Source organism: Scyliorhinus torazame, chromosome 21 (genome assembly GCF_047496885.1).
Source record: "Scyliorhinus torazame isolate Kashiwa2021f chromosome 21, sScyTor2.1, whole genome shotgun sequence".
Classification (NCBI taxonomy): domain Eukaryota; kingdom Metazoa; phylum Chordata; class Chondrichthyes; order Carcharhiniformes; family Scyliorhinidae; genus Scyliorhinus; species Scyliorhinus torazame.
The window spans coordinates 10,470,999-10,615,177 of NC_092727.1; the positions used below are offsets into that span (position 1 = coordinate 10,470,999).

Below are 144,179 nucleotides of genomic sequence, written 5' to 3' on the forward strand. Positions count from 1 at the left end.
ACTGTGAAAAGCCCCTAGTCGCCACATTCCGGCACCTGTTCGGGGAGGCTGGTACGGGAATTGAACCGTGCTGCTGGCCTGCCTTGGTCTGCTTTCAAAGTCAGCTATTGAACCTCAAATCTAATTTCTTACGCTACCTGGACTAACACGTTTGGGGTGACTACAATGCTTAGGGATGCTGCCCGAAAGGCAGCGTGTTAAGCTGAAGCCCGGTTGTCTGTTTGAGTGGCTCTTTCTGATGCTGAAACATGAACTGTTAAGATAAAGGGCTTTATCTTGTGTCCATGGGGCTGGTTTAGCACACTGGGCTAAATAGCTGACTTTTAAAGCAGACCAAGGCAGGCCAGCAGAACGGTTCAATTCCATGCCTCTGCCTCTGTAGCAGGGTCCTCCCCACCCTCAGCACCTTCCCCGCCCATACAAAGTCCGAAATTATTGTGTCTAATTTCCAAAAAAAGGCCTTTAGTATAAAGATCGGGAGAGCTTGAAAAATAAACAAGAACCTCGCCAGAATATTCATTTTCACCATATGGACCCTTCCCGCCAGCGTTAGGTGCAGGTATATCCCACTTCTTAAGATCCTCCCTGGCTTCCTCCATCAGCTTCGTTAAGTTCTACTTATGGAGCAACGTCCATTCCCTCGCTACCGGAATCCCTAAATACCTAAACCTATCCCTCGCTACCATAAATGCCCCCCCCCCCACTAAATTATCCTGCTCCCCCAGCTCATTCACCGGGAAAACCTTGCTTTTCCCTACATTCAGTTTGTACCCTGAGAACCCTCCAAATCTCCCAATAGGCCCATAATCCTTCCCATACTCTCCAGCGGATCCGAAACATACAGCACGAGGTCATCGGCATAGAGCGACACCTGATGCTCCCTCTGTCCCCTCATTAACCCCTGCCACTCCGACGACCCCCTAATAGCCATTGCCAATGGCTCTATGGCCAGTGCAAACAGCACTGATGACAGCGGTCACCCCTGCCTCGTGCCCCTGCGTAAGTCAAAGCTTCACAAACTCACATCATTCGTCCTCACCCTCGCCCTTGGTGCCACATACAACAACTGTACCCATGCCACAAATCTCGGCCCAAACCCAAACCTTCCCAAAACCTCAAACAAGTACCTCCACTCCATCCAATCAAATGCCTTCTCCGTGTCCATGGACACCACCACCTCTGGTACCAGAGCCCCCGACGGATTCATCGCTACATTCAACAGCCATTTTATATTACACGCGAGCTGCCTGCCCTTCATGAAGCCTGTTTGATTGCAGTGTTAATGTAACCCTGCTTGTGACAATAAAATTATTATTATTATTATTTGGGGCACACACATTTACCAACAGCATCGGCTCACCTTCCAATATCCCACTCACAATCACATATCTCCCATCCGGATCCCTCACCTCCTTCCCACTCACAAATCCTACTTTTTTGCTCATTAAAATTGCCACTCACCTCGATTTTGACTCAAAACCCCAGTGGAAAACCTGCCTGACCCACCCCTTAACCTAACCTGGTCCTTCACAAGGAGGTGCTTCTCCTGCAGAACGACCACCTCCGCTTTCCAGCTCCTTAGCTGCGCGAACACCCGCAATCTTTTAACCGGCCCATTCAGTCCCCGGACGTTCCACGTTACCAGCCTTACGCCTCCAATCCCCTCTATCGTCCGTCATCCTCCCCACTTAATTCCCGCCCCCTTAATTCCACCCTGTACCTCGCTCATCCCAGATGGCTCCCTTCTCCGCCCCTGACCATGTCATCTCTCACCCCCTGCCACATCGCAACAACCTCTGCACTCACTCATTCACAGTGTTCTTGGAGTAATCACACCTCACATCTTATCATGTAAGGTAATCTTGTATTTCTGCTCCAACTAATGTTTGTAGGATATTGTCACTGAACACGCGTGTCAGGCCTGTGGTTTGGATGCAGGCCTCGCAAGTTCACTATGTTCGGGCAGCACGGTAGCACAAGTGATTAGCACTGTGGCTTCACAGCGCCAGGGTCCCAGGTTCGATTCCCCGCTGGGTCACTGTCTGTGCGGAGTTGGCACGTTCTCCCCGTGTCCGCGTGGGTTTCCTCCGGGTGCTCCGGTTTCCTCCCACAGTCCAAAGACGTGCAGGTTAGGTGGATTGGCCATGCTAAATTACCCGTAGTGTCCATAAGGGTTGGGAGGGGTTATTGGGTGGAAGTGAGGGATTAATGTGGGTCGGTGCAGACTCGATGGGCCGAATGGCCTCCTTCTGCACTGTATGTTCTATGTAATCTATGTTCAGCACTGATGACAGATAAAGGCTGATTACAACATAGTTATAATAATTCCCACAACCTGTATAAAAGTGATGTAATCCTGACCTTGCACAATTTAATTCTTCAACACAGCAATTGTATCACAAGCAGGCGACAGTGCCACAGATTTTATAAGACAGATGACTCAAATCTTATATCATTCTTTGCTAGTTTCATGTCTTGCTTTGATGTGAGGCTGCAACTCAGTTCTCCTGGTTTTGGGACAGAAGGCTGCAGGTTTAAGCCTTACTCCAGAGCTTTGATCATCCAGTAAGAACATAAGAAATAGGAGCAGAAGGAGGCCACTCAGCCCATCGAGCCCACTCTGCCGTTCAATGAGAATATGACTGATCTTCTACTTCCACGCTGTCATGATATGCAGACATGCAGATGATGATGTACAAACAGGCACAGGCAGGCAGCTAATGAACACAGAGTACAGGACATGACCAATGAGCAGGCAGGACACTCAGGGGTGGTATCTCACTATAAAAGGCATGAGGCACTCACACTCCGCCTCTTTCCACTGACAGACATCTAGAGAGTACATCAGGGTTGATCAGAAGCATCACACCCAGCACGTGGTTTAGAGCAGACTGGTTTAGTTAGACTGAGTTACTACAGTTAGATTAGCAGGAGAGTCGAACTCATTTAAGAACTGTGTTAATAGTTCAATAAACATATTGAACTCGTTACAAAGTCTGGGCCTTCCTTTGTCAAAGCATACATCAAGGAAGCAGTTATGCTACACGAAGAAGCAGAACACAACACACACCATTTCCCTGCACCATCCCTGTTTCCTTTGATGTTTTAAATATCTGGAATTACATCGATCCCAGACCAGAACACACTCAATGATTGAGACTCCACAGCTTTCTGGGGCATCTAGACTGGCACTCCCAGTGCAGTATGAGGGAGGGCTGCACTGTCAGAGTTGTCACCTTTCAGAGGTATGGTTGCTAGCTGTGATTGAATATATTCCAGGAGGTTTCATCACATGACTTGACCCCACACCTCAGCCATTAGTCAGCCTACACATCCATCCTTGTGACACATAGATACATAGATACAAAGAAGATCGGAGCAGGAGGAGGCCTTTTGGCCCTTTGAGCCTGCCCCGCCATTCATCACCATCATGGCTGATCATCCAACTCAATAGCCTAACCCTGCTTTCTCCCCATAGCCTTTGATCCCATTCTCCCCAAGTGCTATATCCAGCCGCCTCTTGAATATATTCAATGATTCAGCATCAACTACTTCCTGTGGTAATGAATTCCACAGGCTCACCACACTTTGGGTGAAGAAATGTCTCTTCATCGCTGTCCGAAATGATTCACCTGAGGAAGGAGCAGTGCTCCGAAAGCTAGTGATTCAATATAAACCTGTTGGACTTTAACCTGGTGTAAGATTTCTTCCTGTGCTCACCCCAGTCCAACACCGGCATCTCCACATCGTGGTTGTCCGAAATGGTTTACCCTGAATCCTCAGACTGTGACTCCTGGTTCTGGACACACCCATCATTGGTAACATCTTCCCTGCATCTACCCAGTCTAGTCCTGTTAGAATTTTATAAGTCTCTATGAGATCCCCCCTCATTCTTCTGCCACACGGCCTTCCTACTTGCAATTCGAAAGCAAAACAAAGACTCTTTATCTAATCGATGCGACACTGTTGAACAGCCTCCCCCCCCCGCCCCATTTTCAATATTGTTTTTAATTATAGAATCGCTACAATGCACAAGGAGGCCATTTAGCCCCTCAGGGTCTGCACCGACCCTCTGAAAGAGCCCCCTACCTAGGCTCACTCCCCTGCCCTATCCCCACTGAACCTACACATCTTTGTTCACTGAGGGGCAATTTAGCATGGCCAATCCACCGAAACTACACATCATTGGACAGTGGGGGGAAACCGGAGATCCCAGAGGAAGCCCAGGCAGACATAGGGGAGAACGTGCTGACTCCACACAGACAGTGACCCAAGGCCTGAATTGAAGCCGGGTCGCTGGTGCTGTCAGGCAACCACTGCGCCAGCGTGCTGCCCGATCTTGTAACTGTCCAAAGAAAATGTTAAAGAGCAATCTTTTTAATATCCCAGTGATTTTTCCTCCAGGGTTTCTTTGTGGGATATGGGTGTCGCTCTCTGGGCCAGCATTTATTGCTCTTGAACTGAGTGGCTTGCATTTCAAGGGCAGTTAAGATTCAAGCACATTGCTGTGGGTCTCTGGAGTTCCACATAGACCAGACCAAGTAAAGATGGCGGATTTCATAGATTATCATAGAATTTACAGTGCAGAAGGAGGCCATTCGGCCCATCGAGTCTGCACTGGTTCTTGGAAAGAGCATCCTACCCAGGGTCAACACCTCCACCCTATCCCCATAACCCAGTAACCCCACCCAACACTAAGGGCAATTTTGGACACTAAGGGCAATTTACCACGGCCAATCCACCTAACCTGCACATCTTTGGACTGTGGGAGGAAACCGGAGCACCCGGAGGAAACCCACGCACACACTGGGAGAACGTACAGACTCCGCACAGACTGTGACCCAAGCTGGAATCGAACCTGGGACCCTGGAGCTGTGAAGCAATTGTGCTATCCACAATGCTACCGTGCTGCCCTAAGGGTGGCACGTGGCGCAGTGGTTAGCACTGCAGCTTATGGCGCTGAGGACCCAGGTTCGAATCCCGGGCCACTGGACGTGTGGAGTTTGCACATTCTCCCCGTGTCTGCGTGGGTTTCGGCCCCACAGCCCAATGATGTGCAGGTCAGGTGGATTGGCCACGCTAAATTGCCCCTTAATTGGAAAAAAAATAATCAGGTACTCTAAATTTATAAGGAAAATAAAAGATGACGGATTTCCTTCCCTAAAGGGATATTAGTGAACCAGGGGAGGGATTCTCTGTCCTGCCAGATTTCTGGTTCACCATGCAGGCGGCATTCTCTGTTTCGCCAGCAAAACGGAGAATTCAACCCCAGATGTTGGATTGGATTGGATTGGATTTGTTTATTGTCACATGTACCGAGGTACAGTGAAAAGTATTTTTCTGCGAGCAGCTCAACAGATCATTAACTACATGAAAAGAAAAGGGAATAAAAGAAAATACATAATAGGGCAACACAACATATACAATGTAACTACAAAAGCACCGGCATCGGATGAAGCATACAGGGTGTAGTGTTAATGAAATCAGTCCATAAGAGGGTCATTTAGGAGCCTGGTGACAGCGGGGAAGAAGCTGTTTTTGAGTCTGTTCGTGCGTGTTCTCAAACTTCTGTATCTCCTGCCCGCTGGAAGAAGTTGGAAGAGTGAGTAAGCCGGGTCGGAGGGATCTTTGATTATACTGCCCGCTTTCCCCAGGCAGCGGGAGGTGTAAATGGAGTCAATGGATGGGAGGCAGGTTCGTGTGATGGACTGGGCTGTGTTCACAACTCTCTGAGGTTTCTTGCGGTCCTGGGCCGAGCAGTTGCCATACCAGGCTGTGATGCAGCCCGATTGGATGCTTTCTATGGTGCATCTGTAAAAGTTGGTAAGGGTTAATGTGGATGTTTTTGTATGACAATTGTTTCATGGTCATCATTAGACTTTTAATTCCATATTTTTATTAAATTGAAATTTCACCATGGTGGGATTCGAACCTATGACCCCAGAAGAAGGACACCTGGATTACTAGTCCAGTGATACCACTACGTCACCATCTCCCTCATTTGCACCCCAGCAGTGTGCTGAAGATTGACAATTGACCTTCAATTCCTACAGAATGAGTGCCCTTTCTCAGGTGCATGCCCTGGGCACTCTTTGCTGAAGGGTGGAGATGTCCTTCTCAATGCCCTGACTAATGCGCATCGCTGAGTATTGAAATAGGGAGAAACTGTCACCGCTCGTAAAAGGATCAAGAACGAGAGGGCACCGACTTAAAGTGGTCGGCAAAAGAAGCAAATGTGATGTGAGAAGAAACTTGTTCACACAGCGAGTGGTTGGGGTCTGGAATGCACGGCCTGGATGTGTGGTGGAAGCAAGTTTAACGGAGCATTCAAGAGGCTATCAGATGATTATTTAGATGGAAACAGTGTGCAGGGACATGGGGAAAAGGCAGGAGCATGGCACTAAATCATAGAAATGTAGAAAATAGGGACAGGAGTCGGCCTTTCAAGCCTGCTCCGCCATTCAGTTTGATGATGGGTGATCCTCTACCTCAATGCTATACTCCTGTGCTTTTCCCATAACTGTTGACACCTTTATGTCTAGAAATCAATCTATTTCCTAGTAAAATATATTCAGTGACTTGGCCTCCACAGCCTTCTCTGGTAGAGAATTCCAAAGGTTCACCACCCTCTGAGTGAAGAAGTGACTCCTCATCTCAGTCCTAAATGACCTACCCCAGATCCTGAGACTGTGACCCCCTTGTTCCAGATGCCCCCAGCTAGAGGGTAACAAAAGCCCTGCATCTAATCAGTCCAGCCCTACCAGGATGTTATACATTGCAATGCAATCCCCTCTCATTCTTCTAAACTCTAGTGAGTACAGGTCTAGTCGACCCAATCTCTCTTCATACGACAAACCTGCCATCCCAGCAATCAGTCTGTTGAACCTTCGGTGCACTCCAGCTCTGGCAAGTATATCCTTTCTTAGATTAGGAGACCAAAACGGCACACAATACTCCAGGTGTGGTCTCACCAAGGCTCCGCACAGCTGCAGTAAGACATCCTTGCTCCTGTACTCAAGTCCTCTTGTAGTGAAGACCAACGTACCATTTGCCTTCCTTACTGCTGGCTTTCAGTGAGGGTGTACCTCACTCAGGTACGACTTTGTGCCCCCAAGTATCCAGAAAGCCTTCCTCTGACCCTCGGGTGGCGTACTTAATCTTCTCCAGGTGGAGAAATTCCGAGAGGTCAGCGAGCCAGTCTGCAGCGGTGGGTGGTGCTGCCGATCGCCAGCCGAGCAGGATTCTCCGGCGTGCGATTAGGGAAGCGAAAGCAAGGGCGTCGGCCCCCTTCCCCATGTGAAACTCTGGCTGCTCCGATACCCCGAAGATTGCCACTATTGGGCATGGCTTCACCCTCACCCCCGCAACCTCGGACATTGCCTTGGAGAAGGCTGTCCAGAACCCAGCAAGCTTGGGGCAAGCTCAAAACATGTGGGTATGGTTGGCCGGGCCCCTCTGGCACCGCTCACATTTCTCCTCCACCTCCAGGAAGAACCTGCTCATTCGGGTTCTGGTCAGGTGAGCTCTGTGCACCACTTTGAGCTGCATTAGGAGGTGGAGTTCACCCTGCTCAGTGCTTCGCTCCAGAGTCCCCATCCTGCCTCTGTCCCCAGTTCATCCTCCCATTTATGTCTGGTCCCGTCCAGTGGAGTCCGGGCTCTGTCCAGTATCTGTCCGTATATTTTCCCATATAGCCCCCCCTTCTCGATGCTTGTGCTTATCAGGTCCTCTGGCAGTGTGCTTTCTGGGGCCCCGGGGTACCCCACTGTCTCTTTGCGGAGGAAGTGTTTTATTTGGAGGTGTCTCATTTCCTGTCCTTTTGCTCGCTCCACTTCCTCATCAGTTCATCCAGTGTCTCCAGTCTGTGCCCTACGTAGAAGTCCCCGACCGTCAGTGTGCCCCCGTCCCGCCACCATCTTTTGAAGGTGGTACCTAGCATGACTGGGGGGAATCTGTGATTGCCGCAGATGGGGGCCATGGGGGGCATTTTAGTTATCCCGAAGTGTTGTCTGAGCTCGGTCCATGTTCTCAGCGTGGCCGCTAGCACTGGGCTCGTTGTGTACCGTGTTGAGGAGGACGGGAGTGCTGCTGTAGTCAGGGTCCAGAGGGTTGTTCCTTTACAGGATGCCTCCTCCATTTGTACCCAATCTGTGTCGGGTTCTTGTACCCATCCCCTCACTCTTTCTGCCGTTGCTGCCCAGTGGTAGTATTGTAGGTTTGATAAGGCCAAGCCCCCTTTGATTTTCCTTCTTTGCAGTGTCTGTTTGGGAATTCTCGGGTTCTTACCCCACCCCACACAAACACCATAATTAGACTGTCTACGTTTTGGACAAAGGCCTTGGGGATGAAGATCGGAATGGATCTAAACAGGAAGAGGAACCTTGGCAGTACGTTCATCTTGATCGTCTGCACTCTCCCCGCCAGGGAGAGTGGGAGTGAGCCCCACCTATGAAGGTCTCTTCTTACTTCCTCCACCAGGCTGGTCAGGTTCCACTTGTGGATCTGTGTCCAGTCTCTGGCTATCTGGATCCCCAGGTAACGGAATCTGTTCTGGGCTGTTTTGAATGGGAGGCCCTCCAGCTCTCTCCCTCCCCCGTTTGGGTTCACTGGGAATGCCTCGCTTTTGCCCAGGTTAAGTTAGTAGCCCGAGAAGGTTCCAAACTCTTTCAGCATTTGCAGTATTGCCGTCAGTCCATCCTGTGGCTTCGAGACATAGAGGAGCAGGTCATCTGCATAGAGTGAGACTCTGTGCTCTCTGTCTCCTCTCCGGATTCCCTTCCAGCTTTTCACGCCCCGCAGGTCTATTGCCAGGGGTTCAGTGGCTAGCGTGAACAAGAGTGGGGACAGGGGGCAGCCCTGTCTTGTTCCTCTCTGCAGCTGGAAGTATTTAGAGCTGCTGGTGTTAGTTCGGACGTTCGCTTTGGGAGTGTTGTACAGGAGCCTCACCCAGGCGGTGAACCCCGCTTCTAGCCCAAACCGTTCCAGTACCTCGAGGAAGTATTTCCATTCGACTCTGTCGAAGGCCTTTGCGTCCAGGGAGACGATCACCTCTGGTGTTCTCTCCCCAGAGGGGGTCATTATTACGTTCAGCAGCCGCCTGATGTTCGCTGTGAGCTGCCTACCCTTGACAAAGCCGGTTTGGTCCTCTGCGACCACCTCTGGTACACAGCCCTCCAGCCTTTTGGCCAGGACCTTTGCGAGTATTTACGCATCCATGTTCAGCACTGAAATGGGTCTGTATGATCCGCATTCAGTCAGGTCTTTATCTTTTTGGGGGATCAGTGAAATTGTGGCCTGCGCTAGCGTGGGGGGAGGGTGCCCCTTGCCAGTGAGTCCACGAACATGTCCCTCAGGTGTGGGGCCAGGACATAAGAACATAAGAACTAGGAACAGGAGTAGGCCATCTGGCCCCTCGAGCCTGCTCCGCCATTTAATGAGATCATGGCTGATCTTTGTGGACTCAGCTCCACTCTTCGGCCCGTACACCATATCCCCGAATCCCTTTATTCTTTAGAAATGTATCTATCTTTTTCTTAAAAATGTTTAAAGAAGGAGCCTCAACTGCTTCACTGGGCAAGGAATTCCAGAGATTCACAACCCTTTGGGTGAAGAAGTTCCTCCTACACTCCGTCCTAAATCTACTTCCCCTTATTTTGAGGCTATGCCCCCTAGTTCTGCTTTCCCCGACCAGTGGAAACAACCTGCCCGCATCTATCCTATCTATTCCCTTCATAATTTTATACGTTTCTATAAGGTCCCCCCCGCATCCTTCTAAATTCCAATGAGTACAGTCCCAGTCTACTCAAGCTCTCGTCATAATCTAATCCCCTCAACTCTGGGATCAACCTAGTGAATCTCCTCTGCACTCCCTCCAGTGCCAACACGTCCTTTCTCAGGTAAGGAGACCAAAACTGAACACAATACTCCAGATGCGGCCTCACCAACACCCTATACAATTGCAGCATAACCTCCCTAGTCTTGAACTCCATCCCTCTAGCAATGAAAGACAAAACTCGATTAGCCTTCTTAATCATCTGTTGCACCTGCACACCAACTTTTTGCGACTCGTGCACCAGCACACCCAGGTCCCTCTGCACAGCAGCATGTTTTAACATCTTACCGTTTAAATAATATTCCATTCTGCTGTTATTCCTCCCAAAATGGATAGGTGCAAATGTTTTGCGGAAGTCCGCCGGGAACCCATCGGGTCCCGGTGCCTTCCCCGCCTGCATGGAGCTGATGCTCTCCATGATTTCTCCCAGGTCTGTCGGTGCTTCCAGCTCCGCCCGTCTGTCTTCTCCCACAACTGGTAGTTCCAGTAAGAGCAGCATAAATCAGTTGGGCCGAATGGCTTGTTGCCGTGCTATAGACTCAGTGTAACGACTGTCCGTGAGTCATGTGGTCCAGACTGAGTCAGTGAGGGTAAAATTGGTCTTCAGCTGTCACACATCACAGGGAAAAGCAGATGTGCAGCGGGTTTTACAGTCTGCACAAAGTCAATGGAAAAGACAATGAGGCAGAGTCTAAAGTGGGCGGCAGATTCATGAACACCCACTTGAGCCCATTCCCAGTCCAATCTAGACAAAAGCAGGGGAAGAGAACAAGCTCATTTAAAATCAGAGTATTAAACGACTGTATTTGAAGACTGCCAACATGGTGAACACGCAGTTGTACGGTTTTGCTGCATGATGTCACGGCGAGCGATGGAACTCAAAATTAAAACCAAAAAGAAGTTAAGCCAACTTTCCAAAGAAAAATGCGTGTAGTTTAACAGAAATAAGTTTCCAAAACATAAACTTGAGCAGGAAGTTAAACATGAGCCAGAATCTAGGCGTGTTTAATACTTTCCCCTCGGTCGTCAAGTCAGTTCAGTGCATTAGGCTTGTCACAGCCCAAGTCATTCAGGGAATTTATCTTTTTTTAAAAAATATTTTTTATTCTCCTCATTTTTCACATTTTCTCCCAAATTTACACCCACCAAAAATAAACAATAATCAGTAACAAATATGTCAATCGCCATATCAATAACAACGATCCCATCATCCCACCAAACCCCAAACATTAGCCCGCATGTTCATACAAACAAATGACAAAAAGGAATTAGGGATCACCCATAGTCACCATTAACACACACCGCACCCCCCCTCCCCTCAACCCTCCCACCCGCCCACCCCCAACTAATGTTCGATATATCCAGTTCTTGAAAGTGCATAATGAATAATGCCCATGAATTGTAGAACCCCTCCATCCTTCCTCTCAATTCAAACTTAACCTTCTCAAGAGTCAAGAATTCCAACAGATCTCCCCGCCACGCCAGGGCACAGGGTGGAGAGGCTGCTCTCCAACCTATCAGGATCCGCCTTTGAGCGATCAACGAGGCGAAGGCTACAACATCTGCTTCTGTACCCGTTTCCAACCCTTGCTGGTCCGCCACCCCGAAATGGCCACCCGGGTCCAGTTTCATGTGCACCACTTGAGAAATTACCCTAAAAACCTCCTTCCAGTAATCGTCTACCTTTGGATTGGACCAAAGCATATGAACGTGATTAGCGGGGCCCCCCCCCGCAACATTCACACACATCTTCTACTCCTTAAAAGAATCGGCTCATCCTCGCCCTCGTGAGGGGTGCTCTGTATACCACCTTCAGCTGTATCAGCCCCAACCTCGCGCACGAGGTGGAGGCATTCACTCTCTGGAGCACCTCACACCAGAACCCCTCCTCCATATCCTCTCCCAACTCTTCCTCCCACTTTGCTTTGATCCCTTCTAGTGGTGCGCTCTCCTCTTCCAAAATAGCTCCATAAACCGCCGACACTACCCCCTTCTCCTGTCCCTCTGTCGTCAGCACCTCCTCCAGCAATGTGGAGGCCGGCTCCACCGGGAAGCTCTATATCTACTTTCTGGCAAAATCTCGAACCTGCATGTACCTAAACCTACTCCAGCCCATACTTCGCTTCCAGCTCCTTCAATCCTGCAAACCGACCCCTGAGAAACAAATCTTTTAGTGTCTTAATCCCCCTCTCCTCCAATTTCCGAAAATTTCCATCTCACCTCCCTGGCTCAAATCTGTGATACCCCCGAATCGACATTTCCCTTGACCCTGCCCCCAACCCGAAGTGTTGGCGAAACTGCCTCCAAATTCTCAATGAAGCTATTATTATCGGACTCCCTGAGTATTTCCCTGGGGCTATCGGGAGCGGCGCTGTTGCTAGTGCTTTCAATCCCGACCCCCGGCTCAAACTCTCCTCCATTCGGACCCACTGGGAATCAACCCCTCTGACCCAGCTCCGCACCGTCTCCACATTCGCCGCCCAATAGTAAATCATCAGGGCCGGGATTCTCCCCGACCCGGCGGAGCGGGGGGTTCCGGCGTAATGGAATGGCGGGAACCACTCTGGCGTCGGGCCGCCCCAAAGGTGCGGAAGCCCTCACCTTGAGGGGCTAGGCCCGCGCCGGAGCAGTTTCCGCTTCACCGGCTGGCGGGAAAGGCCTTTGGCGCCTCGCCAGCCGGGGTCGAAAGGTCTTCGCCGGGCGACGCGGGTCCGCGCATGCGCGGGAGCGTCAGCGGCTGCTGACATCATCCCGGCACATGCGCAGGGAGGGGGTCTCTTCCGCGTCCGCCATAGTGAAGACCATGGCGAAGGCAGAAGGAAAAGAGTGCCCCTACGGTGCAGGCCCGCCCGTGGAACGGTGGGCCCCGATCGCGGGCCAGGCCACCGTGGGGGCATCCCCCGGGGCCAGATCGCCCCGCGCCCCCCCCAGGACCCCGGAGCCTGCCCGCGCCGCCTTGTTCCGCCGTTCAAAAGGTGGTTTAATCCACGCTGGCGGGACAGGCATTCCAGCAGCAGGACTTCGGCCCATCGCGGCCTAGAGAATCGGAGGGGGTGGGCTTGCCGACCGGCGCGGTGTGATTCGCACCCCCACCGAATCTCTGGTGGCAGAGACTTCGGGACACGACGGGGGCAGGATTCACGGCAGCCCCTGGCGATTCTCCGACCCGGCAGGGGGTCGGAGAATACCGTCCCTGGTTTGGAAGACCCAAACCCCGTGCCTGCCTTTCCCCTTAGAAAGAGCACCTTTCTAACTCTGGCCACCTTCCCTCCCCATATGAGCAAAGTAATCCTTCCCTCAATCTCTCTGAAAAAAGCCTTTGGCAGGAAAATCGGCAGACATTGAAAAATAAACAGATATCGCAGCAACACATTCATTTTAACCGCCTGTACCTGACCCGCCAGTGGCAGAGGGAGACTGTCCCACCTTGCCAGATCAGCTTTCACTCTCCCCACCAAACTAGAAATGTTGTACCTGCGGAGGCCCCCCCCCACTCCCGCGCAACCTGCACCTCCAGGTACCGAAAGTGAGCCCCTGCCCTATGGAATGGCAGCCCCCCCTCCATAAAATACTCTTGTCTAGATTTAGTTTGTACCCCGAGAAAGACCCAAACACTCAAAGCAGCTCCAATATTCCCCCTATCGACACACTCGGTTCCGACACGTAACAGCAAATCATCGGCATATAAGGACACCCTCTGCTCTATCCCCTCCTGCATTATTCCTTTCCATATCCCCAAACTTCTCAATGCAATGGCCAACGGCTCAATCGCGAGTGCAAACAGCAGGGGGGACATAGGACATCCCTTTCTCGTCCCACGGTGGAGAGAAAAGTATCTCGAGCTGATATTATTTGTGCGGACACTCGCCTTCGGTTCCTTATATAATAGCTTTACCCAGTTCACAAATCTTGGTCCAATCCCAAACCGCTCCAGAACTGCCATCAAGTACCCCCATTCTATCCGGTCAAACGCCTTCTCAGCGTCCAATGCCACAACCACCTCTGTTTCCTTCCCCTCTGCCGTTGCCATAACGACGTTCAAAACCCTCCTAATGTTCGAAAAAAGCTGCCTCCCTCTCACGAACCCCGTCTGATCCTCACCTATCACCTTCGGAAGGCACTCCTCCAGCCTACCCGCCGGTACCTTCGCCAATACTTTTGCGTCCACAATCAAAAGTGATATGGGCCTATACTACCCACACTCCGTCGGATCCTTATCTTTTTTTAGGGAACTCGATGCCTGTCCCAAAGTTTGTGGCAACACCCCTTCCCTATCGCCTCTTCAAATATCCCCACCATCAGGGGTGCCAGCTTATCCTTGAATTTTTTATAATATTCCACCGGAAACCCATCCGGCCCTGCCACCTTCCCCGACTGCATCCTCCCAATCGCATCCTTTATCTCCTGCTCCACTATCGCTCCTTCTAATGGAGCCCTGTCCCCCTCCCCTAACCTCGGGTACTCCAACCCATCTAGAAATTCCTGCAACGAAAGAGAAAATGCTGGAAAATCTCAACAAAGAGTCATCGGACTGGAAACATTAGCTCTTTTCTCTCCCTACAGATGCTGCCAGACCTGCTGAGATTTTCCAGCATTTTCTCTTTCGTTTCAGATTCCAGCATCCGCAGTAATTTGCTTTTATTTAGAAATTCCTGCATCTCCCGGTCTCCCCCAGGTGGCTCTGACCTGCACAACCTCTCATAAAATTCCTCAAAGACCTTGTTAATCAGATCCGGAGCCACCGCCAACTTCCCTGCCCTATCCCTCACCTGAACAATTTCCCTTACCGCTGCCTCCCTCCAGAGCTGACCTGCTAACATATCTCCATGTTCGTAAACTGCAGCCCCTGCTCGCCTCAGTTGGCGCTACGCCTTCCTGGTAGATAGTCGGTCAAAGTTCGCCTGTAGTTCCTTCCTCTTTTCCAACTTCGCTGGGTCCCCATCTTCTGCATAACTCCTATCTACCTCCAACATCTGATCTATTACCCTCTGCCACTCCAACCTCGCCTCTTTGTCCACCCTGGCCTTAAACAAAATCACCTCACCCCTCACCACCGCCTTTAAAGCCTCCCAGACAACTGCCTCGACACGTCACCCGTACAATTGAAACCTACATATTCCTCAATTACCTTTTCAATTTTGTCACAGAACCCTTGGTCTCCCAAAAGGCCCACATCCAGTTTCCACCCCGGTCTCTGCGCTGCCCCCTTCTCCAGCACCATATCCACCCAATGTGGAGCGTGATCTGACACTGCAATTGCCGAGTATTCCGACCCCTTAATCCCAGCCAGCAAAGCCTTCCCCGCCCCAAAAAGGTTGATCCGCGAGTATGCCTTATGGACCGCTTAGAAAAACGAGTACTCCCGTTCCCTCGGGTGCAGAAACCTCCAAGGGTCCACCCCTCCCATTTCCACCATTAGCCCAGTCAATGCCTTTGCCCCCCGTGATGAGACTAGCGAGCACGGCCGTGACCTGTCCAACAGTTGGCTCCTGCACCAAGTTCCAGTCCCCCACCACTATCAGTTCATGTGTGTCCAAGTCGAGGATGGCCCCAAACACCTTCTTTGCGAATCCCAAAATCGTCCCAATTGGGACCGTATACACTTAACAGCGCCACTAACCTCCCTCCAGCCCTCCTGTCACAATCACATATCTACCCCCCTGATCTGCCACCACCTTCTCCATCTGGAAGCGTGCTCTTTTGCTGACCATTACCGCTACCCCTCGAGCCCTTCCGTCAAATCCAGAGTGAAATACCTAACTAACGCAGCCCTTTTTAAGTCTCACCTGGTCCTTCACCCTCAAGTGAGTCTCCTGCAGCATTGCTGCATCGGCTTTCAAACTTTTAAGATGCGCAAACACCCTTGACCTCTTGACCGGACCTCCTAGCCCTCTCACGTTCCACGTGACTATCCTAACTTGGGGTCTCTCACCACCCCCCCCATCCTTCTTATCCACCATCACCATACCACCGGGCCCTGCCCATGAGCCTGACCCGCCCCTATCCATTATTAACATCAAACCCCTTCCCCCCCTCCAAAACCCCCCCTACATTTCCTCTCGAAAAAACATCTCCCAGCATCAATCCCTTCCCCCCGTCGCTCGCCTCGTAGGCCCATCGAAACCTGCTAACCAGGCTCCGATGTCCGCAGCCCTCCTCTCACCTCACCTCCATTCACTAGCCAACTTTAATTAGCTAGCGGGGGTGGCTCCCCCCGCCAAGGTATACAGTCCCCTCCCACCCAGTCCCAGAGAAAGAAAAAACACAAACAACAATCCAACCCATACCATTCACTAAAATAAGATATAACCGTCGCAACACAGAATGCCAAGCAACCCAACCAATAACTTGAACTCTGTAACAATGTGAAGTGAAGTAAATTACAATACACGTCAGTAAAAAGTTATAGCATTTATACATTTTCCAGCTCCCCAATCCCAGTCCACAGTCTCTCTTCCAGCTCCGATCCTCACGTCTGTCCCAAGCCTTCTGCCCTCACGAACGCCTCAGCTGCCTCCGCTGTATCGAAATAAAAGTCTTTGGCATCATAGGTCACCCTCCGCTTCGCCGGGTATACCATACCAAATCGCACCCCCTTTTTGTACAGTGCCGCCTTCACTCGCCCGAACTCCGCTCGTCTTTTTGCCAACTCCACCGTCAAGTCCTGGTAGATCCGAACTCCAGCACCATCCCACTGCACCTCGCGTTTCTGCTTCGCCCAGCTTAACACCTTCTCCTTCACGCAGTACTTATGGAAGCAGATAATTACCGCTCTTGGCGGCCCATTCACTTTGGGCTTCGGCCTTAATGACCGATGAGCTCGGTCCAGCTCGTACGGGGAGGGGTTCTCACCCTCCCCCATCAACTCCGCCAACTTCTTAGCGTAGTACTCTGTTGGCCTTAGGCCCTCTGTCTCTTCGGGCAAGCCCACAATTCTCAGATTGTGCCGTCTCGAGCGGTTCTCCAAATCCTCAAGCTTTGCTTGGAGTCCTCTGTTGACCTCCTCTGTTGACCTCCACCACCCTCCGCAGCTCGTCCCCCATCGAGGTGAGCTGGTCGCTGTGCTGCGACACGGCCTCCTCCACTTCCTCCATCTTCTCGCCCTGCTCTCTCACCTCGGCGATCTCTTTGCCACAGCTACCCTCACCGGGGCAATTGCCTCCTCCACAAATGACTTCAATGCGACCGCCATCTCCTTCCTCAAAGCCTCCATGTGCCTCGCAAACTGCTTTTCCAGCTCCACCGCCATCACCTCGGTCATCTTCTCCACCATAAGTAGTGGGGCCCCACCATGCGGTCCGGCCTCCGGCATCTTGTCAGCGCTTTTGCTGGTCCTCTCATTCAATGGCGAGCCCGCGTTTCCTCCCTTCTTCGACGTTCCTTTTCGCATCCTTTAACGACTTATTATTTTTCCTTTTTTCTCCCCCACCCTTCTTTCCTTCTTCAATCTATTTTTTTACAGAAAAACAAAAAATTCTTCCTTCAAAGAAAGAAAAAAAAAACTTTCACCAAGTTTCTTTAAAACTTCGTTCTCTTCTTTTTTGTATTCCTCCAGAATTCCCCTGGGACCGGACTTCAGTCTCACCTACATCGCACCCTGGCTTCGGGCCTGCCGCCTCGACCTCCGTTTAACTCTGCCCCCCGCTGCTCCGACCTCCGCGCACGCTGGGCCCAACGCCTCAGCACCAGCCGCCCGACACCCGCGTGGGGCTTTGCTGGTTTTCAAACCGGCCCCGCTCGACACCCGGGACGACCCCAAAGGCCGACAATAATCGGGGGGAGGGCGAAGAATCAGGGAAAGCGCCGCAAATAGTGGCCACCGGAGGGAGATCCTCTTGATGCAGCCGAACCGCTCGCAAACACCACCGGAAGTCCCCAAGAAATTTACCTTTTATTTATTTATTGTCTTTCTTTATATATATTTTCCCCCCTATCTTATCCCCCCTTTCCTTAACTTTTCTCCCCTTTGCTTCCCCCCTTTTTATCATTTTATCTCTCTCCCACCATGTCCCCCCTCCCCCCACATCTACATCTGTCACAGTTTACCCTCTGATTTTAGTTTCTCTGCTGTTTGGCCTTTCACATCTTTTATTCTCTCTGGGGACTGCCAGCAGCACTCTTTCCCCTTGGATTCTGTGGCTATGCCTCATCTTTCATTACCTCACCCTACAGTATAAAACTCTCCCACTTTCGATGCCTTTTAGCTTTGACAAAGGGTCACCTGGACTCGAAACGTTCGCTCTTTTCTCTCCTTACAGATGCTGCCAGACCTGCTGAGATTTTCCAGCATTTTCTCTTTCAGTTTCACTCAGGGCGTTTATTTTAAATCCTTTGGATGTGATTCAGCGACCCCGTTTTGCCAAACGTGGATCTGGGCACAACGGGTGAATCGCGCGCGAGCCCCAAATCTCAAGTCGCTGCACCTGGCGCGATCTGGATCTTGCCATGCTGGGCGAGATCCAGATCTGAATATTTAAATGAGCTTAATTGCTCATTTCACTACCCGGATGCCGGATTCAACTGGCGCTTGGGATTTACCGACCGCGCCTGTGAGACCTCGCCAGGATGCCGTTTAGTACTGGTCTACACAAACGTGGACCTGTTGTAACAGCACCTGGTTGGGGGGGGCTCCCAGTCCATTTCAGACCCCCATGTGGTCAGAGACATGGCAGGGTGCCATCCAGGCACTGCACTTGGTACCTGGACACCTTGAAACTGTCAGGTGGCACTGCCAGGAGTCCTAGGTGGCACTGCCAGGGTGTCAGTACCTGAGTGCCCATGTGCCCAGGTGGTACTGCCAGTGGTCGGGCCCTGGGGGGCCTTGTCAATTAGAGGAGCGGTGAGGGGGCTTCCAAGGGGCTCCCCAAGTGTGTGGGGGGCAGGGATTAGGAGGGTCAAGAAAGTGGTGGGGGAGGGGGGTCTGAAAGGTGGGAGGAAATATTGGGGCTGCCAGTCAACATGTCCGCCGATCTAAGACGAGCCTATCCTGCTGGTGAGCTGAAACTGAGCAAAGTGCTGTTGGATAGCGCGATGTTCCTCGGCCCTGCAGGCAAGGAGAAACACTCCGCTCAACGTGCCATTCAGTGGACTTTAACTTCCGTCTGCTGAACCACGTCTCTTATTGCTAGTTATAGCATTTGGCCCATTGCTTCCCTCCATAGGAGCACCCCACTTTGGCCCACCACCCTGCCCTGTCCCCACATCCCCACCTAGGCCCACCACCCTGCCCTATCCCCACACCCCCACCTAGGCCCACCACCCTGCCCTGTCCCCACACCCCCACCTAGGCCCACCACCCTGCCCTGTCCCCACACCCCCACCTAGGCCCACCACCCTGTCCTATCCCCACACCCCCACGTAGACCCACCCCCACCTAGGCCCACCACCCTGCCCTGTCCCCACATCCCCACTTAGGCCCACCACCCTGCCCTGTCCCCACATCCCCACCTAGGCCCACCACCCTGTCCTATCCCCACACGCCCACGTAGGCCCACCCCCACCTAGGCCCACCACCCTGCCCTATCCCCACACCCCCACCTAGGCCCACCACCCTGCCCTGTCCCCACACCCCCAACTAGGCCCACCACCCTGCCCTATCCGCACACCCCCACCTAGGCCCACCACTCTGCCCCCACATCCCCACCTAGGCCCACCACCCTGTCCTATCCCCACACCACCACGTAGGCCCACCCCCACCTAGGCCCACTACCCTGCCCAGTCCCCACACCCCCACCTAGGCCCACCACCCTGCCCTGTCCCCACATCCCCACCTAGGCCCACCAGCCTGCCCTGACCCCACACCCCCAACTAGGCCCACCACCCTGCCCTGTCCCCACATCCCCACCTAGGCCCACCACCCTGCCCTGTCCCCACACCCCCAACTAGGCCCACCACCCTGCCCTGTCCCCACACCCCCAACTAGGCCCACCACCCTGCCCTGTCCCCACATCCCCACCTAGGCCCACCAGCCTGCCCTGACCCCACACCCCCAACTAGGCCCACCACCCTGCCCTGTCCCCACATCCCCACCTAGGCCCACCACCCTGCCCTGTCCCCACACCCCCAACTAGGCCCACCACCCTGCCCTGTCCCCACACTCCCACCTAGGCCCACCACCCTGCCCTGTCCCCACACCCCCACCTAGGCCCACCACCCTGCCCTGTCCCCACCCCCCCCACCTAGGCCCAGTACCCTGCCCTATCCCCACACCCCCACCTAGGCACACCACTCTGCCCTGTCCCCACACTCCCACCTAGGCCCACCACCCTTCCCTATCCCCACACCCCCACCTAGGCCCACCACCCTGTCCTATCCCCACACCCCCACCTAGGCCCAGTACGCTGCCCTATCCCCACACCCCCACCTATGCCCACCACCCTGTCCCATCCCCACACCCCCACCTAGGCCCACCACCCTGCCTTGTCCCCACATCCCCACCTATCCTTCGGACTGTGGGAGGAAACCAGAGCACCCGGAGGAAACCCACGCGGACTCGCGGAGAACATGTAAGCTCTACACAGACAGTCACCTGAGGCCGGAATTGAACTGGGATCCCTGGGGCTGTGAGGCAGCAGTGCTAACCACTGTGCCACAGGCCTCCAATTGTTTCTCCAATTGTTTTAATATTTCCCTTCCCTCTAGCGCAGGAATATTTTGGAAAGACAGGTTTGGCCAGCACTGCCTCTCTAGTCAGCGACAAAACGGGTTTTCTGTGCAGGTGCAGAGAGGTGTCCGTAGCCATCTTGTGTTAACAGGAGACCCTGTGGTATTTGAAACACGTTAACATCCTCAGTGAGTGTCGAGGAATGAGATTGTTCCGATCGAAACACATGAAGGGGATCGACAGTTGCTGAAAATGTTGACGCTGGTCGGGGAATCTAGAAGATGAGGGGGCACTGTCTCAGAATAAGGCGTTGATCATTTCCCCCACCCAAAGTTTGTGAATCTTTGGAATTCTCTGTCCCAGAGAGTTTTGGACGCTGAGCCATTGAATGGGGAAGCGGTGGCGTAGTATTGTGACTGGACTCTTAATCCTGTAACCCAGCGTAATGTTCTTAGGACATGGAGTCAAATCCCACCGTAGCAGATGGTGCAATTTGAATTCAATAAAATTTGGAATTAAATTAAAAAATATATATATTTTATTCTGACATTTTCATAAAAACAAAGCAAAGCAGGATAAACATTGTACAAATTATAAATACCAACCCCCCCCCCCCCCCACTCCATACCATCGCCCCCTTACCCCATCCTGCCTTCCCCATTTTAAACCCCTTCCCCCCCCCCCCTTTGCTGACTCATCAATCCTCCTTAAAGAAGTCAATCAGCGGCTTCCACCTCCGATAAGCCGAGCCACATCAGGCCGAACTTGACCTTCTCCAGCCTCAGGAATGCCGCCAGGTCGCTCACCCACACCCCCGCTTTTGAAGGCTCCGAATCCCTCCATCCGAGCCAGATCTGTCTCCAGGCTATCAGGGAGGCAAAGGTCAAGACATCGGCCTCTCTTGCCCCCTGGACACCTGGCTCTTCCGCCACCTCTGGACCCGGGACCACCTTTACCCCAGCACCTCGGACATTACGTCCACAAATCCCTGCCAGAACCCCTTTAGCTTTGGACATGCCCAAAACATTTGGCTGTGATTCGCGGGCCGCCCCGCACACCGCCCACACCTAACCTCCACCCCCTCCAAAAACCTACTCATCCTTGCTGCCGTCATATGTGCTCCATGAATTACCTTAACCTGAATGAGGCTTTGCCTCGCACATGACGAGGATGCATTCACCCTCCGCAGGACCTCAGCCAACGTCCCGGCCTCCAACGATGCAGACCAAAATATCCCCAACTCACTCTGTTCGTCCGCACACTGGTGACTGGTGCCTTGTACAGCAGCTGGACCCAGTCCACAAACCCCTGCCCAAACCCGAACCGCCCCAACACCTCCCACAGGTATTTCCACTCCACCAGGTCAAACGCCTTCTCCGCGTCCATTGCTACTGCCACTTCCACCTCCTGCCCCTCCGAAGGCATCAGAATTACATTGAGCGGCCTCCTCACGTTCGCCGACAACTGCTACCCTTTCACGGAATCCATTTGGTCCTTCCCTATCATCCCCGAGACACACTCCTCGATTCGTGAAGCCAACACCTTCGCCAACAACTTGACGTCTACGCTCAATAACAATATCGGACAGTACAACACACACTGCTCTGGATCCTTGTCCCTTTTAATATCATGGAGATGGAAGCCTGCGACAGTGTTCAGGGGAGTTCCCCACTCGCCCCAGCCTCATTATACGCCCTCACCAGAAGCGGCCCCATGCCCCTCGCCAATTTTATAAAACTCCACCGGAAACCCACCCGGACCTGGGGCCTTCCCTGCCTGAATCGCCCCCATATTCTCCATCATCTCCCTCACCCCGATTGGGGCACCCAATCCCTGCACCAACTCCTCGTCCACCCTGGGAAGCTCCAGCCTGTCCCGCCCAAAAAGCAGCAAAAGGTACACGCACCCTTGATGTTCCCCCATGAAAGGCCTTCCCTCCAAAAAACTCGCCATTGAAACAAAAGAAACACTTTAAAGGGAAATGTTTTCAGACAACAAACAAAGAAACACTCACCCATAATCCCCCAAAGTTCAATGTACTCACTCTCCTGCCAGTCTATTCTCCCTCATGAACTCCAAGGCCTCTTCTGGCGTGCCAAAATAATACTCACGTTTCTGGAAAGTCACCCAGAGGCAGGTTGGGTACAGCACCCCAAGCTTCACCCCCTTGTTAAAGAGAGCAGCCTTGACCCGGCTAAACCCAGCCCCCCCTCTTCGCCAATTCTGTTTCCAGGTCCTGATGCACCCGCAGCTCGTTGCCTTCCCAGGTGCACTTCCTCGTCTACCTCGCCCACCAAAGGATCTTCTCCATATCCAGAAAGTCGCACCCTCACCGCTTTCGGCGGCTTGCCCGCTTGCGGCCTACTCATCAATGCCCTGTGCGCTTGGTTGACCTCCCGGGCTGGTCAAAGGCCTCTCTCCCATCAACTGCTCCAACATTTTGGCCACGCACATGCCGGCCTCCACACTTTCGATGCCATCGAGTATCCCCACGATCCTCAGATCTTGTCTTCTGGAGCGATCCACCAGATCCTCCACCTTCTCCTACTGCCTCTTCTGGGTCTCTCGTATCACCTCCACCTCGACCACCAACGAGGTCAACTGCTCCTCGTGTACCCCACCAGCTCCTCCACTTTCTGGATCGCCCGGCCCTGGGACTCCAGCCTCTGCTCCACTCTGTCGGTCCCTGCTTTGATCGGTTCTACCACTTTGACAAGGTCTCCCTCCTTTGCTGGCTGAACTTTGCGTTAAGAAACTCCACTAGCTGCTCCGTTGACCACTGGCTGGGCAGAACAGCCCCCTTGGCCTCCCCCATCTTATCCTGTGGCGCACTGCAAAGACTTCCCCACTCCAGCGGCTCTTTCCTTCTCGCTCCACTCCTAGTTCGTGGATCCATCCACCTGTCACACCAGAGGAGTAACACCTTCCACAGGCACTCCTGCACCTCTTTCCATCAAAAACCTCGCTCTTTGGACGGGGAAAAGACCAGAAAATACCGCCTTGAGCGGGAGCCACCAAATGTGCGACCGCTCACTTCATGGCCGCCACCAGAAGTCTGCGAAATTAAAATTCTAATGATGACCATGAAACCATTGTCGATTTTTGTAAAAGTCCACCTGGTTCACTCGTCCTTTCCGGAAGAAAATCTGCCTTCCCCTTACAAATGGCCCAGCAAGCCAATCAATTCAAGGGCAACTCGGGGTGGGCAACAAATGCTAATAATAATAATAATCTTTATTGTCACAAATAGGCTTGCGTTAACACGGCAATTAAGCCACTGTGAAAAGCCCCACGTCGCCACATTCCTGCACCTGTCCGGGTTCACGGAGGGAGAATTAAGAATGTCACGTCTTTCAGGACTTGTGGGAGGAAACAGGGAGAACGCACAGACCCCAACAGAGAGCGACCCAAGCCGGGAATCAAACCCGGGACCCCGGCGTCGTGAGGCAACAGTGCCAACCACTATGCCACCGTGCCTAGCCAGCGACGCCTCCTTACTGTAAGTGAATTTTTAAAATGTATGAAAACACCTTGGGGTATTAAGGAAACGAGAAGCATAGTTGAGGTGGAATATCAGCCATAGTCAGAACAGCGGGGAAGTCATGGAGGACTAAAGACCTACACCAGTTCCTGCTCTTGAAGGGGAAATTTCTCATCAGTCCACTGGAGTAATTGTAGTAAACAAATCGGTGCATTTATTAATAGGAACAATTTGGCAACAAGTTGCCGACCATTGATGATGCAACAGCCAGCGTAGTAATGATCTTGAGTTACAACATTCCTCTTTGAAAGGCTCACATGTTTCATTTTACACTGAATGCTCCGCCCTGCAGGCTCCTGAGCAGGAAGTTCACCTGGTAATGAATTGTCCTCAAAACTATTTTCCCCTCTCGCAATGGCAGGTGAGACAACGAGCCCTTTCCTCCAGCAGCCCTGTGTCAATGTCAGCTATTTCACAGAGGATGACTTTCTGCCCTTTGACAAGATTGCGTCGGGAGGGTTTGCAAACGTCTTCAAAGCAAAACACAAGCTGTGGAGGCTGGACCTGGCTGTGAAGTGCTCCCATTTGTTACGCGAGGAATCATTTTCATTTGAGAGGTAGGTACGAGTGATTACAGCTAATGGTGCGAATTAAGTTCGTCAGGCCATTCAACCAAACCTAGGCAACATGATCACAAGAAGACCAGGATAAACTAATACTTTTTGGGAGATATTAACTGGGTTATTAGTTTGTCAAAGAGCAGTTAAATTTGGTTAATAATATTTATGCTGCACAGCAGTCCTTCATTGATGGATTTGGTTGAAGGGTAATATTTATCTGTTTCTTTATCCTTTACTGATTGAAAATTTTAATAGTTAATTTTCTTATTGATAATTGAAGTTCAAACTTCCATTGGGCAATGACCCTGTGCATGAATCATCCAAAACTCCAATTTAAATCGCAAACCTCATATTGATCTGACTGTCTTACAGAAATAGTTACCCAGGAAAAGTTTGAAGAATTAAAACCATTTCTAATTCCAGGGTAACTGATCCACCCCTGGCACCCAAAGGGGCTCCCCCCCACCCTCTGAGCAACCATGGGATCCCCCACTACCTCCAAATAACGCCCCCCCCCCCCCCCCCGCTCCCCTGAGGTCTGCGTGGGTTTCCTCCGGGTGCTCCGGTTTCCTCCCACAAGGGTCCGAAAGACGCACTGTTAGGTGAATTGGACATTCCGAATTCTCCCTCTGTGTACCCAAACAGGCGCCGGAATGTGGTGACTAGGGGCTTTTCATAGTAACTCCATTGCAGTGTCAATGTAAGCCTACTTGTGACAATGAAGATTATTATTATTATCCCCCCAACCTCCAAATGGAACTCCAGACAACTCCCACCCACCTCTGACTGGCCTCCTTAACCCCGGCAACCCCCTCCACTCCTCGACTACCATCATCTCGTGTTCCCTCCACATCACTATTCCCCAACCCCGACTATGCTCTCTGAACACACATCCGCGCTGACCATCTGGGCCACCGCACTGACCACCGACCTCTCCTACTGACCAACTGAGCACCCCACTGAACACCCCCCCCCACTAACCCCCTGATCTCCCACCACTGACCACAACCTCCCCCCCAACACCTACACCCACCCCACCCACTCACCCACCCTACTCCGCATCCTCCCTACTTATCTGACTTCTCAAAGTGTGTGGACCTTCAAACCTACCTGCCTTAAGGCAGTGAGTGCTGTAAGAAAAGGGGGCGTGTCTTCCTTACCTCCAGCTCAGCTGCCTTGACGCATGTCCACCTTTCTCACCTGGCCTGAGTTGGGGAATTGGGCGAGAAATGTGCGGTTGCATTTAAGGAGCAAAGTGACATTCCGACTGGAATTGCCTCGCCAGGGAAGCTCTGCCCCCTGATATTCCAGCTCTCTAAATCCCTGATATCAGAAAACAGAATCAGAATCACAGAATAATACAGTGTAGAAAAGGCCCTTTGGCCACCGAGTCTGCACCCACACATGGAAAACACCTGACCCGCCCACCTAATCCCATTTTCCAGCACTTGGCCCGTAGCCTTGAATGTTATGACGTGCCAAGTGCTCATCCAGGTACTTTTCAAAAGGATGTGAGGCAACCTGCCTCTCCCACCCTCCCAAGCAGCGCATTCCGGATAGTCACCATCCTCTGGGTAAATAGGTTTTAGCTCAAATCCTTCCTAAACCTTCCTAAACTTTGAACTTATGTCTTGCTCGTAACCGGCCCTTTAGCTAAGGGGAACAACTGCTCCCTATCCAGCCTGTTCATGGCCCCTCATAATCTTGTACACCTCGATCAGGCCGCCCCTCAGTCTTCTCTGCCCCATAGAAAACAACCCAAGTCTATCCAATATCTTTTCATAACTTAAATGTTCCATCCCAGGCAGCATCCTGGTGAATCGCCTCTGCACCCTCTCCAGTGCAATCACATCCTTCCTATAATGTGGCGACCAGAATTGCTCACAGTACTCCAGCTGTGGCCTCACCAAAGTTCTATACAACTCCAACATGATCTCCCTGTTTTTGTAATCTATGCCTCGATTGATAAAAGCAAGTGTCCCATATGCCTTTTTTACCACCCTATGAACCTGCCTTTCTGCCTTCAGAGATTTATGCACCAACACGCCATGGTCCCTTTGTTCCTCGGAACTTTCCAGTGTCAGGCCATTCATTGAATACTTCCTTGTCACATTACTCCTTCCAAAGTGTATCACCTCACACTTTTCAGGGTTAAATTCCATCTGCTACTTTTCTGCACATTTGACCATCTAAACCTTTGTTTGCTTTTGTTTTCGGGTCGACTCTGCGCTTCCATGGGATTCTCACTGTCACTTTATAGAACTGACCTATATTATCTGGAGTTTCGAATAATGAGAGGTCAGCTCATGGAAACCACATGGGCGGGATTCTCCGTCCTTCTTAGCATCCCGTTTTCTTAGCATCTCTAGATTAATACAAGGCTATTTCTCTTCGCTGGAGACTACAGAACTTGGGGACCGTAGTTTCAGGAGAAGGGGGTCAGTCATTTGGGACTAAAATAAGGAGTCGTTTTTCCCTGAGAAGGTTGCAAATCTTTGGAATTTTAAATCTCAGAGAGATTCTCAGGCAATGACTGTGTTCAAGAATAAGGTTGATAGATTTGTTGGCATAGAGAGAATCAAAGAATATAGCGACAGACAGCATAGTGGAGTTGAGGGAGAAATTTAGCTTTGACCTTATTGAATGCCGGAGCAGGTAAGGGGGCCCCCATAGCCAACTCCACCAGCTGTATGTCTGATGTCTTCGAAAAGAACAGAATATCTGCAAGATAGGCTTGAACTGACAAATTAATTTATTGACTAATATTACCTATTGGAAAAGTTGGCGTTCTATTCTCTATAAAATAGAAGAGAAGAATGGCCTGATTGGAAGTTTGGAAAGTTTGAGACAGCATGTGTGGAGAAGATGTTTGCAGTTGAAGCTGAGATCATACCTGGGAACCATAAATGTAAAAAAAGTCACTTTTTAAAATCTAATAGGAGATTCCAGAGAAATGTGGAACTTACTAGCACACTGAGTCTTTTTTCAAATTATTATTTCATTGGATGTGGGTCTTGATGGCAAGGCTAACATTTGCTCCCATTCCTAATTCTCTTGCGAAGGTGATGATGAGAAGCCATCTTGAACTGCTGCAGTCCATCTTGTTGCAAATTGGCAAAAAACAGGGTTTAAGGGTGGCACGGTGGCACAGGGTTAGCACTGCTGCCTCACAGAGGTTCAATTACGGACTTCGATGACTGTGTGGAGTCTGCACGTTCTCCCCGTGTCTGCGTGGGTTTCCTCCGGGTGCTCCGGTTTCCTCCCACAATTCAAAGATGTGCAGGTTAGGTGGATTGGCCTTGATCAATTGCCCTTTAGTGTACAACAGGTTAGATGGGGTTACTGGGTTACGGAGATAAGGTAGGGGCGTGGGGGTTCTTTCAGAGAGTCGGTGCAGACTCGATGGGTCGCAAAGCTTCCTTCTGCGCTGTAGTGATTCTATGATTCTATGAACATAATATCTTTAAGGGGAAGCTAAGTAAACTGATGAGAATAGAAGAGAAGGATATCTTTAGAGGATTAGATGAAATGTGATAGGTGAAGATCACTGTGCTGACTGACCTCCAGGAGCTTGTTAGAAGTGATGTTATTTGAATGAATTTCTGCTCCTATATAATCCACTACATCAATCTGTAATATAGCCTGTTTTACAGATGAGATGCAGTTTACAATTGTGCGACATCACTGAAAGCAAGCAGTCAGTTACAGCGAGCAGTTAGGAAGGCAAATGGTATGTTGGCCTCCATTGCAAGGGGAATTGAATACAGGAGCAAGGATGTTGTACTGCAGCTGTACAGGGACTTGGTGAGACCACACCTGGAGTATAGGGTGCAGTTTTGGTCTCCTTTTATAAGAAATTATACACCTGCCAGAGAGGCAGCAAAGGTTCAACAGACTGATTTCTGGGATGGCAGAATTGTCATATGAGGAGAGATTGGGTCAACCGGGCCGGGAACTTCGAAGAATGAGAGGGGACATAATTGAAATGTGTAAAATTCTGACAGGGCTGGACAGATTAGACTGGACAGAGGGTGGCACGGTGGCCCAGCAGTTAGCACCGCTGCCTCACAGCGCCAGGGTCCCAGGTTCGATTCCCGCCTTGGGTCACTGTCTGTGCGGAGTCTGCACGTTCTCCCCGTGTCTGCGTGGGTTTCCTCCGGGTGCTCCGGTTTCCTCCCACAGTCCAAAGGTGTGCGGGTTAGGTAGATTGGCCGTGATAAAATTGGCCCTTAGGTTAGGTGGGGCTACGGGGATAGGGTGGGGGAGTGAGCTTAGGTAGGGTGCTCCTTCAGAGGGTTGGTGCAGACTTGACGGGTCTGCTTCTGCACTGTAGGGATTCTATTCTGTGGATGCAGAGTTGTTGTTTCCTCTGGTCGGGGGGGTCTAGAACAAGGGATCATAGTCTTAGGATACATGGTAGGCCATTTAGGACTGAGATGAGGAGAAACGTTTTCACTCAGATGGTGGGAACCTGTGGAATCCTCTACCAGAGAGGCTGTAGAGACCAAGTCACTGAATATATTTCAGAAGGAAATAGATGTCTAGATTCCACGGATTAAGGGGTATGGGAAGAGTGCTGAAGTATGGTGTTGAGATAGAAGGTCAACATGATCATGTAGAATGGCGGAGCAGGCTCGAAGGGCCGAATGGCCTACTCCTGCTCCTATTTTCTATGATTCCAGGGGCGAAATTCTCCCCCAACGGCGCGATGTCCGCCGACTGGCGCCAAAAACGGCGCCAATCAGACGGGCATCGCGCCGGCCCAAAGGTGCGGAATGCTCCGCATCTTTGGGGGCCGAGCCCCGACATTGAGGGGCTAGGCCGGCGCTGGAGGGATTTCCGCCCCGCCAGCTGGCAGAAACGGCGTTTGTTGCCCCGCCAGCTGGCGCGGAAATGCGGCGCATGCGCGGGAGCGTCAGCGGCCGCCAACAGATTCCCGCGCATGTTCAGTGGTGAGAGTCTCTTCCGCCTCGGCCATGGTGGAGGCCGTGGCGGAGGCGGAAGGGAAAGAGTGCCCCCACGGCACAGGCCCGCCCGCGGATCGGTGGGCCCCGATTGCGGGCCAGGCCACCGTGAGGGCACCCCCCGGGGTCAGATCGCCCCGCGCCCCCCCCAAGACCCCTGAGCCCGCCCACGCCGCCTTGTCCCGCCGGTAAATACCAGCTTTGATTTACGCCGGTGGGACAGGCAATTTCTTGGCGGGACTTCGGCCCATCCGGGCCGGAGAATTGAGCGGGGGGTCCCACCAACCGGCGCGGCCCGATTCCCGCCCCCGCCCAATCTCCGGTACCAGAGACTTCGGCGGGGGCGGGTTTCATGGCGGCCAACGGCCATTCTCCGACCCGGCGGGGGGCTGGAGAATGACGCCCTATGTTTCTACCTAAGAAGGCAGTGCCTATGACAGTGCAGAACCCCCTCACTACTGCACTGGAGTGTCAGCCTGCATTATTTGCTCAGCTGTCAGCAGTGGGACGTGAACCCACAGCTTGCTGCCTCAGTGGTGGAAGAGCTTTCAACAAAGCAAAGCTTGTGCCTAATTGGCATGTGAATCATTGTTGTAATGTAGGAAACACCAATTTGTGCACAGCAATCTCCCGCAAACAACGGTGTGATACTGCATGCATTTTTAAAAATGGGATCTGTTGAGGGGAAATATTATCAGGGCACCAGGGGGAGATTACCCAGCTCCCCCCTGGGGGCAGACAAGCCAGTTTAACCCAGTTGGCCAAATGGTCTTCCCCTGTGCTGTAAATACTAGGCAATGGATAAGTAGGCCAATAATTGGGTGATTCCATAAATAGTCACAGTGATACCTTGAATAGTAAAAATAAGGAATCGTTCACAATTTTTGTTTTAAATTATTATTTTCTAATTACCTTGTACCTGTGCGGGCGGCACGGTAGCACAGTGGTTAGCATTGTTGCTTCACAGCGCCAGGGACCCGGGTTTGATTCCCGGCTTGGGTCACTGTCTGCTCGGAGTCTGCATGATATCCCCGTGTCTGCGTAGGTTTCCTCCAGGTGCTCCGGTTTCCTCCCACAAGTCCCGAAAGACGTACTGTTAGGTGAATTGGACATTCCGAATTCTCCCTCTGCGTACCCGAACAGGCACCAGAGTGTGGCGACGCGGGGATTTTCACAGTCACTTCATGGCAGTGTTAATGTAAGCCTACTTGTGACACTAATAAAGGTTATTATCATTATTATGGAATTAAGCATCCAGATTAGCTGGTCCTGATTTGATCAGTACAAGCTAATGAAATCCCTTGAACGGTTGCTTACTGTGTCTTTTCAGGGGTGTCAGATGTGGGAGGTGAATGCTGGTCTTCCAGCGATGCTCTCACTTTATGAATGAGTAAAAAAAAAATCTAGGAACGCTGATACAGCAAGTGTGGCAACAGAGTGATTAATGGTAGGATTTCTGCAAGATTATGGTAATTAAAGCTACTTCCTCGTTACCTTGTTCTAGGAACATGAGCCACCTGGCGGAGGAGACAGCAAGAATGGTGAAAATTAGGTTCAAGTATATTTTGCCAATCTATGGAATTTGTACAAAACCGGCTGGGATTGTGATGGAATACATGCAGAATGGCTCCCTGGATAAACTGCTCGTCAGGTACACGATAACCTGGCTGATGAAGTTCCGCATTATTCACGAGATGGCAATGGGAATGAATTTCCTGCATAGTATGAACCCGCCTCTGCTTCACCTGGACCTGAAACCTGGAAACATACTCGTGGATGAGAACCTTCATATCAAGGTTGCTGTGTTAAATTGTCTGACTAGGGTGTATTATATCTAAGATTTTAAGGATATTCGGTGTGATATGGAGGCCTGCTCGCCAGTCCTTCCTCAAGATTCTCTTTATGTTAAAGTGCAGGTTCTGGCGGCAGTCAGGAAGGCAAATGCAATGTTAGCATTCATGTCGAGAGGGCAGGGATGTACTCCTGAGGCTGTATAAGGCTCTGGTCAGACCCCACTTGGAGGATTGTGAGCATTTTGGGGCCCTGTTCCTAAGGAAGGATCTGCTGGCCTTGGAGAGGATGTTTGCACTACTGGGAAAAACTAGAACCAGAGGCCACAATCTCGGACTAAAGGGATGATCCTTTAAAACAGAGATGAGGAGGAATTTCTTCAGCCAGAGGGTGGTGGATCTGTGGAACTCTTTGCCGCAGAAGGCTGTAGAGGCCAAATGACTGAGTGTCTTTAAGGCAGAGAGAGATAGGTTCTTGATTAATAAGGGGATCAGGGGTTATGGGGAAAAGGCAGGAGAATGGGGATGATAAAAATATCAGCCATGCTTGAATGGCGGAGCAGACTCGATGGGCCGAGTGGCCTAATTCTGCTCCTATGTCTTATGGTCTTATAGATGGATGTGATCGATCCAATGGCACTATTCAAAGGGAAGCAGGGGAGGTCTCCCCAAGGTCCTGATAACATTTATCCCTCAATAAACAACCATTAAAACAAATGACCTGCTGAGTAAAGTGCTTTGTAAAGTGCCTTTCACAACCTCAAGACATTCCAAGCATTTTGCAGTGAATGAAACAGTTTCAAAGTGTAGTCACAGTTGTATTGTGGTAAATGCAGCGGTCAATGTGTGCACAGCAAGCTGCCACAACCAGTAACCCGATACTGCACAGATAATCTGTTTTTATGTGAATTGGGATATGAATATTTGACAGAACATCAGCAAGAACTGTTGTCTGTGGCAGCTCGCGGTGCATAAATTGGTTGCCGTGTTTAAGTGGTAATTAGGTATAAGCTTTGGCTCATTGATCGCACTTCCATCAGAAGGCTGTGGGCTTAAAGTCTCTCTGCAGACAATTGAGCACATACTGCCACTGACATTCCAGTGCAGTAGTGAGGGAGTGCTGCCCTATCCTATATGCTGCCTTCAAGAGATTTTAAACCGAGCATTATCTGTAAGACAGGTCATATTTACAGATTGATACAGATGTAGGAGGATACATTTGTTCAGGTGGCGTTGCTTCTAGCGGTTTCCCGAGGCGTGGGCAGCATGGTGTTCTTCGATATTAAATGATTGAAAGTGCTGCTGTGCTAGTGTAGGAGATGAGACAAGCTGTTAAAATTGAAAAGCTTACTTCAATTTCACATGGTTTCCATCGAGCTATCACTTGCAAATTATAGCTGAAGTCATTCATTGTGAGGATTCTAATTCTGGCAAGCGGCGAGAGAGCAGGTCGCACGCCAAATAGATGTAACCATACTACTGCAATAAATGTGAAACCATCTCTTTAAATGCTGGTGAGCAGAGGTACCTGTATAATGACAAACCTGCTGCACAGTTCTCTGTACCTTTCTTAGTGATGTTGAAGCAATAAATAGATGCAGTAAAATAAAAACCAGCGTAGGTTATTTTTTTACCACCGTGAAGACATTTAGATGCAATATGTAAATATTAAAGGAAATATATCTGTTAGATTGCAGATTTTGGATTATCAAAATGGGAAGATGATTTGAGCAGTAAGCAACATGTTGAAAGGTCAGTGGTAAGGGGAACCATCAACTACATGCCACCTGAACTACTGAACGGACCTTCTGGAGTCAAGCATGATGTTTACAGGTAAGAATTTAATTGAGACTCAGCGATATCTTCAAGTTGCACTCCAGAGGCTTGAGTACGTAAGTGCAGTACAGAGGGCCTGCCGCACTGCTGGAGGTGCCGTCATCCAAATGAGACGTTAAACCAAGGCCTCGTCTGCCCTCTGAAGGTGGACATTGTAGTGTTCTTGTCGGATGGCCTGATTTATATTACAAGGACACTTGTAGCTAAAGCTATAAATGATTTATTAACATTAACTGTGGGTCAACTATATACAAAACAACAGATGAATAACAGAATGATCATGCACAAGCAACCTTTCTCTTCCCTGCTCTCCAGTCAGTCTGAGGTCACCTGACTCTAACATTGGCTTATATACTAGTGAGATTCTGAGTGGTCAGTTGGTGAATTACAACACAACCACGATATCACTACAGGCGTAAACGATCCAGTGGCACTGTTCCACGGAGAACAGGGGTATCCTTCCTGCTGATGTTCTGTCAAATATTCATCTCCCAACTCACATTAAAGCAGATTATCTGTGCAGTATCAAGTTACTGCTTGTGGGAGCTTGCTGTGCACATATTGGCTGCTGCATTTCCCACAATGCAACAGTGACTACACCTTAAAACTATTTCATTCACTGTAAAGTGCTTGGAATGTCTTGAGGTTGTAAAAAGGCACTTTACAAATCCAATTATTTCTGTCTCTCCTATGAATCTCCAATAAGTATGTGGTTTGTGTGAGTTTACTTAACATTTCTCTACTGGCTCTTTGCTTCTCGAATGGTAACTCCTAGTTTGCATTTGTTTGGCAAGAGTGATGAAAGTCTGAAACTTACAGGTCGCTGAATTCTATCACTAATATTAGTTTGAAACGAGAATCATAATACCATTCACCATTTGTATATTACAACTACTGTGCCATTTATCCGGCAAGATTTAAACAGTCATTACGGAGTTTGTTGACAAAGCGTTCACTGCCTTCTATGTAATAAACACTGAACATTGCAGAGGTAATAAACTCACACCAAGTTCCATTGATTTATCATCGATATGCTCACCGACCCACGCTGGCTCTCAGTTAAGCAACGTCTCAATTTTTAAATATTCGGGCACATTGTAATGATCTCGCGCACCCGACTTGGTGCCGGGGTGAGTACGTTGAATCTCGCGAGACGCTCAAAATGCCTCGTGACATTTAAAGGGGTCTCGCGAGACGTTGCGATCTGGATCTCGCCCTCACCACTAGGCGCATTTTAAATATACGTTTGTGGGATTCTCCCAGCGCCTGGAACCTAACGGCCGTGCCTGCCAGACCGGCTTCCACAGACATGGGCCAGTCGTAATGGCACCTGAGGGCGGGAGCCCCCAGGGTGGTCGGGGGCAGGGTGGCACCCAGGTGGCACTCCCTCTGACACCTGTGCACCTCGGCACTGCCAGCCAGGCAGCATGGAAGTGCCATCCTGGTCATCAGGAAATGACTCCAAGTGCGGCCACAGTGGAGAGAAACTCCCGAGGCCAAAATAAATGACAAAGTGCCGTTGAATAGCGGCAGCAGCCGTTGAGGCAAACCCTGCCAAATGCGCCCAACACTGGGCATAGGTTTATTAAGGGTTAATTTGCACCCCACATTTTTGTTTTCAAATCCCTCCTGGCCTAACTGCTCCCTATCTCTGTAATTATTCCCAGACAAAAACGCTCTGAGTTATTTGCACCTCTCCAATTGTGTCCTCTTGTGCAGTTTTAATCACACCACCATTAGCGACCATGCCTCCCCCCCCTGGAATTCGCCTCCTACCTCCCTCCGCCTAGATATCACTGTGTGAACCTTTAAACTACGTCTGATGAAGATTCTGGCTCCAGTCCTAATATCTCCTCACGTGGCCTGACATCAAACTTGTTTGACATTGCTTATTTGGAAGCATCTCGGAATATTACATTCGAGGAAGATTCTCCGGTCTCCCAGCCGTGTGTCTCTCGATGGCGTGCCGTTCGCTGGCAGCGGGGTTCTATACTCCTGCCGCTTGACAATGGGATTTCCCATTGAAGCGAACCCACGCCACCAGGAAATCCGTGGGCCGGGGCACGCTGCTGCTGGGTAAAGAGAATCCCAATGGGCGGGGAATTCCGACCTAAATTTGAAATGCTACATGAATGCAAATTAGGGGAGACAGTGGCAAAGCTGCTGGACTTGTAATCCAGAGACCCAGGATAATGCTCTGGGGACCCCGGTTCGAATCCCACCACGGCAGATGGTAAAATTTTAATTCCATAAAAATCTTGAATTACAAGTCTCATGATTACCTTTGTCGATTGCTGGAAAAACCCATCTGGTTTGTGCTTTAGTGAAGAAAATCTGCCACCCTTACCTGGTCTGGTCTACATTTGCAACGTCAATTAGGGATAGGCGATATTCCATGAAAGAAAAACCAAAGTTGTCGCTATTGTGTTGAGAAAAATCACTTGCTCCTTCAATTTAAAGTATCATAACTTGCTTTTCTGTCACAAGGAAACTTATTGGAAACTTTTTTCCTTCCAGTTTTTCCATTGTTCTGTGGGAGATCCTGACTCAGCAGAAGTCCTATGCAGGTAGTCCTCTCTTTGTTCCCCATACATTCAGACCACTCCAGCTAATCCCTTTTCGGAATAGTTCACGGACTTTTTGAATAGCGTGATCCTGATCTACTTGGAGGAAGATCAATTTTCCTTTCCCTCCACCGTAGGATCATATTGTGATGGGCTTGTTCATTATTATCGTGACATTTAATTACGATCACAAATTTTGATTTGTACAGTTTTGGTCTCACTATTTAAGGAAAGATACACTTATATTAGAAGAAGTTCAGCGAACTTCGCTCGGCTGATTCCCAGGATGAAGGGGTTGTCTTATGAGGACAGCTTGAATTGGTTTGGCCGATATTCATTGGAGTTCAGAAGAATGAAAGGAATCTCTAGACTCCCTACAGTGCAGAAGGAGGATTTCAGCCCATCGAGTCTGCACCGACCTTCCGAAAGAGAACTCTACCTGGGCCTACTCCCTGCCCTTTCCCCGTAACCCCCATATAACCTGCATATCTTTGGACACAAAGGGACATTTTATCATGGCCAGTCCACCTAACCTGCACATCTTTGGACTGTGGGAGGAAACTGGAGCAGGCGTCTGGAGCACCCGGAGGAACCCCGCGGAGACAAGGGGAGAATGCGCAAACTCCATGCGCAGTCACTCAAGGCTGGGATTGAACCCGATTCCCTGGGGTTGTGAGGCAGCAGTGCTAACCACTGTGCCATCCTATCTTATTGAAACATATAGGAGTGATTGGTTAGACACTGATGTTTCTTCTCATGGGGGAAACTAGGGAGCACAGTTTAAAAATAAGGGGTCCCCCTGTTAAGACTGAGATGAGGAAGAACTTATTCTCTCAGAGGTCGTTAACTCTCTTCCACGAAGACCAGTGGAGGCTGGATCATTGGACGTCTGTATTAGCCAGATATTTGATTGGTGGCTCAAAGTTTATGGGAGATAGGCAGGTAATTGGAGTGAAGGCCTCAATCTGACCAGTCAAGATGTTATTGAATGGTGGAGCAGGCTCGAGGGGCCGAGTGGCCTACTCCAGCTCCTAGTTCTTCTGATCTTCTGATCATGAGTTCCCAGCTATTGAAGGTGGATGGGTTTGAATATGCTGGCCTGTTTGATTTGTGTTATCATCACAGTGGTACACAGTGACACCTGAAGAGGTTCTGCATGAATGGTTCTCTGTAAAGCAATTGGTGGTTTATGATTCACGATGCTTCAAGTGTTTTGTGAGGATTGGTTAATTCCCTTGTGTACGTGCAATTCTAACATGCTATTCAAATAAGTGGGTTAGTGACCATGTTACAAAAATACTTAAAAGAAAATTAGCCGCAAGTATGTTAACCGGCATGATCTCACAGGCATGAAAACTCCTCTACGGATAATTAAGTCCCAGAATAAATCTGTTAATGTATGCTCAAAGATCCCTGGATTCCAGTCAACAACTCAGTTGTTGTTTCTACGTCTCTGTTCTACAATTCATTGAGGAGAATTAATAATATGTCTCATAATGACTGGAGGCATAGAAAGGTTTACAACGCAGAAGGAAGCCTTTCAGTCTAACCTGTCCGTGTAGCCATAAAAGAGGGAACAGCCTGAACCCACATTCCAGCCTTGGGCCTTCAGCCCCACAGGCTAGGACATGTCAAGCGCTTATCCAAGTGTTTTTTAAAATTCAGCTCTTGCAAGCAGTCTGTCTTTATTTACGACTTAACATTCAGCAGGTGCCAATTGGTGAAAGATGAAGGGCGGGATTCTCCGACCCTCGGCGCCGGAATCGGTGGAAATCTGGCGCGATGGCGCTTCCGCGATTCTCCACGGACCCGCCAGTTGTGCATGCGCTGTCGACGCGGCGCTGTTCGGGGGCCGCTGAAAGAGGCCCCCGCGGCGATTCACCGCGGTCGACTGGCCGAACTCCCGCCGGCGTGGTTTACATATGGTAAACTCGGACCCGCGGACGCGGTGGCGGTCCTGGTGAGGGGCGGGGGAAATCTGACTCCGGGGGAGGCCTCAGCGGTGGCTAGGCCCGCGATGGGGGGTCACCGATCAGCAGGCCATCGCGACCTTTGGGGGGCCTACCTTACTCCGCGCGCGCCCACTGTGTGGCTCCGCCATGTCGGCGGCACCCGCGCCGAAATGGGCCGCCGTGCGCATGCACGGCCGCGCGGTCTGGACAGCAGGGCCCCGCCGGCAGCCAGAGCTGTGGGGTGCACGCCGGGGCCCTGCCAGCCCCCTGGAAAACGAAAAATCACCCCGGACCTTCGAGGAAAAAGTCCGGAGTGATTCTCGTCCGTTTTCCGGTGGACTTGGGGGATTTTGTCCCCAAAAGGGAGAATGCCGTCCGAAACCTTTACGTAGAAATGAGAGTGAAATTTTACAGGTATTTATTTTCACTCGACTCCTGTGGGCGCAGTTTAACGGAAAAAAACAGAGCCCCTTTTTGAGCGTGAATAGCGGCATGTTTTTCGGAGCCCTCAGCACCGAGAATGACCCCGCTATCAAACGGGACTTTGTTTTTTGGTAGGGGCCTCTGAGATTTAACGGCCTTATCGCGTCACGATATCGAGTCGGCCACGAGCAACCACCACCCAATTAATGTCTTAAATCTCTATGTACTTAACCTCAATTGATACAATTAACAGCAGGTATGTGTGTGTGCGCATGCGTGGGTATTTATGTGTGTATGAAATGGCGTGTGTGTATGTATAATTATTCAGCTGGTCTTGTACTTGTACTAAGTCATGGTACAACTAGCTTTGGTCTTACTCTGATTTAAGACAAAACTGACATTTTGTACCTGAATCATTCTGATTGCTCCCTCTTGTTCCAGGGACAAACACAATGGCCGTGTTTGTTAAAGTGGTGGCAGGAGCGAGACCATGCCTCAAATTAATTCCAGAGAACTCCCCCCAGGAATGTGCACAGATGGTGGACTTGATGAAGAGATGCTGGGATCAGGAGCTAGATCGACGACCTGCATTCTCAGGCATGAGATTAATTTACGGTGGACCAAAGCATCTTTAAAAGTGTCGTGAACCCGCAGATTGGTGAACGTTGGTTAGAGACAAAACATGGGTCAGGGGGTTAAAGAAGTGCTTGGATCTGACGTGTGTAAATTGCGCTTGGGAATTCTTAACATATTGTTCAGTGATGTTTCAAACCTTTTATAACGTGCCAACACATTCCTGGATCCCAGTCAACAATTCAACATCTGTTACTAAATAAATTGCAAACAACAGTATTAAGGAGCTCTGTAACGAATACCTGTTTCCAGTAGCTCTATTACTACTTCTTGATCTGTGACCAACAACCTCCTCCAGGACCCTCATTTGGGCTGATTTTACCTGCGGTTTAGCACAGAGCCAGTGACATTGGCTTATCTTTCACAGTTGAGATCAACAAAACAAACGTTGCATTTATATAGTAACGTTGTAAAATGTACTAAGCTGCTTCATAGCAGCGCAATGGGACAAACTAGAGTCTCTCAACCAAAGAAGGAGACATTAGGACAGGTGACCGAAATGTTGGACAAAGCGGTAGGTTTTATGGCATGTCTTAAAGAAAGAGGGAAAGAGAGGAAGGGAGTGAATTCTGGAATTGATGTCCTAAATGGCTGACAGCACAGCTATCAATGCTGGGGTGAAGGAAATGGAAAGATCCACGCAACAAGAATTGGAGGAGCACAGAGTTCTTGGATTATTGGAGGAATTTACAGAAGTAGGTTGGGGGTTGGGGGGGGGGGGGGGGGTGAGAGAGGGATAAGGGCATGGAGGAATCTGTGCACGAGGATGAGTTTTAAATCAAGGGAGTCGATATAGTCCAGTGATAACAGGGATAATGAGTGAATGATCCTTGTTGGAAGAGAGAAAAAAGGCAGCAGAGATCTGGATTAGTTTGTCAATAGTCATTTGTTGAGCGGTTGCCCTTAACCCAACGGATACGTTTCGGATCAGAAGCCAGTGGCACTTAAAATGGATCCTTTGTAGCATAACGCCAGATGTAATAGATCTCATCGTGCCCTCATTTCTCATACCAGTCGAAGAATTCCGCCATCAAAGTTTTACTGAACTAACTTGTTGACTGGCCAACAGAATATCTACCCACAGGACTGGTGTGGGCAAGGCGGCTGTGATTCCGGTCTTGAGCTGCTTCACCAAGCACATACCAGGTCCTTCCCCAAAGAAATCGAGTGAGAGAGAGCGGGAAGGACAGGCAAAAATTTGAGATCAATGATTCATGTAAGATAGTAGCTGTTATGTGTAACATTTAAAGAAAAACCTGCAATATTTCAAAATATTGAAATTCAGTCACAACGCATGTTATTTTGAGGCAAATGATGAACAGTAAGGGATATGAAGATAATGGAGTTGAGGTTGAAAATAAGCCTTGATCTTAAGGAATCTCAAAGCAGGTTCAAGGGGTTACATGACATGGTCCTTCTCCTGTTTCCTATATACGTCTGTGGGTCAGACTGTCCTCAACCTGGCTTACACCGATTACATTGCAGTTTACATTGGTTTCTACAACATTAGGTTTCCTGAGAAACTTATCAGCCCCGTCCGAGCATAATCCCAGCATTAAACAAATGGAAATCAGAGTAAAAACTGGTCCTGTGGAGAGCACAGAACCAGTATTATCCCTCTTCTTTAAGTCCTTCTTTATCTCACTAAAGTTATGAAAATTAAAGATTGAAACCATGGAACCATAATTTATTAGTGTTGATCAGTAGGCAATGATGGAAGTGCTTTTGTTTGTAATGTAACAGATTGTGGTGCCATTTTAAAATATTCAACGGAAAACATACGGCTGGATTCTACGGTCCTCCAGCCGCATGTATCTTAGCAGTACGCCTGTCGCTGAGGGCGGGATTCTCTCTTTCCACCACTTCTCAATGGGATTTCCCATTGAAGCCACCCCAAGCCACTGGGAAACCCGTGGGAGGGGGTGCATTGCTGGCAGGAGCAGAGAATCCCAATGGCAGGAAATTCCGGGCATAACGTGCATCTCAGCAATGAAAGAAAATTTTCGAAACATTTGCTATAAAATACTAGAAATACTGATTTTTGGATTGAGTTGGGTTTAAGTTTCCACAAACACGGGACACTCTTTCTCTGGTACTTGGCACAAGGGTGAAGGTGAAGAACAAGGGGCTGGATTCTCCCTTCCCATGGCAGAGGTGTTGGCGCCGTCGTAAAAACTGGAGAGTTTAACAACGGCGTCATTGGACCGCTAAGTGTAGTGATCCTCTGCCCTAAAGGAGGCCAGCACGGCACTGGAGTGACCCACGCCGATTCCGGCGCCAAATGGGCGCCGCGGGTCTGCGCATGCGCGCTGCGACCGGCGTGAACGCGCATGCGCGATAGCTTCCTTCTCTGCGCCGGCCCCGATGCAGCATGGCGGAGAGCTACAGGGGCCGGCGCGGAGCAAAGGAAGAGGAGTGGCAACCAACGGCCGCAGGTTTCAAATGTTTGGTAAAAGGGGAAATAAGAAAAGTCTTCACATAGAGCACTGTTAAGATCTGGGATACACTGCCTGAAAAGGTGTGAGTGGTAACTTGAGACCACAAAGTCCGTAGTCAAATGCATTGCCCGCACCAGAAGAGGCCGGCCCGTCGACCGGTAGGCCCTGATCTCGGGCCAGGCCACGGTTGAGGCCTCCCCCCCCCCTCCAGCAGGCCGCTCCCAACAGGATGGAAGCCGAGGTCCCGCTGGGTAAGACCAGATGTGAACGGTGCCGGCAGGATTCAAGCTTTTTTGGCGGCCACTCGGCCCATCGCAAGCGGGGGGGGGGCGCACAGAGCAGCCCACGACCGGTGCCAATGGCGGCTGCACTGGCGCAAATGGCGCCGATTCTCCGGTGACCGGAGAATCGGCGGACCGGTGTCGGGGTGGCATCGCGCGAATTGCGCCCGCCGATTCTCCGAACTGGCGTGGGCGAGAGTATCCCGCCCAATGTTTGTGAGTTCAGTGGATGGACGTAACATGGGACCAGTTTAACTGACTGTTGAGGTTCATGTATGGCAATGGCCTGCTGTTAGGGTGATTCCATTATGTGTAAATTACCTGGGGAATGTGGCGTTGCTCTGCTCTGCACTGCTCTGCACTGAAAAATGCCAGGAAATTCAGAATAATAAACCCAGAGGTTGGGAACTAACTAAAACTAATTTGCAAGTATTTTCTTCTCCAGAAATAGTGATGGAAACTGAAATGCTGTTTGGCCTGTTACAATTTCCGGATATCCAAATCAGCAATTCAACCAAAATACCAAAGTTAACTCCTCCATCGTCAAGTATCAGTGTCCAGGTATGATGATCTGTCTCTTATTATCAGTAAATCTGGAGTGGCCTGAGAACTGTTGTTCTAATCTAAACAGAAGGATGTGCAGATAGGATGAGATGAAGGGGGGTGGAAGGAGGCACACGGGGAGCATAATGACTGGCACAAGCCAGTTGGGTGCAATGATGTGTTTCTGTGCTGTGAATTTATGTAATAATAATAATCACATATTGTCACGAGTAGGCTTCAATGAAGTTACTGTGAAAAGCCCCTAGTCGCCACATTCCGGCACCTGTTCGGGGAGGCTGGTACAGGAATTGAACCCGCACTACTGGCTGTGTTCTGCATTACAAGCCAGCGATTTAGCCCACTGTGCTAAACCAGCCATGTACTTTCATGAACTCAGTGTCAGTAGACCAATAAGGGGGATTGTTTCCTCTGGCAAGAGGAGTGGCAACCAACGGCCGCAGGTTTTGGTTTTTACCAAAATATATTTGGTAAAAGGGGAAATGAGAAAAGTCTTCACATAGAGCACTGTTAAGATCTGGGATGCACTGCATGAAAAGATGTTAGTGGTAACTTGAGACCACAAAGTCCGTAGTCGAATGCATTGTTTTAAAGAAGGAACTTTATATAAATAAGTAACAAAGTTTGACAAAGCAGTAACTCAGCAGTAACAGTAATAACTGTGAAAACAGGAGCTCTAGTAAAACAGCTCTTACATACAGGTCACCCTCTCGCAGACCACAAAAGCCCACCAAAACAGCACATAAGAACCTTCAAGTAATACAATTACATAGGAGAAACATTTATAAGAACACTCCATGCTCAAAATAACACTCTGTAACAGTGTGAAAAATACCATGGTATGGCCACCTGCAGCAAATCAAATGATCGCATTGGCCCAGATCTCCTGTGAAGTGGCCTCTCCAACCATACTTTACCATGCCCCGATGATGCTCCGCATTTCTGGCCATGTCTTCCAAGCGCATCTGCTCTAGAAATGTAGAGTGTACAGTGCCACAAAGAACACCATCGCAGCAGGGGAAGACCGGGCAGGCCCCATTTTTGAGGCACTGGCTGCTGTAAAGTAAGTTTGAATGTCCAGCGTGAATGTGAGTGAATGGGTGAAGGTGTGAGTGCATGAGTGCATGAATAAATAGGTGAGGTGGTAGGGTGGGTAGGTGGGTCAGGTAAATGTGTAGGGCGGGTGAGGTAAGTGATAGGGTAACAGGCGGGTAGGGTGTCAGGTGGGTGAGGTAGGCAGATGGACGAATGGGTGCATGGGCTTAGGGTAGTCAGGCCGAGACAAGAGGGGTGATCGGGTCCTCTGCTCAGTGGGTTGGGTCAGAGGGGGAGTCGATATTCAGGGTAGTTGGGTCTGGTTGTGGGTGTAGGCAGGTGGTGGTGAAGTCCCGGATGTATCTTGGAGGGAAAAAAAATTAAAGGAGACATCCAATTTTTCATAGAAATCTCAGTTCCGAAGCAGATGTATTCGTATATTTTTATTCTTAATTGATTAGAAGTGACAAAAAAACTCAGATAATATATGGACATAAGAAATAGGCGGAGGAGTATTTCAGACTTCCATTTGAGCTTGCTCTGCCATTCTTAAGATCATAGATAATTTCCCTGAATTCAATTTTCCACCTTGATTCCAAAACCTCCTCCTTTTCATCTTCTTTCAGTTTCTCCCATTTTACTTGGATCACCACAATACTCGTCGATCACTTTCTGCGCCTCCTCCTGTCAGCCATTCACCCCATTTCCAATCCCATTGTGCTTGGGTCTCTCACCACCACATCCTTCTGTCTGGTCTTAGGCCTTCCCCCTCTCCTGCCAGTCCCACCTCCATCACTCGCCTCACTACATGGCTTCTCTCTCTACAGTGAGCGACCACATGCCGAGATCTACCAGTCACGTTGCTCCTGAAAAGCAGCGCTCTACTGGGATCAACCCAGCTCACCTCTCGAAGGACACCGCGATGTGAATCCCTTCCATTGTGGGCGGGATCACTTTCTGGCCAATCTGCATATTAGATTGAGATAGCTAGACCCACTCTAATATGAATTCCCAAGATCTAACCAAGGCGTGGGATCTAAAGCCCTCGTGACGGAGACCTCACAAAGTTGGTCCACACAAATGGGGACCAGACAGAAGGGCATTTGTGGGGGTCTCCCAGGGGATCGGAGGCCTCCAGGTGCGTGCCCTCTGGGTAGGGTGGAGACCGGCACTGCCAAGGTGCCAAGCCGTCTTTTGTACTGTGACAGGGAGTGGGCATGGGGATGCCCTGTGTGTGTGTGTGAGAGGGTCGGGGGGGGGGGGGGGGGGTGAGGACTCCCTTATCGGGCAGTTTGGGGGGTCACATCAGGGGGTTGAGAGATTGGGATGCCATTTAGAAATGGAGTCCTGATCTTTTCCTTCACAGACGAAATCCTGCACATGGACCGCCTCAAGTGCAGAAAACAGGACTAAGTGCAGCCTTAGCCGTGCATTCCCCGCTGTGGCCCCTGACCTACCAGGATGGCCGTTTGATAGTGTGATGCTTCCCGTTGCTCCGAGGGCCGGGAAACACCCGGCCAATCGCGCGCACTATTGGACTCTGTTCCCGTTCGGGTAGGTCATGCCCCTTATCATTTTAATCTCTTCTTGGCTACTTTCTTCGATGGCCCCACAATCTTCACTGACTCCCTGATGTGCTGGCTCCCGAGCTTGCTATCTCATCACTTCAAACATCCATCTCAACATCTCAATAGGGATCCAGCTGATGTTCCGATCATCTCAATCTTCAATATACTCAATGATTGGGTTTATTCAATCCTCTGGGGTAGAGAATTCCAAAGATTCATGACTCTCCAAGGGAAGATTTCTCCTTATCTCAATCCTAAATAAGCGGCATCTTATCATGAGACTCTGGCCCTCCCTGGCTTGGACTCTTCATTCGGAAGGAGCAACATGCCAGCATCTACCTTATAAAGGCCTCAAAGAATTATATATGTAGCAATTCGATCATTTCTTAAAATCCAGAAGGGGTTACATTCCTCTGCACTGACATTGCTCCCTTTGATGGGCACAGAACATAAAACGTTGATTCAGCAAATAAACTAATAAGGTTGAGAATTTCCCAACAGTTGGTCAACATTTTGTTTCTCCCTCCCTGCAGAACGGAACAATAATTACAGAGATTGCAAATAGCGAATTGCAGAGGTTGAATCTGTTGGCAAAGACTGGCAGCAGTGGTGAGTATATGCACGGGGCAGCACTGCAGAGTCCAGCTTATTTATTGTACCTATGACAACGACCTGATGCAAAGTCAGAACAATATTGCTTCCACCCAAGACATCATCAAAGTTCCCAATTTTCAGGCTGTATTTATAACTGACAAATGCTCTGGGCTGGATTCTCCGATTTTGAGGCTATACCTGGAGCCTGCGTCTAGTCTTGCAATGAAAAAGTTGGCGCCGCCCCCGCACCGATAATCCACCCAATGGGGGGCTCGCAGCCGTGCCACATAAAACCCCCAGCGTTGCCGACAGAAACGCCTGGAGAATTGCCTGGTCCGTGGCCGCGACCTGCAGTGGTCGTGTCGTACAATATGGTGCCGGGCCGCGCTTGGACCCGGCCTGCCAGATAGTGCCCCCTCTAACTCCCATTGCCACCCCCGGACCACCCTCCACCAGTCCCCCCAGCCCCTGCCGAATCCCCCCGGCCAGCTGGACACAGTCCGCAGCCGCCATGCGAGGTTGACGAAAACCCAGACCACGAGTGATCCACACCGTCGGGAAGTCGGCCTATCGGTGGGGAGGCGGGGGGGGGGGGGGGGGCATCGGGGGATGTCCTTCCGGCGACGTCCTGAGGTCGTCCCAACAGCATGCAGCTACTCACCAATGACGCTATTTTTGGAGGGGGTGGAGTATCTGAAAGCAGGCGCCGTCCCTGCTTTCGGCGCCAAAAGGGATTCTCCGCCCGATTGCCGAATGCGATTTTGGCATCGGCAAGTGGAGAACCTCGATCACTGAGATTTGTAACTGGGCTCGAGTCTTGATATATGGAGAAGAGAAGCCCAACGAGCCCTAAAACTGGGTACATATATTTTTAACACAGATCACATTCCCCACTCGCCCTGACTAATGGACATTCTAGTCGTCTATCTTTGCATTTGCTTCTGAGGACTCCTGAAGTGCCCAATCTTCCTCCGAAGGCAGTGGAAGCAGAATATTTGACTATTTTTAAGACAGAGCTGGATCGACTCTTGACTAGCGGGGGGTGAATGGTTATTGAGGATCAGCAACAATGTGGGGTTGAAGTTACAGTCAGATCAACCATGATCTTATTGAATGGCGGAGCAGGCTCGAGGGTCCGAGTGACCTGCTCCTGCTCCTATTTCGTATGTTCGTATGTAATTGTTTATCATAACCACTATAGTGCAAAATAAACCTACATGTTAACTGTCTTCATATAAGTTATTTAAAAAGGGGAGTCCATGCTGTAGTGGTCTTGTCACTGGATCAGTAATCCAGAGACCCAGCATAAATCTCTGGGGAGTGTTACTCTCACCGTGGCACATGGTGAAATTTGAATTCAATAAAAATCAGGACTGGTCTAATGATGACCATGGAACCATTGTTGATTGTTGTAAAAACCCAGCTGGTTCGCTAACGCCCTTTAGGGAAGGAAATCTGCCTCCTTTAGCACAAGGCTAAATCGCTGGCTTTGAAAGCAGGCCAAGGCAGGCCAGCAGCACGGTTCAATTCCCGTACCAGCCTCCCCGAACAGGCGCCGGAATGTGGCGACTAGGGGCTTTTCACAGTAACTTCATTTGAAGCCTACTTGTGACAATTAGCGATTTTCATTCATTTCATTTCATTTCCTTACCCGGACAGGCCTACACGTGACTCCAGACCCACAGTAACGTGGTTGATTCTTAAATGGCCTCAGGTCAAGGGCAATTAGGGATGTGCAATAAATGCTGGCCCAGCCCAACCTGCGATACCCATATCCAATGAATTTTTAAAATATTTTCCCAAATGTGTAAGTTAGCTCTCCCATTGTAGTCACAGTTTGTGTGCAATCTTTGCACTTGTGTGATTATTGGGCGGGTATAGCACAGTGGGCTAAACAGCTGGCTTGTAATGCAGAACAAGGACAGCAGCGCGGGTTCAATTCCCGTACCGGCCTCCCCGAACAGGCGCCGGAACGTGGCGACTAGGGGCTTTTCCACAGTAACTTCATTGAAGCTTACTTGTGACAGTAAGCGATTATTGTTCTTATTATTGGCACTGCCCATTTACTTTGAATGGGTGTGCACGGTGCTGGATATAACTCTAATTCCCCTCTAACACTAAACCTACTGACAATTGCTGTCAGATTTCAGTCCATTCAAAACCCATCCACTTAGACAGATTTTACTGTCGAAACTTCCACATGCCAAATGGCCACTTGGTGTCAGGTGGAAGTCAACCCCAGTGAAATCACACCCTAATATTAGTCACTACCTTGAGGTGTGTGTGTCTCTATCTACCAGTGCGACTGGCTGTATGTGTATGCATTATAGAGAGATTGGTCCCACATGTTGGCATCTAATTTCACATCCATTGGCACAGGCCCAATGCAAAAATCAGATTAAGATGCCACTCAGACTTTGTACGTTTTTATAGGAAATGCAAACACACTCTTAATAAATACATTTTCGTCATTATATTAACACGTCAACATTTGGAACAGGAGAGGCTAACCATAAACCTTCAAGTTACAATGATAACCAACCTTACATTTTGCAGTTGTTAATTATTGATGTACCAGAAATTGTTGTGGTTTTCACTTTGCAATTAAGTGTTACTCAGTGTACAGCAGAGTCAATCCCTGGCATGTTCTCAACCATTTACAAGAGCAGGAGCTTTAATATTTGCCCTCCCACAGCGTCTCAATGGTCTACTCCAGTAACTGCTGTGGAGATTTTGTGAACAAGCGATGGGAAGGTTTCTTCTGGTGTTTGTGTTCAGAAGAAATACAAAGGATGGAATTTCTTCCCCCATATATTTCAGGTTTGACTGTATACTGCAGGGCCATTTTCCATCTCCCACTGACTGCAGATAAGATACAGATCAATCATGATCTAACTCAATGGGCAACCTGTGGTCTGGGGGCCGCATGTGGCCCATTTAGGTTTGAGTGTAGCCAATATGACTTTGCCCCTGTGCAGCGTTGCCACATTGTGTTGAGTTCAGTCCATATAGTTTTGACTGAAGTGAAGTGTAAAACGAGGACAAGTGAAGTGAGGAGCGTGCTGATTGCTCAGAACATTGACTGCGGAGCTGTGCACTCCCACTGCGTCCAAAGTCTTATTTGTTTTTGTTTTTGCTATTTAAAGTTGATGAGAGTTTTTAAAAAAAAATCTTTATCATTGCCACAAGTAGGCTTACATTAACACAGCAATGAAGTTGCCGTGAAAATCCCCTAGTCGCCACATTCCGGCGCCTGTTCGGGTACACGGAGGGAGAATTCAGAATGTCCAATTCACCTAACAGCACATCTTTCGGGACTTGTGGGAGGAAACCGGAGCACCCGGAGGAAACCCACGCAGACACGGGGAGAACGTGCAGACTCCGCACAGACAGTGACCCAAGCCAGGAATCGAACCCGGGTCCCTGGCGCTGTGAAGCAACAATGCTGCCCACTGTGTTACCATGCCGCCTCTATTAACATATGAATGATTAAGCATTTCCTATAACTCGTCATGAAATATTCAGCGTGTATTAAATGTACTTAACCTTATTCATCGTCAGTGAACAATCCTGTTTCAATATTGCGGCCCATTGAAATGAAGGAGGGCCACTCATTCGGCCCACTCACTGGACAGACCAGGCACAGAGGGTAGAATGCCTCCTCCTGTACCGATGCTCATGTGTAGTCTGATTGATGCTCTCCACTATTCAGGTATTAGTCTTTTCAGTCAGCTTGGAGTTGAAAATTCAAACTTCTGGCGCACTCAAAATTTATGCTAAACGTTAATCCAAAAAAACTCCATGAGTTTGGGGCGATCTGAAACCTTTTCCAACAGTCCAAATGAATTTGCCTATAAAACAGCACCCAGGTCCTGCTATGTAAATTTGCTTGCTGCTACTCAACCTTTCACTTCTGACCTATGATAATCAGGCAGCGCTAGAGTCAGATACAAAGGAACAGATTAATAAGGTGGAAGTTCCAAACGAGTGATTCCGGAGATTGTAGTGATATCATGGTTGTGTTGTAATTCACCGACTGACCACTAGGATTCTCACTAGTATGTAAGTGAATGTTAAAGTCAGCTGACCTCAGACTGGCTGGAGGACGTTGAAGAGAGAGGTTGCTTGGCATGATTTGACTGTTTTTGATTTGTCGTCTTGTATATAGTTCACCCACAGTTAATGGTAACTAATCGTTTAGAACTTTAGCTACAAGTGTTCTTGTAATAAATCCGGCCATCCAACAAGAACATTACAGAGATCACAATTGCAATGCACCATTCAGCTACATGCTCTAATGATTTTTCTTATTGTAGATGAACTCTCCATCGACTGCAGAAGGGAAATTCTGCAGCTCCTACTCGAAAACGACATCAGTAACTTGAAGAAGGCATTACGAAAGGAGCATGTCACCCTGAACTTTATGGAGGACTACACTTTGTTGCACCTGGCTGTTTTCACTGGAGATGTGCAGCTTGTCAAACTTGTACTTAAGTACGGAGGCTCTGTAAATGCCCAAACATCCAGAGGGTTAACACCTCTGATTGTAGCTGTACAGAACCGGTTTGTGGACTTGACCTTGTTGTTAATTGAGGAGGGAGCCGATGTGAATCTAACGGATGAGGACAATTGGACACCTCTCCATTTTGCCTCTCAAAATGGGGATGATCGGATTGGCCGGCTGCTGTTGGACAAAGATGCTCACGTCAACATAAAGGAGCATGATGGCTGGTCACCTCTCCACCTGGCATCTCAGAATGGCCACGAAAATGTGGCCCGAGTCCTCGTCAGTCGCCAGGCCAATATCAACCTCCAGGAGAGTGACAATCGTACATCCCTTCACCTCGCAGCCTATCACGGCCACTATAATATCGCCAAGCTTCTGATTGGACAAGGAGCTAATTTAAATGAGACACAGGTTGGACTCAGGACCCCACTCCATTTGGCTGCTGAAAGGGGTTTCTTCAGAGTTGCTAGGCTACTGGTGAAGAGTGGAGCCGATGTTGACTGTCTGGATGACTCTCATTTCACCCCTTTGCATTTGTCAGCACTGAATGGCTACACAGGAATCTGTCGGCATCTCCTGAAACATGGGGCAAATATCAATCAAAGGACCGTGCAGAATTGGACGCCTCTGCACCTTGCCTCTCAGAAGGGACAAATAACAACTGTTCACCTGTTAATCGAAAGTTTCTCGTGCCTTGACGTAGCTGGAGATATGGAATGGACTCCTTTGCATCTGGCAACATGCTACAACCATGAGGAGGTTGTCTCCGAGCTCCTAGTCAGCGGCGCCAACCCCAATGTAACTGATGTGTCCGGGTGGACACCACTCCACCTGGCTGCCCACAAAGACAGGCTCTGCTGCCTATTGAAGCTACTTCATCACAAAGCCAATGTTAATGCTGCCAATAGATTTGGATGGACCTCACTGCACCTGGCAGCCCTGAAAGATAATGCTGTAATTGTTAAGACGCTGATAAGGAACAATGCCAATCTGGAAGCTGAAGACGGATATCAGAACACACCACTCCAGCTAGCCGTGAAATACCGGAAACAAAGTGTGATCAATGTTTTCACAGGGGAGGACTTGTTAAAGGCTGATTCACAACCTTGATTCATATCTTGTATCACTCCACTATTTCTGACCCTTGAGCTCAATCACCTTCAATGTAATAACCAAGGGAGAAATGAAATGCGTTGGAAAGTAATTTTTTCTGCCTCTAGGATCTAGACTTAGTTCAGATTGATTGTTAGACTGAAGCCCCACCTATGTGAGATCAGTGTTGGGATACATCAACCCAGAGCACTCCCAATAAATCTGTCACCGTCAAACCAATCTGCTCATTATCAGTGGGAGCTGGAGACTGCCGCTTTCTTCACCATTCAGTCAGATTATGAAGCAGTAAATTATCCTCTCTCAATTCCACCATCCCACACTAGCCCCACGCACCTCGATTTCCTTCGTACTCCATAATTTGCTGCTTCATAATCTCACAGCAAGTGGTCAGGGAGTTATAGAGTTCCATCATTCAGAATGAGCACAAAACTGAATCTTTTGAGCAGTCAATAGTGAACTTTGAAACGTTCCTAATTTCTCACTTCAAGGCTCCCTTCCCCCTTTTTCTCTCCCACAATCCGGCAGCACTAATTCCCCCGTATCCTTATGCCGCCAATCTGTGCGCTGAGAGTGTGGGAATGGTGAATCCAGATCAACGCTCAAGAACCAGGAAAAGTAAAATGGATACAATAGGAGTGAAGTGAAGAAGAATACAAGAGTGGGTTATTTAGAAGAAACTTTTATTTGTATTCCAAACAAAAATGATAAACAATTAAAACATTCCAATCAGCAAGACCCCACGTGGAATGGGATGTAACAAAATTGCGCCCTTTCTGGGGAAATACTTTCATTGGTTGCAAGGTGGGCTTTTTGATATAAAGGGTGGAAATACCTTCAACATAGACATGGCAGAACCATGGGCTAGATTCTCCGCTAGTGGGATTGTCACGCCGGCAGCCCACCCACGCCCGGGGATTTCCCGACGGCGTGGGGCTGCCCACAATGGGAAACCCCATTGGCCGACTGGCGGGACGGAGAATCCCGCCCCAATATGTTTTCAAATTTTACAACTAATATCTCGAAATATTAATGACTTTTGCTGGAATGTATTAATAAATGTTATATTTATTAATATAATCTTTTTGCTTTCTCTCTGCCTACAATAAGTTGCATTTATAGGAACAGTGGAGAGATTATGACGCAGAAGGAGACTACCCAGTGTATTGGGTCATGCCAGCCCTTTAGAGAGTACTCCACTTGGTCTCATTCACCCAAAGCCCTGCAAGTTTATTTCCTTCAAGTACCCAACTAACTTCCTTTGGAAATTATTCATCATCCCTGCTTCCACCATCCTCCCTTTTACTGTGTTCCAGGCCATCACAAGAATAAATATATGTATATACTACTAATAAAGTGTGTTTAACGTATTAAAATGTCACAGGAGCGTAACCAGACAAAATCTGACACCGGGCCACCAAAAGAGCTATTAGAGTAGGTGATTCAACAACTTGGGCAAAGAGGTTTAAAGGGGCATCTTAAAGGATGATCAACAGGTAGTTAGGTGTAACCAGGAAAATCACACGGTTTAAAAATAATAACAATCTTTATTGTTCCAAATAGGCTTACATTAACACTGCAATGATGTTACTGTGAAAAGCCCCTAGTCACCACATTCAGGTACACTGAGGGAGAATTCAGAATGTCCAAATCACCTAACACCAATCACCATCTTTTGGGATGTGTGGGAGGAAACCGGAGCACCCGGAGGAAACCCACGCAGACGGGGCGAAAGTGCAGACTCCGCACAGACAGTGATCCAAACCGGGAATCGAACCTGGCACAGATTACCCAAAATTCTTAGTCCAGTGAAATTTTTGTTCAATGCGTTGCTGCCATACTCTTGTTGATATTGCCTCTCACCTTTGGGGCTGTTTAAAGGCACGAGTCTCCCACAGTGTTGCAACAACAACACCACAGCGGAACACATGACCAAAGTGAAATGTTTAAAAAACTGAAGAGGTCATTCATTTTGCCTACGATACCAATTTACCTGGTAGTCACTTAAAATAACCATCCTGAGTGGCGCCCTCCCTTCCCACAATATTCTGCATAGTTTGTTGTGCAAATGGGAGAGTGACTCCCAAGCAGTGGATTTGAGAGGTGGGCAAAACCTCTTTTACTCCTTGTTATGTCAATATTCTCAGACCCAGGCAGCTAAAGAATATTGGATATTAGTTGTGTGAAGAACAATGGGCTGGATTCTCAGTTTCTGGATTTGTGGACTTTCATGACAGCAAAACTGACTCCGCACCTGGACCGATTCAGCTACTGTTGAGGGGCTCGCACCGGTACCACGTGGAACACAATCGATTCCAATGATAAACGGTGTGGGATTTGTCAGTTTTGCGATTGACACTCGGGAGGCTGACAAGCTGCAGCCCCATATACACACTGCGCTCCCCACACACACTCATTCCAGCCAACAAGATGGCACTGGTTGCAATGGAACGTGCCCATCCTGTTTGGGTTGGAGGGCACCAAGGATGGTGGCCTGGGGGGGACACCTAAACGACCCATGGCACTAAGCTCACAGTGGACTGTCATCAGTGTGCGCAGCTGCATGGCTGCCTTGCAGGCTGTGGCAATGGTGTTGCGTGTCCGTCCATCCCGACCCCACAGCCCATCTCCTGACCACTCCCCGCTGCTCCCCCCACCCTTGGCAGAAGCCCCCCCCGGCCAGCGGCACAACTGTCAGCACACTGTGACAACGTTGGACACTTTCCGTACCCCTCTTCCTCCCTCAGCAGCCATGGCGCCTGTTTCACGATTTTTCAAAGCACAAGTGAGCCGTGCCGTCGGGAAATCGGACCATCAGAGGCGGAGAATCGCGGAGGCCCCAAAGAATAGCAGTTCAGCCCTGCTAATGATATGCAAAAGGTGTTTACTGTACGTTCCGGACATCGAGGTGATGGAGAATTGCGATTTGGCGTCAAATCGGTGTCCGTGGCAAATTTGGCGTCGGAACCTATTCTCCGCCCAACCGAGTTTCTCGATTTCGGCGTCAGCCAACGGAGAGTCCCGCCCAATGTTGTTCAAGTGGATTTAATCATAGATGCTGTAACTGAAGACATTGTCTACTCTGACGTCCCATTATGGGAAAACCATACCATTTTAGATTACTGGGCGTTTTTCTAACAAAAAACTCACACAATTGATCTCACTCAGTGAGCCTAGGTCATAACAACATTTTGACTTTCCTCATACTGAGAACATAACGCAAGCAGCATCTCCAGGTCTAATGCCAGGGAATTGCACATGTGCGAGACCTTCAGATCACCGGCTGCTCCTCCTTCATGTATTATGTTCCTCGTGTTGTTTAGAATATTCCAGAATCTTTTTTAAGAGGTGGACGTGTCCAAAGGCTGAGAGAGAGAGAGAATATGTTTCGCAATCAAGATTGTAATTCATCTATTAGCAACCCAATAACAGCAGGAGGACATTCAGGCCCTTGAACCAGCATGTTCAATGAAATTATAGCCCATCTGCACCTCAACCCCATTTATCTACCTTAGTTCCTTTGCCCTTTACTCAGTCCAGCACCGCCACAGTTGGGGGCGAGCCGATTCGCGGGCAGGGGGGATTTTGGCAGGGGCTGGGGGCACTGTTGGGGGGTGATCCGGGGCTTGCGAGCTGGCCAATGGGTGGGCACTATTTAATGAGATGGATAGTAAATTGGTTGGCAGAGAGGAAACAAAGAATAGGAATTAATGGGTCCTTTAATCGGCAGGCAGTAACTAGTGGGGTGCCACAGGGATCGGTGCTGGGACCCCAGCTATTCACAATATATATTAATGATTTGGATGAGGGAACAAAATGTAACATCTCAAAGTTTGCAGATGATACCAAATTAGGTGGGAGGGTGAACTGTGACGAGGATGCAGAGATCCTACAGCATGATCTGGACAGGTTGGGCGAGTGGGAAAATCAATGGCAGATGCAGTATAATTTGGATAAGTGTGAGGTTATTCACTTTGGAAGCAAAAACAGGAAGGCAGATTAATATCAGAATGGTTGTAAATTGGGAGAGGGGAGTGTGCAGCGGGATTTGGGTGTCCTTGTGCACCATTCGCTGAAGGTAAGCATGCAGGTGCAGCAGGCGGTAAAGAAGGCTAATGGTATGTTGGCCTTCATTGCGAGAGGTTTCGAGTACAGAAGCAGGGATGTGTTGCTGCAATTGGACAGGGCCTTGGTGAGGCCACACCTGGAGTATTGTGGGCAGTTTTGGTCTCCTTTTCTGAGGAAGGATGTTCTTGCTCTCGAGCGAGTACAGTGGATGTTTAACAGACTGATTCCAGGGATGGCGGGACTATCATATAAGGAGAGATTGACTAGGTTAGGATTGTTCTCGCTGGAGTTCAGAAGAATGAGGGGGAATCTCATAGAGACTTATAAAATTCTAACAGGACTAGACAGGGTAGTTGCAGGGAAGATGTCCTCAATGATGGGTGTGTCCAAAACCAGGGGTCACAGTCTGAGGATTCAGGGTAAACTATTTCGGACAGAGATAAGGAGACATTTCTTCACACAAAGAGTGGTGAGCCAGTGGAATTCATTACCACAGGAAGTAGTTGATGCTAAAACATTGAATATATCCAACAGGCTCGAAGGGGCAAAAAGTCTCCTGCTGCTCCTATCTTCTATGTATCTATGTATCTATTATTCACTCATATTTGTCCTTGCATTCAATGCACCTTAACAAGGTGCAAACTAATGAGTAAGCACAGCATCTTTTTCCCGAAATAAGCACAGCATTTAAGATAACCAGAAACTTTGAAGTTGATGTTAATGCAAATGCATCGCAGTCAATGCCACTTCAACGCTGATATCAGGAACTATTTTTAGAAGTTTAGGTTTTAAGTGACAGGAACTGTATTAAAAAACTACCCATTATTCAGCCACAGCCCAGCTGAGAGAGAGACCAATAGAGGTAACCTGGGCATAACTGAGAATCTATTAATGAAGAACAAGATCAATGGTATCACTCTTTAATTCTCTCGGAGCCAGCGGATTGCTTACCTCAATCTTGCTGTATATCCAGTCTAGGAACTCAGACACTTTTGCATAAACACCCGGGTGATTAGCTTCAGCACAACCGATGCCCCAACTCACTACTCCTGTCAGGTGCCAAGCTTGGACATCCTCACACACCAAAGGGCCACCACTGTCTCCCTGCAAAGTACATTCACAGTCACCATTCAATAAATTTCTTAGGCAACGAGTATTACAAACAAGATAGGTGGGTTAAGGGCAGAGGTAGACACAAGGCAACAGGATGTCATTGCGAAGGCAGGGACAGAATTGGCAGCTCAATATCCCTGGTTATAGAGGCTTCAGACACAATAGAGTGGGAGATGAAAAAATGAGGGGGAGTAGCACTAGTGGTTAAAGAATGAATTCCACTTGTGAGGAGGGATGTGACACCAAACAGGTCAACAAACGAGGCTTTTGATTCTGTTGAGTATAGAAATAAAAAAAGGGGCAGTCATTCTACTGGGAGTATACTACAGACCCTCAAATGGTGAAAGGGAGATAGAAAAACAAATATGTAGGTAAATTTCTGCCTGTAAGATCAAGAGGGCAATAATAGTGGGAAACTTTAACTATCTCAATATCAACTGGGATTCAAACAATATAAGGGGCACTGATGGAGAAAAATTCATGCAGTGCGTCCAGGAAAACCAATTAGTGACAAACCCAACAAGAATCATAGAATTTACAGTGGGGGAGGCCCATTGAGTCTGCACCGGCCCTTGGAAAGCGCTCCCTACCTAAGCCCACACTTCCACCCTATCCCCGTAACCCAGCAACCCCACCTCACCGTTTTGAACACTAAGGGCAATTTATCATGGCCAATCCACCTAACCTGCACATCTTTGGACTGTGGGAGGAAACCGGAGCCCCCGGAGGAAACCCACGCAGACACGGGGAGAACGTGCAGACTCCGCACAGACAGTGACCCAAGCCGGGAATCGAACCTGGCACCCTGGAGCTGTGAAGCAACTGTGCTAACCACTGTGCCACCGTGCTGCCACTGAGAAGAGATGCAATTCCACACCAAGTTTTGGGGCACGAGGAAGGGCAAGTGGGGGAAGTGAAAGTTGGCGACCATGTCGGAGAGAGTGATCACAGTTCAGTTAAATGTTGTATTATCGTGGACAAGGACAGAGATAAAGCAGGAGAAAAGGTTTTGAACTGGGGGAAGGCAAATTTTGCCGGAATGAGAAGGGACTGAGAAAAGTGGGTGGAAATTCGCTGCCCGAGTTGGTGGTGGAGGCAGAGACTCTAAACAATTCTAAAAACTACCTGGATCTGCACCTTAAGTGCTGTAAGGTACAGGACTATGGAAGGGTGCAGGAAGGTGGGATTAGAAAGGACACCTGGATGGCCTCGGTCTGCTATGGGCAGGATGAGCCTCCTTCTGCGCAGCAACTTTTCTATGTTTCTATGGCGTCGGCCATATCAAACTGCCCACAATCAAAATTGTCACTCCCACTCAGACAGGCCGTAGGGGGAGGCCTTGTGATGCAATGGACAGCGTACCTGTCTCTGAGTCCAAAGTTCTGGGTTCTAGTCCCACTTCAGGACTTGAGGGTCAAGGAGGTTGTGGTCATTATTTCGATCTATTTGTTGTTCACCTGTATGTCCAGTAACTAAAGGACACAGATGTGAAGGTAAAATATCCAGACAGGACGTACAGCTGAGGGGCGTGGGAAGTGGAATGTTGGCATTGGAATGCCCTTTTCAGGTTAAGGTCAAACAACATTGTTATGGCAGACAGAGGGAACTCTGTCTCCTCGAAGGTATCTTCTGTCTGTCGGCCCTACACCTAACCTGGAAGTATTTCATGTTGCTGCTGGGCATTTATACACCTCATAACTCAGGACATCCCCAAGTGTTTTACTTTTGAGGTGATGTCTGTATTGTAGTGCAGGAGATGCAGGAGCTAATCAGTGCACAGCAAGATCCACAATTAGCGACGTGGCAATGGCTGGATAATGTCTCCTAATGATATCGATTGAGGGATGAATATTAGCCTAGACAATGCGGAGAACATCCTTACTCTTCTCCATTATGTTGCCTTGGGATCTTTGGTGTCCATCTATAAAGGGCAGAGAGGGTCCCGGTAAAACCCTCTCACTCAAAGACGCCACCTCTGAAAGCGCAGTGGCTCCCTCAGTAGTGAGAATGACAGCCTAGGATTGTGCGATTGAACTCAGGAACTTCCAGCTCAGGGGCAAGCATACGCCTCATTCATTCCACAGCAAATAACGTGCAGACTTGGCTTATTAGGATGAGAAACAAAGTCATTTTCAATCCATATTCTTTTCCCCTGACCTCAGCCTACCTGGCAGGCATCAACTTTACCCTCCTTGTATCCTGCACACACCATCCTTGGGGTGATGGCACCATTGTACATACAGCTGCTGTTACATCTCTCACTGCTCACCACAGGGACAGAAGCTTCCTTTAAAATATTTTCCACCCGATCTGCAAGAAGAGAATTGAGAATGAATGAGTCGAATCCAACGCTTCCACTGCTGTAGAAATAATCTTCACCCTGGCGTCTCTAATCCTTACAGGCATTTGCTTTTGCGTGACCCCAGCCGGATATCCAACATTGTTTGCCCGGTGTAACCTGTTGATTGTACTCTGGCAGACAGACAGCCCTCACCGTATCTGTAAAACACGATATGGTGTAAGACGCTACAGGTGTGAGGAATCTGAAATGAAAAGAGATAGTAATAAAAAACCCAGCCTCTATAAAGGAAAAAGATAGGTTAATGTTGCTGGAGTCAATGCAACGGAAACATCAACCTTTCCATTCTCTCGTTACAAGTGCTGGAAACCCTATCGTGTATTTCCATCATTCTCCATTCTTACAAAAGCAAGATTGTTTTGATACAATACTTTATTCCTCCTAATGGAGTGGTCTCCTCATCAGATAAATTACGTTGCAGTGTGCTTCACTGCAATTGTACAGGAACACTTTGTGCACACAGGATTGTCTCGTAGATACCGGTGAACAGACTAAGAATCATAGAATCGTAGAATTTACAGTGCAAAAGGAGGCCATTTGGCCCATCGAGTCTGCACCGGCCCTTGGAAAGAGCACCCCACTTAAGCCCCACACCTCCACCCTATCCCCTTTATCCCCCTAACCCCACCTAACCTTTTTGGACACTAAGGGCAATTTAGAATGATCAATCCACCTAACCTGCACATCTTTGGACTGTGGGAGGAAACCGGAGCACCCGGAGGAAACCCACGCAGACACGGGGAGGATGTGCAGACTCCGCACAGACAGTGACCCAAGCCGGGAATCGAACCTCTGAAGCAACTACGCTAACCACTGTGCTACCGTGCTGCCCTTAAGTTAGTTGAAGGAGAAACATTAGCCAGGACGTTTCTGCTGTGAGCGATGCAATGGACATTGTTGACGGCTATGAGTCACGGAAACGTGGCACCACGACAGGACCAGAAGGATCCTGTGGACATAGCCACATCATTAGAGAATCCAGCCCACAGTAATGTAGGCTAAGTTAATAGGAGCACAAGAGAGAGGGGGTTATGTTGAATTTATACAAGACACCAGTTAGACCTCAGCTGGAGTATTGTGTATAGTTCTGGGTGCCACACTGGAGGAAAGATGTGAACGCATTGGAGAGAGTGCAAAGGAGGTTTACGAGAATGGTTCCAGGGATGAGAAACTTCAATTAAGAGATTGGGATTGTTCTCCTTGGAGAGAATAAAGCTGAGAGGAGATTAGATGGCGATGTTCAAAATGATGAGGGGCTGGTCAGGGTGGAGAGGGCAAAACTGTCCCTCCTTGTAACAGGATCAAGAATGAGAAGGCACAGATTTAAAGAGATTTGCAAAAGATGCAAATGTGACGTGAGAAAAAGCTTTTCACACAGCGAGTGGCGTGGGTCTGGAATGGACTGCCTGCAAGTGTGGTGGAGGCAGGTTCAATCGAGGTATTCAAGATGGCATCGGATGATTACTTGAATGGGAACAATGTGCAGGGGTATAGGGTAAGGGCAGGGGAATGTGCAGGGGTATAGGGTAAGGGCAGGGGAATGTGCAGGGGTATAGGGTAAGGGCAGGGGAATGTGCAGGGGTTAGGGTAAGGGCAGGGGAATGTGCAGGGGTATAGGGTAAGGGTAGGGGAATGTGCAGGGGTATAGGGTAAGGGTAGGGGAATGTGCAGGGGTTAGGGTATGGGCAGGGGAATGTGCAGGGGTTAGGGTATGGGCAGGGGAATGTGCAGGGGTTAGGGTAAGGGTAGGGGAATGTGCAGGGGTATAGGGTAAGGGCAGGGGAATGTGCAGGGGTATAGGGTAAGGGTAGGGGAATGTGCAGGGGTATAGGGTAAGGGCAGGGGAATGTGCAGGGGTATAGGGTAAGGGTAGGGGAATGTGCAGGGGTATAGGGTAAGGGCAGGGGAATGTGCAGGGGTTAGGGTAAGGGTAGGGGAATGTGCAGGGGTTAGGGTAAGGGTAGGGGAATGGCACGAAGCCATGATGCTTGTTTGGAGAGCCAGGGCCGACACGGTGGGCCGAATGCCCTAACACTGCCCCGTAACAATTCTGCGATTAACTCATGGTGTTCTGCACCTCAACTCCTTGGCTTAAAGTTGCCAAAGTTGTCCAGGGTTTCATGCCGTCTCTAGTAACCGCGTCAGCGCTGAGTGATATAGGAGTACTAATCACATTGTCATCATGTTTCCTTTTCTTCAGTTTATTTGAACACTTGCATTGGAAGTAACAAAAATATTGGAGTGGTGGGGGGGGGGTGAAGACTGAGTTATGGGTAAGATTGGCAGAGCAGCAGGTCATGTGATGACCTCCCCGGAATGTGCCCAACCAGAATTGGCAACTCCACTTTTACTCCAATCCCTCTCCACCCAGCCATACGGAATAAAGATCTTGCGACCTTGGGTTTAAAAATGTCAATTTATCTTCTCCCTCCTCAAACTCCACAGCATCTTGGGGGAGAGAGTTCCAAATTTCTGCAAACACTTGTGTATAAGAATGCTCACCCGACTTTACCCTCGAGCAACCTGGCTCTCATTTTAAAATGATCTCTGTGTAATAATAATAATCTTTATTATCACAAGTAGACCACAAATGTGGTTGTATTTCAATAACTTAATGGGCCTGAAACAGCAATACCATGGGGTTTTTCATTTAAAAAAAAAAGGGGCAGCACGGTAGCATGGTGGTTAGCACAATTGCTTCACAGCTCCAGGGTCCCAGGTTCGATTCCGGCTTGGGTCACTGTCTGTGCGGAGTTTGCACGTTCTCCCCGTGTGTGCGTGGGTTTCCTCCGGGTTCCTCCCACAGTCCAAAGATGTGCGGGTTAGGTGGATTGGCCATGCTAAATTGCCCATAGTGTCCAAAATTGCCCGTAGGGTGGGGTTACTGGGTTATGGGGATAGGGTGGAGGTTTGGACCTTCGGTAGGGTGCTCTTTCCAAGAGCCGGTGCAGACTCGATGGGCCGAATGGCCTCCTTCTGCACTGTAAATTCTATGTCTATGTCTAGACTGACATTAATTCTGCAATGAAGCTACTGTGAAAAGCCCCCAGTCGCCACGTTCCGGCGCCTGTTCGGATACATGGAGGGAGAATTCAGAATTCTCAGCTGGTACGGGAATTGAACCCGCGCTGCTGGCCTTGTTCTGCATCACAAACCAGCTGTCTAGCCCACTGAGCTAAACAGCTAAACACAGGAGTGTTCTTGATCTCCCCCCCCCCCCTGAGGAAATACGTTCTCTGTATCTACTTCTTCAAATTGTTTTAACATTTCAAACACTTCCATTTGATCAGCCTTCCATGTCTCACACTCTATGGAGTATAAACACAGTTTATGAATCCACAGCCTGCCAGCTATTATACTCTAATCATTAATATTTCAGCAATGTGGCCGCTGAAGCAATCAGTTTATATTTGGCTGCCAAACAAAACTGGGCAATGTGCACACATGCTGTCCACCACATGTTATGGTAATGGCTGTTCCCCCAATCTGTTGTTAACGTCTCCCCAAGTTCTTCTGAGGGGAATGTACTCAGGAAGGCAAGCCAAATTAAGTGCCAATCAGGCGCAAAACTGGGCAGCCTACTTCAGGATCAAGGACCCAATGGGGGCGGTGGGAACCTTCCCCCTTCCCTTCCGCACCCGCTGCGCATCCTCCCCTCTGCAATGAAGTTACTGTGAAAAGCCCCCAGTCGCCACATTCCGGCGCCTGTTCGGGTACACTGAGGGAGAATTCAGAATGTCCAATTCACCTAACAAGCACGTCTTTCGGAACTTGTGGGAGGAAACCGGAGCACCAGGAGGAAACCCACGCAGGAACGGGGGAGAGCGTGCGGACTCCACACAGACAATGGCCCAAGCCGGGAATCGAACCTGGGACCCTGGAGCTGTGAAGCAACAGTGCTACCCACTGTGTTACCATGCCACCCTTCAGGATCACCGGGGAACCCAGGCCTCAGGTAAGTGGGCTCGGTGATGGAGGGTAGGTGTCATCACTGGGGATGGATCGCAGAGGAGATGTGGGGGAGGGGGTCAGCAGCAAGGGTGGCTCTGTGCAGCAACCCCCCCCCCCCAATCCCGCCCACCATCTTCCTGATGCCGGTCTCTCGGTCAAGCACTGACAATCACCCCTCCCTCCGCACTGCTGGAGGCCAACCCCAACAGAATTTGCTGTTTGAGCTTCTTGCATGGTGAGTCCCCTGCTTGCCGCTGAGTTTAGGACGAGGTCCTTCAGGGGGCATTAATTGCACCAAATTCTGCTGCTAAACCCATCTTCAGGAGGGCGTCCATTATTAGCCCTTAGTCCTGTTTATTCTAGGTTAATTAGTGCTGATCAAAACCTCTGCAATGCCTACCAAGGATGAGCAACCTATCTAACCAGTGAGTGTTCACTGAGGTTGGAAGAATGAACACATGAATGAAATACAGCCAAGTTGGCCAGGGTGGAAGGACCTGCTACCCAGCAAGGGTTAGTACCTTCTGGAGAGGGGTTTGGGAAAAGTTGGGGAGTGGGGGGTGGGCGAGTGGGATGGACGATGGAGGGGGAGGGAGAATAAAACCACCTTTGTATCAGAAAGTTCTGCTGCCTTTTACAAGGAGTCCATTGACGAGGTTCCGGCTGGGATTAAACAAAATGTTCATACTTGAAAATTCAATCGGTTTTTTTAGCTTCATGAGGGCAATGTCGTAGTCATGAGAGTCGGAATCGTAGTTCCTGTTGTAGATGATTTTCTCGACCGCGTAGCTGGTTACGCTGCTGAACAGGATGACCTGTCTGTCCAGAATTCCAGCATAGACTAGCCAGTTGCGGGCATTTGATAACCTGTAAGAGAAAGATGCTGTTAGCTTTCCTGCAGTTCTAAAAACTCCCACAGCAGGTGGTAAAATGCCGCAATAACAGAAACGGTTATCAAACAAGATTTGACACTGAGCCAAGTAAGGAGATATTAGCACACGGGACAAAAAACTTTGGTTGAAGAGGTAGATTTTAAAGAGGATCTCATAGAATAAGAGACAGTGAGGTAGAGAGACTTAAGAAGGGAATTCCAGAGCGTCAGACAATGGGTTGGAGAGAGAGAGAGGGCTTAAAGCTTGATTCAAAGCCAACAGTCTACTTCAAGCCAAGCTGAGTCTACTTACTCAGTAGATTCTCTTTGAGCAGCGTATTACAGCAAACAGTCTACAGGGTTTATTTATAATGAGTCTCTGCGAACTACGGCAAACAGAACTCACAAGCGAAACTGTAGCGGGGTGATACCAAGGGGATTTCTCAAGCAAAATGCAGTAAGTGGAGGATAGTTACATCATATAAATGATGTGTGTGACATCAATCCCTATCACTTACAGCGGTGTGACCTACTAGAGCAATGGCTGATGGGGAATTCCCCATCTCCATCATGACCAGGAAGAGTAGTGTCACTATGCATGGCCATCAAAACCAAAACCATCAAACCCACCCCAGAATATGCATTAAGGTATAAATATTCACCAGAATATTAGTCAATTTTTTATCACTCATGAATGAAGTAGAACCAAAGGTTGACATACCTGTGTACACAGTGTGCTGCAGTTATAACCCAGTAATGGTCTATGATGGAGCCTCCACACGTATGCTTGTAGTTATAGTACAATGTGACCTGCCAGGGCCAACTCCCCATTTCCGCTTCCTGTCCCCCAACTATCATGAAAAATCCATGCTTCTCCCCACAGTCTTCATGTTGAGAAATATAGAATTGTAGAGATTAGAGAAACTTGCTTTAATATAACTCTTCTCATGGATGGCTGGACATCTCAAAGTATTTAACAATGAATTAAGCATTTTTCAAATGTAGTCCTTGTTGTAATGTAGGAAATGGGGTAACCAGCTTGCACACAGAAAGCTCCCTACAAATAACAATGTGATTATGAGCGGGTCATTTGTTTTTGTGATGTCGGTTGAGGAATAAATATCGGGCGAGATACCAGAGATTTCCCCATCTCTTCTTCAAAATAGAGCCCTGGGATTTTTTTCCTTCGCCTCAAGGGGGCGCCATGGCCTTAGTTTAACCTCTCCGCTGAAAGACAGCTCCTCTGAGAGTGCAGCACCCCCTCAGCACTGCACTGGGCTGTCAGCCTTGATTTTCATCTTCAAGTCCTGGAGTGGGATTTAATTGCAGAACCTTGCGACTCAGAAATTAAAGGTGGAATCTACCAGTCGCATTGCGCCCGAAAAGCAGCGCAGCGCGGGCAGTAGATGCGGGGAGATCCCTCTTCTGGGATCAACCCAGCTCACCATGCCTCATGAGACGTTGCAATGTGAATCCCGCCTATTGGGGCTAGGATCACTTCCTGGCAAATCTGCATATTAGAGTGAGACAGCTAGTCTCATTCTAATACGCATTCCCATGATCTAACCAAGGCGTGGGATCTAGCCCCCTTGCCTTGGCGACTTTGGCGAGCGCTGTTCAGCGTGGGTCTCTATAAACAGGGACGAGATAGAATGGCACCCCTGGGGTGCTTCCTGGGGATTGGACGCCCCCAGGTGCTTGCCTTCTGGGCAGGATGGCCCCCTGGCACTGACAGCCTGGTATCCTGGTAGTGCCAACTGGATGCCAGCCTGGCACTGCCAGCTGGCAGGGGTACTGCAGGGTGCTAAGATGGCATTTAATAATAATAATAATAATAATAATAATGTTTATTGCCACAAGTAGGCTTACATTAACATTGCAATGAGGTTTCTGTGAAAATCCCCGAGTCGCCACATTCCGGCGCCTGTTCGGGTACACAGAGGGAGAATTTAGAATGTGCAATTCAGCTGACAGCACGTCTTTCGGGACTTGTGGAAGGAAACTGGAGCACCCGGAGGAAACCCACGCAGACACGGGGAGAACGTGCAGACTCCGCACAGACAGTGACCCAAGCCGGGAATCGAAGTGTCTCGATTGAAACGGTTGACAGGTAAGAGTTTGTGGGGCCATAGTTTTGACACACTTCAGGGTTCATGGGATCACTGCTCATGATACTTGATTTGCAAAGCAACTTCGTTCCAGTTTCTTAATGGATGAATGTACAGCGACATGGCACAGGGGACACAAGCTAAGGAAGATCCCAGGTGAAGTCTCTGGTCTGTGTTGAATTACCGTCCATTGGCTAGAATATTTGTAGCGCTTTAAGATTACCTCATTGTCCCTGGTCTTTAGTCCTAGTTTCACATCCCTGATTTCCATCCAATTTATTAATTAAACAAATCATTGGAGGAGGAGTCTCCACAAATATCCCCATCCTCAATGTCCAGATACACTACATCTACAGGTCCCCCATCGTTACAACTTCGAAGAATTGGCCCAAGTTTCCCAGTTTGAGAACAATGAACCGGAGCAAAATCTATTAAACATTCTATTTTGAATAATTGCACTCACCAGAGCATTTCAGTTTTACTACGTTCCCAGATGCACAACTGTCCCTAGAGAAAGAAACAAGAATAATTCATTGTCAGTAAGATGCTGTGAGGATTGCAAATACTTATTACTGAAGGAGGTTAACAAATAAGTGTAAGGGTGCAGCCTGCTGGTCTGCTGATTCAGGGTGCTGCTAACAAGGGTGTTGTTGGAAGAAGGGAATAATTTGCCTTGGCATAGTGCCTTTTACAGCTTCAGGACATCCCAAAGCACTTTTTGAAGTGCAGTGACTGTTGTCACGTATGTAACGTGGCAGCCTATTTATGCATGGCAAGATCCCAGGAACAACAATTTGACAACTATTAGATTGTGCTTTTGTGATGTTGGTAGAGGGATTAATATTGGCCAGGAGAACTTCCCTGCTCATTTTCACAATACCCATGGCACCTCTTACATTACATGAAAGGGTATGGGTGTGTTGCTAACTTTTGGTTGGCTCTTAATTTGGTTCTGTTTAATCATGTTTGCTAAAGAGTCGCCAGGTATCTTTCGACACCACCACAAGGTTCAGAACCGAATACTGATCAATGATTCGATACACCAGTTAGTAAGTTCAAAAGCAATGCTCATTTATTTACACACAGTCAAATCTACTCATGCATAAACTCTACAAACTAAACTACCACTATTACTAAAGCCTATACTTAGCTTCGGGCGCCCACTCAGTCAGAGGAACAATGACCGTTGCTCGGTTCTGAGGCTGCTGGGTTGAGCTGTTTACAGGGTACCACTAGGAGCGTCTATCTCGTAGCGTGCGTTGACTTGGGACTTACTTGGTCTGATGCAGCTGCTAGGCTGGTCTCTCTCTTCGGTGAGAGCCAAAGCCAAAGGAGGAAGATTCTCCCTTGGGTGATACCTCTTATACTGAAAAGGGCTTTGCGCTCTTTTGGGCGGGCCTTGAACTTGGCCTCAACTAATTGGGTCTTTCTCAATCAGTTGTATCGATTTTCCTCCAATAGAGGGGTGGCTCCTGATCGCTGGGCGTGTCCTGGTGACTGTCAATCTGCTTTGTCTTAGCCTCTTCTGGCGTCGGGGAGTCTGTCCTCACATTGTGTATCTAAATGTTTCCCTTTTGTCCCCGGAGATGGCTCATTAGTATGTAGATCGTTTGGTAGTTTCTGTCCTGTTTGAGCGTTTAAGGTTCTAATCAACAGACAGAGCTTGCACCTGCTTGTTTCTTAGCATTGTCTAATTTTCCCTGCATTCTTTGCGGGTGTCCATTTTGTAATCGGGACGTGGCCATCCCAGATGCCTACACTCCCTCCTTGTGATCCTCAACGCGAAGCGTGAAGGATCACATTACTATGGCGTCTTCATCCTCTGATCCCCGGGGCACCCATGCTTAGGCTCTACACTGTCCTATCCTATGCGACACAATTTTACCTAAACCATTTTAAATTCATTCATTATCATAAAATGCTACGGGGCACTATGACATTATTACATGCATTACAGAAAAATAAAAAACTGGAACCTCTAACTATTCTCAATAAACTATCCTCATTCAAACAATCAAAAATACAAACAATCCAAAAATAATCTATACATCTTAACCTGTACAAATTAGCAGCACACAAATTTCTCTGGCCTGGCAGTCAGACACAGAGGTTTACATCTCTTTATTCCATAGAATACATTAAACAAAATGGATGCTCTTTAATCCATGCCTCTGGGGGTGGAGTTGAAGCCGTGTCTGAGGACGGGCTGGAGTGGTTGGGGGAGGGTAGTAATATGTCATCTGTGGGCGGGGCGTGATCGTCTGCTGCTGCGAGCAGGATGTGGTGTGTGTGGTTATTCTGTGAGCCATAAGCCTTGAGCTGGTTTATATGAAACCACGCAGACTTACCATTGTGATAGGTTATTTTGTATACTGAGGGGCTGACTTTGTCCGAAATGGAGTATGGTCTGGAAAATTTTGGGGAGAGGAATGAACTGGGGTTGTAAAGGGAAAGCATAACTTGTTGCCCTACTGTAAATTCAGTGGCGTGTACTGTTTTGTCGAAACAGGCCTTGCTCTGTTTCTTCCTGGTTCCAAGTCTCACTGCTGCGGCGAGTTGGGCTGCCTTTATGTTCTGTACTAGTTGTGTGACCGCATTTTCATGTGTGAGGGCTGTAACTGCGGGGCTGGCCAAATCCAGTCCGAGTAAATACTCAGTGCCTTTCATGGGGCGTCCGGTCATGAGGGTGTGAGGGGTGTAACCTGTGGATGTGGATACCGTGTTTCTTAAAAACATCAAAGCAAATGGGAGTACTGAATCCCAGGTGCTGTTATTTTGCTGTACCATTTTCCTGAGGGTGGCTTTCAATGTCCTATTCATTCGTTCTACAATACCACTTGACTGGGGGTGGTATGCAATATGGAACTTTTGTCTAATGCCGAAGATCATGAGGACGTTCTTCATTACACGTCCGGTGAAATGGGAGGCTTGGTCAAACTCTATACTGCATGGGAGGCCCCATCTTGTAAAGATGTGGGGCGTCATTCTCCGATCCCCCAGCGGGTCGGAGAATGGCCGTCAGCCGCCGTGAATCCCGCCCCCGCCGGTTGCCGAAGTCTCTGGTACCAGACATTCGGCAGGGGCGGGAATCTGGCCGCGCCGGTTGGCGGGCCCCCCCCCGCTCGATTCTCCGGCCCAGTTGGGCTGAAGTCCCGCCGAGAAATTGCCTGTCCCGCCGGCGTAAATTAAAGTAGGTATTTACCGGCGGGACCAGGCGGCGTGGGTGGGCTCCGGGGTCCTGGGGGGGCACGGAGCGATCTGGCCCCGGGGGGTGCCCCCACGGTGGCCTGGCCCGCAATCGGGGCCCACCGATCCGCGGGCGGGCCTGTGCCGTGGGGGCACTCTTTCCCTTCCGCCTCCGCCACGGTCTCTACCATGGCGGAGGCGGAAGAGACTCCCTCCACTGCGCATGCGCAGGAAACTGTCAGCGGCCGCTGACGCTCCCGCGCATGCGCCGCCCCGACCTGTCATTTCCGCGCCAGCTGGTGGGGCAACAAAGGCCGTTTCCGCCAGCTGGCGGGGCGGAAATCCCTCTGGCGCCGGCCTAGCCCCTCAATGTTGGGGCTCGGCCCCCAAAGATGCGGAGCATTCCGCACCTTTGGGGCGGCGCGATGCCCGTCTGATTGGCGCCGTTTTGGGTGCCAGTTGGCGGACATCGCGCCGTTTGGGGAGAATTTTGCCCGTGGTGTGTCAATATTTTAGCCGTTGCCTTGGCCGTATTAGTTCTTGACGGAAATGCTTCCACCCATTTTGTGAAGGTGTCTATGACCATCAACACATACTTGTAACCATTTCTGCACGGGGGTAGGGGTCCTGTATAATCTATCTGGAGATTTGTCCAGGGTCCATTAACGGGGCGGGTATGGCTGAGTTGAGCCTTTTTCGCATATCTGTCCGGATTGTTCTGGGCACAGATTAAACAATTCTCTACGTAGTGCATGACATCGATTTTAAAATCAGGCCACCATCAAAGCGGTCTGAGGTGAGCTAGGGTGGGTTCAATTCCTTGGTGTCCATGATTGTCATGGAACTGACAAATGATTTGTTTCCTGACCTGGCTGGGAACTATATAAAGGCCATCCTTTAAAATCGTTGTGTGTGGTGATTGCGTTTTAAAACTTATCATACGGGGCTGGGAAGGTTCCCTTTAAAACTTCCTATGTTTCTTGTCCTCTTTCTGCGCCTTCGCTAAATCCTGAATGTAGGTCTGTGAGACCTGAACTGCGTGTACTGGGGTGCTTTTGGGGAGGGGGGGGGTTCAAAAAATATCCTTGCCTGGAGCCTGCATTCGCTAGGGTGTCTGCTTTAACGTTTCCAGGGGGGGAAGGACGGTGATGACCGCGAACCTTAATTATTCCGTATTTCCTTTCCTTCGCCGTCTCTAAGATATGGCGGAGTAATGGGACTGAGGGTAGGGGTTTACCGTCAGTGGAAACAAATCCTCTTGTTTCCCAGAGTGGTATGAACTCTGTCAAACTATTGCAGACATACAAGCTGTCTGAGTAGATGTCTGCTGGGGTCGGGAACGAGTCTGGGTGGTCTACAATATATGCAATCGCTGCCAGCTCTGCTGCCTGCGAGCCTAAGTGTCCTGGCAACATCAAGGAAATTTCATCTAGGGCGCATCCCTGCGCGTCCTCTACATATATACCGCACCGGTAATTCTCTCTCCGTTTAACACTGTGGATGAGCCATCCACATATATCTTCAGGGGTGCGCACGTGTCTGTGGGCTGGGGTCTCTGGGGTGTACTACCTGTTTTCTTGGGGGGTGTTTTGGGAATAAATGGGCCTGTGTTCTGTTTAGTGGTGATGATCTCACATTCATGAGGGGTGCCTGCATACTGCAAATTATCGGCAAGGAAGGTGTGGGTCTTGGTTCTCTTTACCGTGATGTCCCGTCCCTGTAAAAGAAGGGTCCAACGGGCTGCACAGATTTGGCTGACTGTGCCATCTTTAAGTCGGCCGTCTAACAGTAGCTGTGTCGGTGTGTGTTCTGTGAGGATGGTGATGGGGTTGAGTCCTGTAATATAGGCGAACTATTGCACGGCCCAAAAAGCTGCGAGCAGGTGCCTTTCACAGGCAGAGAATCCTTGCTCTACGGGGTCTAACATGCGTGAGGCGTATGCTATGGGGCGTAACTGGTCGTGGCGTTCCTGGAGGAGCACGGCCGAAAGGGTTCGGTCGGTGATTGCTACCTCGATAGCGTATGGGGAATGTTGGTCTGGGACCTGTAGTGCGGGGGCTGTGCTGAATGCTCTTTTTAAAGCATCCACGGCGTCTGTATGCTGTGGAAGCCATTCCCAAAGTGTCTGCTTCTTGAGAAGTTCGGAAAGGGGCGCTGCTTTAGTGGCGAAACCGTCAATATGCTTTCGGCAGTAACCAACTAGTCCTAAAAATGACTGGAGGGATGAGACATTGTGGGGAAGGGGCAATTTGACGATCGAGTCAATTATCTTGTGCTCGATCTCGCGTTTACCATGAGTGATCACTGTTCCTCAGTAAATCACTTTTTCTTTCAGAATTTGGGCCTTCTTGGGGTTGACGTTACAACCAATTTCTTTTAGGAGTGCTAGGAGTTCGGCGAGAAGCGAAATGTGCTCTCCCTTTGTGTCTGTCTGTAGTAACAAGTCGTCTACATACTGGACCAGACAATCGGGGCGGGAAACATTTGCTAAACCATTTGCCAGCTGTCGGTGGAAAATGGAGGGGGAGTTGTGGAAGCCTTGTGGAAGGCACGTCCTCCTGTATTGTTGCCCTTGGAATGTAATAGCGAATTTGTACTGGCACGCTTTAGCCAATGGAATGGACCAGAAGGAATGGACCAGAAGCCATTACTAATGTCCAAAACCGAAATCTTTTTTGACTGGAGTCCCTGTTTGAGCATGGTCTCTGAACCCGTGGCTATGGTGGGGGCTGCTGCTGGGGTTACTTTGTTCAGTTCCCAGTAATCAATGGTCAGTCGCCATGATCCATCCGGTTTACTGACGGGCCAAATCGGTGCGTTGTTTGTGGAGGCTACTGATCTGAGTACACCTTGATCCAACAAACTCTCTATTACTTTGGAGATTTCTCCCTCTGCTTCCTGGGGAAATCCGTACTGCTTCTGGGGTTTAGGGTCGAGACCTGTAACGTTCACAAAACCAGCAAAACTGCCACAGTCGTGCTTGTGCTGTGCAAATGCTGCTTTGTGTTCCTGCAGGACTGCCCTAACCTGTTTGTCTGCCTAATGGCTCGAGGGTCGAACCAGAAGTCTCCTACTGAGCTAATCCTGTTTACGTATTCTCCTACTGTGAGCGTGGCGGGGGCTCGTGCTGCCTTTGCCATTTTCCAAACACACTTGTTAACTGGATCAAAAGAAAGGTTATGGGAGCTCATGAAATCGATCCCAAGGATATGTTCTGGTGTCTGGGGCAGATCAAGTAAAACTACGGGGTGCTTGGTTGCGATGTTCCTATCTGTATTGCTATAGGGGCTATGATGTGTCCCTGTTGTAAATGGCCTATAAAGCCGCTGAGTGTAATGGTGTCTGTTGTGGGCCACATGTCTCGCTGGAACATCGTGGAGGAATTGAGTGTGGTGCGGGACCCTCCTGTGTCCCAAAGAAATTCTACGGGTTGTCCCCGAACTTTGCCTGCAACTACCGGTCTACCGGACTTGTCCCAAAGGGTGTCGCAAACCCAAGTTGGGGAGCCGTCAGTCGGTGCCGTTCGTGTCTGCATTCTCTAAACGGCACTAATGCTATGGATCGGCTTTGCCCTATACCTGTTTAGGGTGCCTGTCTGTTGGTTTCTCTGCTGCTTCTGGGGCGCGTTGCACTCTTGTGCAAAGTGTCCTAGCTGTCCACAATTATAACATTCCTGAGCTTTGGGCAGGGGTTGGCTGTTCCTGCCCTCATTTACCGATGCGGGGTTCTGGGGTGCTTTAACTGGGTTCATCTCTGCCTGCTCTTCATCGGGTGTTATAAATGCGGTTTTACCTGCAATTGATTGCTCCCAAGCGCGGGACAATCTCTTCAAAACCCATATTTCATTGTGGGCCTCATCTGAGGGGTCATAATTTGCGCAAGCTTTTCGTCCTGCTTCTGTGGCGTGGGAGACTACAATTCGGGTCCATTTGGCCATATTATCTGGGGACAAATGGGCGCGGGCTAACTCTCCAAAAACTGCGGTAAAGTGAATCCACAAACGTCCAGCAAATGCTGTGGGGTGCTCTGTCTTCTTTTGCCTACACTTATTTAGGCCTTCTACGGGGTCTCCTCTGTTAAAGCCGATCGCATCAAGGATCGCTGTGTGCATCTCTTGGAGTGTGCCTCCTCCTACTTTCTGTGGGTCGGGAAGGGCTGCTACGACTGAAGGGTCGAGGCTTAAAACTGTGAGCTTCACTTGCTCCTTTTCGTCCAGGCCGTACATGGTAGCCTGTTGTCTGACTTTTGCTAAAAGTTGGTGGGGGTCGGATGTGGGAAAGAACGATGTAATTTTTCCACACACGTCCCGTAATCGGGTCACGGTTAACGGGGTTGTGTAAAGGAAATCTGCTTCTCCTTCTCCTGCTGCCCTGCGGTGTGTGGTTACAGGGTTCATGGGGGTGTGTTCTGCCTGTTCGGTTGGGGGTTGGGGCGCTTTCCTTTTCTGGGGTTTTTCCTGTGTACATGTCCCATGTACGTATCTATGGGCGGTCTCGTTCAATTCCTGCCAGTCGGGGCCGTTTTCTTGATCTAATTGGGGTCCGAATGTACTCTGAAAGCCATTTTGCACGGACAGCAGAGATTGCAATTCTGCAATTTGCTTCTGGCACTTTGCATGGAGCTCTGCCTTTGTTCCATTGTGGAAGTATGGAGGCTCGTAGTGCTGCGTTTAAATCATTGCACTGTTTCTGCAATTTCTCAACTTGCTGTTCTGTTTCTTGTCTTACCAAGACCTCACGTTGCGTGTCCTGGTAGGCCTTATCATATTGTGTCTGAAAACTGTTCAAATGCGCGAGACAAGACTGATGTGCCCACTTGGCATCATCCACGTCTCTGTCCCTTGCTGCTAACTGCTCTTTCAGATCTCGATTCTCTTTCTCTACCTCACTCACGTCTACCTCACTACTTCTGTCTCTCTCCTCTATCTCTCTACGGAGCGTCCTAACGACCTCCTCTGTGCCTCGCAATTGTGCCAAACAGGACACGATTGCCATCGGCTTGCGAGCTTTTCCAAAGTTCTTCTTGTGGATCTCTGACAGGTTCTCCCACCAAGTATGTCCTATACTCCCGGGTCCTGTTTCCTCATTATCACAGAATTCACTCCAAAGGGGCCATCCTTTCCCTTTGAGATATTTCCTGATCTCTTCTTCCCAAATGGGACATTGTCCTACTCTACTGGTCGATGCGACCTCGAATTCCTGGGGGTTCATAAGACGTTCCATTGCCTTCATTGCCATCCTCTCTACTAGGATCTCTACCGAATTTGGAACAGTGGGTGATAAAGCGGTGATGTAAACACGGGTACGGCTTACGCTAGTTTCTGGCCTACAAAACTCCCAACAGTTTTAAGCAACAAAATCTCTCAAGTTTACCTTATATCCCTGTTAGTACACATGCATTAACACACTTCCAAATCTCAGAGGCTTGATCAGTACTGTTTTGACGCTTGTGGTTTTTCTCAATAGAGGCGTGGTACCCTGATCGCTGGGCATGTCCTGGTGACTGTCAGTCTGCTTTGTCTTAGCTTCTTCTAGCACCAGGGAGTCTGTCCTAACATTGTGTATCTAAATGTTTCCCTTTTGTCCCCGGAGATGGCTCATTAGTATGTAGATTGTTTGGTAGTTTCTGTCCTGTCTGAGAGTTTAAGATTCTAATCAACAGACAGAGCTTGCACCTGCTTGTTTCTTAGCATTGTCCAATTTTCCCTGCATTCATTGCGGGTGTCCATTTTGTAATCGGGACATGGCCATCCCAGATGGCTACAGGGGTGGGAGGAGGTGGTGTCATATTTTTAACATCCCATCTGAGAGACAGCACCTCTGACAGTGTAGCATTTCTACACTACAGCGCTGGAGATTCAACCGAGATTTTGTGCTTGATTCTCTGAAGGGAGACATGAACCCACTCCAAGGGCTACTCACTGAGCCACAGAAGGTAACCAGTGGGTAACCAGCACAATTGCACAGGACTGATAAGTGAGTTATACTCTCCAGACACCTCTGGGCACCTCCAGACATATCCAGACACCTACGGACACCTCAAGACACATCCATACACCTCTAGACACCTACGGACACATCCAGACACATCCAGATACCTCCAGACACATCCAGACGCCTCTGGACACATCCGGACACCTCCGGACACATCCAGACACCTCCGGACACATCCAGACGCCTCTGGACACATCCAGACATCTCCGGACACATACAGACACCTCCGGACACATACAGACACATACGGACACATCCAGACACCTCCAGACACCCCAGTGAAGGGACAACCAATTGCAACAACCAATTAATTTGCCAATTTTTCCACAATCATACATTTTTTATCAGATGAATTGGTAGTATTTAAGATCATTGCCCAGTGAAATAACGGGCCCCCAAATAGAGATTTTCACAGGAGTCCCGCAAGGCAAATATTTCTCAGTGAAATATGAAGCAGGACAGACTCTTATCACAGTATCCCAGTCGACATTAATTCAATGACCCAAGATAACCTCAGATTACTAGCTGTTCAATGTTGGTCAGATGTCGTTAAGATGAAATGGTTGTCAAATTTGCATTTATTGATCTTCGCTGCAATCTGAAAATAATTAATGTGCGTGATGCACATTGAAACATTTGGACGTGAGGATATGCTGTATGAAATCTGACTTTGTTATGCATACTGCTTTGCCAGTAGTTTACTTCTGTGGGGTCAAGTAGCATTGGATCCACTCTGACTTCCATTAATGTGCCAAACGTGTTCTCCTGGTGCAGGCTTCCTTGGCCAGGAAAGCCTACCAGCAATTACCCATTTCCTCCAATCATATTGCCTTTTGAAAGCCATGATTGAATCTGCCTCACACTCACAAGCAGTACATTCTCGGTCCTCATCACTCGCTGTGTGAAAACACTTTCATCCATTACAGCTTTTGTTCTTTTGCCGATCAACTTAAATGTGTCCTTTTGTTCCCGACCCTTCTGTCAATGGGGACAGTTCCCCACTCAACCAATAGCGCTCATGAATATGAACACCTTTATCCAACCTCCTCTCACGAGGGCCTTTCCGTCTCCCAGGAAAACAACCCCAGCTTCTCCAATCTATCCACGTAAATGAAGTCCCTCCTCCTGGATCAAATCTAATTGTAAATTTGCACAGATCTGACGGAATGATGCAAACCTGTAGCTCCAAATCTTTTCGAAATCATTGTCCTGTCCATTAGTGACTTCAACGAATCCTTGTATGTAATTGGGTCCAATCTCGCTTATACTGATTACACTGGAATTCTGGTACCTGTAGAATAAATCAGAACTGTTTGGTTTGACGTTTCATCTTCTGGAGTTTATTTAATCTCTGTCCACTTAAAATAGAGTGGCACGGTGGCACAGTGGTTAGCACTGCTGTATCACAGCGCCAGGGACCCGGGTTCAATTCCGGCCTCGGGTGACTGTCGTGCAGAGTCTGCACATTCTCCCAATGCCTGCGTGGGTTTCCTCCGGGTGCTCCGATTTCCTCCCACAGTCCAAAGATGTGCAGGTTAGGTGGGTTGGCCATGCTAAGTTGTCTCTTAGTGTCCAAAAGGTTCGGTGAGGTTTTGGGGTTAGGGCGGGGCGGTGGGACGAGGCAGGGTGCTCCCTCAGAGGGCCGGTGTAGACTCGATGGACCAAATGGCCTCCTTCTGCACTGTATGATATGATTATGATCAGCAACTACAGCAGTTTGCCAAAGCCACAAACACTAAAAATAACAACCCCAACAACACCTGATAATCACTCCACATGTGGCACTTGGGGCAGAAGCTGCCCCCTCACAATTTAGTCTCTTCTACCATCAGCTGAAGCTACCTCATCGCCAATGGGTTTGATTTGCTGCAGACTCATCATCTTACAGCCGACCCATCAACATTGCTGTTTCTCACCCTCACGCTGTGCTTTGAGTGCCACACTTTGTACGGAGCACAATCAACTGTCCTCTATGATTCGAACCTTTGTTAACTATATAATTTTTGACAAGTGGGACGGAAGTTTACGGATCGGTCCGTGTTTAACATCGGAAGTGTCTGCTGTGGGATTGGGAGTGTGACGAGAAGCAACTGCAATCGCTTCTCAGTCAGCCGCTAAATAAACCACAATGTCACACTTTGCCGGCTCGTAAAGCTGGAGCGTTGCAGGCTGTCCTCAGTCCCTAAAATAAGATCAAAATACAGCAGATGCTGGAAATCTGAAATAAAGACAGAGAATGCTGGGTGTGACGTAGGGCATTGCAGGTATCATGAACGGAGGTGGGAAGGGGCTGGACAAGGGAAGCGAGAATGGAGTCAGGATAGGAAGAATTGAGTCCTGTGGGGCAGGAACAGGCTGATATGATGGGTCTGCCAGGGCCGTCCTATTGGTAGATTTTGGGGAGGTAGAAGGAGATCTATCGAAAATGTTATGTTTTTATGTCTTTGATGACTGCTGGCACCTCTCTTGTCATTTAAACATCTTTGTGATCGCCATTAAATCTTGCTAATGTACCACGTCAATTAAACCATTTAACTCTGCATATTGCACACCGCAATTGTGCATTATGCACCAATTTATATTTGTGTAGCTCCTTAAACATAGTTACATTTCTCAAGGTGCTTCACCGTAGCATTATAAAGCAACATTAGACACTGAGCCTCAGGAAGACATATCAGGGCAGGTGACCACAACAATTTGGTTAAGGAGGCAAGTTTTAAGAAGCATTGTCAAGGATGAAAGGGAGGTATCGAAGCATTAAGGTAGGAAATTCTTGAGCTTCGGGACCAGCTACCATATTAAAATGATTAAAATTGGGGTCAAGAGTTAGAGGAGTGCAAATACCTCAGAGGTTTATGGGGCTTGAGGAGATCAGAGAGATAGGGCGTGGAAGGAAATTGAGGGCAAGAATGAGAATTTTCAAATCAATATTTAAAAAAAAAATTTAAAGTAACCAATTCATTTTTTTTTTCAATTAAGGGGCAATTTAGTGTGACTAATCCACCTACCCTGCACATCTTTGTGTTGTGGGGGAGCGACCCACGCAGACGCGGGGAGAATGTGCAAACTCTACATGGGCAGTGATCCGTGGCCGAGATCGGACCCGGGTCCTCGACGCCGTGAGGCAGCAGTGCTAACCACTGCGCCACCATGCCGCCAGAATTTTCAAATCAAGGCGTTGTTGTGTTTGGTCCCTTGTACTTTATGATGATTATGATAAACACTTTGATCTGCCCAAACCAAGATTCCTTTATTGTGTCTCGTGCGGTAGGGTGACAATCTGATACAGAGCACGTTATCATGGAGTCTTGCTGCTCCTCTGGAACTTACACCTTGTGCTGACCAATTACATGTACGTCTTATTACCCTCTCAATCTTGTTCTGCAGATGGCTGGATGAACCTTTCTTTATATACCAATCCCAGGTCACATGACCTTGGTGTTGAGACCACATGGTGTGTCTGTACCGCCACCTGCTGGTTGGAGGTCTCATACCATCCAACTATGATATGGCCTGTAGGTGTCTCACCACAGGCATTGCCAGTGTAGGTCCAGTGTAAATCAGTAAACGGAGGGGTGATAGGGGATAAGGACTTGGTGCAAGTTAGGACATGGACAGCAGAGTTTTGGTGAAGTTTATAGAGAGGGTGCAATGTGAGAGACCAGCCTAAAGTTCTTTAGAATACTCAAGTCTTGTGGTAACAAAAGCATAGATGATCATCTGAAACAGTGGCTAAGTCGAGTGGTAGTACACAGGTGAACAAAGGTGATCATTGTCAGTGTGTGGACACAGTGGTTAGCACTGCTACCTTATAGCATCAGGGATCCGGGTTTGATTCTGGCCTTGGTGGAGTTTGCACTTTCTCCCCGTGTCTGCGTGGGTTTTCTCCGGGGGCTTTGGTTTCCTCCCACAGTCCAAAGATGCGCAGCTTGGTGGAGTTACAGGTATAGGGCGGGGGGGTGAGCCTGGGTAGTGTGCCCTTTCGGAGGATCAATGCACATTCAATGGGCCGAATGGTCTCCTTTTGCACCATAGGCATTCTATGTGGTTGAATAAGTTCCTGCTATTCAGTATTCTGTGCAGACCATTCATGCTGGACATGACCTGTTTATGATTCTCTTGAGTCTGTTTATTAATCCTTTATTTAATAATTTCCCAAGTATACTGTTCGTAACGTACCACAAATTCTTAATTATTCTGCTTATAACACTCTGCAGGCTGAATATCATCCTGTAAAGACATGGCAGATTATTCTCCTCCACTTAGCACTCTGTAATGGGCTGGATTAGCACAGTGGGCTAAACAGCTGGCTTGTAATGCAGAACAAGGCCAGCAGCGCGGGTTCAATTCCCGTACCGGCCTCCCCGAACAGGCGGCGGAATGTGGCGACTAGGGGCTTTTCACAGTAACTTCATTGAAGCCTACTTGTGACAATAAGCGATTCTTATTATTATGTTGACAGGAGTCAATTGGAAATATAAACTAAGCGAGGTTAAAAACCTGTTAAATTGGGTCCTGATGGAAGCTGACGCTGTTAAGACTCTGTTTGACCCTTACAGCTTCATTGTTGTGATGTTCTTTGCTTTCTGGCTGAGGAAGGCTACGAAGTGTAGTGTCTCACAAATAACATCAAGCTATGTGTTGAACAAAGCCAATTTATTAACACGACAACTAAATAGATTCGACTTGCTGACTAAGATATAAAAGACTGCAGATAAACTAAAACTGTGATTCTAACTACAGAGCTTCTGAAAACATGACTACTCTCTCTCCCGCCTAATCACCTACTCTCCGAATCAAGGGTATCACGTGATCCACGTGTATGCGCTTGATCACCATCTGGTGGTTGGATGCAGTTACAGTAAATTGTGAACCCTTCATTATCCTGGCATATTGTCACAATTGTGGTATGGAGCCTGGATGTGGGGCAGGGACCCCCCAGTATTGGGAGTTCTTGGGACTTTCAGAGGAACCTGTGGACCTGTAGCAGTTTGTCTGATCAGCCTTGTTGTATCTCCACCAGGGGTGTGGAGGGGATAGCAAGAGTTTAAAATGTTCTTATTGCACAGCAATATACCAAGCGAACATAGCATACTTGATGTGTCCCATGTATCTGCAAATCAGTTTAGCCAGCGATGCGTTCCACTTCTCATCACACACAGGAAGCCATACTCGCCAGGATTGGTGATGTATCTCCAGCAAAGCGTTCTCAGTGTTAATTCTGAAAGACACTGAATACAAATCATTGATAATCAAAGCAAATGTCTCTGTGCGCTGCCAATAGATTCCTGTTGATATAGATTGCTGTATTTCATCATTACATCCAAGAGGAATATTGAAAGTACTATCTCAGGAGAAGGCTTGCCCCAAGAACAAACTCACCCCAGGAGCAGAGTAACTCCAGGAGTGGACAAGCACCCGGTGCAGGCTAACACCAGGAGTAGATTAAATCCAGGATCAAACCAACACCAGAGCAAACTCACCCCAGGAGCAGATTAAATCCAGACGCCAGGGGCAAACTAACACCGGGAGTAGAGTAACTCGAGGAATAGAGCAACTCGAGGTGCAGAATAACTCGAGTGCTGTTTAAATGTCAGCTGCTTTTAACCATTCAAATACAGAAAGAGAATCACTTGCTGAAATGTTGACAGTTAACAGGGCTAAAAAGAACTGTCTCCAGTCGAGTAAAGCTTCATTTTGGGTGGAATTTTCCAAAATAATGGCCAAGTATCATTTTCTGTGTGAAGACCGGTATGACTCTCACCGGATCCGGCGGCACAATCCAGATCGCAATCTTTAATCACTTTGAAATATTTTTTCAAAAGGTGCAAAGCGTCTGATTTGCCCACCCCAGGGACCATCATAGTCAAGTTAGGAGAATGGCAGCTAAGAGACCCATTCCCAGATATTCAGAGGGGCCCTGACTTGATTGCTGGATGTCGCGGAGGAGAGGAGGGCCACAATTTACCCACGGATGGGCAGGAGACTCCCCCAGCAAAGGTCACCCACCCTGCCGGGGAGACGGTGGGGCACTGCCAGTCAGTGCCAGCAGCCTGATCAAGAAGACAGGGGTTCAATGTAGAAGAAATTGAATGACCTTCTAAGATCTGCAAGGGTGAGTGTTCCCTGTCTACCCCGGCGCTCCACCCTCCGCCAATCCCCGGAATGTCACCTGGAACCCACACGCTGCCACCTGGCAGGTTTCCAGCACTTGACCTCCCTCCAGAATCCTCAATCCCTTCTCATCAGAACATCTCCCTGCTCAGGTGCAGTGCCCAGACATGCCAATTGTCATCGATCTCTGACCCACCAGGCATTTGGCTCACATCATTCCCTTTTGGGTCCCTGCACGAGACGATAGCCCACAAACATAGCGAGGGAGAGAAGACGGGTGGTGCAGTGCTCGAACTGAGGACCTTGACTCCTTTCGAGGAGAGGGTTATGGAGGTCACAGGGGTGGGCCTGCACAGACACTGAGGTGGGCCTGTGACAGAAAAGTGAGGGCCACTGCACCTTCATCCAGATGATCACTCAAGTGAGTTTTTTGTTGTCTAAACTGTTGACCAGGCCGTGTATTAAAAACATGTTCCTTGCTTTGCAGGAACATCAATCAAAGAGCTTAGCCCATCAACCACCTATGCCTCCCCCCATCACCCTCGTCACCATCTTGGAGGAGATCTCTGAGGAGGTCACAGATCACGCATCACAGCTGTCACCCACACCATCCAACGTCACAGAGACAAGCACCTTGGTGGCCGAACTCAGCAGCCAGGCTTGTGGGCCACTAGCTGGTGCACTCCACACTGCTACTGAAGCACATCAGGAGGAAACAGGAACATTCCAGAGATTGGAGAGTCGGAAGTCTGATGGATCTCAGGACTCTGACGTGCCCCAGCTAGGTGCGTGCCTCTGGAAACGTTTGTCCCTCAGCTGCTGGGGATTCAAAGGCAGAGCCAGGAATAACAGGAGGGGTTGTCAGCAACAATCCTGCAACTGCAGGCCAAATGGTGGAGTGTGTAATAAGCAGCACAGGACGGGTGGTGTGGGGATAGGGTGATGCGGAAACATCAGTGGCACGGGGCACTCTGATTTGAACCCTCACCCCCTGCCTGGCCTCCATCCTCTGGCTCCTCTTCAGTCCCTCCCCCCACTCCCTTCTGGACTTCCTCAAGGACAGAGGAAACGCTCTACTCCTCCTGGTCATCCTCATGTCACCCTGCTGCTGCTCCAACTTATGAAGAGCACAGCAGACCACAACGATGCAAGGGACCCTGTACTGCAGGGTCCCACCGGATCTGTGGAGGCAGCAGAATTGCATCCTCAGCATCCTGACGCATCGCTCAATCACAAATCAGATTGCACAGTGAGCCTCTTGGTACCAGGCCACTGCATCGGTCTCAGGCCTCTGCACTGGAGTTGTCAGGCAACACCTCAGCGGATAACCCTTGTCCCCAAAGAGCCACCCCTGCAACCTGGGGTGACCCTCGAATATCCTAGGAATTTGAGATTGCCCAAGGATGAAGCTATCATGCATGCTCCCTGAAAAACGTGCACACATTTGCATGATCCTGATCTGGTGGTCACAGACCATCTGGACATTAAGGGAGTGGAACCCCTTCCTGTTAATAAAGGAGACTCCCTGATGCCAGGGGGCGTGTAGAGCCACATGAGGCCTTTGATAGCCCCCTGCATCTGTGGCATTCCAGTTATAGCCCCGAAACCCGCAGACCCCGCATCCTGATAGGTCTGGCCTAGGTCAAATTTTATGCAGTCATGTGCCCTGGCATAAAGTGCATTCAAGACCTCGTTGATGCATTTGTGGGTGGATGACTGTGAGATGCTATACAGGTCACCTGTTGAGCCCTGTGCTGAAACCGAGTGAGGCTGGCCTAAATGGCTGGCTGGATGTCCCTGGCGGTGTGAAGCAACAGTGCTACCATGTCGCCGACAGTGCACCGGCGCACAGTGACAGCAGTGTGCACTATATACAAGGTGCACTGCGGCAACTCACTCGGGCTCCTCCGACAGCACCTTCCAAACCCCAGGCTTCTACCACCTAGAAGGAAAGGACAGTAGATGCGCGGGAACGTCACCACCTGTAAGCCAAACATCGCCAAAAAACATTTAAAAAGTAGTCATTTGTGTCATGTGACCTAACGGTGGGCGGTGGGAAGATTGAATGAGCTCTGAAGACTCAGCTTCAAACGCGCCAATGATACTAAAATTGATTCAAATCCGGTTCTTGCCCTTCCTGGGCGGAACCTGATCGCACCATTCAGGAGAGTCATAGAAGGTCGCGTTCCGTAAACTCACCGGCGCAAATCCAGTTTTGGGTCTCTCATGTTATTTTGCGGCCATTACAGGATTTGCGCTCGAGGCTAACAGACTCGCAGAATCACGCAGCTTGTGTTTACTTGTAAAGCCAGGTCTCTTCCAACAAAACTACAGAAACTGTAACGAAACACCAACCTGTCCTTGATGCTGTATGGTTGACATATATCTCTGTCTCATTGCAGCGAGTTGTTGGCGCGTTGCCTCCAGTTGGTATTGAGGTTTTATTTTCAATCGGTCTCTCCAAATGCCTCACTGACGTAAAATAAAAGACAAAATAATTAAATGAAAGAGATCTTCAGTTGTCAGGACAACTCATTGGGAAAGGGGCCTCCATCTCTCACCCCTCAGGTGCACTCTCATAATCGGAAAATGAGGAAAATAAAATATATTGGATAAAATATATTGGCCTGTGAGAAGTCGTGAGGGTTTTAAAAAAAATCTCACCCACATCACTGACAATGTCCCTCAAACAGCAATGAGATAATGACCAGATCATCTGTTTCAATGATGTTAGTTGAGTGATTAAGGTTGTCCAGGACTCCACTGTTTATCTTTGGATGGTGAAATGGAATAAAAATCGCTTATTGTCACAAGTAGGCTTCAAATGAAGTGACTGTGAAAAGCCCCTAGTCGCCACAATCCGGCACCTGTCCGGGGAGGCTGGTACGGGAATTGAACCGTGCTGCTGGCCTGCCTTGGTCTGCTTTCAAAGCCAGCTATTTGGCCCTGTGCTAAACCAGCCCCTGCCATGCACGACAGATGCATGGTGCCATGGGATCTTTCATTTCAATTTGGCACAGGGCACTGGTTTCATCCAACTAATGTGACTTCTGACAATGCAGCACCCCCTCACTGCTGCACGGGGATGTTGGTTTGGACAGGTCTCCAGAGTGGCTCTGTGTGAGTGTGCTACCCATCAAGCCACTCCTGGCACCTCATGAGTTAGGAATATTTAGTTGATAGGCGAGTCTGCATGCTTCCCTTTGTCAGGAGAGTATCGATGCATTATGACTGACCTAAATGTATGGAATAGAAATCAGGTGGGGTTCCTCTGAAGATGGGTCGTACGGACTGGAAACATTGGGCAGTGTTTTCCGCCCCACCCCCCGCAGTGTGTTCTGAGGTGGGCCGCCCCTGCCGGAGCTGGGATTTTCCGATCCTGCCGCTGTCAATGGAGTTTGCCGTTGTTTGCATCCTCCACTACCGGGGAACCCGTGGAGGGTGGTGGGAATGGGGGGAGTGGGGGGCATCGATGGGACCGGGAAATCCTATAAGCGGAAACGGTCGGAAAATCCCACCCATTAACTCTGCTTCTCTGCACATAGGTGGGACAGAATCATAGAAATCCATCCTGAACAACCTGACCGACAGCACAGGGATTGCAGAGCGGTTCAAGATGGTAGCTCACCCCCACCCTCACAAGGGCAATTGAGATGGGCAATACATAGTGGCCACAGCACATTAATAACCTCTTTAAAAAGATACTCCTGGATATACTGGTATCTTCAGGGGAGGGTGGCAGGGGTTAGGGGAAAGTACTGAGCAAGGTTGATTTTATTTGAAGTAAGGTATTGTGCAATTATTCTCCGTACAAACACTCCTTCACATTAGTCATCTAATGAAGTGGGTGTGTGACATTTAAGTTTCTATTGTGTTAACACTGATAGTGCATTACTCAAAGGTGCAGTTTGGCATTACTTTTCCAATCCCTTGTGAAATCCTAAACTCAGGCATTTTAAAATGAGATAATTGAGGACCTTTGCTCGATAGTACTTTTTATTTGATTATTTTGGATTATTACTCACAATTAAATAAAATCTGAAACTCAGTGTGAGCAGATCGACAAGCACATTCACTCTGTTAGCCCTGAGGTTGAGGGCTGTATCATTACACGCTGGGAGGTATAAATGTGCAATTTATTTCTTGCGGAAGCAAGGATATTCCTTGGGTTGAAAAAATTCACCAAGCTTTCCCTTGCAAAACCTCAAACCGTTTCCTTCCCTGAGCTGGTACCTCTCTCAGCTTTGAGTCGGAATCACACGCTGGTACACAGCTTAAATCGATACCCCAGTATCAATTTAATTCGCTGGCTGCATTTTTGAGATTTGGTCCATTGGAGTAGAAATTAAACTATGGATTTTTCTTGTAGTTATATTTGAAGCAAATTAATGAGTCCTCCTGTTCCCAAAGCTAGACAGTATCCCTTCCCGAACCAAGAACAGAGTGGGGTCAGTATTGCCTTTAAATTAGGTAAAAACATAGGGGACAACAAATTGCCAGCCAGATTACATCCCTTTTTTTTTTACAAATTTGCTTGTGAATATCGGCTGGCAAAACCAAATTTGATGCCCACTGTGGATTGCCCTTGAGAAGGTGATGGTGAACCACCATCTTGAATTGCCTACATGTGGTGTAGGCACACCCACCATGCTGATAGGGAGGGAGTTGAAGGATTTTGACCCAGCGACAGTGGATGATGTTGATGTGGCTGCGCCTTAACAGGAAAAAAGTCCCGTTTTGAGCGAGTTTTTCAGAGCCTGCAGCTATCAAATGGGATTCTGTTTCTTTTATGGCCTCGGCGAGGACGCCCCGTTGAGGCCGTGCGTACCTTCATTTCCTGCACTGCAGCAAGAGGTCAGGGAGCTATTTTTAAATGACTCCATGCCACGGCATCCTGAACTCCCCAATGCCCCAAACTGCCTGCTAGAGGGTCCTTGGGCCCTATTCACCCTACCCCATAAGGGTAGGGCACCCCAGGCCTAATCTTCGGCATGGGTGTCAGAGTGTTAGGCTGTCAGTGCTGAAGTGGCCGGGTAGCAGTGGCAGTGCCAGGATACCACCCCGTCAAGAACCCGGACACCTGGGGGCCTCCAATGGCCTAGGAGAACCCCCACCCCCCCTCCCTGGTGCCGTTACAGCTGGTTCACGTGCGTGTGGACCAGTGCAGAATGACGTCTTGGCGAGGCCCCCCAGGTACGGAAGTTCAATCCCAGGCGTTGGGAGACTCTGGCACAGGCACGTTTACGTGAGGCCAACTGCTCACTTGAATATGCAAATCTGGACCCTCCCAGTGAGGGCGAGATCCAGTTTGCACCATCGCGTAAGATCGTGAGAGCCCTCTCGTGAAACTTAGCGGCCTTGTCATGTCCTGAGTCGGGCGTGACGAGGCTGTATGATCGCGCCCATAGTTTCAAATCAGGATGGTTTTCTTTTATTAATCCTGGGTATGTGGGCGTCACTGGCAAAACCAGCATTTATTGTCCATCCCTAATCGCCTTTGAGAAGGTGGTGAACTGCTTTCATGAACCGTTGCAGTTCATGTGGTGTAGGTACACCCACAGTGCTGTTAGGGAGTTCCAGGCTTTGACCCAGTGCCAGTCAGGATGGTGAGTGGATTGAAGGGGAGTTTCCTTGTAGTGGTGTTCCCACAAGTCCTTTTGTCCTTGTCCTTTAAGGTGGCGGTGGTCGTGGGTCTGGAAGGTGTTGTCCAAGGAGACTTGGTGAGTTCCTGCAGTGCACCTTGTAGATGGTACATGCTGCTATCACTGTGGGTCAGTGGTGGAGTGAGTGTTAGTGGATGGGATGCCAATAAAGTGGGCTGCTTTATTCTGGATGGTGTTGAGCTTCTTGAGTCTTGTTGGAGCTGCACTCATCCAGGCAAGTGGAGATTATTCCATCACACTCCTGACTTGTGCCTTGTCGATGGTGGACAGACTTTGGGGAGTCAGGAGAGGAGTTTCTCAATGCAGGATGTCTAGCGCCTGGCTTAGTCCAGTTCAGTTTCTGGTCAATGGTAACTCCAAGGATGTTAATAGTGGGGAATTCAGCAATGGTAATGCCATTGAAAGTCAAAGGGCGATGGCTGGATTCTCTCTTGTTGGTGATGGACATTGCTTGGCACTTGTGTGGCGTGAATGTTACTGGCCACTTGTCAGCCCAAGCCTAGATGTTGTCCACTGCCTTAGTTTCTGAGGAATCGCGATGGGCAGAGCATTGTGTGACTTGGAGGGGAACTTGGGATGATGGTGATCCCGTGGGCTGGATTCTCCGTCGGCGGGATCCTCGGTTTCATCGGCAGCGCACCCACGCCCGTGGGTTTCCCGACAACGTGGGGGTGCCCACTATGGGAAACCCCATTGGCCGGTTGCTGGGACAGAGAATCCCGCTGCCGGTGGGGACGCGCTGCACCAGAAAATGGGTGCGGCGGGACAGAGAATTCCGCCCCTGTGTTTGAGTTATTTGTCTCGGTGGTAGGTGTCATGGGTTTGGGAGATGTTGTTAAAAGGGGCTTGGAGAGTTGTTGCAGTGCCTGATTTTTGTCTGTAACAACCACACCCCATGAATGAATAAATTAAACAATCTTAAATTCGAGCTTTGTTTTCAATTCCTCGATTGTTTTGTGTTTTCAGAACCCCCAACCCTAGTGTCGATTCAGCTAGGAAGCGGCTGCTTTTGACAAATACATCTCTCAACAACCAATATAGAATGCTTCCCTCCCCCACAATATTGTATTAATCTATATTTTCTTGAGCGGTGGTTTCGTTTTTATTACTTCAGAAATATTAAGAGACTGAGAGGGAGTCAGGATTTAACCTGAACTAAACAGGCTAAACCTAAACCTATTAACACAAACTCAACATTTACCAATGCTGTTTACATGAGTGGAAAATGCCGACATCATTTTATTGGTTTGGAGAAAGGTCACATCTTCCAGAATCAGGGGCGGGATTCTCCGCAATCAGCGCGATGTCCGCCGACCGGCGCCAAAAACGGCGCAAATCAGTCCGGCATCGCTCCGCCCAAAGGTGCGGAATTCTCCGCATCTAGAGGGGCCGAGCCCTCACCTTGAGGGGCTAGGCCCGCGCCGGACTGATTTCCGTCCCGCCAGCTGGCGGGAAAGGCCTTTGGTGCCCCGCCAGCTGGCGTGGAAATGACTTTGCCGTGCGGCGCATGCGCGGGAGCGTCAGCGGCTGCTCACGGCATCCCCGCGCATGCACAGTGGAGGGGGTCTCTTCCGCCTCCGCCATAGTGGAGACCACGGCGAAGGCGGAAGGAAAAGAGTGCCCCCACGGCACAGACCCGCCCGCGGATCGGTGGGCCCCGATCGCGGGCCAGGCCACTGTGGGGGCACCGCCCGGGGCCAGATCGCCCCGCGCCCCCCCCCAGGACCCCGGAGCCCGCCTGCGCCACCTTGTCCCGCCGGTAAGAGAGGTGGTTTGATTCTCGCCGGCGGGACAGGCATTCCAGCAGCGGGACTTCGGCCCATCACGGGCCGGAGAATCGCCGGGGGGTGGGGGGGGGGTGGGGGGGGGGGGGCGGGTGCCGAATATCCGGTGCCGGAGAATACGGCAAACGGCGGGGGCGGGATTCACACCAGCCCCCGGCGATTCTCCGACCCGGCGGGGGGTTGGAGAATCCCGCCCCAGGTGTGTGGAGCTCACTGAATCGACAGGTGCTGCAAGAGATCGCAATAATAATTCTACTGCTGGCTTCCATTGGGGTGGCCATGCTGTACCATAAATGCAGTACCTGACAGAGGCCTTTAAGATAATGAAATAATTTGACAGGGGCTGATGTATAGAAAATGTTTGCATTTGCGGGAAAATATGTTTTAGAGGTTCTAAAGCCGCTAATAATTCCAATAGAAAATTCAAGGCAGGTTTCTTTGACCCCAAATGTGGCTATAATGCAGCATGCACAACTACAGAGGAGCATTTTGGTAGATATCATAGGAATATTTAAAGGGAAGCTCGATGAGGGAGAGAGAAATGGAGGGAGTGAAATGAAGTAAAGTGGGAGAAGGCTCACGTGGTGCACATACGCCAGTATGGGCTCATGGGTGGGGTTTCTCTGATGTGCAAACATCTGGACAGATGCAAAACATCCTGAAGCAATTAACTTCCCCCAATATAGCAGAAGCTGCTGTCAGTGTGACATTGCAGAAGAAATCCTATTGGAATTCTCAAAGGTCACACAGGAGGGTGTGGGAACTTTGGAAAGTTTATCCTTGTTTATGTGAGGTTAATTGAAACTTCTGCCTCGCCTATTGTTGCACAATCACCTGACTTCAGTCGGTAAGCTGAGTGCTTAAGTGGCAAAGTAACAAAATTAAAACCAAACCCAAATAAATTCCAAATCCTGTTAATCCGGTTTATGTTTTGGCTCAGTATTAAGTTCAACATTTTTCAGATCGCTATCACTACTCTCATGTTTCCTGAGTAACTATCTGCTAATAGAGTCGGAGTACGATTTAATTTGGAATAAGAGATGGTTCCTGGTGCAGAGATACATGCCCACTGGAAATTTGAACTTCCCGGGCAATACCCATGCAGTCTTTGCTCGGAGATTTCCAGGGGAGAGCCCCCAACAACATCTTCCGGGGTAGATCCCTCGACTTCTCTACTAGATTCTCTCGTAAGAAGATTTTCTACTTCCTATGGAAGCTAAAGAAATTTGGCATGTCTGCATCGATTCTCACAAACGTCTACAGATGTGCCATAGAGGGCATCCTATCCGGCCACATCACAGCTTGGGATGGCAACTGCTCGGCCCAAGATTGCAAGAAACTGCGGAGTGTGGTGAACTCAGCCCAACGCATCACACAAGCTTGCCATCCTCACACTGATTCTGTATACACCTCCCGCTGCCTCAGGAAGGCAGGCAGCATTATCAGAGACCCCTCCCACCCAGGCATTGCCTTCTTCCAGACCCTTCCATCAGGCAGAAGATACAGACCTCTGAAGACTCGCACATCCAGACATAGGAACAGCTTCTTCCCCACAGCTACTACACTCCTCAACGACTCCCCCTCGGACTGATCTGTTCCCTGTAAGAACACTATTCACGACGCCCTATGCTGCTCTTGCTCAGGTATTTGCTTTGTTTGCCTTTGTTACACACTGTGACCAATCACTATTTGTCGACGTACGTTGTCAGTTATTCTTTTTGTCTAATGTGTACGTACTGTGTACATTCCCTTGGCCGCAGAAAAATACTTTTCACCATACTTCGGTACTTGTGACAATAAATCAATCAGATCCTGTGTACAACCAAACTCTCTCCCGCTGCCACCACCCCGCCCCCCCCCCACCTCCTCCCCACACACCCCAGAGAGCAGTGGTTCTGGGCCAGTGCCACTGTTTCTTTCTCCACAGATGTTTCCTGACCTGCTGAGCATTTCCAACATTTTCTGTTTTCATTTCTGATGTTCAGTATCCGCAGTGTTTAGCGTCTGTGTTCCAGTAATGGTTTACCATTGGTGGTTCCATGACAGATCCAGCTGCTTTCCTCTTTTCCAGGTCGAGTCAGTGAGGTGCAAGTATTATCCGCAGGCCAAAAAGACTCCAACGGCCCCCGACCGGAGCGGCGTGATCCTCGCACCCCCCACCCGAAAACCGGCGCCGGAGAATTCGGCAACCGGCAGTGGAGCGGCAGGGCGGGATTCACGTCACCTCCCCCCGCCCCCCCCCCCCCCACCCCCCCCCCCCCCCCCACCCGATTCTCTGACCCGGCGGGGAGTCGGAGAATCCCGCCCATGGTGTCAAAATATGAAACTTCGGGGGCGGAATTCTCCGGAAACGGCGCGATGTCCGCCGACTGGCGCCCAAAACGGCGCAAATCAGACGGGCATCGCGCCGCCCCAAAGGTGCAGAATGCTCCGCATCTTTGGGGGCCGAGCCCCAACATTGAGGGGCTAGGCCGGCGGCGGATGAATTTCCGCCCCGCCAGCTGGCAGAAAAGGCCTTTGGTGCCCCGCCAGCTGGCGTGGAAATGACATCTCCGGGCGGCGCATGCGCAGGAGCGTCAGCGGCCGCTGACAGCATTCCCACGCATGCGCAGTGGAGGGAGTCTCTTCCGTCTCCGCCATGGTGGAGACCGTGGCGGAGGCGGAAGGGAAACAGTGCCCCCACGGCACTGGCCCGCCCGCGGATCGGTGGGCCCCGATCGCGGGCCAGGCCACTATGGGGGCACCCCCCAGGGCCAGATCGCCACTCGACCCCTCCAGGACCCCGCCCGCGCCACCTTGTCCCGCCGGTAAGGTAGGTGGTTTAATTTCGCCGGCGGCACAGGCATTTTAGCGGCGGGACTTCAGCCCATCCGGGCCGGAGAATCGAGCGGGTGGGGGCCCGCCAACCGGCGCGGCGCGATTCCCGCCCCCGCCGAATATCCGGTGCCGGAGACTTCGGCAACCGGCGGGGGCGGGATTCACGTCAGCCCCCGGCGATTCTCCGACCCGGCGGGGGGTCGGAGAATTTCGCCCCGGAAGTGGATCAAGTTGGATTCCCAGAAGTATTGTTTCGGAGACTGGACCCCTGTCGTACTGAGGAAACATGGAGGGGCGGACCATTCGTAAACACGTGGACCATTTGAGGTGCAGAGAGACACTCCAGCAATCAGCGCTGCCATCAAGAAATGCTTTTGAATCTGTACCTGATCGACCTGTTATAGACATAACTGATGCCCCAGTGGAAGAATCATAGAACCTACAGTGCAGACGGAGGCCATTCGGCCCATCGAGTCTGCACGGCCCTTTTTTAGAAAGAGCACCCTACCTAAGCCCATACCTCCACCCTATCTCTGTAACCCCACCCAACCTGCACAAATTTGGACTGTGGAAGGAAACCGGAGTATTGTGTTATACTACATCGGATAACACAGGCTGCTACTTGATGCAGTCTTAACTAAAGGATGCTCCAGACTCTGAAATGAGTTCAACGTGTTTATTGAGCTATTAACGCAGTTCTCAAATGAGTTCGACTCTCTGCTAATCTAACTGCAGTAACTCAGTCTAACTGTGCCAGCTTGCTCTAAGCCACGTGCTGGGGTGTGGTGCTGCTGATCAACCCTGTCTAACGCTCTAGATGTCTGTCTGTGGAAAGAGGCAGGGTGTGAGTGCCTCATCCCTTTTATAGTGTTTATGTCATGCCCCCTTGTGGCGATGCCACCTCTGAGTGTCCTGACTGCCCATTGGTTGTGTCCTATTCTGAGTGTTCATTGGTTGCAAGTTTGCATATCATGACACGGAGCACCCGGAGTAAACCCACGCAGACACGGGGAGAAAGTGCAAACTCCACACAGACAGTGACCCAAGCCGGGAATCGAACCAGGGACCCTGGAGCTGTGAAGTACTTGTGCTACCGTGCCGCCCTTGGTGCCCTACCGGAAGCAAGTAGTGATGAATTGCCTGTGCTGGTGGTGGTCCCCCTGATGTCAATGGCGTATTGTATTGTTTGCCACCCGTAACGCCGGAGAGCCCGGCACGGGGGTGGGGGTGGAGGGTGGGTGGAGGGGGTGTCACCCCCGGGGGGAACCAGGAGATCACACTGGCAGAAAGGCTGGAAAGGTTAGCCCTAAGGCAGGTGCCAATAGTTGCATTAAGGTCAGATAGCAGAATGTATCAGCAGCAGAACAAGGGTCAGCACTCTGAAAGCTAAATCGAAGAACAAGTTACCGGCTGACCCTGTGGGTGGAGAGGGTTGGGCAAAAGGGGTAGAAATAGAGGACAGAGTTCATGGTCTGAAGTTGTTGAATTCACTGTTAAGTCCGGAAGGCTGCAAGGTGCCTAATGGGAAGATGAGGCTCTGTTCTTCCAGTTTGCATTGGGCTTCGCTGTAACACTTTACCAGTCGAAGGACAGAAATTTGGGCATGAGAGCAAAATAGTGAACTGAACTGCCGAGCGGCGGGAAGGTTGGGGATCATGCTTGTGGACTGAGCAAAGGTGTTCCGCAAAGTGGTCATCCAATCTGCGTTTAGTCTCTCCAATGTAGAGGGGACCACTTTGTGAGCAGTCAATGCAGTGGATTCAGTTGGATGAGGGATGAGCGCTTCACATGTCATAATATCCAAGGTTATGGACCATATGCTGGAAAGTGGGATTCGTGGAGATTTAGTGTAGTTTTGTCAGGGCAGGCCCAATCAGCTGAAGGGTCTATTCGATACGTCTATTGGGCAGCACGGTAGCACAAGTGGATAGCACTGTGGCTTCACAGCGCCAGGGTCCCAGGTTCGATTCCCCGCTGGGTCACTGTCTGTACGGAGTCTGCGCGTTCTCCACATGTCTGCGTAGGTTTCCTCCGGGTGCTCCGGTTTCCTCCCACAGTCCAAAGAAGTGCAGGTTAGGTAGATTGGCCATGATAAATTGCCCTTAGTGACTAAAAAGGTTAGGAGGGGTTAAGAGGATAGGGTGGAAGTGAGGGCTTAAGTGGGTCGGTGCAGACTCGATGGGCCGAATGGCCTCCTTCTGCACTGTATGTTCTATGTTCTATGATACTATATGACTCTATGGCTCTAAGTGCAAATGAAATGCTGCTTCATCTGGAAGGAGTGTTTGGGGCCTTGGATAGTGAGGAGTTAAAGCGGTAAAGGGGTATTAAACCTCCTGTGATTGGATGGGAATGTGCCCTGGTGAGGGGATGAGGCACTGGGGTGATAGAGGAGTGGACCAGGGTGTCACGGAGCGAATGGTCCCCACAGAATGATGACGCGGGAGGTGGGGGGATGTGTTTAGTGATGGCATCATGCTGGAATTGGCGAAAGTGGTGGAAGATGTCCCTTTGAATGCCGAGGCTGTTGGGTGAAAAGTGAGGACAAGGTTCTGGGAGGGAGGGGTAGGGGTGAGGGCAGAAATGTGGAAGATGGGTTGAACACAATAGATAATCCTGTCAAACACAGTTGGCCGGGGGAAGGAGAAAACAATCGGCTGAGGAAAAAGGAAGACGTGGCTTGAACGCCATTGTGGAAGGCTTCGTCATCAGAACAGATGCAATGGAGGTGGAGCAACGGGGAGAGGGAATGGAGTCCTTACATGAACGGGGTGTTGTCAAGGTAATTGTGGAAATCAGTGGGCTTGTAATGAATATAATGGCAGTCTATCAGCAGAATAGGGACAGAAAAGTCAAGGAAGGGAGTGTCAGAGATAGACCATGTGAAGGTAGAAATTGGGGGGGGGCGGGGCAGGCTGGTGCATGGGGAGCATTTGGGCCTCTGTTCAAGGAAGAAGCTGAGAGCCCTTTGACCAGTCTGGTGGGGGATGAAGGCGTGGGGGATGCCCATTGTGAAGTGTGGGCATTTAGAGCCAAAAAACTGGAAACTGTTAAAATAATATAGGGTCTCAGAAGAATCATAAATGTGGGTGAGAAGAGACTGGACAAATGGAGAGAGGGTGGAGTCAAGATAGGAAGAAATTAGTTCCGTGATGCAGGAACAGTCTTGAAATGATGGGTCTATCATGGCAATCCTATTTGTGGATTTTGGGGAGGAGGTAGGAGTGGGCTGTGTGGTGTTGGAGATCTATGAGGTTGGAGGCAATTGAGGGAAGATCTCCAGAGGAGACAAGGTCAGTGTCAGACCTGGCTTGGTGTTCAGTGGTGGGGACATGGTACAGGGGGAGGTAGGAGGAAGTGTTTGAGAGTTAACGCTCAGCCTCTGCAAGGTAGAGGTCACTATGCCAAATAACAACACCATTGTCAGCAGCTTTGATAACAAAATCAGGGTTGAACTTGAGAGAACAGAGTGCAGCAAGTTCAGAGGGAGAAAAGTTGGAGTGAGTGAGAGGAGCAGAGAAATTAAGGCAACTGATTCCATGTTGACATTCTCAATGAAAAGATCAAGAACAGGCCAGAGGCCGGAGCAAGGGGTTCAGGTGGAGGGAGAATACTGAGGGCAAGTGAAAGGACCCTTTGAATGGGAGGAGGACTCCTGCCAACGCCTGCGTAACAAATGTTTTCTGCATCTGAACTAAGAGCAACGTTGGTGGTCGATGAGGGAGATGACTGCACTGGGGAAGGTTTTAAGACATTAAGAATTGGGCACGGCAATGCCTCATACAATAAGGGCTCGGAAATCGGAGCTACATTTACTGTTGATCTGTTAGCTTACATAGTGGTGCTGTACAGTGTAAATAATATACTGGGGTGTCAGCCATTTGAGACTGCATGATAGGAAGAAGGAACGGTGATTGCCTGGCTATGTAGAAGTGTGAGGATGCACTAGTATTTACTCAGATTGACAATTTAAAATTAAGGATGGTCCCTTTAAAAATCCCCACTTTATGGAGTTGTTGGTCAAAGAAACATTTTGTTCTCTTACCTATAAAATATATTGCAACTACAATTGAGGAGAAGATGGTGACTGCACACAGGAGTACCAGAATCCTCTTGGTTGCTCTGGGCGGCCGTCTGCGGGGTCCTAGGGAACAAGGTGACACGTGAACTTAACGCTGCTGTATCCGACGTAAAGCAGGAATTCAAACTGTTCCCAACTTTAGCTTGATGCACAACAACTTGAACTTATAGACCGCTCTGAGCGTAGCCTAACCCTAACCCTAACAGGGTTAATTCAGCTGATGGGTCGGCTGGGGCCAGATGGCCCCCAGGGGGATGGCCCCACCTCCTGGCCACCCCCACTCAAAGGGGAAAGAACGGAACGGGGCCAGTTAGACTGGAACCAAAGGGTGGCGGGAACATTGTAGCTGAACAATGGGCTACCTTCAAACCAGAAACGGTCTGGACACAGTCAAGGTATATTCCCCCAAAATGGAAATGTTGGGCAAACACATCAAGAGTTCCTTGGATGAAAAAGGAGATAGAAATTAAGATAAGTAAGAAAAAGTGTGTTTTATGAAAGGCAGCTGGTAGAAAATACAGTGGAGAATCAAGAGGAAAACAGAAGGTTACGAGGGGTGGTAATAAAACACATTAGAGCAGCAAAGAGAGGCTATGGGTAAAGACCGGCAGCCACCCTAAAGAGAAAATCATGCTGGAGATCTTTGAAGAGTGACAGAGAAGATCACTGAGGATAATGCTGTTGATGTGGTGTTCATGAACTTTCAGAAGGTTGATACAGTATCACACAACAGACTTGTGAGAAAGGTTAGAGGTTGTGGAATAAAAAGGACAGCAGCGACAAGGATACAAAATTGGTTGAATAATACGAAGCGGAGAGTAATGGTCAATGGATAGCTTTTGGGCTGGAGAACGGTTTGAAGTGGTATTCCCGGGATCAGTACTGGGACCCTTCCTTTTCCTAACAGATATTAATGATCTAGATCTTGGTGTGCAGGGACCAATTTCAAAGTTTGCGGATGACACAAAACCTGGAAGTATTGGAAACTGTGAAGACGACAGTGGAGAACTTGAAAAGCGCATAGACAAGATGGTGGAGTGGGCAGAGAGGTGGCAAATGAAGTTCGATGTGGAGACGTGTGGGAGGATGCATTTTAGTAGGAAAACATGGAGAGACAATATCAAATAAGGGATAAAAGGGGTACTGGAGCAGAGAGACCTAGGTGTTACTGTGCATAAGTAATTGAACGTGAAAGGACAGGTGGAGAGAGCAGTTAATAAAATGGATAGTATTCTGGGCTTTACTATTAGAGTCATAGAGTACAAGAGCAAGGAGGTTACGCTGAACTTATACAAGACACTAAGTTCGACTCATCTGGAGTGTTGTACACAGTGCTGGGCGCCTCGCTTTGGAAAGATGTGAACGCATTGGAGAGGGTGCAAAGGAGGTTTACAAGAATAGTTCCAGGTATGAGGAGCTTCCGTTATGAGGATATATTGGAGAGGTTGGGATCATTTTCCTTGGAGAGACGAAGGCTAAGAGGACATTTGATAAAGATGTTCAAAATCATGAGGGGACTGGACAGAGTGAATAGGGAGAACCTGTTTCCACTCGTAAAAGGATCAAGAACGGGATGGTACTGATTTAAAGGAAATTGCAAAAGAAACAAATGTGATGTGAGAAAATACTTTGCCACATCGCGAGTGGCTGGGGTCTGGAATGCACTGCCTGGAAGTGTGGTGGAGGCAGGTTCATCAAGGCATTGGAGAGGGCATTAGATTATTACTTGAATAGAAACAATGTGCGGGGCAACGGGGAAAAGGCACAATGCATCAAACGGCCTCCTCCTGTGCCATAACAATTCTGTGATTCTGTGAACACTGAGCCATTGACAGGTGACCAAATGATTTTCCAGACTTACTGAAACGTTTGCGCCAGCGTTTGCGAATGACAGATTTTGAGGGGCCCTCTGGTGGTTGTGCCATTGGCGCTTCTGACGTTGGCGCCTCTAACAAGGGCGCGTCCTGCCCCTGGGTCTCAGCCTGTTTAGCAGTGAGTGAAGAGTCATCCTTTGAATCCACTGACATCAATTCAGATCCCAGGGCGGGGCTTTCTGAGCAAGGCTGAGGTGATGCTTCCCATTTTGTCACTGTTGAGGAAGGCACTGTGAATCCCTGGGGCTCAATGTCTTCAGGGCTCAAAGTGAGGTCTTCTGACCTCTGTGCGGGTGATGCTTCAGATACTGTTAACTCTGATAAGGGTATAATCTCTCCCTGCTGTTCAGCAGATCTCACGGGTCCAGAGGGTTCAACATTCAAATTCTGTAACATTGATTCAGAATTTTGGAAATTAATAACCAAATATAGTAGAAGTGCATACATATTTTAAAACCATTTGATCTTGCATTTGTATAGCACCCATAAAGTGACCAAATGCTGATCTCAAGGTGCTACACAGTAGCATTATCAGACCAAGTTCTGATATTGAGCCACATGAGTATATATTAAGACAGTAACCAAAAGCATGGCTAAATACACAGGTTATTAAGACCATACTGAAGATGGGGAGAGAGGTAGTAAGGCAAAGAAGTTTAGAGAGGGCTTAAGGCCTGGAAAGCTAAGGGCATGGTCACTAATGGCAGAGTGATGAATATTGGGGATGTACAAGAGACCAGAATTGGACAAGTATAGAGTTCTCAGAGGGCTTCGAAGGACATTAAAAATTCCAGTTCCCAAGCCTTAATTTCTGACTTACTAGCTTTGGTCTACACTGTTGTGTCAATATTTACCAGTGTAAATTCCTGTGTCAACATTTCTCATTCAGTTTTGCTGTGTCAGTTGTCAGAGGCTCGGAAAAGTGTGTATAAATTCTCTCTACAAACACCATTCTCATCCCCTACATTAAAACAAACGGAATTGTATCAAACGATTGTGGGTAGTGACACAGGCAATTCATTTGCAAACATTATAAACCTTTGGTTCTGGGGACATGTTCCGGAGACCTGAGCACAAAGTCCTGGCTGACCAATCAATGCAGTGCTGAGGGGGTTGAGGGTGTCAGATGGGATGTCAAAATCAAGTCCTTGTTTACCTCCACGGTAGATTTCGAACGATCCATTGACACCACTTCAAAGATTAGGGGTGGAGTTCTCCAGGGCAATGTTTATCTCTAACCAACCTCATGTGGTCATTAAGACATTCTTGTTTGTAGGAGCTTGCTGTATGTAAATTTTATTTTCCATATCCAACATTCCAACAGCGACTACATTTCAGATGACATTTCAAATTGTCCATTCCAAGCCTTCTGGCGATCAAAGAAACAGAACAGGCCAGTCAAATATAAATGCAAATAGGACATAACTCCGGAGCTTGCAGGAGGATGGAGGAATAGCAGAGAAGGAGGGAAGGAGCGAGGGGATGATGGTTGGATAGGGGGAGGGGGGGGGGGGGGCCGGGGGGAGGAGAGAGGAGGCTTTAGAGATGAAGGGAGGGTTTGAGAGAGGGGAGACGGGGTGAAAAAGTAGATTGAGGGAGGGAGTGAAGGGGAGGAGGGGAGGCGAGAGGAAGAGGGGACGGAACAGGGGAGTGCGGGAATGAGGGACAAGGAAGAGAGAGGGACAGGTGGGAGAGAGCATGGGAGAGGGAGAGGATAATGGCGGGAGAGAGTGGGGGAAATGGAAGAGAAGGAGAGAGGGGGGGAGCAGGGAAAGGCTTTGGAGATGAAGGTAGAGTTTGAGAGAGGGGAGAATGAATGAAATGGGGAGGGAGGGAGAGAGGGGGAGGAGTGGAGAGGACAAGGGGAGGGAACAAGGTAGTGTATGAGGGACAAGGTAGAGAGAGGGACAGATGGGAGAGAGGGGGGGTAGAGGTTAATGGTGGGAGAGAGTGGGAAAATGGTGAGAAACAGAGAGGGAGGGAACAGGGACAGCATGGAACTCTCATCCAGAATGGAAGAATTATTTTGTAATAGCGCTGTTTATCTCCAAGCTATTCTCATTAATATTTAAATCCACCTGTTCTCATCTCAAAATCTACCTTCACAGGTTAGCACAAGTTCACTGTCGAAGGAACATAGAGTAACATAGGAAATAGGAGTAGGTCATTTGACCCCTCAAGCCTGCTCTGCCATTCAACTAGGTCATGGCTGATCTTCTACTTTGAAGCCATTTTTCTACACTATCCCCAAATCCCTTGATGGTTTTACTGTCTGGAAATCTATTAATCTGTGTCTTCAACGTATTGAATGAGTGAGCCTCCATGGTCCTCTGGGCTGGAGAATTCTAAAGATTCAACACTCTCCGAGTGAAGAAATCTCTTCTCATCTCATTCCTAAATGGCCTATCCCTTATCCTGAGAATGTCCCCCCCGAATTGTAACCCCCGCACCCCCCCCCCCCCACCCGCACTCAGCCAGGGGAAACACCCTTCAGGCATTTACCCTGTGGAGCCCTGTGATGACTCTGTGTGTCTCAATAAATCACCTCTCGTTGATCAAACTCTGGAGAGTACGGGCCTAGTCTCCTCAATCTCTCCCCATACAACAATCCTGCCATGCCAGGTGTCAGTCTGATGTGTCTTCGCTGACCTCCCTCTCTGGCAAGTATATCCTTTCTGAGCTAAGAAGACTAAAATTGTACCCGATTCTCTGGGTGATGTCTCACCAATGCTCCATAAAATTGCATTTTTACGCCTTTATCATAGAATTTACAGTGCAGAAGGAGGCCATTCGGCCCATCGAGTCTGCACCAGCTCTTGGAAAGAGCACCCTACCCAAGGTCAACACCTCCACCCTATCCCCATAACCCAGTAACCCCACCCAACACTAAGGGCAATTTTGGACACTAAGGGCAATTTAGCATGGCCAATCCACCTAACCTGCTCATCTTTGGACTGTGGGAGGAAACCGGAGCACCCGGAGGAAACCCACGCAGACACGGGGAGAACGTGCAGACTCCGCACAGACAGTGACCCAAGCCGGAATCGAACCTGGGACCCTGGAGCTGTGAAGCAATTGTGCTATCCACAATGCTACTGTGCTGCCCCCTCATTTACTTAAGTACCCTTCCAATAAAGGTCAACATACCATTTGCCTTTCTAATTGCCTGTTGCACCTGCATGCAGTGACTCATGGTCAAGGTCACCCAGGCCCCTTTGGATATCCACAATTTCTAACCTTCTACTACTTAAGAAACACTGTTTCGGTTTTTCAGACCAAAGTGAATAATCTCACATTTTTACACATTATATTCCATCTGCCATGTTCCTGTCACTTAGCCCGTCCAAATCCCTATCAAACCTCCACCCATTCTCCTCACAACTTACAATCTCACCTAGTTTTGTGCCAGCGAACCAGCCCCTTTCAATGCCGGAACCTTCCAGCCCTGCCAAAGTCAATGGACGTTTCACTGGCTCGCCACATCCACTGTGGCAGAACCCGCCACAGTGGGGCCAAGAAATTCTGGCCATGGAAATATCTCATTTGGTCCCCACATCCATGTCATTGATATAGATTGTGAATAGAATCCCCACTTTCAGGAGGAAGCCATTCGGCCCATCGGGTCTGCATATACCCTCTGAAAGAGCACCTTACGTCGGCTCAATCCCCACCCTAGCCCCGTAATCTCACCTAGGGGCAATTTATCATGGCCAATCCACCTAACCTGCACATCTTTGGACTGTGGGAGGAAACCGGAGCACCCGGATAAAACCCACGCAGGCACGGGGAGAATGTGCAAACCCCACACAGACAGTGGCCCAAGGCCGGAATTGAACCCGAGTCCCTGGCGCTGTTAGGCAGCAGTGCTAACGACTGTGCCAGCATGCCGCCCAATAGCTGGAGCCCAACCAATGATCCTTCAAGTAAAGGCTTGTTTTCCACCCTTTCTCCTTTGTTTGTTAATCCCATTTAATGCAAGGGTTTGCATTAATTTTGATTCAATGACAGGTGCTATTTTCTGCAATAGCTGCCTGATTGGCTTGGGTTTTTTGCTTTGGGCAAGAGGCAGACTGCTGAAAGCTTGAAAATGGGGAGTGACTGTTTATCAAGCTCCCTATTACTCCCATGCTCTTGAACATTATGAAACATCAGTGTTCCTCAATCTGAATGACCTCTTAAGTCTCTTTGTCCTGTGACTGAAATTCACATTTCAATCTGTCGCAAACACTTTGCATTTGCGGCATGGGAGCACAGTGGTTAGCACCGTTACCTCACAGCGCCAGGGACCTGGGTTCAATTCCGGCCTGTGTGTGTGGAGTTTGCACTTTCGCCCCGTGTCTGCGTGGGGTTTCCTCCGGGTGCTCCGGTTTCCTCCCACAGTCCAAATGGGGTTACGGGAATTGGGCAGGGGAGTGGCCCTAGGTGGGGGGATCTTTCTGGAGAGCCGGTGCAGACTCGATGGGCCGAATGGCCTCCTGCTGCACTGTAAATTCTATGATTCTATAATTGTAATTGGCCATGCTAACTTGACCCTTAGTGTCCGAAATGTTAGGTGCGGTTACTGGGTTACGGGGATGGGGTGGAGGCTTAAGTAGAGTGTTCTTTCCAAGGGTCGGTGCAGACTCGAGGGGCCGAATAGCCTCCTTCTGCAATGTAAATTCTATGGAATTCTATGGAACCATTAGCATTGTGAGAGGCACCAAGGTATTTGTCACGCTAGCTATGATATTTAAATTGCATAAAATATGCACATCAAAGACAGGTCGTTCAACCCAACTATTCTATGCTCTACGTGAGCATCCACCCATTTTACTTCATCTCACCCTCGCAGCACATCCTTCCATTCTTTTCTCCCTCATGTATTTATTTTGGTTCCACTCCTTCTGTGTGAATCACTTCAACCACGCCCTGTGACAGCCAGTCCCTCATTTCACTCACAAATTTCACAGTGAGTTTGCGTAACATCAGGTTAACTTTGATTGCTTGCTGACACCTGCCATTATTTAACAAGATTAAAAAATTGTGCTGAAATATTTTAAAAAGGAAATGATTGGTCTGTGCTCCATGTGGCAGTGAGAGGCCACATTGCCAAGGTGGAAGCTTCTGAAGCTGCGGAACGTGTCCGAGAAAATAAATTCGCGAGATGGCGGTGCCTTGGGAGCACTCTGGAAATGTCAACAAGGTTCAGCGGAACCAGTGCTTTGGGCAATCTGCAAGGAATCTCTATTTATTAACTCCGAGGAAGCTGGCGGTAAATGAACATAATTTTATTTAACTATTTACAAAGTTCTGCTCAAGGCAGAATATCACTCCTAGTAGAGTCCTTGCTGTGAGGACGAACCTCAGCTGAGCCAGATTTTATCTTAGTTCACAACGAGCCCCAGGCGGATGGCCTCTGCCCCCTCTCTGGGAAGCTCGTACTCCACGAGTCCCATGTGGAGACCAATGATGGTTTCTCCTTGGTCCTCGTGGGGTCATGGCGCGAACACACTATGCTATATAATAATCTATACACTGAACGTCGTATGGGAAACCTGTGCTACATGAGTACTGTTTAAAAGAAAGACTTGCAAATACAGAACACCTTTCACAAATTTCAGGACTTCACACAGTGCTTGAAGAACTTCTGTCATTGTTGGCCAGGATACAACCCCCTTCCCCACCTTTGGAGTAAGTCCATGGGATCATTTGTGTCCATCGAATACAGTGATGGGAACCCGAGGTTAGTGGGTGGGCTGCATGAGTGACCCACCTTCATCTCAGTGGGCAGCAAGATTGAAATTGGGCTTGTTCATGAACTGTGAGCCTTGAATAAGTATGAACACATATAATACACGCCAAATGTTTCATACCATTTCATAGTTAAAGAAAATGCTTAATCATTCGTATAGTAATGGAACTCTCATCAACTTCAAGTGGTAAAAAGAAAATTTATATTTACACTTGGTTGGACGCAGAGCGAGCGCACGGCTCTCACAGTCGATGTTGTGAGCAATCAGCACGCACCTCGCTTCACTCGCCCTCGCTCTACATGCAGATCACTTTAGTCAAACCGGTAGAAAAAATCCTACGCGGATAGAAACCAGCGGAATGTGGCAATCCTGCACCTTGGCAACGGTCAGCGGAATGCCTCGTGGGCCGCACTCAGAACTCAGAGGGGCTAGATGTTCCCCCTCCCCCGCCCCGGACATCCCAACAGAAAGACAGCATGGCACTCCCTCAGGACTGCACTGGACGCACCAGCTTAGATTTCATGCTTATTTTTCTGGAGTGGGGCTTGAACGCATAACCGTGTGACTCACAGACAAGAGCACAGCCCACTAAGCCTCATCGGATAGCTTTACATTTCAGCATGACAGGGCGGCATGTGGTGCAGTGGTTAGCACTGGGACTGCGGCGCTGAGGACCCAGGTTCGAATCCCGGCTCTGGGTCACTGTCCGTGTGGAATTTGCACATTCTCCCCATGTCCGCGTGGGTTTCACCCCCACAACCCAAAGGTGTGCAGGCTAGGTGGATTGGCCAAGCTGAATTGCCCCTTAATTGGAGAAAAAAAATAACTGGGTATTCTAAATTTATAAAAATAAAAAAATTAAAATATTTCAGCATGATTTCAATACAATTCTATAAATACGGAGCAGGTTCTCAGCAGTTAAGATAAAAGAGCTACTTCACAGCGCCAGGGGCCCGGGTTTGATTCCCGGCTTGGGTCACTGTCTGTGCGGCGTCTGCACGTTCTCCCTGTGTCTGCGTGGGTTTCCTCCGGGTGCACCGGTTTCCTCCCCCAGTCCAGAGATGTGCAGGTTAGGTCTATTGCTCACGCTAAATTGCCCTGTTGTGTCCAAAGGTTAGGTGGGGCTGCTGGGTTACGGGGATGGGGTGGAGGTGTGGGCTTAGGTATGGCTCTCTTTCAGGGTGTCGACTCGATGGGCCGAATGGCCTCCTTCTGCGCTGTAAATTCTATTAAACACATCAGGTTCAGGCCATTCATTAAAACCGGTGGATATAGAAACGGTGATAGTGTCCACCTGAACCATTAGCTTATCCGTGTCCTTTCAAACGCTGACTGACCCACTGTGTACATCCAGAATTTTCTATTTAAACAACTATAAAGAAAAGATTTTTAAAAACATAATAACGAATACTTCAGAAACACTGATTTAAATTTCTCAATTTTGAGTCTTACCATGATGAAAGATTTTCAGCACACACGTTTCATGGCTGTCAGTGGCTCATGTGTTACGGGTCCTGGTTTTACACCAAGTGCGCAGTCCTGTGACGCATTGACAGATGCTGTAATCAGGATGAGCTCTGTTTTAATAGACCAATCACAAAAGTTATTCAGCCGGTATAACCAGTTGCCAAATGTTGAATGTAGACAAATGCTACGAATATATGCTGAACTGTTGCTGGGCAACCACTTAATTTTTGCTGATAGTAACTAAATGCGCCTCAGAAAGTTGTTTTAGGAAGGGCAGTTAACGCGGCGGTAAGGACCAAACAGGCCGATGCTGAGATATGAAGACCAAAGCATTTCTGACCCCATCCCAGTCTCTGCCCAGTAAGTTGGTCTTAGCTACAGCGATTGTGGGGAAAGGATGAAAGATTTTAAATTAAACAGCTCCTTTCATAGCTTACGTTCGCCCCAAAGCACTTTACAAGCAATGAGGTATTCATGAAGTGCAGACACTGTTACTAGGTAAGAGGCAATAATTGATCTTAGTCCATGCACGGGGAGAATATGGTGACTGATCACAACCTATGGTTTCTGGTTGGTGAGCCTTCAGGCTGAATAGAATTGGGCTTGGCAGGGTCTTCCCAGCATTGTCCTCAATAACAAAATGTGTCGGAGGCGATGGTGATGGGGAATTGAGGCTGGATTTTCCCATTGAAGAATCAGAAGATGAGACCAATCCTGCATCTCATTTCCATCGACTTCCTGCAGTGCAGAAGGAGGCCATTTGGCCCATTGAGTCTGCATCGACCCTGTGAAAGAGCACCCTACAAATGTCCACTCCTGTCCGATCCCCATAAGCCCACCTTAGGGCAGCATGGTAGCATTGTGGATAGCACAATTGCTTCACAGCTCCAGGGTCCCAGGTTCGATTCCGGCTTGGGTCACTGTCTGTGCGGAGTCTGCACATCCTCCCCGTGTGTGCGTGGGTTTCCTCCAGGTGCTCCGGTTTCCTCCCACAGTCCAAAGATGTGCAGGTTAGGTGGATTGGCCATGCTAAATTGCCCTTAGTGTCCAAAATTGCCCTTAGTGTTAGATGGGGTTACTGGGTTATGGGGATAGGGTGGAAGTGTTGACCTTGGGTAGGGTGCTCTTTCCAAGAGCCAGTGCAGACTCGATGGGCCGAATGGCCTCCTTCTGCACAGTAAATTCTATGATAACCTGTGCATCTTTGTACACTAAGGGGCAATTTAGTGTGGCCAATCCGCATAGCCTGCACATCTTTGGACTGTGGGACGAAACAGGAGCACCCGGAACAAACCCACCCAGACAGGGGGAGAACGTGCAAACTCCACCCAGACAGTCGGCCAAGGCTGGAATTGAACCCGGGTCCCTGGCGCTGTGAGGCAGCAGTGCTAAATGCTGCACCACCGTTTCTTGCCTCTGTTTCCAACCATCATGGGGTGGGGGTCTTGATGACCCAAGAGATGGGTTTTCCACCCAATCAGTGGCCATGTTCCAAACTGAATTGCTGTGACTGCCATCTGTGTATGGTCTTAAAGAATGAGAGGGTCTTCGTCTCCAAAGTGGCCAGGGAAAATGGAGAGCTGGAGCCCGAGGTAGGGCAGGGAGAGGTTTGTTATTAAAATGCCATTGGTGTTCAGCAGTACTTTGCCTAAACTTTGACTTTTTTGCATCCAATAAAACCGCTGCCCCCATTTCAGCCAGCTTCACAAACCTCCCTACAGTTGCCAGGAAAAGCCTGGCCAATCAGAAGGTGAGCTAATCACCTCGAGATGCCCAATTAACGAGGCAGGCAGCTTTACTTACTGCTCGCCGCAGTAATTCCTTGGTGTGCACATCACCAACAATCTGTCCTGGTCCACCCATGTCGAAGCTATGACCAAGAAAACACAACCGCGCCTATACTTCTTCAGGAAACTAAGGGAATTCGGCGTGTCCACATTGGCTCTTACCAATTTTTACAGATGCACCATAGAAAAGCATCCTATTTATCTGCATCACAGCCTGGTATGGCAATTGCTTGGCCCAAGACCGTAAGAAACTACAGAGAGTTGTGAACACAGCCCAGTCCATCACACTAACCCGTCTCCCATCCATTGGCTTTGCCTACACTTCCCGCTGCCTTGGGAAAGTGGGCAGCTTAATCAAAGATCCCTCCCACCCGGGTTATTCCCTCTTCCAACCTCTTCCATCGGGCAGGAAATACAAATGTCTGGGAACACGCACTAACAGATTCAAAAACAGCTTCTTCCCGCTGTTACTAGACTCCTGAATGACCCTCTTATGGACTGAACTGACCTCTCCATGCATCTTTGCTACTAAGTAGTACTACACTCCGTATGCTTCACCAAATGTCTATGTCTATGTATTTATATTGTGTATCTATCGTATACCTTATGTTTTTCATGTATGGAATGATCTGCCTGGACTGTACACAGAACAGAACATGTACGTCGGTACATGTGACAATAAATCCAAATGCAAATCCAAAGATTTGGATGTGGCAGAAGAAACCTATTTGCAAGTTGTTATGAACTGAAATGCACTGCATGGGGTGGTGGAAGCAGATTCAATAATAACTTTTCAAAGGGAATTAGATAGATATTTACAAGTGGAAAAATTGCAGGGCTAAGGGGAGAAAAAAGAAGGAACTAATTGGGAAAACAACGCGGGAGCAGAGAGAGCCGGGACAGCGAAAACAGCGCCGGAGGAGAGAGCCAGGAGATTTAAAAAGCGCGGGAGGAGAGAGCCGGGAGTGCTGGGAGAGGTGAGTGCACAAAAGGTGTGGCAGGAGTGCCTTTAGTCAGAGATTGCTGATTGGAACAGAGTGCATCTGAGTTTAGGTGAGTGACTGAGTTTGGGTGAGTGGCGAGAGAGGGCTGTGTTTTTGTTGGTGTTCGGGTTTATCCTTGAGATTCTATCAAGAAAATTTTTAAAAAATATTTAAATTTATTAACTAGTTGAATATGGCTGGACAGGTGATGTGCTGTTGCTGTATGATGATGGAGCTGGTGGATCCCATTGAGACCGTCAGTGACCACATCTGCAGCAAGTGTTGGCTGCTCGAGGAACTTCAGCTCAGAATTGATGAGCTGGAGACCGAGCTGCACACACTGCGGCACATCAGGGAGCGGGAACATTACCTGGACGCTTTGTTTCAGGAGGCAGTCACACCCGGTGGAATAAGTTCTGTTAATTCGGACAGTGGTCAGGGACAGAGTGGTGTGACTGCAAGGGAGGCAGGTAGGGGGATCCTGAGTTTAGGAGTTGAGGAGCCTCAGCCCTTGACCTTGTCCAACAGGTATGAGGTACTTGCGCCCTGTGTGGATGAGGAAGAGGGCTGTAGGGAGGATGCGTTGACTGACCACTGCACCGTAGTACAGGAAGCCATTCAAGAGGGGGGAACAAAAAGACAAGTGGTAGTTGTAGGGGATTCTATAATTAGGGGAATTGATGGCATCCTTTGTAAGCCAGATCGAGAGTCCCGCATGGTATGTTGCCTGCCCGGTGCCAGGGTGAGGGACATCTCTGATCGGCTTGAAAGGATTTTGGAGAGGGAGGGGGAGGATCCAGTTGTTGTGGTCCACGTTGGGACTACCAACATAGGTAAGACTAGGAAAGAGGACCTGTTTGGGGATTATCAAACACTAGGGACTAAATTAAAGAGCAGGTCCTCCAGGGTTATAATCTCTGGATTACTACCCGAGCCACATGCCAATTGGCATAGGGTTGAGAAAATTAGAGAAGTTAACACGTGGCTAAAGGAGTGGTGCGGGAAAGAGGGATTCCATTTCATGGGGCATTGGCATCAGTACTGGGGCAGGAGGGACCTGTACCGTTGGGACGGTCTTCACCTGAACCATTCTGGGACCAGTGTTCTAGCGAATAGGATAAATAGGTTGGTCACAAGGACTTTAAACTAGCAAGTTGGGGGAAAGGGAAGTGTAAAGCTATGGACAGTATAATGGTTAATGGAGATCAAGGCAGCAGGTTACGTGACAGGTTATTATGTAGAGATATGGGTTCAAAGACAAGGAAAATTAGGAGAAAGGGTAAGAGGAAAAATAAATTGCGAAAAGTTACTGATCAAGGTGTTAGGATTCATAACAAAGACATAAAAAACAGCATAAGTGTACTTTACCTGAATGCTCGTAGTATACGAAATAAGGTAAATGAGTTGATGGCGCAAATCATCGTGAATCACTGATTTAGTGGCCATTACTGAAACATGGTTAAAAGATGGTCACGACTGGGAGTTAAATATCCAAGGGTATCAGACTATACAAAAGGATAGAATGGACGGTAAGGGAGGTGGTGTAGCTTTGTTGTTTAAGGATGGCATCCGGGCAATAGTAAGGGATGATATTGGTGCTATGGAGGACAAGGTTGAATCAATTTGGGTGGAAATCAGGAATAGTAAGGCGAAAAGGTCACTGATAGGAGTAGTCTATAGGCCACCAAATAGTAACAGGATGGTAGGGCAGGCAATAAGCAAAGAAATAACGGATGCATGTAGAAATGGTACAGCGGTTATCATGGGAGATTTTAATCTGCATATCGATTGGTTTAACCAGGTTGGTAAAGGCAGCCTTGAGGAGGAGTTTATAGAATGTGCCCGGGATAATTTCCTGGAACAGTATGTAATGGAACCTACAAGGGAACAAGCGGTCCTAGATCTGGTCCTGTGTAATGAGGCAGGATTGATTAATGATCTCATAGTTCGGGATCCTCTTGGAAGGAGCGACCACAATATGGTGGAATGTAAAATACAGTTGGAGGATGACAAGGTAAAATCAAGCATTAAAAAGTGTTTTGTGCTTAAACAAAGGCGATTACAATGGGATGAGAGAAGAACTAGCTAAGGTAGACTGGGAGCAAAGACTTCATGGTGAAGCAGTTGAGGAACAGTGGAGAACCTTCAGAGCGATCTTTCACAGTGTTCAGAAAAGGTTCATACCGACAAAAAAGAAAGACGGTAGAAAGGGGAAAAATCGACCGTGGATATCTAAGGAGGTGAGGGAGAGTATCAAATTGAACGAAAAAACATACAAAGTGGCAAAAATTAGTGGGAGACTAGAGGACTGGGAAGTCTTTAGGGGACAATAGAAAGCTACTAAAAAAGACATAAAGAAGAGTAAGGTAGACTATGAAAGTAAACTGGCTCAGAACATAAAAGCAGGTAGTAAAAGCTTCGACAAATATATAAGACAAAAAAGAGTGGCTAAGGTAAATATTGGTCCTTTGGAAGATGAGAAGGGAGATTTAATAATAGGAGACGGGGAAATGGCTGAGGAGCTGAACAGGTTTTTTGGGTCAGTCTTCACAGTGGAGGACACAAATAACATGCCAGTGACTGATGGAAATAAGGATATGATAGGTGAGGACCTTGAGATGATTGTAATCACTAAGGAGGCAGTATTGGGCAAGCTAATGGGGCTAAAGGTAGACAAGTCTCCTGGCCCTGATGGGATGCATCCCAGAGTGTTAAAAGAGATGGCTAGGGAAATTGTAAACGCACTAGTGATAATTTATCAAAATTCACTAGACTCTGGGGTGGTCCCAGAGGATTGGAAAGTAGCAAACGTGACACCACTGTTTAAAAAAGGAGGTCGGCAGAAAGCGGGTAATTATAGGCCGGTAAGCTTAACTTCGGTTGTAGGGAAAATGCTGGAATCTATCATTAATGAGGAAATAGCGGGGCACCTGGAGGGAAATTGTCCCATTGGGCAGACGCAGCGTGGGTTCACAAAGGGTAGGTCGTGTCTGACTAATTTGGTAGAATTGTTTGAGACCGTTACCAATGCAGTAGATAACGGGGAGCCAATGGATGTGGTATATCTGGATTTCCAGAAAGCTTTTGACAAGGTGCCACACAAAAGGTTGCTGCATAAACTAAAGATGCATGGCATTGAGGGTAAAGTGGTAGCATGGGTAGAGGATTGGTTAACTAACAGAAAGCAGAGAGTGGGGATAAATGGGTGTTTCTCTGGTTGCCAACCTGTAACTAGAGGGTCCCTCAAGGATCAGTGTTGTCCCACAGTTGTTCACAATTTACATAGATGATTTGGAGTTGGGGACCAAGTGCAATGTGTCAAAGTTTGCAGACGACACTAAGATGAGAGGTAAAGCAAAAAGTGCAGAGGATACCGGAAGTCTGCAGAAGGATTTGGATAGGTTAGGTGAATGGGCTAGGGTCTGGCAGATGGAATTCAATGTTGCCAAGTGTGAGGCTATCCATTTTGGGAGGAATAACAGCAGAATGGATTATTATTTAAACGGTAAGATGTTAAAACATGCTGCTGTGCAGAGGGACCTGGGTGTGCTGGTGCACGAGTCGCAAAATGTTGGTGTGCAGGTGCAACAGGTGATTAAGAAGGCTAATCGAGTTTTGTCTTTCATTGCTAGAGGGATGGAGTTCAAGACTAGTGAGGTTATGCTGCAATTGTATAGGGTGTTGGTGAGGCCACATCTGGAGTATTGTGTTCAGTTTTGGTCTCCTTACCTGAGAAAGGACACATTGGCACTGGAGGGAGTGCAGAGGAGATTCACTAGGTTGATCCCAGAGTTGAGGGGATTAGATTATGACGAGAGGTTGAGTAAACTGGGGCTGTACTCATTGGAGTTTAGAAGGATGCGAGGGGATCTTATTGAGACATATAAAATTATGAAGGGAATAGATAGGATAGATGCGGGCAGGTTGTTTCCACTGGTCGGGGAAAGCAGAACTAGGGGGCATAGCCTCAAAATAAGGGGAGGTAGATTTATGACGGAGTGTAGGAGGAACTTCTTCACCCAAAGGGTTGTGAATCTCTGGAATTCCTTGCCCAGTGAAGCAGTTGAGGCTCCTTCTTTAAAAGTTTTTAAGAAAAAGATAGATGCCTTTCTAAAGAATAAAGGGATTCGGGGATATGGTGTACGGGCCGGAGAGTGGAGCTGAGTCCACAAAGATCAGCCATGATCTCATTAAATGGCGGAGCAGGCTCGAGGGGCCAGATGGCCTACTCCTGTTCCTAGTTCTTATGTTCTTATGGAACTCTTTCAAAAAGCCACCACAGGAATGTTGGCCGCAATGGCCTTGTCCTGTGCTGTCTGATTCCATGGTCAATTTAGGAACCGTATTATTCTTTGGCCGCTGCCGAATGTGTCGTAATATACACCAGTATATCATGGTGCAGACACACACTGATGGACACACAGTGGGACCAATCAACACATACAACACCGCAGCCAATCACCAGTTAGACCACACGCACTATAAAGACAGGGGGCATCAGAGTTCCCCCTCATTCGAGCTGCAGCTAGCTAGTAGAACAGAGCTCACAGCCAGCAGCACAGACATTCACCATGTGCTGAGTGCATCGACAGGTTAGGACAAGGCAAAGGTCTTTAGTTAAAGCTAGTATCGTGTTAACCCAGAGTGAGAGTATGTTAAACAGTTAATGATTCAATAAAATAGTGTTGCATTATTTCAAGTGTTGGTGACCTGTATGTGTTCCACAGATCCAGAGACCCCAACACAACAGAATGCAAATTGAATTGAACTTACTTAACATGGAATCCACCATAGGGAAGAGAGACTTACAGCTGGTCGAGCTGGATTTGAACTTGTATTCTTGTTTTAAAAGACAGCTTGCTTACTCCACCTTCATTTCCAAAATGATATAGACTTGATTACATTTGAAACCTGGTTGCCTGCCTGTTCAATAATCTTCTTCTTGTGACGTCAATAGAAGTACAAACATTTAAGCCTGTTGTCTTCATTAATCTAGCCAAACTTGCATCTACATTTTCAAGTGCTTAGCAACCATTTTCAACTAGAATCACCATGATCTGTGGTGGATTTGTGGAATGGAAGCTTATACATTGGGACAATCCATTTAGTCATGAATTGAATGAAATCTTCAATACATGTACTAGTTTATAATGCACATATTAAATCCACAGAAAATCAATGAGGCGTTTATCCGTGTCTGATGCTAAAAGTGAAGGCAAAAGAAATTCTAGCGAGTTGAAGCCGCAGCAATATTATTCCTCAGTCACCACAGTTAAAACAGATGGTCTGGTTATTAGCGCCTTGCTCAGTGTGGGAGCTTGCTGTGCATGAATTGGCTGCTGTGTTACCTCCAACATTGCCCACACTTCACAATAAAGTACTGGATTGCCCATCCTGTACATTTCGAGTTAAATAAACTGGATTCCAACACACCAGGATGTATCGGATAATGATATTCTGTGGTTCCTTTTCTATTCATTCATTTTTTCTGTGGAGCTGAGGAGGTCCAATACCTCCAGAATTGTCCTGTAGTCGCCAGAGAGTTATAACTAACAGCCTAGTCCCTGTTGCCTAATGGATAAGGCACTGGCTTGCTGAGCCAGGATTGGAGATTGAGTCCCCTGTGGGATGCGATGCCTCAACTGAAGGGGGAAAAAAAACTAATACACAGCTATCGCCCAGACCCTCCACCCGCTCAGAAAGTCACACCTCAGGATTTAATAGTCGGCAGACCTCCGGGCCACTCACTAGTGAGAACCTCACAACTGAAGATCCACAACAGGTGGAGGAAGGAATGCCCTCGGGAACTGGGACTTGGAGGGAACCAGAGCCCAGCATTCTGTTGAGCCCCGGCCAATGACTGGGTCCAATCATCCCGGATCTGTTGGAAATTCAAAGGAAGGATCTCGAGCATCAGGAAGGGATGACAGCATCCCTTCTCGGACTACAAGGCCGACTGGAGGAGTCCTTCTGTCCGAGGAGATGGTGACGTCATTCCTATGCAATGAGGCCAACACGGCAAGGGTGTTATCCGCAGTGGGGACCTTGGCACCGGACATGGACTCCATGGTGGGGGATGTCCACTCCATGGTTCAACTCATGACCTCCATAGCTGAGGGCATATAAAGGTAGGGAGGTTATGTTTCATTTGTACAAAACACAGGTGAGACCACATCTGGAATATTTGTACAGTATTGGTCTCTTTATCTAAGGAAGAAGGAAAATGTGTCAGAAGCAGTTCAGAGAAGGTTTGCTAGACTATAAGCAGGAATGGGCGGGTTGTCTTTTGAGGAAAGGTTGGACAGGTCAGACTTTTATCCACTAGAGTTTAGAAGAGTAGGAGGCAACTTAAGATCCTGAGGAGTATTGACAGGGTGGTGGGAGAATCTAGAACTAGGGGTCACCATTTAAAAATGAAGGGTTACTCATTTAAGACAGCGATGAGGAGATTATTTTCTCTCAGATGGTCTCAGGAACGCTCTTCCTAAAAAGGCAGTGGAAGCAGAGTCGATGCATATTTTTAAGGCAGAACTAGATAGATTATTGATAAACAAGGGGAATGAAATGTTATCGAGCGTAAGAAGGAAGGTGAAGTTCAGGGGCGAAATTCTCCTACCCGCCCCGCCACATTTCTGCGCAGACCGGCCGGCGGGAGTCTCCGTAACACCGGCCGGTCAATGGGGTTTCCCATTGTGGGGCACCCCCACGCCGTCGGGAAACCCCCGGGCGCCGGCAGAACGGAGACTCCCGCCGGCGGAGAATGACGCCCCAGGTTACAATCCGATTAGCTGTGATCCTACTGAAAGGTGGAGTAGGCTCGAGGGGTCGAATAGCCTACTCCTGTTCCTAACTCATACGGTCATATGTTCCTCACACATAAACTATGAAAATATGATTAAGAATGAGTTTCTCTTTCCCGTTTTGTTTGAACGTCTTGATTCATTAGCTATAAAAATATTTGAAATGGGAGGTAGATGCAGCTTGACTGATAACTCATGAATCATCCAGTTTGGTGAAGGAGAGCCTGTTGTTCTTTCCAATCGTGGTGTGAGGTGGGAGTACACAAGGACGATTGTGTTGGGTGACCAAAGAGGGTGGGATGGTGGGAGGATCATGTGACGATTCCGCCAGAAATACATCCAACTTGTTCTACGTATCTCGCCTTTTTCTCAGTTTTTCAGGCGATCTTGGGTGAGTTCGGCCCTTGTGCTTTGCAAACCTGCCAAACTGCTTTAAGATTTAGATCTGCATTGACTTGACGATATGCACTGTTTCGACAAGTTCAGAGGTAAAATTTGGACATGGCAATGTGTACATTGTGCTGGCCACTCCCTTTTGCTCGAATTGTTTTTAATCCAGTGATTTTAGTTTCACCCTGTGACCCATGTCCAATTAAAGGAATGGTACCGTCAGGATAAAAAAAAAGTTTGCCAAAATTGTAACAGAATGGCCGGAATGTTGAAAGCAATCATTACCTAATTTTCCAGGCCTCAGCAGTCACAACCGCCTTTACTATCAGATGTGTTGGCCTTGGAAAGGGTCCAGAGGAGGTTCACAAGAATGATCCCTGGAATGAAGACCTTGTCGTATGAGGAACATTTGAGAACTCTGGGTCTGTACTCCTTGGAGGTTAGAAGGATGAGGGGAGATCTTATTGAAACTTACGGGGCCCGGATAGAGTGGACGTGGAGAGGATGTCTCCACTAGTAGGAAAAACTAGAATCAGAGGACACAATCTCAGACTAAAGGGACGATCCTTTAAAACTGAGATGAGGAGGAATTTCTTCAGCCAGAGGGTGGTGAATCTGTGGAACTCTTTGCCGCAGAAGGCTGTGGAGGTCAAATCACTGAGTGTCTTTCAGACAGAGATAGATAGGTTCTTGATTAATAAGGAGATCAGGGGTTATGGGGAGAAGGCAGGAGAATGGGGATGAGAAAAGTGTCAGCCATGATTGAATGGCGGAGCAGACTCGATGGGCCGAGTGGCCTAATTCTGCTGCTATGTCTTATGGTGTTCTGGCTGCCTTGTACTGAGAGATGATTAAAGAGCAGAGATCACAAATGGAGACTGACTGAAGGGAACAACTGAGAAGCAAAAATACTCTCAAGGGGAAGGGAAATTAGGAGTGCCTGAAAGTGAATCAGAGAATCACTACAGTACAGAAAGAGGACATTCGGCCCATCGAGCCTGCACCGACCCTCCGAAAGAGGAAGCGAGGCAGTGAAGGCATTGAGTTTGAGAGTTCCAGAATATGTATTTAATTTTTACTTAGACGTCATTTCTTCCTCTTGAGAGGTTGGTGGTGAACTGTTTTTGACCTGTTACTGTCTGTGTGGAAAATGAACCCGTGCAGTGCTGTTCAAGAGAAACCTTCAGGATTTTGATCCAGTGATAACAAAGGAAGAGTGATATATTTCTACGTCAGGATGGGGTGTGACTTGGAGTTGGTGGTGTCCTATGCAACTATTTTTCTTCCAGCTGGTAGAGTGCATGGGTTTGGGAGGTACTGCGATAACCAGCATTAATAGCACTTGTTTTGTATCGGCTATGGTAGCTCTCTTACCTCTGAGTCAAGCCCCGACCTGGCATCTGATTTCCCCTTTAGAATTGAATGTGGCTGCCTGTCGTGTTTGTGACGCTTGTTAGCAATAGTTACCGACATCAGTATAAGTCGAGATTGAGTGGGTCGAGCAGTTAGCGAGAGATGAAAACGGAAAATTCTGGAAAACCCTGGCAGCATCAGTAGAACGAGAAAGAGAATTCACCTTTCGAGTCCACTAAGTCATATTGGACTCAAAACACAAACTCGAGCCGTGATCTTTCCGCCCCGACACTGGAGAGGTCGTCCTGATGCCCGCTACTGACAAGGGCAGCAAATCCTATCTCTGTTTCTCTCTCCACAGACGCATCTGCGGTGTTTGGCTTTTATGTCAGTCATTGAGAGATATTCCTTATCCAGGCACTTTTTCTGTGAGAAACCCGCTCTAAGTGTTGACGCCAGGGCAGGATTCGTGGAGTTCCACGACAGCAAAACTGCCGCTGCACATGGGTCGATTTAGCGACCATGGAAGGGCTGGCACCGACGCCACGCAGAACACAATCAATTCCAATGAGAAACGGTGCGGGATTCGCCGGATCCGTGATTGACACTCGGGAGGCTGACAAGCTGCAGCCTCACACACACACTTCACTCCCCACACACACTCATCCCAGCCAACAAGGTGGCACTGGTTGTGCTGAGCGTGCCTATCCCGCTGATAGGTCAGCTGGGGCCAGAGGACACCGAGGGGGGTGACTGGGGGGGGGGGGGAGCCCATACGTGTCTGCATGTTCTCCCCATGTCTGCGTGCGTTTCCTCCAGGTGCTCCGGTTTCCTCCCACAGTCCAAACATGTGCAGGTTAGGTGGATTGGCCGTGCTAAATTGCCGTTAGTGTCCAAAGGTGAGGTGGGATTACTGGGTTGTGGGGATACGGTGGGGGAGTGGGCCTGGTTGCGGTGTTGTTTTGGAGGGTCAGTGCAGACTCGATGGGCTGAATGGCCTCACTCTGCACTGGAGGGTTTCTATGATTCTATGCTCAAAGGACAACCTGAATTGTAAGTCTTAAGATAGTTCTCAGCAAATCAGAATCTCGCCCTATGAGCTCTCCCCGAGGCCAAAATTTGTTTCTTTGCAGCATTTTAATCTCTTTTGGATGTTTTTAATCTCGACAGACAATGGCATGCAGTAAATCAGTACAGACCAATTGATTGCAGCTCTCCTGTTGGACACATTCAGCTGCAGTGGCACACGGCAGAATTAGTTATTTCAGCACATGGCCCTTCTCCTCCAGGCACCCAACAGCCGGCAGTCCCTGTTGTCCTCTCTCGGAAGTGAGAATGAATTAGCTACAGTGGCCTTTCAGTGCTAACAACAATCCCTTAAATTAATCCATTATCTAATTTCACTCAATGCCTTTGGGGAAGGAGCATTCAAAGCTTCAGCCATAGGGAATAGCATCATCACTGCTGGGGATGCATCGGTCCCACTATGCAGAGTTAGCCCTTTCGGCCCAACTGGTCTCTGCTGGTTTTTATGCTCCACACAAACCTCATCTCACTAATCTTCCCGCCCACATAAATTTATCAGCATATCCTTCAATACCTTTCTTGGCGTGGCCAGAGGAGGGTGGCAGGGGACTGGGAGGGTTGGGTGAGGGAGATGTGTCGGGGTGGGAAGTGTGTGAGGGGGTTAATGGGAGATGTGTGCATGGGGGAGGGAGACAGGTATGCGGGGGCAGTAGGGGGGAAGTGTTTGGGAAGAGAGTCTGGTTGGGAAGAGAAAAGGAAGTAGGTGGAAATGAGGGAGGAGGTTGTGGGTAATATAAATGCCGGAAAAATCTTTACTGAAGAAATGTCAAAAAGGTTTGTAATATTAACTCTCTTTCTCTCTCCACAAATACTGCTGAAGTGGCAGGATTTTTCCAGAATTTTCTGTTTTTATTTTAGATTTCCAGAATCGGCAGTATTTTGCTTTTATTAAAGTGGAGGGGTAAACCTTTCCACCTCTTTGGCCCAGAGCTAAGAAAACAATATACAGCCGCCCGTAAATTGTTTTACGATAATTACACTTTTATTCAGATGCAAGGGGACATTAAGTATGAATTTATCTATCATACAATTTCAAAAATACTGAGCAGAACTCCAGGGGTAAGGCTGACAGCTCCCACTGAGCAGTTGAAAGCAGCTCTGAATCTAAAACCATTCTCAATGTTTCAGTATGACTGTATTTATGTTTGAAGTTCTTTTTTATATGACAAAGGATTTCTGGACTTTTGCGACCACTTTGACATCATGTTCTGCAGTTTGTTTTTCTGTGAAAGCCCCAAGGTTTCACACCTGACTTACGAAAAAGAAAATTAATATTTCTTGTGGAAGCAGGGCGATACATAAACATGCTGTGGTTGAAAAGTTAGCTTTATCCATTAGTTGGATCATAGGGGAAATAAAAGTGAAATTGCGCAAAACATAGGGGGCACGATATAACCAAAACATTTCTAAGTGTCATTTTCGGCGGGATTGGCAGGGTATTTCCATTGGCTTTTTGGGGGATCCACACTGGTATCCACCCACATTTTATGGGGCCCTGGGGAATTTCTTTCGCGCACACTTAGAACTTTCTTCAGCAATGGGAGGAGAACCCGCCCGGCAATACCCGCTCCTCGGAGATAGGGCTGCCATTTTGAAAGGGTGCCCTTAGCTCTAATTGAGCTTGAGGGTCCTCCACACAGCCCCACCCCTGGGCAATGTCACCGCCCCCCCCCCCGTCCCCCGTCCCTGTCCCCCACCCCCTGCAAACATGGGCATTACCTCATGCTCCCCAAGTGAGGACACCCTGCTAGAGGATGGCAGAGGGCCCCCTTTTCAGGCCTCCCCACCAACCCTTTAGGGCCCATCCCTTTCATGACCCCAATGTTTCCATGTATCTTTCCAGCGTGGAAATAACTGCGGCTGTGCCCACAAACCAGCACTCCGGCAAGCAACATGAAATTGCTCACCCCGTCGTCTCCGTTCCCTCTTTAATATCCTGGCACAAATCCTACCCTCTACTGCTGTGAATGTCAACTTACTGCTGGATGTAGGGGCAGTGCCTGCCCAGATAAAGAAAAAAATGACAATATTATGATGCATTCCCCAAAGCCTTGAACTGTACTGTGATTCCATATTGATGCCAAAAATATATTGATTAGGGGATTCAAAATCTGGGGATTAAATTCCAGTCGTTGTGGCAGGAAGGGGCCGATCCCGCACTTTTGAAAATCTTGGGAAAGATTGCCCTTGTGATTCTCGCTAAAGTTGTCCCAAACCTAATTATGGTCTGCTGCTGTATGTGAAGCATACATTTTGTTGCAACACAAATTCAACGTTAACACCGTACCTCCAGGTGCTACTCAGCCAAGACAAGTTCCCATCGCAAAATGTTTTAGGATTAGACATTGCAAATCATCCCCAGAGCCGCAAGCGACATTGTCAATTGTAATTGCAAAGCAACCCATTGTAGATTGAAAGACCTACAACAACGCCCCGTGACAGCTACACTACACAAACCAGCTATAAATCTACATGTCAGCTGCATTTGCCTGCACAGCAGCAGGTATTGCAGGCTCAGACAGGTGCAATGACTGCACAGGAGGTTTTACGTTAGTTGCAGATCCTGCAGTGGAGCTCCCAGGTTGGTTGCCCTCACTGACTCTCACATTCTCAGATGTGAGAACACGTTTGAAAGTGGGAAAATGGAAACTTGCTGCCGATTAGATTCGAAAGCCCCAGGCCTGACTATTCTGCTCTTGCATTCACATGAAACAAAAGGCAACTTTCTTCTTTGCAAATGCAATAAATACAATCCTGGAGAGGACAAGAAAAAAATGGATTTGCTGTGCCAATCTGACCTGTGCTCGCTCCAGAAAGTCCTCACGCACGTTGTGGTTCCTGGTTACAATCTCACGATGGCAAAGAGGGCCGATTTGAAGCTTCACAGTTGGGTAAGCAGCCAAGCTGCAGAGTGCCTGAAAGGCACAGTTTCAGGAACCTTTTTTTCCATGACCACAGGAGAGAGAGTGAGACATTCATTTCTATAGAGATGTGGGAATTGCAACCTTATGATTGGCTCTGGAGAAGAACCGGTAGCCTGCTTCCGAATGCTGCGGGTTCTTTGCTGTCGATATTATCTTTTTTGTACAGTCTTTTAATATTTAACCTGGGCATATTTCATTTCAGCCTCCACATAGCTAATCTAGATTAATATTTTGAATTGGTGCACTTATCAACAAAACATACAGAACTTTGGCAGGGGGACTTTACTCCGCTGTTTGTATGTCACAGGCCCAATGATAACAAAACAGTTTGGACTTTGAGCAGTTCAATGGTAAATTCCGTGTTGCAAATTTATACCCTTAAGCCCCCATTCGAAACATTGCTTCTCAAAGAAGTGCTTCTTGCTCTACAAAGTTACCATCTTGCTCCTTCTGTCTATTTACAAGAGCAGCACTCACATACCGAAAATTGAGATGCTAACTTCGTTAAGCTGCATCACAGGACTACTTGAATGATAAAATGTATAAGCAGCATGCTAATAATAATCATTTTTATTGTCACAAGTAGGCTTACATTAACATTGCAATGAAGTTACTGGGAAAAGCCCCTCGTCGCCACATTCCTGCACCTATTCGGGTACACTGAGGGTGATTTCAGAATGTCCAAATGACCTAATAGCACGTCTTTAGGGACTTTTGGGAGGAAACCAGAGCACCCGGAGGAAACCCACGCACACACAGGGAGAACATGCAGACTCCGCACAGACAGTGACCCAAGCCAGGAATCGAACTTGGGACCCTGGCGCTGTGAAGGCATAATGCTAACCACTGTGCCACCATGCTGCCCACAGTCAGAGTTCAGCAATCCCACAACCAAGGGATCAGATCCTGCCACATGCAGCTGGAAGCTGAGGGGGACAATTAAACAGCAAGCCAGAGGAGGCTCCAGAAACTCATCCATTTTCAAAGATAAGGGAGTCCAGCACATCAGTGCAAAAGATAAGGGGCTGGAGCATTTGCAACATCTTCAGCCACAAGTGCCGAGTGGATGATCTCGGCCTCCTTCGGGGGTCCCCAGCATCACAGTCTTCAGCCAATTCGATTTACTGATTTACTCCACACAATATCACAAAATAGCCGAAGACACTGGATACTGCAAAGGTTATGGGCCCTGATAACATTACAGAGTACAGGTCGGTGGGTTCATTGGTCTCGGAGTATGATTTTCGCCTAAGGGGTTTCCATTGCGATAAAATGCCGAAATGTCCAGGGTTCAAATCCCGGACAAGCTCTGCAAAGCGTTTTCTATTGTGGGCAGCACAGTAACACAGTGGTCAGCACAGTTGCTTCACAGTTACGACTACCTGACAATATGGAAAATGCAGAGGGATGCCCACAAAAAAAAACAAGGCCAGACCATTTTGGCCTATCATTGCCCCCATCTACTCTTAATCTTCAGCAAAGTGATGGAAGGCATAATTGACAGTGCTATCACATGGCACTTACTCAGCACTGATGCTCAGTTTGGGTTCTGCCAGGCCGGGCCACTTGATTCCTGACGTCTTTACTGAATTGGTCCAAATATGGACCAAAGAGCTGAACTCAAGTGGTAAGGTGAAATTTGCGGTGCTATGCCTGTGAATAGTATTGTACATAGTTTGTAATGCGACCTCCAACCAGCTGGTTGCGTCAGACATTGGTCACGTGATGTGTGACACTCGGCAGTTGGTAGTAAGGAGTACAACAGGGCAGTCGCACCTCGGGTAGTTCCAGGTCAGATGTGGAAATGTTCACTGGTGACTACAGGGTGTTCAGCCCCATTCGCAACTCTTCCTCAAATACTAAAGTATATCCCACATGCAGCAAAACCTGCACAATATCTATATTTGGGCTGGTAAGCGGCAAACAACATTTGCACCAGGCACATGTCAGGCATTGACCATCTCCAAGAAGAGAGAACCTAGCCAACTTTCCTTGATATTTAATACCATCACTGAATACCCCACTATCAACCCCAGTATCAACATACTGGGGGTGTTGGGGGGGGGGGGTGCTTGGGGAGGGGGGGGGGGATTAATATTGACCAGGAACGTAACTGGACTAGCCATGTATATACATAAGGGACAGGTCAGACGTTGGGGAGTCTGAGGAGTGTAACGTACGTCTTGACTCAATACTTGTCCACCATCTACAAGGCACAAGTCAGGAGTGTTGTGGAATATTCCCCACCACTTATCTGGATGAGTGTAGCTCCTACACCACTCAAGAAGCTCAACGCCAACCAGGACAAAGCAGCCGCTTGATCAGCACCCCATCCACCACAATGTTCACTCCCTCCAGCACTGAGACACAATGGAAGCAGCGTGTACCATCAGCAAGGTGCATTCGCCAAACCCCCTTCAGCAGCACCTCCCAAACCTGTCACCTCTACCATCCAAAGACAAACGCAGCAGGAGTGTAGGAACACCTCCACCTGGAAGTACCGCTTGCACTTCCTGCTTGGATGTCCTCCGAAGTTGATGACAAAGGCCGGAAAATCCAGGCAGACTGGGAGGCAGAATCCCCGCCAAACGTGACATTTTGAAAAATGAACCTCCTGTGCAGCAGCTAGTCAAATGGAAAGCCTGACTGACGGTTGGGAGGAAACCCCAGGAACTGGGAGTTGGAGAGGCCGGTGATCAGGAGAGGCTGAGGGCTTCCTGCCATGGGCCAGGGGAGATGGTGGGACCTCCAGAGTACAGAATTTACCCCATTGTGGATCCAACATCTCCTGCCTCCCTTTCACTGTTGAGTTTCACACTCCCTGGGAAACAACGCAACTGGCATAAATTGTTTTTAAAGAGCTTCCAACTTCAGTGTCCTGCCTCTCCCAGTGAGACCATCTGACACCCTCGTATCCGATCTCCCTTAAAGCTGTGTGCTGTGTGTTTGGGTCATCTTGCCGTATTTGAGTCTCCAATCCGCGCCTGGCTGTTTTGTGGATGAGGTGGCGGGGAGGGGTTGCGGGGTGGGCTGGTAGTAGCGGTGGCAAGTGGCACTTTAGAAGTTCAAAGGTTTAAAACACTTGTAACTTGACTCCTTTTCCTGCTCCACTTTCTTTTATAAAACTGTCTGCAAGGCAGAGAGAGCCGTGCTTCGCACAGAGATGAACTACTTTCCATAGCCTGTGGAAGATTCTATTTGATTGACACTTTAATACAGCCCCAGGATCACAAGGGAACGAACGTGATTTGATTTTAATTCAACACCAGTAAATCAAAGCTGCAGCGACACAGCCATCCTTCCTTTTCCCTCATTTACTCCATATTGGATTAATGTGATACAATTAAGATTCTTTGGACAGTTAGCAGCTGTGCCTGTGATCAGGCTTGATTTCAAGCTGGTCTTTTTGCTTCCTTCATTATTATTGCATTCACATTTACAGGCCTCTCATCAACATTCATCCTCAGGAGATTTTGTCTTGTCCTCTTAACTGGCCCTACATAAATTTTAAAATTAATGTGTTCACAAACAAAGCATTTATGATTTTAATTTTAAAGTGCACAGTGCAGGTTTAATAGTGATGTCTTTTATAGCTCAGTGTGCGATAACGTAAGCCCAGACTTAACCTTCTCTGTAAATTCCTGCAGCTTGACAATATTCTGGATTCTCTGCGCTCCTCTAATTTTGTCCTATTTAATATCCCTAATTTTCATCGCCTCACACACGGTGGCTGCACCTTCAGCTATTCAGGCCTTAGGTTTTGGAGTTCTAAACCTCTCCACTTCTCTCTCCTTTAAGATGCTCCCTACCTCTTTGACCAAGCTCTCAGCCGTCTGCCCTGATACCTTCTTATATAGCTCTGAAGAAGCACCTGCAATGCGGCATTACTGCATTAAAGATGTGGGGCTGAACCCTTTGGCGCCCGCCGCCGGAATGGGGTTCCCGATGCGGCGGGAAATCCAGCGTCACCCAAAGACCAGGATGGCGCCGACGCTCAGTCCGCCGCTGGCGGCGGCATTGAGGTTCGTACCCCATGCCAGCGGGAGGAAGCAACTCAATCAAATGGACCCATTTACTTCCTATTAGCGAGCTGGGCACCGGATTATCCAAGCCCGCAGGAATCTCCGGTACTCTGGGCCGGGAGTCACGTGGGCGAGAATCGGTAGAGGTATTTTCTAGCATGGCCCTGGCGCGGTGGACCTCATGGTGGACCTAGGGGGTAATTCCTAAAGGCAATTGCCCCCAAAGTCCATAGGAGGCCCCCCCCCCACAGTGCAAATTCTGCAGAAAAAAGGAGGAAGTGAGAGCATTCAACGGGATTTGTTGGCCCCCCCCCCACAGTATGATTATTTTACATAGAATTTACAGTGCAGAAGGAGGCCATTCGGCCCATCGAGTCTGCACCGGCTCTTGGAAAGAGCACCCTACCCAAGGTCAACACTTTCACCCTGTCCCCATAACCCAGTAACCCCACCCAACACTAAGGGCAATTTTGGACACTAAGGGCAATTTATCATGGCCAATCCACCTAACCTGCACATCTTTGGACTGTGGGAGGAAACCGGAGCACCCGGAGGAAACCCACGCACACACGGGAGGATGTGCAGACTCCGAACAGACAGTGACCCAAGCCGGAATCGAACCTGGGACCCTGGAGCTGTGAAGCAATTGTGCTATCCACAAGGCTACCGTGCTGCCCTTCCTGACCTTCCCCCCACTGACCCCTCACCAGAGACTCTCATTATAGAGACCCCCAACAGAGACCTCCATAAGGGAGTCCCCCACTTGAGACCCCCATAAGAGAGACACCCACCAGAGGCTCCTCCATAAGAGAGACCCGATAGCTTGGCAATGGATAGTGAATCGCCTCTGGCTTCCCGCTCCCAGACCGAGTGCAACTCAGAGACGATTCATCTCTGGCAGGAGAACAATGTCACAAAAGGAGAAATCAGCCCACGATATAAATGCAAGGTGTCTTGGTTGTGCATGAGCCCACCCAGCTAAGAGCGTTGCAGGAATTTCCCCTCCCTCTTCCCCTCCCCTACCCTCCACTCCCCAGCCGAAGGTCAGTTGGTGCGTGCAATGCCTATTGATACATCCCCTGTCTGTGTTTTGGTTGAATGACTCTTTTTCCAGATAACCATCGAGATCTTTCAAATAAATACTAGAGAATCTGGGATTGTTCTCCGTAGAGCACAGAATGTACGGAACAGATATAATAAAGATATTCACTATTACGGAAGGGTAACTCAAGAGAGACTGCCCACTGACAGGTGGGGCAATGACTAAAAGAAACAGATTATAAATAATTGACAAGAGAACCAGACAGAAGATGATGAGAATTATTTTATGCAGCAAGACGTTGTGGCCTGGAATGTGCTGCCCGAATGGACAGTGGAAGCAAATTCAATCTGAACTTTCAAGAGGACAACTGGGTAAATACTTGCAAAGAGAAGAATGTAAGGCCATGGGGAGAGAGCAGGGGTATGGGGGCTACTTTGATATAATTTTGAAAGCGCTGTTACAGGCAAAATGGACAGGATGGTCGCCTTGTGAATGAAAGGGACAGCACGGTAGCACGGTGGTTAGCACAGTTGCTTCACAGCTCCAGGGTCCCAGGTTCGATTCCCGGCTTGGGTCACCGTCTGTGCGGAGTCTGCACGTTTACCCCCGTGTGTGCGTGGGTTTCCTCCGGGTGCTCCGGTTTCCTCCACAGTCCAAAGATGTGCAGGTTAGGCGGATTGGCCATGCTAAATTGCCCTTCGTGTCTAAAAAAGGTTAGGTGGGGTTACAGGAATAGGGTGGGGGTGTGGGCTTAAGTGGGGTGCTCTTTCCAAGGGCCGGTGCAGACTCGATGGGCCGAATGGCCTCCTTCGGCACTGCAAATTCTATGATCAAAATACTGAAGAAGCGCTGAGATTACATGGAAAGTCAACCAATATTCAAAAGGTGTAAACCTCAAGGAGACGGGATACACATGATCCCCACCATTTCCCCATTTGCTTTCCAGCTGGGAGTATGAATTCCTAAAATTCTCACTTTGGTCCCGGTTTAAGTATTTGATGGTGAAGCCATGGGTTGAGATGTTAATAACCGACAGGTTTAACACGCTGCACATTTTGGGTTCCTCAACTTTGAGACATGACAGGTGATGACTCCGGCAGTCTTTGGGCAGACGGAAGGATCTGTGGTTCCCCAAGCTCTCCACCATTGGGGTTCTGCTCACCTCTTGCCTGAGTCCATTGTTGACTAATTCGTCAAGATCGTGTCACGGGAGTGTCCCTTTAAGAAATGTTTTTGTCTTATCACATGGCTTCAGTGATGTCATTGTGTGGGTGGAGCTGGGCTGTGGCTCTGAGTTTTACTTTCATTTTGAGTTTGAACTGGTATTGAACTGCACAGGTTAAAAGAAGTGTCTCTCTATCTTCATTTTAAAAGCTGTTTCCAGACTATAATTGCTCTCTGAAAGGAATTCAACCCTGCTGTTTGAAAAGGGGAACAGAGTATCACTAACAAGTCTTATACCAGTAAGAATGCCGTGTACTGGGCCACATCTTTAAAAAGGGAGGTTTTGGTTTTACTTGGATTTTGTTATTGAATTGGAACAGTTAAGGGGGAATTCATTAAGGGTTATACATAGACTACTGTAGCTGTGTGGGGTCTTTATGGTTGTAGTTGATAAAAATTCTTACTGTGTGTGTTTATACAAATGTTAACTAAATTCATAGAATAAGCTTGTTTTTTTGATTAAAAGCGTCTAAGAACGCTGTTGAATATCACCCGAAAGGCAGGCTCTCGCGCTCATCGTAACGGTCAGGTGAACTCGATAATATACTTTGGTATTTTCTAAACCCTGGCCCATAACAATTGATAACTGTGATCAGCAAAGAGCCCCATTATCAGGCGACTAGATGGATGGTAAAGGCAAAAGCAAAACAGTCTGGTGGCAGAGAGAGACAGAGTTAAAATGTCAGCTCCACAGCCTTTCAGTGGAAAGGAAAATTAGACGGACCTTGGTCTTTTTTTGATCGAGCAATTCTGATCAAATTCATCGACTGAAATTGAAATGGTAGAATTAACCCGGATGAACACTCGCACTAAGTAATGGGTAATGGTTAGAAGCCCACAGCTTGAGTTCAATCCATTGAAAGCTGGACTGTCAGGCAGATGCCCTATGCGCCAACCTGCACCTTACTTGGCATCTTAAAATGAACAGCCGGCAACATTTATATCTATTATTCCTCCATTGACAATCACACCTCCTGTCCCTGCCAGTCCCTTAATGTCCTTTGATGACTGCAGCATGTGGAGCCAGTAATTGAAGAGACAATTTCTTGTGCTTTTCGCTCCTTGTACAAATGATTCTATCGGGTTTTATGCAGACAGATTGCCTTGGCACGTCTCCACTCGGTACACTGGCGCTTGAATTCAGACTGCTGCAGAATACATTTTATTATTGACGAATGTTTAATTAGGTCATTAGGACTGTTCAGGAAGCAGAGCAATGAGCGCAGTGCCACGGTTACACTGACAGCATTGCTGACTAGATGCTGGACAACTATCAGTGAATCGCAATGTAGGTTAACTGAGAGTTCCAGGCAGCTGCATGAATTGCGATAAAGGTTCAGCAGTTTAGTTCAATCACTTATAAGTTCTATTTTTCCTTTCTTCTTCTGAAAGTGCTGACTGGTACCAGAGTGTAGGTGCCAATCCAAATGGGTGGCAGCACAAAATGGGCATCACCACACCGACTATCCTGTGCACTCCACCTTCCACATGGTAGATAAACTTTGAGGATGTAACCAATGATTCTTGCACTGCTTCTCAGCCGGGCCTGAGGAACCCTTGCAGATACTCAATTCCAACACGTGCAGCAACTTAAGAGCAACTCCTGTTCACCGGCTGTGGACTGGCTCTGGTCTGTAAAGAGCTTCCGTACACAAGCAATTAATGCTTCTCTTTCTCCTCTGAAGCAAAACCAAAACTGGCTTTGGAGCCGTTTTCCCGGCGTGGTTTTTTTCACAGCGGTAGACCACCTGTTTGTAACCAGTCCACCAGAGTCAACCGGGGAATTCTCCGTTCCTGAGACTAAGCGTTGACGCCTTCGCAAGATTCGTGGAGTTCCCAGACAGCAAAACTGGTGTCCCACCTGGACCAATTCAGCGACGGTTCAGGGACTAGCACCGGCACCACGTGGAACGCTATCGATTCCAATGAGAAATGGTGCCGGATTCGCAAGATTCGCGATTGACACCCAGGAGGCTGACAAGCTCCAGACACATATACACACTGCACTCCCCACACACACCATCCCAGCCAGCGGGATGGCAGCAAGGAGAGCAGCACCAAGGTTCGCGAATGCCGAGTTGGACACGGCGGATGAGAGGCGGTTGACACTGTACCTCGGCCCGGGAAGGAGGCCACCAGCTGCTGCCAGTCGCTGTGCCTGGGCGCAGGTGGCAGAGGCAGTCAGCGCCGTGAGCAATACCATACGGAACACGGTAGCATTGTGGATAGCACAATTGCTTCACAGCTCCAGGGTCCCAGGTTCGATTCCGGCTTGGGTCACTGTCTGTGTGGAGTCTGCACATCCTCCCCGTGTGTGCGTGGGTTTCCTCCGGGTGCTCCGGTTTCCTCCCACAGTCCAAAGATGTGCAGGTTAGGTGGATTGGCCATGATAAATTGCCCTTAGTGTCCAAAATTGCCCTTAGTGTTGGGTGGGGTTACTGGGTTATGGGGATAGGGTGGAGGTGTTGACCTTGGTCAGGGTGCTCTTTCCAAGAGCCGGTGCAGACTCGATGGGCCGAATGGCCTCCTTCTGCACTGTAAATTCTATGATGAGTGGCAAGCAGTGCCAGAAAAAGGTGCACAACCTCCTTAGGTTGGCCAAGGTGAGTAGGCAAGACTGCGCCCCTGGCACTAAGCCCCTGTCCCACATACCCATAAACCGATCCCCTGCCCCCACCTCCCTCACCCGAAGGGCAGACAACCCCCTACCCTGCACCACATGCTGGCACCCATACTGGTCGGGTGCCATGGCCACTGAGGCCACCCGCTACCCAATCCCTCGGATGCGTGCATCGGACTGTCTAACACTGTCATTTCCTGTCCCCCCCCCCCCCCCACTCCAGGAGAAGGCCGCCCATAACTGCCAGGAACGGGAGAAGACTGGAGGGGGGCCACCGGACCTGTGGTCCCTCACCGTGGCAGAGCGGCGGGCCCTGGGCGTGATCGGCAGCTGGAGGAATGGGACATCACCCTATGGAGGTCGGCTGCGGGCAAGAAAGTGAGACCCCGCTGAACTGCGGTTCCCGCCAACACCACTCTCACACTCACCCCCACCCTCACCCTCAGCATCAACCTCACCCCCACAAGGGTCTAGCTGTGTCCAGACCTCTGGAACGGACAGTCCCATCGATTGAGGAGATGCAATCGCCGAGACAGGGACTACACAAAGAGTCGTCGGCGAGCATCCAGTACTTGCAGGCGCAGGTGGAGGAGTCCAACCGCGTGCAGGAGCAGGAGGTGGTGCCGACCGTGCATTGGGCCTTTTGAATGATGGGTTCTCGTTTGATTAAGCTAAGTGGCTTGTTGAGCTACTTGAGAGGGCAGTTACGGGTCATCATTGTTGGTGTGGGAATGGAGTTACGTATAGGCCCATATTGGGTAAGGACGACAGTTATATTTCTCCAAAGGGACACTAGTGAGTCAATTAGGGTTTTTACATCAACCAGACAATTTATGTTCACTTTTAGTGATACAAAGATTTTTATTTCCATATTTTCAATATTTGTTTTAACTGGATTCATATTCTCAAAGTGCCATTGTGAGATTTTAACCCTTGTTCTCTGGACTGGTAAACCAGAGACCCAGAGTAAAGCTCTCGGGATACAGGTTCAAATCCCGACACTGCAGATGGTGAAATTTGAATGAATTCAATAAAAATCTGGAATTAAAAGTCTAATGATGATCACGAAACCATTGTGGATTGTCGTAAAAACCCATATGGTTCACTAATGGAATTGTCTATTATATTGTCTATACCTGGCCTGGCCTACATGTGACACCAGACCCACAGCAATGTGGTTGACTCTTAACTGCCCTTTAAGGGCAATTAGGGATGGGCAATAAATGCTGGCCCAGCCTGCCCCCAGGTCCCATGAACAAAAAAAAATATATATATATACTTAACCACAGAGAACTTCTCACTTGGGGACAATGCTAAGTTTACCTGCTCATGCTAATAGATTGCATTGAGGACAAGACTCCTGCCTGGTTTTTATATACACCTGAACAGCTCTGAGATCAATTGTGGCATTTCCATTGCAATCTCACTTAATGTGATCCAATTCAACATAAACTGGATCTCAAACCCCCAGAGCGAAGATTCATAACTGATTGGAGAAGATCGCTGAGCCACGTCAGAGGGGTTATATCCTCCTCAGTGACAAGGGACAGAGACTTTCAGGCATCTTGATACAGTGAAAATTCCTGAGACGTTTTCAGAGAACAGAGGAGCAGGAGGAGGCCATTCTGTCCCTCGAGCCTATCCCGCCAGTGAATGGGAACATGGCTGATCTGTGACCTAACTCCATGTGCCTTTGGCCCACATCCCTTAATATCTTTGCTGAACAAAGATCTATCTATCTCCGATTTAAAATGAACTGTTCTTGCTTTAACTGCTGTTTGTGGGAGAGAGCTCCAAACCTCTACCACCGTTTTAATGAAGAAGTTCTTCCTAACGTCTCTCCTGAACAGTCTGGCCATAATTTTTAAACAATATGCCTCCCTCGTTTTAGAATTTCCAGCCAGTGGAAATAGTTTATCTCTACCTATCGTGTCTTTCACTGTTAATATCTTGATTACTTCGATCAGATCATCACTGAATCTTCTAAATTCTAGCGGAAACAGGGGCGGGATTCTTCGGAAACTGGCGGGGCGGGCAACTCCGGCGTGAAGGAGCGGCGTGAATCACTCCGGCGTCGGGCCGCCCCGAAGGTGCGGAATCCTCTGCATGTTCAGGGGCTAGGCCAGCGGCGGAGTGGTTTGCGCTGTGCCGGCCGGCACGGAAGGGGCTTGGCGCCACGCCAACCGGCGCCGAAGGGCCTCCGTTGGCCGGCGCGAGTTGGTGCATGCGCAGGAGCACCAGCGTGTGCTGCGTCATCCCAGCGCATGCGCAGGGGGGTTCATCTCCGCGCCGGCCATCACGGACCAGTACACCTGCCGGCACGGAGGAATAGAGTGCCCCCACGGCACAGGCCCTCCCGCGGATTGGTGGGCTCCGATTGCGGGCCAGGCCACCATGGGGCACCTCCCTGCTCCAGAACCCCCCCGTGCCCCCCCCGAGGACCCCGGAGGCCGCCCGTGGAGCCAGATCCCGCCGGTAAGTACCTGTCGTAACCTACGCCGGCGGGACTGGCTGAAAACGGGCGGCCACTCAGCCCATCGCTGGCCAGAGAATCGCCGGGGGGGGGGGGGGACACCGCTGCCAACGGCCGCCGACCGGCGCGGCAGGATTCCCACCCCCGCCAAATCCCCGGCGTTCGGCAGCCGGTGAGGGGCGGGATTCACGCCGCCCCCTGGCGATTCTCCGACCCGGCGGAGGGTCGGAGAATCCCGCCCCAGGTCTAATTTGAGTAATCTTCCCCTGTAACTTTACCTCTGTAATCCAGAGATGGGGCAAAACTAATTCATCTGGGTGGAGAATCGGTAACTAAGGAGCATAAGTTTCTGATCGAAGACAAAGGGGGGAAAGATTTCCCTTTAATATAGAAGATTGTTAAGGTGTGAAATATCCTACCAGGTGTAGTGATGACAACACAAGCCATAATAACTAAAATAAATAAGAGGGTTTATTTTTGAAAGCAGAAATACAGCCTTTAATTGAATATAAAGCTTAGATTTACCTTCATAGTTAATATATGTTTTTAATATATTTCATGCGATGTGAGCATCTCTGGCAAGTGAAGGGACGGCGATATAGCTCCAAGGCAGGATGGTGTGTGGCTCAGAGGGAACTTGCAGGTGGTGGTGTTAATGCGCCCTTCTAGGTGGTAGAAGTCACAGGTTTGGAAGGTGCTGCCAAAGAAGCCTTGACAAGTTGCTGCAGTGCATCTTGTACATGGTCCACACGGCTGCCTCTGTGCATCGGTGGTGGAGGGAGTGAATGTGAAGTTGGAGGATGGGAGGCCAATCCAATGGGCTGCTTTGTCCTGGATGGTGTCGAGCTTCTTGAGTATTGTTGGAGCTGCACTCGTCGATGTTGATTTATCCTCTTCTCTTTTTAATTTTAATTTTTAATAATCTTTAGTGTCACAAGTAGGCTTACATTAACACTGCAATGAAGTTACTGTGAAAAGCCCCTAGTCGCCACATTCCGGCGCCTGTTCGGGTACACAGAGGGAGAATTCAGAATGTCCAAATTACCTAATAACACGTCTTTCGGGACTTGTGGGAGGAAACCCACACAGACACGGGGAAAACGTGCAGACTCCGCACAGACAGTGACCCAAGCCGGGAATCGAACCTGGGACCCTGGCGCTGTGAAGCCATAGTGCTAACCACTATGCTACCGTGCTGCCCCTTTAAACATTAGGATGGCTTGTCTTTGCATCTCGCTTCTGTATTCCACATCCTAACTCCCCCAATAGTAACTTCACCGATATCGTTTAGCGCTGACCTTAATCCTATCCCTTCTAGTTGCTGACCCCTTGTTTCAGGTTCCAGCATCCGCAGTAATTTACTTTTACCCTCTCTGGTTGAAATGGGGGAAGACGTCTCATAACTTCTCATAATATCCATGTTCCTGGACATGAACAGACCTTGTTTTGAGGAGGATGTGCCTTCCTTGATAGCCTCGGTGACATTCTCCAGTGCGTTTCCGAGTCAAACAGACCAGGAAGGATCTGCTGTGTTAAATCCGGGCAGCTTTTTGAGGATGACCCATGTGTTGCAGTATTTACACATGTGTGGACCAAAACAAATGAACAGCAGTCACCACAGAGCCAGCAGCCTGCTTGGGTATTGTGGTTTCAATTTCTGCTCTTCTAGCCTCAATTTTAGAACAAAAAAACATTGGAACAGGAGGAGTCCATTCAGCCCATCGAGTTTGTTCTCCCTTTCAGTGAGAACATGGCTAAATCTATATCGTAACTCCATCTGCCTGACTTGGCTCCACGTCATGCCCAACAAAAATCTACTGATCTCAGATTTCAGATGATGAATTGAATTGGTATCTACTCGGGTTGAGAGTTGTGGACTTGCTTTGTGTGAGCACGTATTTCCTAACTTGTCTCCTGCAGGGTTTTGAACCTCTACTCCTGGACTCCCCTAACAGGGGACAAACATTCTCTCTATCTACCCCATCAATTCCTAATAAAATTCCCAAATGTAAAAAAACTCAATTAAATGTTCACCCCTCATGTTCTGCTTTTTCAACTTAAGGTAATGAAAAACTTACAGATTAGCAAATCTTAATTTGGTATTTGGAAATTTTTGAGGGATCTTTTCAACGGAATACATACCCTGGAAGGTCAGTGAATACAAGTTATTAAATGTCTGCATGTTATGAAAACAGGAGGTGACTAGTGCACAGGGGAGGTGATATTTTGGCTTAATTTCCCCATTGTGTTTAATGATCAGAGTGTACTTTATCTGAATCAGTAAAAGCGATTCTCTGGGGGCTGGGCATTTATGAATATTAATTACACACCAAGTACGATAGCTTTCTTTTTTCTCATAAAGATGGTTTTTAATTAAGCTCTAACGCAAAACTAGTTCTTTGTGTCATCTGTTCAGCATAACCTGAAACTTAATTAATTTCCGCGCGAGTTAAAACTTTGGATAAGTTGAAATTTTTGACATTGCCTCCGCCTTTTGAGTTGATGGCACAGTGGTAATGTCACTGGATTGGGAATCCAGAGGCCCAGGCTCATATTCTGGGGCAGGAGTTCAAATCCCACCTAGGCAGCAGGTGGAATATGTTAAATAATTCTGGAATGGAAAGTTATTCTCAATAACGGTGACCATGAAACTTCCTAATTGTTACTGGAACGAGTCTGGTTCACTATTGCCCCGTTAGGGATGGAAATCTGCCGTCCTTACCCGGTCTGGCCTACACGTGACTCCAGACCCACAGCAATGGAGTTGACTTATAACTGCCGACTGAAATGGGCAGTGATGTGAAACCGTTCAGCTCTTGGGCAATTAGGGATGGGCAAAAATTGCTGACCTTGCCAGGGATGAAAGAAGAAAGACAGAAATATCCTTAAGGTGGACATGAATTCCAGTAAAATTGAGTTTTCCTTGGTTTTAACTCTTAACAATCAGGTCTGAGGTTTTGCTGTTTCACTTCCCCTCCAGAATTTGATTTAATTTCCTCACACTGAAGCTTCTACTCTCATGAGTGTGGATGTGTGAATTAGTTGAGGTGTCAAATGATTAAAGGATTTAGGAGGGCAAGATGTAGAGAAGCTCCTTTGGTGTCGGGAATTGAGAACAAGAAGCAGAATCTTAAAGTCAAAGATAGGCCATTTCGGGTGGCACGGTGCCACAGTATTTAGCACTGCTGCCTCACAGCACCAGGGACCCGGGTTCAATTCTGAGCTTGGGTGACTGTCTGGAGTTTTCACTTTTTCCCCTTGTCTGCGTGGGTTTCCTCCAGGTGCTGTGGTTTCCTCCCACAGTCCAAAGATGTGCGGGTTAGCTGGATTAGCCATGCTAAATTTCCGCTTGGTGTCCTAAGGTTAGGTAGGATCATGGGGATGGGGCAAGGGGGTGGGTCGAGCTAGGATACTCTTTCGGATGATTGGTGAAGACTCGGTGGGCTGAATGGCCTCCTTTTGCACTGTAGGGTTTCTATGCATTCCTGATTGAAGGGTGACTTCAGGAAGTGCTTCTTCACACAAAGAGCAATTGGATAAGCTGTTGAGGCTTGTGGTCAAACGGAAATTTCAAGACTGTGCTTGATCAATTTCATTAGACAAGGGTTTTGAAACCAAGGCAGGTAGGCAAGATACAGATCAACCATGATCTAATTGATTGCTGGAACAGTCTTGAGGGCTGAATGGCCTAATTCTGTTCTTGTTTACAATGAACTGGGGACAAATTTGTGAGCTCAACTTGGGATTTGAATCCAGGTACCTCTGATCCAGAAGTGAGAATATTACCATCTTAGAATCATAGAATTTATAGTGCAGAAGGAGGCCATTCGGCCCATCGAGTCTGCACCGACCCGTGGAAAGAGCACCTCAGTTAAGCCCATGCCTCCACCCTATCCCCGTAACCCAGTAACCCCACCTAACCTTTTGGACACTAAGGAGAAATTTATCACGGACAGTCCACCTAACCTGCACATCTTTGGACTGTGGGAGGAAAGCGGAGTACCCGGAGGAAACCCACGCACACACGGGGAGGATGTGCAGACTCCACACAGCCAGTCACCCGAGTCCGGAAATGAACCCGTGAGGCAGCAGTGCTACCCACCGTGCCCGCCCAACAGCTTACATGATCAGGAGAGAGATATGATTGAGCAAGGGATCAGCTGTCAGCATTGCTTCACTGGCACTGGGTCCAAATCCTGGACCTCATACCCTACCAGCACTGTGGGTGTACCTACACCACATGGACTGCAGTGGTTCAAGAAAGCAGCTCATCACCACCTTCTCAAGGACAATTCGGGATGGGTAACAAATACTGGCCTAACCGGCGACGCCCACATCCTCTATTTTCTTAAGTAGAAGCTCCTGGCCTAACTGGACCTGGAGTCATGTTACATTGCCAAGGTTTGGAACTTCTGATGGTGAATGTTGCCATAGAAGCTACATTTATTATTAAGTTCAAGGATCGCTCCTTTAGCCTCCAGTCTCCTCGCATCTGCTCCCAGCCTTAGTAATGAACAGATTTCTTTCCACTTGGCTTTGTCTTACCTGGGAATCTTTTGTGCCAAACTAACCCTTGGGTAGAGCACGGAATTAATTAGATTGTCTCATACAATGAGTAATACTGCCACCTTTGCCAGCCTCCCATTCTACCCTCCTGCTCAGGGAAAATGATGCACAAAATGTTTCGCAGAATATCTGAAACGGACGATACTCAGAAACTGTTACAATTCAGCCTTTTAAAAGAAGATTTTTCGAGCTCAATGGCTATACAGTCCTGAGCTCCATGATGGCACTTGATGCACAACACTGTATTACGTAAAGTGCCCTAGGATTAATGATGAAATTGAGCTGCTCAAAAAGTGCTACATTCTGAAATTACAATGGATGAAATATCATGAGCTGAACAGCAAAAAAAGGTCGACATGTTTGGACCGAAACACAAATAAATGAAAGACAAACTGATGAATAAAAAGTGACCGGCCTTCCTGTCGGTAAAAGGGTTCACTTTGACTGTATATTTTCCCCTATTTTGGCATAATCAATATTGTTTTGAAGTTATTGAAAGTTTTAAAGTGAACACGACAATAAGTTTTGTCATGATATGCAGACACACACAATGATATACAGACAAGCAGCTAATGGACACAGAGAACAGCACATGACCAATAAGCAGGCAGGACACTCAGGGGTGGGATCTGACTATAAACGACATGAGGCACTCACACTCCACCTCTTTCCACTGATGAACATCTAGAGAGTCAGTCAAGGGTGTTGTTACAATCTCACACCTCCACCACGTGGCTAAGAGCTAGTCTGGTTCAGTCAGACAGAGTAACCACACTTAAGTTAGCAGAGAGTCGAACTCACAGAGAACTGTGCTAACTGTGCTATTAGTTCAATAAACCTGATTGAACTAACTTGAAGGTCTGGAGTATCTTTCTGATCTAAGCTGCATCCATTTGCAGCCAGTGTTAGACCAGTGTACCTAACATGACAGGTTCGTCTTGAGAAAATAATTAGAACGAGGAGTTTGGGAGAACTGAACTCGCATAGCCGTAGCTTCTGTATGTTCTGTCTTGAATTGGTAAGATGATGATTTAGCAGCACAAGGACATTCAGTGCTCAATGCTTCCTCACATTTCATCGGTCCTTAGAAATTCCAGCTAATTAGCCCACCGCGCTCCTCTCACTGGTAGTGTGACTTCTCAGGGAACGAAACCTCTTTGTCGTGAATTTACCTCTTGTTGTTCCCGTGCTTCAGCTGTTGTTCTAGCTCCGAAACAGCTGCAGAGTATGTTGGGGGGGGAGAGAGAGAGAGTGCGGTGGAGTGGGGGGGGGGGGGGGGTGAGCGAGGAGCGGGCGTGGAGAGTGAATATGGGGAGGCTGAGGGGAGTAGGCAAGATGGATGCAGGAAGTGATATGTGAGCAGGCAGATAGGATGGGGTGCAGGGAGTGTTCAAGATAGATCTTGCAAAAAATAGAATTGGTCTATTTATGTGCTACAATATTCCTGTGATCCGTTTCCGATGCTCTGGTCCCTCGCTGGCGCTGAAATCGAGGTTTGCGCCCCACGCTAGCGGGAGGATGCAAATGGGTCATTAAGAGCAATTTGCATCCACCTAGTGGGCTGGTCACCGTATTCTCTGGGCCCGTGTGATTCTCCCATCCTCTAGGCCTGGCATCCCGTGGGTGAGAATTATTACTCTATTAACAAATGTGTCCCTGACGCGGTGGACCACACGGTGGGCAAAGGGGGTAAATCATTCAGGGAGTTGCCCCCAACGTCCATTTGAGGGTTACGTCTCCCCCACAATGCAAGACCAGCTCACCCCACCCCTACCAGACACCCCCGCCCACCTGCCAGCACCACAGAGATCCCCCCCTAGAGACCCCTGAAATAAAGTGGTCCTCCCAGAGAACCACTAAAAAAAAAGAGAGCCCCCCAAAAAGTGAACCCTGTCGGGAAGCCCCCACCCAAAAGAGAGACCCAATTCTGGAGGTACTCTAGAAGAGGGACCCCTGTCGGGAACCCCCTCCCCGAGGTTAGTGACCCCTGTCAGGAAGCACCCCTCCTAGCAGAGAATCTCCCTGTCTGGAAGCTAAAGAGCAATCCAGACAGAGGTAGTGAACAAAATCACTGCTTTAACACTCACCTGGGCAATATACCGGCTGGCTCAGACACAGAAAGCAGCACCTGTCCATTCCTGGAAAGAGAAAACCAGTCAGCCGGGTTTAAACTCCCTCAGATCTTCCAGCTGCAAGCCATTTATTCATTTCTCTTTGAGATTGATTTTACTAGGCTGTGATTGACAACTTCCCCACACACACACACAGCTGTCAACACTGTTCCATTCATCTTCCTTCACAGCTGAGAAACTCTGAACCGCTCTAACCACAATGCTTATAAATATAAAACCTTGTGTGACAGCTCCTGGACCACTTGAAACAGAAGTGCTGTCAATTTCCAGTTGACCACTTCAAAATCACTCAAGCGTGAAGGGAGGTGAATGGGTGGGGTCCGTAATTTAGTGGATCTCGGGGGGGAGGGGAGTTCCTTTATTTAGGGGATCTTTGGGGCATCCCTTTATTTAGACAAATAGACTCTGCGGGCGGGTGGTGGGTCGGGTAACCCCTGTACTGGGGGAGGCACCCAGAAAATCCGTGGGTGGGGGGCTGAATTCTACAGCGGAGGTGGGGGGCTGAATTGAGATGTTGGGGGGAGGGGGGCCAGATGCGGGACCTCGCTATTGGGCTGCCCGCTCAAAATGACGGCCCAATAGTGTGATTCCCGAGGGAATCCCTCGCAATCCTCGCCATGCACACATTTATATGTGGGAGCGCAGTCAGGTGTTTGGGTGGTAGAACTTAGGGCGGGATTCACCGTTGCCCGACGCCGATATCGTAATCGGCAATTGGGCGGATAATCCCTTTCCTACGCTCAAATCGGGGGTGGCGCCAGTCTAACGCCGGTTTTCTCTCCTCCGCCCCCTTCGAAATGGCGTCATCGCGTCACACGCTGCACACCGTTGGAAAGGCGTTGGCGCGTCACCTGAAGGCCCTTGCCCGATGCTCTGCTCACGATGGGCCAAGTTTCTGTCCACGCGGGGGACATGCGGTCCCAGCGGTCAGGAACCCCGCGTGGCGGCTGCGGACAGTGTCCAGTACGGCTACAGTCAGACGGGAGCTGCGCTGCTGGCTGGGGGGGCTTCCGCGAGGACTGGGGGGGACTGGTGGGGTGTGACTCGGGGGTAGCCAGGGGGGCACTATCTGGCAGGTCGGGTCCGCACATGGCCGGCGCCATGTTTTACGGACCGCTGACCGCTGCAGGTCGTCGCCGTGCGCATGTGCGGCCACAGACCCGCCCATTCTCCAGCCGTTTATATCATGGGAGCCGGGAGTTTTACCCGGCGCGGCTGCTAGCCCCTCACCTGTCGCAGATAGATGCGGGTTCGGCACCGATTTTGGTGTCGTAAAACGCCACAGTTCCCACACCAGCGTTGGCGGTGAGTCCAGCCCGCAGTCTTCCAAATGGAGAATGTTGCTCATACTCAATGGGAGGACAGGGTTATAGAGATCTGTGCACTATAAAAGTTAAGGAACAGAAAAGAATAATTGCCCCTCATTTGTCTGGGCTGAATTCTTGCATGGCTTTGAATGAACCAAAAATAATACATCTTACAGTAAAGTGGTCTCCAGTGTACTTTCCAAGATAAACATCAATCCTTCATGGCTTTTAAGAAAGTGAACCCAGCTTATTGAATTTCGATACAAGTTGAGCTAATGCACCCCGGCAATCACTCACATCCCACACCACCCAAAATATGTAGAAAAGGCAAAGAGCAAGAGTTACACAATATAAATCTTCTCATACAACCCACTCAGAAGTGTTGAAATGAAATGAAAATCGCTTATTGTCACAAGTAGCCTTCAAATGAAGTTACTGTGAAAAGCCCCTAGTCGCCACATTCCGGCTCCTGTTCGGGGAGGCTGGTACGGGAATTGACCCGTGCTGCTGGTCTGCCTTAGTCTGCTTTCAAAACCAGGGATTTAGCCCTGTGCTAAACCAGCCCCATTGTTGTTCCCTCATCTTTGTGGTGAGGGACGATGCCTGGGAAATGACCAATTTCTGGCCTACTGATTGTAAAGATAAACGTAGCAAGGCTCCCACAAATCAAGGACATGGCAAGAAATCAGTTTTGACATTTCCACAATTTTCTACTCTGCCCCATCTGAGGCACTGTAACAGACATCCCAAATAGTGCATTCCCATGGTCATCCCTGTAACTTATTCCATAATTCCACCAGATTTATTTTCATATTTTTGATTCCTTTATCTTGGGTTTATAACCTACTGGGTTTGAACCTATCACCATCATGGATGACTTTCCTCTCTCTGCTCCACCCATTTATAATCAGGGAAATCTTCAGTGAAGTCAACTTCAAGTTTTAACTTTCCCAAATACTATATCCTCAACTTCTTTAAACTTTCGCATTTAATTCCTATATAAACTGGTCACTCATTCTTTTACTTCCTATACGCATTGGCGCATTCCTGGCCCCGTACTGATATTGGCACACTCCTGGGGGATCCCCTGCAGGCATTGACACACTCCTGTTCAAATATCAAAAATTTAGCAGCAGCTACCCAAAGGAAAGCAATGTTATCATTCCAGAGAAGGGATTGTAATATGTTACATCTCAAAAGCGAAGTAATGGCAAGTCAGCGCAGAATCATGGAATTTATAGTGAAGAAGGAGGCATTTCAGCCCATCGCGAGAGCACCCTACTTAAGATCACACCTCCACCTGATGCTCGTAACCCAGTAACCCCACTTAACCGTTTTCCTTTGGACACTAAGGGCACTTTAACACGGGGAGAAAGTGCAGACTCCGCAAAGGCAGGCGGCATGGTCGCACAGTTGTTAGCACAGTTGCTTCACAGCTCCAGGGTCCCAGGTTCGAATCCCGACTTGGGTCACTGTCTGTGTAGAGTCTGCACGTCCTCCCCATGTCTGTGTGGGTTTCCTCCGGGTGCTCCGGTTTCCTCCCACAGTCCAAAGATGCGCAGGTCAGATGGGCTGGCCATGCTAAATTGCCCTTCGTGTCCAAAAACTTGAGTTGGGTTGAGTTGGGTGGGATTACGGGGATAGGGTGGAGGTGTGGGCTTGAGTAGGGTGCTCTTTCCAAGGGCTGGTGCAGACTCGATGGGCCGAAGGCCTCCTTCTGCACTGTAAATTCTATGATTCTATGATGACAGTGACCCAAGCCGGGAGTCGGTCCTGGGACCCTGGAGTTGTGAAGCAGCAGTGCTAACCACTGTGCTACCGTGCCACCCAGAAAATGCAACAAAAAGAGTCAAAATTCAGGAGATGCAAAGCTCATCACCCCAGAAGGACGGAACGATGAGAACTTCATCAACCCCCTTGAAAAAACTCATGAACTTGCCGTGTAGATTCAGTGCTAAAGTTGCTGATAGGAATAATCCCCGAAATAGGACAAATTCCTCAAACCATCAAAAGTTGCACATTCACCCTCAGAGTAAAGAATAAATAAATGGAGGGAAAGGCAACAGGATTCCCTGATGTGCTTCCAGGGGATAATATTCCACGCTGGACCACAACTTCTCAATAACCTCCTGTGCCACCGTGTCCTTCACCTCTTTGCCTGCAGTTTTCTGATGAGCTCCCATGGGCAAGATTGTGAGGTGGGAGCACAGTTCCGGAAACTTGGCTGCACTTAAGGAGATCGCAGGAGTGCAGTTCTGCTGCCTGTGCTCCTGAGCGGTTTTATTTCTGTTGATATGCTTTTCATTCACACCATCTTTGAGCCTGCTGTCGATGGAATCTTTTGAAATGTTGTTTCCAATTGTCAAGGGATCTAGAATGAAGGGACATGGATATAAAGTTAAATGCGAGAGATGTAAGACGGCTGGGAGTGGGGGCGGGGGGAGGAGGGAGGAGAATTATTTTTTGTTAAACACAGAGGAAAAACGTGGAATTCACTACTGGAGTTGAAGGGAAAAGCTTGTCAACATTTTAATAGATTAGATATGAGATTGAAGAAAAGGGAATTAAAGGAAAGGGAGTGGACAGATGGGATTAATCTGTTGCTAATTTGGAAGATAAACATCACAAGCCCGGACTGAATGCCCCTTTCTATTCTGAAACCCCTTCAGTTAAGGAGAAAGGGTAGTAGAGAAAATTGAAAGTAAAGTGCTTCTAGGATGGAAATTGAAATGGTGAATTATAGAGATTCTAAAGCAGCCAGGATACGGACAGTCTGCCGCTGATTTTAAAGAATGGTCTAAATTTCCGTGTCCTATCCAACTTAAATTGATTGATTTAGGTCCTTTCTGTACAGAGGATAGAAACTAGTTCAAAACTTCCAGCTTCAGGCAGGTAACTAAAATTTTCTGAAAGTATTAAATCCCCTCTGCTCCAGTAGAACTGGGCCAGAAAGTAGATCTTTCCACTGGTATTAAGAATTATTAAAGGGACATTATTGGTCTATTTTTAATTTCCAGGCAACCTGTTTCTCCCACTGTGTTTACAAGCAACAACAGCTTTGGTCTGCGAGTATATCCTCGTGTTAGTACCGTGTGACCAAACTGTACGCAGTAACTTCAACAAAAGTCGAATCATTCAACACCAAAGGACGGCATTCTTCCCTCGTGATGGCTCTCTGAAAGAATGGCCTGATTAGTCGTACTTTTCTCTTTCCTGTAATTTATTTATTTTACATGCACCTACATAGACTCTCACGGTAATGTATCATCCCATACCTGATCCATTGTTAATCCAGCAGAGGACAGCACAGCACTGCTGTGAACCTATCTCAGCACATTAGAATATGTACAAACGTGGAAAAAGGCAATTAATCCCAATAATGCAGAGTCAAATCCCAACATTCACCAGAAATGTATTAAACTTGTGTTTAAAGCTATGAGGGAATCTCGCCTCACATTGTTGGTCCCCAATGTATGGTCTTTGAAGAGTCAGCTGCAGACCAACCTCAGGTCTTCCTGGTGGGTGGTCCTGGTGAATTTAGACCCCTCACGGAGCAGATGTATTACCCGCCGAGTACGGAAGTTGACATTTCGCTATTGACCTGGGCAGTATTAAAGAAAGCTTTTCCTCCCGGTCTTCAACTTGTGCCTCACGTGTTAAAATCCTTCACCACTGGGAGCAATTTGACCAAATCAGCTGTCAATTCCCTTCTTTTTTATTCCTTTCATGGAGTGTGGGTGTTGCTTGCAAGGTCAGTATTTGTTACCCGCCTCTAATTGCCCTTGGCTTCCAGGCCATTTCAGAGGGGATGTTATGAGCCAACCACCTTCCCTTGGATCTGGAGTAAGGACGGCAGATTTCCTTCCCTAAAGGGCATTAGAGAACCAGGTGGGTTATAATGACACTCGCTGAGAGTTTCATGCTCACCGTTACTGAGACGAGCTTACGGTTTGAGGCTTTGGCCAGGATTCTCCCCCAAACGGTGGGCGGGCCGTACTGACGCCAAAGAGTGGCGCGAACCACTCCGACGTCGGGCTGCCCAGAAGTGGCGGAATCCTCAACGCACAACTGCTGGCGTGATCCCTGCGCTTGAGCAGGGGGTTTCTTCTCCGCGCCAGCCACTGCGGAGCCTTACACAGGCCAGCGCGGAGGGAAAGAGTGCCCCCGCGGCACAGGCCTTCACACAGATCGGTGGGCCCCGATCGCGGGATAGGCCCCCCGCCCCGGGCCGGATTCCCCCGCGCCCCCACCGAGGACTCTGCAGGCCGCCCTCAGAGCCAGGTCCCGGCGGTATGGACCTTGTGAATTTCACGCCGGCGGGACCGGCCGAAAACGGGCGGCCGCTCGGCCCATCGGGGCCTGGAGAATCGCCGGGGGGGGGGTGGGCAGCCTCTGCCAATGGCCCCCGACCAGCGTGACGTGATCCCCGCCCCCGCCAAAAAGCCGGTGCCGGAGAATTCGGCAGCTGGCATCGGAGCAGCGGGGCGGGATTCACGCCGCCCCACTGCGATTCTCCGGCTGGGGGTCGGAGAATCCCGCCCTAATCTCTTCTTTCAATTGGACTTAAATTGCGCCAGCTGCCCTGGTAGAATTTGAACCCACCACCAGAGCATTAGCCTGGGCCTCTGGATTCTACCCTCCTCTCTGTCCCCACTCAACCTTTCTCCTCAACATATTGAGAACTCCATTTTGACACCTGCCCACCATTTACAGGAGACAAGAGAAAGTTGGGCCGGAATTCTCCGGCCCTTGGAAATCTCGGTTCCTGCTGGCTTTGGGTGGCTTCAATGGGAACTCCCGTTGATAAGCAGCGGGAATAGAGATTCGCACCAATAGTGAATGGCACGCCGCCGAGAAACCCGCGACTGGGGACGCGGAGAATCCTGAACTTTATCTGCCCTTTGACATTCTGTTGTGATAGGCCTTCAAGGGATAGCTGCATGACATCAGTAGAAGGCAAATGTGTCATGTGGTCCAGTCTTAGTTTCACTTTTGCTTTTGAGCAGAGCTGCTGACCTTTTCAAGCTTTCTATCCATTTATGCCTGTTCTCAATTTCTAATCAGAAGAAATTAAACCACAACATGTTTACCCAATCACTTATGAATGATTGCTGCTTCTGTCATTATAAAAACATGATGATTACCATTGCTGAAACCCCCACTATCAACATTCTGGGGGTTAGAATTGACCAAAAACTGAGCTGAAAGAGTCATATAAACACTGTGGCTACAAGAGCAGGTCAGAGGTTAGGAATCCTGGGGTGAGTAACTCACCTCCTAACTCCCTGTTACAATCCCAGTTGCTATTATAACTATCAGAGACCCCCATCAGCAACCCCCATGAGACCTCCCATCAGACCCCTACAATCGAACCCCCATATCAGAGATCTCTATATCAGTTATCCCCATGGCAGCGACCTTCATATCAGTGACTGCCCCATATCAGAGATCCTCATCTCAGAGACCCCATCTCAGAGACCCCCATATCAGCAACCCC

At 48.8% G+C, this 144,179-nt stretch overlaps 2 protein-coding genes across 6 annotated transcripts; one reads left to right on the forward strand and one right to left on the reverse strand.

Annotated features, from left to right (window-relative positions):
* The first annotated feature begins 24,273 nt into the window (after nt 1-24,273).
* Nucleotides 24,274-51,465, forward strand: ankk1 (ankyrin repeat and kinase domain containing 1). Its single transcript, XM_072486494.1, has 8 exons — nt 24,274-24,533; nt 31,005-31,296; nt 32,981-33,123; nt 35,644-35,693; nt 38,507-38,662; nt 41,863-41,978; nt 45,115-45,190; nt 49,492-51,465. The coding sequence occupies exons 1-8, from the start codon at nt 24,331-24,333 to the stop codon at nt 50,790-50,792; spliced, it is 2,337 nt and encodes a 778-aa protein (XP_072342595.1). The 5' UTR covers nt 24,274-24,330; the 3' UTR covers nt 50,793-51,465.
* LOC140398161 (transmembrane protease serine 5-like) lies at nt 51,459-104,087 on the reverse strand. 5 transcript variants are annotated; one of them, XM_072486496.1, is made up of 14 exons: nt 103,959-104,081; nt 97,931-98,140; nt 96,762-97,161; nt 94,865-94,963; nt 82,911-83,027; nt 79,537-79,672; nt 75,619-75,732; nt 65,726-65,769; nt 63,876-64,038; nt 62,972-63,150; nt 58,374-58,472; nt 58,141-58,283; nt 55,812-55,964; nt 51,459-54,157 (listed from the first exon to the last, which is right to left on the reverse strand). In XM_072486496.1, the coding sequence occupies exons 2-14, from the start codon at nt 97,955-97,957 to the stop codon at nt 54,134-54,136; spliced, it is 1,698 nt and encodes a 565-aa protein (XP_072342597.1). In that variant the 5' UTR covers nt 97,958-98,140; nt 103,959-104,081; the 3' UTR covers nt 51,459-54,133. The 5 variants fall into 5 exon arrangements, with proteins under 5 accessions (XP_072342597.1, XP_072342596.1, XP_072342599.1 ...); XM_072486495.1 differs by having other exon boundaries at nt 97,931-98,143; XM_072486498.1 differs by lacking the exon at nt 97,931-98,140 and having other exon boundaries at nt 103,959-104,087.
* Between the last annotated feature and the right edge of the window lie 40,092 nt (nt 104,088-144,179).

Coding starts and splice junctions, on each gene's coding strand:
- LOC140398161 (XM_072486496.1), bottom strand. CDS start 97,957: ATGGATCGTTCGAAATCTACCGTGGAG. Junction 58,473..62,971: donor AAAACCGATTGAATTTTCAA/GTATGAACATTT, acceptor CGTGTTTTACAG/ATACGGTGAGGGCTGTCTGT. Junction 55,965..58,140: donor GTAAAGTTGATGCCTGCCAG/GTAGGCTGAGGT, acceptor TGTACTTTGCAG/GGAGACAGTGGTGGCCCTTT.
- ankk1 (XM_072486494.1), top strand. CDS start 24,331: ATGGCAGGTGAGACAACGAGCCCTTTCCTCCAGCAGCCCTGTGTCAAT. Junction 31,297..32,980: donor ATGAGAACCTTCATATCAAG/GTTGCTGTGTTA, acceptor TATATCTGTTAG/ATTGCAGATTTTGGATTATC. Junction 33,124..35,643: donor GTCAAGCATGATGTTTACAG/GTAAGAATTTAA, acceptor TTTTCCTTCCAG/TTTTTCCATTGTTCTGTGGG.